The 106212-nt window shown below is 37.1% G+C and overlaps 3 protein-coding genes, 2 non-coding genes and 2 pseudogenes across 5 annotated transcripts; 3 read left to right on the forward strand and 4 right to left on the reverse strand.

Moving 5' to 3' along the window:
* Window positions 1-622: 622 nt before the first annotated feature.
* On the reverse strand, window positions 623-5917 carry LOC132115015 (uridine-cytidine kinase-like 1; annotated as a pseudogene).
* A 4378-nt stretch (window positions 5918-10295) lies between these two features.
* Window positions 10296-25514, reverse strand: LOC132115195 (sterile alpha motif domain-containing protein 10-like). The gene is made up of 5 exons (XM_059523589.1): window positions 25275-25514; window positions 20634-20815; window positions 14374-14542; window positions 11594-11734; window positions 10296-10488 (listed from the first exon to the last, which is right to left on the reverse strand). Exons 1-5 carry the CDS (start codon window positions 25285-25287, stop codon window positions 10466-10468), a joined length of 528 nt encoding a protein of 175 aa, XP_059379572.1. The 5' UTR covers window positions 25288-25514; the 3' UTR covers window positions 10296-10465.
* A 1166-nt stretch (window positions 25515-26680) lies between these two features.
* On the forward strand, window positions 26681-32475 carry LOC132115016 (EMILIN-3-like; annotated as a pseudogene).
* A 1763-nt stretch (window positions 32476-34238) lies between these two features.
* On the reverse strand, window positions 34239-44683 carry LOC132114638 (synaptophysin-like). Its single transcript, XM_059522872.1, has 7 exons — window positions 44553-44683; window positions 42972-43037; window positions 40156-40280; window positions 37625-37823; window positions 36927-37118; window positions 36467-36785; window positions 34239-36111 (listed from the first exon to the last, which is right to left on the reverse strand). Exons 1-6 carry the CDS (start codon window positions 44568-44570, stop codon window positions 36501-36503), a joined length of 885 nt encoding a protein of 294 aa, XP_059378855.1. The 5' UTR covers window positions 44571-44683; the 3' UTR covers window positions 34239-36111; window positions 36467-36500.
* Window positions 44684-51289: 6606 nt separating this feature from the next.
* LOC132114639 (voltage-dependent L-type calcium channel subunit alpha-1D-like) lies at window positions 51290-95968 on the reverse strand. The gene is made up of 48 exons (XM_059522873.1): window positions 95716-95968; window positions 91907-92225; window positions 91615-91720; window positions 77162-77301; window positions 75309-75454; window positions 73534-73686; window positions 73249-73445; window positions 73029-73132; window positions 72418-72569; window positions 71194-71268; window positions 70803-70884; window positions 70453-70479; window positions 69360-69520; window positions 68922-69147; window positions 68057-68264; window positions 67726-67846; window positions 67258-67333; window positions 66778-66829; window positions 66638-66695; window positions 66296-66398; window positions 65123-65252; window positions 64527-64586; window positions 64315-64421; window positions 63814-63901; window positions 63218-63325; window positions 63052-63104; window positions 62765-62911; window positions 62467-62668; window positions 61611-61769; window positions 61218-61328; window positions 61004-61087; window positions 60651-60779; window positions 60506-60571; window positions 60283-60374; window positions 59995-60154; window positions 59560-59687; window positions 59384-59480; window positions 59196-59298; window positions 58783-58884; window positions 58274-58401; window positions 56454-56573; window positions 55230-55489; window positions 55104-55127; window positions 54875-54997; window positions 54617-54774; window positions 54359-54471; window positions 53179-53523; window positions 51290-51925 (listed from the first exon to the last, which is right to left on the reverse strand). The coding sequence occupies exons 1-48, from the start codon at window positions 95735-95737 to the stop codon at window positions 51653-51655; spliced, it is 6198 nt and encodes a 2065-aa protein (XP_059378856.1). The 5' UTR covers window positions 95738-95968; the 3' UTR covers window positions 51290-51652.
* Window positions 56772-56844, forward strand: trnar-ccg (transfer RNA arginine (anticodon CCG)). The gene has a single exon. It is a non-coding gene; the product is annotated as a tRNA-Arg (tRNA).
* Window positions 57736-57808, forward strand: trnaq-uug (transfer RNA glutamine (anticodon UUG)). The gene has a single exon. It is a non-coding gene; the product is annotated as a tRNA-Gln (tRNA).
* Window positions 95969-106212: the final 10244 nt, after the last annotated feature.

Genomic DNA, 106212 nt, shown 5'->3' on the forward strand with positions numbered 1-106212 from the left:
TGATATTAAGTACCTTGTGAGCGTGCTGGCAAATCTATTTTTGTTCCTGGTTGGATTTATGAAATTACAGTAAGTGTTGATCCTCACTAGTAACAACTGCCTGAATTGCTTGAACAACGTGTGAAGTCTCTGATGAGCAGCTTTGTGGTTCTTGATGTTCTCCATCACTCCACGATGAAGACCCATCTGTCCCAAATTAATCTTTCTTATATTTAGGTACACCACCCTTTAAAAAAATTTGGATCAGTAAGCATTTTTGCTAACACTTTTCAATAAGGTCTTATTATTTCACATTAGTTAATGCATTAACTAACAATGAGCAATACATTTGAATACAGTATTTATTAATCTTAGTTAACATTAGTTAATAATCTAATTTGTTGCTCAATAAACATTTTTATTATCAATTTTGAAAACAGTTATGCTGCTTAATATTTTGTGAAAACTGTTTTTCAGAATTCTTTGATGGACAAAAGTTAAAAAAACAATTTATTTGAAATGTACAATAAATTGTAAATGTCTATTGCCACTTTTGAGCAATTTAATACATCCTTGCGAAATAAAAGTATTAATTTATTTATTTAAAAAAGCTTATTGGTTAACTTTTGAATGGAAGTGAATGTCAGGAAAACTCACCTATCCCTGGAATGACATGAAAGAAGTCATCTAGGCTCTTATCCACAGCAGTGGTGATGATTTTGACATGAGGAAAGGAATGAGCCAATACAATCTTGTCTTCCTGGACATCTTGGTCCTGTACATACACACACTAACATTCAACAAATTAAAGCCATTGTATCGTTTTCACAATGAACTGTGGTACAGTACCTAAATACTTTATTCCCAGAGAAGAGAATCAAATACATATTGTGTAAAAGTGTGAACTGTACAGCCATTCAGGGTTTACAATGTTTGTTTTTACATTTTGGAAGGAATGAGGTCGATAGCCGCATACCAGCAACACCCTCACTGCCATCATGGCTGCCGCTCCTGTGGAAACGGTGCTGTCCATCAATATCACATGGTCCACACTGATGTCTCTGGGCAGTCGCAGGTAGTGCAGCTAAATGTGTGTGTGTGTGTTGGCGGGGGGGTTAGGGCGAGTCTTAGTTACCAAGGAAACAATGTGAGAAAGGGAACCACAGCCACCAAAAAGAATGAAACTGAGGATTCAGGATCTCTGTTACCATGGAGACAGAGACCAACAGGCAAAATGGACATAAAGGGTTTGCTAAGAACCTAGAAAATAACAGAGAAAAGGCCATTTTTTCTAGAAAATTGCAGATTAGTCTGGATCAGAATCTTGCCAATTGTCTTTGCACACAGCTCTCAGAGCAGGTTCCATGGTCTCACCGGCAAAAAAAAATGGACACACCTGTGATCTAGGAGACAGGAGAACAAGTGCTGCTTCAAAACCAATATGATTTCAAACAAAGATTTGATGAAAAATACCCTTTCCACTAAATCTGGGTCCCTCGTACTCTTGGCCTTGCGGTGTCTGGAAGAAACAGGCCTGTGAAAAGAACAAATATTTATGTGATGATACACAGTACAGATGAGAATAAAATATTCTGCTCTGTATTTATTGGGATAAATAGAGGGATGACAAAAGGTCATAGAGGGATGAGAAAAGGTCATCAAAATATTTATATTAAGGCAGTCATATTTACATTAATACTTAACCATAAACCATATATTTATATTTATTTAAAAAATTACTTTCAAATTAACAGGCATATTTAGTATGATTAATTATAAAAAATGAAAAATAAAGTGAATCATTTAAAAAAAATACTTTTTCGTGCCAACCGTCTTATTAATTAGATGGCATTTAATGTAATTAATTCAATTACAATGTAACAATCATATAAGTGTTATTCATTGCAGTTAGTTTGATTGATTAACTGGCATATCACATGATTTATTCAAATAAAAATTGTAGTTAAATATTGCAGTGTGTTTAATCAACAGGGATATATAATTAGTTCACTTCAATTTTTTGTTGCCATATATGATTATTAGAAATTAATTCTAATTAATTAGCTGCCATATCGTAATTCATTCAAATTAAACTTTTATTGAAATATGTGTGAATAATTGTTACTCATTTGATTAATTAATTGGCATATATAATTAATTTAATAAAAAATTGTATTGATATGTGTTAGTAGCAATTAATTAGATTAATGAACTGACATGAAGGTCATGTAATTAATTCCACTAAAATTTGAATCAAGCCTTAGTGATAATTTAAATCATGTTCAATAAGCAACCGCTTCAGTCTCTTTGAGTACAAGATGAACTCGTCACGGCTAGTGTTTTTTTTTTCTTAAAACAAACTGAAAAATTGAGGAGGAGTACATAAGAGACCCAGAGAAAAGGGTAAAGCAGGCCAGTGAGTCATTAGCCTGATTCACACATGTGAGGAATTCTGAATGGCAGCCGGAACAGATGAATGGATTCCAGAACACACTTCAACAACAAACATTAACATTTAAAAGTAGGATTTCTTTTGATGTGCTTCATAGAACTGATTCATATGACACTCACCTAATGATCTCCGATCTGTGGTGTGCTTTCCAACACACTGAGAGTCTGAGGAAGTGGCTGGGACTGATGGGCCGCGGCCAGGCGCACCCTGAGAAGAGACATAGAGCAAATCCGCACTGTCAAAGAGAAAAAGATGATCCAAATCCAAATGAAAGACACTTGTACACCAGTCCATGACATTTCTAACATGGTCACTAAAGGATAAATGTGGGAAGTTTGTCTTCATTTAAAAACATAATCATTGGTTATAGTTCTGTATAAATACACAACTAGCCCAGAGAATGTTTTTATATTTAAAAAAAAGTTAATTTCTTCATAGAGTGTAAATTTGTGTTTATGTATGAGAGTGTGTGTGTGAGAAAGAGGAAAGGCTTCTCTACCTGAATGCATGCAACAGAACAGAGATGGAAGAAAAAAGTGAAAACCAGTGAAAGAGAACGAGTGAGAAGGCTGAGAGTCTGAGAGAAATGATCTTCTTGAAAAAGTACCAAAAGAAGAACCGTTTACTTACGTTTTCCCTAAATTCACAGGCAGAGGGCGCCGTTTTGATGTGTAGTGTGTAAAAATATGAAGGAAGCTGAAGTCTATTCAACATGCCACAAAGAGTTTAGCATATTGAATAAATTGGACTTGACTGGAATGCTTATATTGTAATAATTTACCCATTGTATATTCTACTAATGATAAAGTACAAAATGAGTTTTGTCAGGCAGGGCACTGTGAGCTCCTTTATTAAAACAGACTGTTTATGATTACTACTACTATTTTACACAACTGAAACAGTGACTGTAAAATATGTACTTTTTTTATGTAAGTTGTAAAAAAAAATATTATTATTATTTTTTTTTTTTACATATCTTGTCTAGGGTGGACTACTGATGTGACCACAAAAATAGGTACATAACTTCTGGGCTGGAAGAAGGGATAAGATTAGTTCACAGGACACTACCGTAATGCCCTTCTTCACTCACCTCTTCTAGCTGGCTGGGAACATGATGAACGATTAGGTCAATGGCCACCATGTTGCCTCCACCTGTGTGTGAAGGAGAGAAATGAATAATTATAACATCTGTAACAGTAAATTATTCACTGCAGAAATGCATATATTCTGAACTCACCACGTGGCACTACAATGCCTGCAAGTCTCATGGTGGGTTTGAAATACTGCTCAAAGGCTGGTTTTACAAATGTATTGTATTGTTTAATGACACCCTTAATGTCCAGTCTTCTCTCTGTGATGTCCCTTCTCAGCCACCGTACCAGCCAGATATCTGAATCTGTATGTACAAAAGTCTTCATGTCCATCACCTGCAAAAAAAAAAAGAGCGACAGAGAGAGAGATGACCAGCAGAAATTTTAAGGCAGAATAAATATTCTGCTTTCAGTTGTAGGATATAGTGACAGATATTTTTACACTCATACCAAGACCAAAGTATACGCAATTAATATTTGCAATTACTTTAATAATAATATAAACAAAATAGAAAATATGTACATTTTAAATGAATTTACTAGAAAAAAAAGTATTTAGTCAACTTTTAGATGCACATTAGCATATATATCCTATTCCTATTCTATTCTATATTGGACTAAAAGCCACATAAGTCTATTTTGATAAATGGTACCTCCTCAACATCTCGCTTACTTCATCACCAAAACATTTTTATCACTCACTTATTTTACACTTTTCCCGTTTATGTTTCCGCAGCGTGGTCACAAGCAGCTCAAATTCGAAAGCTCCTGGATGGTCAAAGTTAAAGTCATTGCTGGCAGCCAGAGCTTGTTTTACTGGAGACAGGACCTGCAGATGGATAACATAAAGGTTGCATGTCTGATCATTGGTGGGGGAGACACAGACACCAGAAAGATCACAATCCTGCCCTATAACCATATGTGCATTAACAGCAATCCAAGGGATGCTATTATATTCTGATCACATACATGGCATCTGAGGCTGTCATTAATATGTGAGTATTTGTAAAAACATGTCAGTGGCTACATAAATTAAAATAAAAAGACACAGTTCGTCCAAATGTGAAAATTCTGTCCTTTACTTGTTGTATAAAATCCTTATATTGTTGCTGTTGTTTGTTGTTGAGATGAAGAAGGAAGGAGAGGGATTACAAAGACCTTCAGAAGTACTTACCAGATTAACTTCACATGGTGGAGCAATCACTCTTTCAGATCTCACCTTATAAAATGAGTTCATGACAGCAAAACCACCCAAGGAACATCCAAAGCTTCAATGATTTTATTGGCTATAGTTTTTCTGTAGTTTTCCAACACACAGACCTATAATAACATGATTACTTCATTCAGACATTCAGATTTAGTCAAATTTAGTTAAGATCAAATCTACAATAAAACCTATAATGCAACAATCTAAGCCAGCACTGAAAGTATCTTATTTGATTGATCATTATATGAAGTCATTTGTATTTTTCTGTTTTTGTCTACTCGTACCAATAACAATGGCCTCTTTAAACTGGGCTCCGTGTTCATTGTAACAGGGCAGTCGGCCGGCTGTGTAGATGGTACATGTGCAGGTGGGGAGAAGTGGAGGTTCTATTTTACCCGAAAAGCGTGAACACACTTTCTCTGTGTTTCTATCAAAATATTTCTGTCCTTCCAGCCCAACATAGCAACAGCAGCTCAACCAATGGGGTGCGTTTGGGTGGGTCAATCTGTATGTCCAACCAATGGGATACAGGACGAGTGTTTGGGAAACCTTATTGACAACAGTTATTTTTGCTATTCTTTTTGGTGCCACTAAAGCTACATAAATTACACATTTAAATGATTATTATTATTTTTTAGTTCCATAATGTTTCATGCATAACATATATTTCGTTTACATACTAAAATTTATAAAACTAAAACCAATATACATTTTTTTATTTATTTACATTTAATATTTACAAGTTTAGAAATACTACTGTATATACAGTAAATGTTACTAAAACAAGAATGGTGGGCATGTGTGTGAATTGATGTCTAAACTATCTTGTACAATATGTCATAAAATTTACACTCAACTGATTCAACCTAAAACGGAAACAAACAACCTTTCAGTCATAAATTTAACAGGTTGAAAACAGCAGCACGAGATCTTTCAACAACACACAGCAAAAGAGAAAGCTGCTGCTAAAATGATGGCAATGTATTAGCCAAAAGACATAATGTCTTAAAAAAATTATAAGGCCCTGAAAAAAACTGCACCTTCAGCACTCTAAACCATGTTGATGATCTACTCTTTAATTGCATATGGCACTCTGTTCAGATTATACTCAAATGAGTTGACAAAACAGCAATTAATTAACCTTTTAAAAACTAACTAGTCTAGTCCATTTAATAACTTACCCTCCATCTGTACGGAGCGCCCAGCAGCCTGATATTCTGGCCCCTGTGTACCCAGGCAGCGTGCTCATATCAGCTAAAATAGTCTTCCATATGAGCAACAAAGGTCACATTCTCATCGAAGCTCAAACAGCCCAACACAGATAAACCAGTTAATAATCACAGCTGAACGCACTGAAAAAAACAAAACACGCCTGCTGATTTAACACTAGGATCTGCCTTTTTTTTTTTTTTTAAATAAACCTTGAAGTTAGAACGTTAGCTGACCACTGAATAATGTATTCAAGAAACCCTTTAATAAATACAAAAGTCTTTTCTTTCTGTCTGGATACTCACTCGCTCGCTCACAGTTTGTGGGGTTGATCGAATAAGAGGATCAGCTCTACAGGTGACATGGATTAATAGAACCAAGAGACACAGAGAGCCTGGAAAGCTTAACTGCACAGAGTTTTCAGTTAGTTTTCACTTAAGAGTCATTTATGTATCAGACGTTTCTCTTAAAACTCTTTAGTTAAATAAAGCTGTAATAATGATAATAATTAAAAAAATACAGATCCAAAACCCCATGGATAGCAAAAATCTGATAGTGATAGACAGTGTGAGACACAATCTCTTCGACTTATTTTGCTATGCTAGTCTTTCCAAACCGGGGTTCATAAAATGCTGGGTTTTAAGAGGGGACTGTATGGGGTTTGTAAGATGATGAAAAGCTGATAATTAATTAAATAATAATAATTCAAAATACATAAATACATACATACATACATATACATACATATATATATATACACACAGTACAGACCAAAAGTTTGGAAACATTACTATTTTTTATGTTTTTGAAAGAAGTTTCTTCTGCTCGTCAAGTCTGCATTTATTTGATCAAAAATACAGTAAACTGTAATATTGTGAAATATTATTACAACTTAAAATAATAGTTTTCTATTTGAATATACTTAAAAAAAAAAAAGTATTCATCTGATGCAAAGCTGAATTTTCAATATTATTACTCCAGCCTTCAGTGTCACATGTAACATCCAGTCTATCACATGATCATTTAGAAATCATTCTAATATTCTTATTTATTATGAGTGTTGGAAACAGTTCTGCTGTCTAATATATTTGCTGAATAAAAGGTTAAAAAGAACTGCATTTATTTAAAATAAAAAAACAATTTCTAATAATATATATTCTAATAATATATTTTCTTTACTATCACTTTTTATCAATTTAACACATCCTTGCTGAATAAAAGTATTGATTTTATTTAAAAAAATAAATAAAAAATTACTGACCCCAAATAACTGACCAGTAGTGTTTATTGTTATTACAAAATATTTATATTTTAAAAACATAGCTTTTTTTTTTTACTTTTTATTCATCAAAGTATCCTAAAAAAGTATCACATGTTCTGAAAAAATATTAAGCAGCAGAACTGTTTCCAACTTTGATAATGATTCATCATATTAGAATAATTTCTAAAGGATCATGTGATAATGATCCTAAAAATTCAGCTTTGCATCACAGAAATAAATTAAAGTATAATAAATTTAAAAACAATTATTTTAAATTGTAATAATATATCACAATATTAAATTTTTCTTCTGTATTTTTGATCAAATAAATGCAGGCTTGATGAGCAGAAGAAACTTCTTTCAAAAACATTAAAAATAGTAATGTTTCCAAACTTTTGGTCTGTATATGTATATATATGTATATATATATATATATATATATATATATATATATATATATATATATATATAAACATTTAATAAAAAAGATTTTTAAAAAAACTTACATGCCATGTGACCATTAATCAACATCAGAGAAATGTGAACTTGCAAATGTCTTGCTAAATTATCGAATTATTTAACATAAAATCTCACAGCGTACTTCAAATTAATATTTGACCATTTTTTTATTTCATATTTCTGTCTGAAAAATTACCCAAAATATATCACCTTGACCACAGGTGCATATCCAAATTTTTGGCTCAAATGCTCTAGAAAAAGAGCTCTCCCTATTACTACTAAATGCAAGCAACAAGTCATAATTTACAGTCGCTTTTGGCTATTAAAAATACATATATTCTTGTTGAGGTCAAGGAGAAACTACAGAGATATCATTTGTGACTTGCTTTCATTTTGAAAGAGAGATTAAGAAAGAGAAAGAAACAATGTCTGAGTTGGCCACCTGCCAGACACCTACTATCTGAAACTTTTTAAAAGCAAAATAAAAAAAAACTAAAATATAGGTCATAGGACCTGGTGTTGTAAAGAATTATTACATACACCACAATATGTTTTAATGAACGAGTCTATTAAATAGACACCTCAAAGGTCAAATCTCGGTTGGTGATCAGTTAGGATGTGATCTATCCCATGGTGCACTAATGGGAACACACGTAGCGTCAGCGTCAGGAGGGAGACCTCAGTCTATAGTTCATTATAATAGGCTAATAACGCGTCATTAGCGCGCAGCAGCCGCCTGCTGAAACTGGGGCAGGAGGGAAGAAGGAAGGAGGTTAACTATGATTTACGTTCCTATGAAGATTTTTTTTTCATCATCCGAAAGATGGAACATTGCATTCTACAGTATGAATAAATAACAGTTCCATAACATGCCAAAAATGATTATTAATTGGCTCGATGTGGGTCAACAGATAATGTCAGAGGTGCACCTGCATCAAAACGCATCGACTCTTTCTCCTATAAATTATCTCGGCCATAGCCTATGTTTGTAGAATTGTGATACCTGTTCAGTCGGCTTGAGTGTTTAACTCTCCACTCATATCCGATGGCCATGAAGCAGTACTCTCTGCTGTCAACACCTCATGAAACAAATTATGGGAAATGTAGTTTCGAACCATTCTTCCCTTTCAGTGAAACTGTTGCCTGTAAAGTATTTTTTAAATCATCTTATATGCCAGTGCACCTCCTAGAGTATGCCTAACCTTGACAGGACATTTATAATCAGATCTAATAAATCGCAAGCTGAGTCATGGTGTCACAACACTAACCCCTCTTTCACACCGCAAGCGTGAGCAGCGCGTATTTTCTTTCGGCGTCCATGTTAATCAATGAGTGCATTCACACCGGGACCAGGAGCAGCGCGTGAGCGTCAAGCAGGAGCGTCGTGTGAACAGCAATGCAGTGGGGGTTTCGGCGTCCGGTCTATTTTGCTGTGCTGCTCACGCTCAATTAAAGTGAAAGTACACTTTTGATGGACAAAATAAATGTGATTTAACACAAAACGTGCTCAAAATGCACAGAATAAGCATGTCAAGAGTTTTAACAACAATGCCAATGTCTAGTGTTTTAACAATTATGCCAGAACAGAAAATTAAGTATAACAAATGTATTTACCCATTTAAACTTTTTAATTAATCGTTTTGGGTGAAAGTATGGTGTATTATTATTAAAAAAAATGTTTAAAGAATTATACCCATTGTTTGAAACGGTTATACTGTCTGCCGAACACGCTTTGCAGCCGCTGCTGTGATGCTGTACTTATATGCTTCCAGTGTGAATACTCGCGAGAGTCTCGCTGCTGCAGTGACGGTGTAGTTGCGCGGACGCGGTGCTCAAGCTTGCGGTGTGAAAGAGGGGTAAGTCCAAATTAAGGAATCAGACTCCTTTCATTACTTGAAATAATACATCAAACTCTCCCCAAAATAATGCATGAATACAGTTTTATGCAGTTTTTATGTGTCCCAAACCACTTTCAGGTTCTCACACCACATCATCCCGATATTTTGTTGTGGGTTTTTTGAATGGTCTTTTAGGCAAGTCCACATTTGAGACTTTGTTAGGCTCCAAATGCAGCATGTCATCTTTTTTTTTTTTTTTTTTTTTTAACGACTGTCATCTACAATTCTCTCAGACACTTACACAGTTTTGTAATTTACACAACATAAACACAGTTTTTTGTGCCCAACGATACTCATCGTTTCAGTGGAAATGCTGTCATCATTGTCACATGGGGAACTAGTTTGGACACATTTTAACTTTTTGTTCCAAGAGACAAAATCTTCTTAAGTTAAAAAACAACAACAGTTGTCACAAAACTAAAACAGGCCGTCTAGTTGGATTCACAGTACAAATGCAGGTTTGAATCATTTAGGTTTATATCTAACGTGAAATGAGTCCTGGAACACCTGGAACTGCACACATTTTGCTCACGTAGAACCACAATCTTGACCGGCACGTTTCAGGGCACATCTGGCAAAGTCACATTCCAGCAGAAAATAGTTATCAAGCTTGTTTCTGTGGGTTAAAGTTCATAATATACTGTAGCTACATCATTGTAGAAGGTCTTGTAGATTTCAAAGTGGAACTGAGTTTTTACTAAATCCAGAGAGCTTTGGTACAGCCAGCTTGGTCCGTTTTTTTTAAACATAGTGAGAATGTGGGGGTTGAGCTGTATAACTGAAACCTGTCCCCATGTCCCAGTCCATGACAGGTCCAGTCAAACGTCTCTGGCCTCAGCCTGACCAAACACACTGATGTCCCTTCAGAGTGCAGCCAGTCTGGTAGAACTGCCCTACGCATGGTTGAAGCTATGACAGGTTTCCGGATAGCCCTGGAAAACAGAGGGAAAGTGAGGGATGGAGAGAAAAAGCATGAATGAGTGAATGAATCAAAAATGTTTCAGCGTAGCTCTCCAGTGGCAACCTACACACATACCAGTGCTATACAGTGGACATCAAAATTGAAGAATCAGTTTTCTCTCTGGGTTTGGGTTTTTAATATGCACCATTATTCAAATGTCTGTGGTCAATAAGATTATATTACAAATGAGTTCTATTTCAAATAAATGCTGTTGTTTTTTACTTTCTTTTCATCGAAGTACCTCGAAAAAAATCTATCTAGGTTTCCACAAAAATATTAAGCAGCACAACTGTTTCAACATTGATAATAATAGGAAATGTTTCTTGAACACAAAATCAGCATCTTGGTATGATTTCTGTTTTGTCATTACAGGAATAAAATAATATTTGTAAAATATATAATAAAACAGAAAAGCGATGTTTTAAATCGCAATAATATTTCACAATATTACTGTTTTTGCTGTATTTGTGATCAAATAAATGCAGACCTGGCGAGCATGAGGCTTCTTTCAAAAACATTTTTAAAATCTTACCGACCCCAAACTTGGGACTATCGACAAGCAACCAATTTCTTTGAATTTTTATTTGTAGAAACTTGAAATTTTTATTTGTCTAGAAACATTTATCAAATTAGTTGTAAATGGTTATAAATAAATACATAAATTTCATACTGTAAGCACAATGATTATTTTGTTCCAATGACTGCCCTAGTTTTATATTTCCCTTTATGTTTATTTATCTGACATAACTCCAATAGTGAGTAGAAAAAGATGTAGTCAACTAAACACATTGTAAATGTTTTCTAAATTATTTATCACTTCTTTTTGCTTACGCTGTTGGAAATGATGTTCCTTGCAAGAGGACGTCAACATTTTTGGGGATCCCTGTAATAAAAATGTAAAATTCACTGCACTAAAGCTTAAAATAAAGCTTCTAGGGAAACATAAATAGGCACAAATACACCAAGCCGCCATAACTTTCATTTTCCATTATGCAAACTTTATTGCTTTTAGGTCCTGTCACCTGCTGCAGAATATTTCTTCCTCATTTTTGTGCTTTATTCTCTCACACACACACCTCTGCTAAGCAGCTGTAAGTTGCGCCCTTCCTCTTGTACTTGTAGCTGTAGAACCTGCTGGAGAAGCTCTTGTCTCAGAGTCTCCTGCACCAAACCCATCCGCTCTAACTTCTCTCCATTCAATCTCAAGAGAGCACGACCTGACAAAGACAAAGTGACAGAGAGAGAGACAATTTCAGTAGACAAGATCTCTTTGGAAACACTCAAGCCCTGCAGCCTCTACATTATGTACGCACAGTTTTGCTGGTAGCTATAAACAAATTACAGCATTGCAAATCCCCCTTAGGTTATTATGTCCGTGTTCTCAGTGATCTTTGCATATGTGACTATGATAACATGCTGTGTGGAACTGCTGCCTGAGGGCATAGGCAACCCCAGGTTCATTTCCCACTCTGTTTCCAACTGAGCCTCTCGTGCTGTGACTCTAAACACTTCAGTCCACAGCCTTGTAGAAAAAACACTGTGCCTGTCTTTTGTCCTCGTGCTTTTTGAATACCAATATTCATTTTCTCTCATTTTCCTTTTCTATGGATCTCACCCAGGGTATCTGTGATCTTGATGCTTTGTGTCCACTGAGAGAGAAGAGAGGATTTGTGGGGGACGTGAAGACACACGGGACCCTAGTGAGCAAGTGTGTGCTCAAGGAGTGAGTGGGAGAAATAGCGGCAGTGTGAGAGCGGGACCCCGTGACATGCTCAGACATGAGTCGCATATTCACACTATAATTAAAAAAAACACTAGAAAAACATGGTAAAATAATAATGAAAGATACCAGTATGGCCAGCGAATCCTAGATTAAAAAAATCCAACTGGCTGCAGCTTTCCCCATTGATGGTCAATATAAAATACTCATTTATTTCAAAAGTTTGTGTCAATAAAATATAAATGTTTTATATTATAATATTGTGAAATATTATTAAAATTTTAAAAATTTTCTATTTTAATATATATCCTGTGACGGCAAAGCAGAATTTTTAGCAGCCATTTCACATGATCCTTCAGAAATCATTCTAAGATTTGGTGCTCAAGAAATATTTCATTATTACAAATTCATTAAACATTATTATAATTTCATCAAACATTATTATCAAAGTTTTTGATGTTTAATATATTTGTAAAAACTGTTTTCAGGTAATGAAATGTGTTTATGTGGTTTAAGGTTCAAATAACACATTATTTTCCACATACTGTACATTATTGATGCTCTTCTCTGCCCCGCCTTTCTGAAATACATCTATTTTAACAGGAGCGTTAGGTGTACGCTGATTGGCCAGCTATCAAGTGCATTGTGATTGGCCGAATACCTTAAGCGTGTGACAGAAATGTTTCGCCCCTTAACATACTGTGATGCCATGTCCCCCTGCAAGACAAAACAAAACCAGTAAAACCCATAAAAAACGTAAACTACTGAAGACATAATTACTGATTATAATGACTTATATTGTGTTTTTATGCATTGCGTTGCATATCGTGCCGCTTAGACATAAAACCATGTCTGCATTTGTGATCGGAGAAACGACAAACAACAAGGGCTGCTCTACACTGCTCAAAACTCGCATTTGAATCATCAGTGGCAAATTCTTTAAATTGTAAAACTTACTTACAGGCTATGAGTCAGAAGCGCCAGACTGTCCTTGCCAAGTTTTTATTGCCCCACTTTATAGAAAAAGACACCGGCATTTTAGGCTACTCTCTCAGGAAACAGTCCTCGTCCTCAATAAAATTCGCTGCACACATCTGAATATTTGGTTTGAACTGTTCTGGAACAGTGTGGTAAATACAACTTAACCACTGATTTCTAGTTGTGTCCTCTTTTGGAAGGCCAAAAAAAGTAGTTTAACTTTCACAATGAAACACAGCGTCTCCATAACATTGCTAAAGCAACAATACTACAGCGAGAATCAAAGTCGTGACTTCTTTCTTTGTGTGAACATTTGGAACTTTATGCAAATCTTCCAACAATGTGATGTAGACATGTGGGGGCGTGTTTAAACGAGGACTTTACAGATCTTCTTTACGTACCAAGAGCTTGTAACAGTCCAAAGAGAAATGAAAAATTCAAATCGCATCATATGACCCCTTTAATTTAAACTTTTGAACAGTGTTGTAAATGTTGCTTATATTATTATATGACATTATATATGACAGCAGATATGTTTTCCAGTGCCCGATTCTTTTCATAGGCACTTAAAAGCTTGACACATTTTTTCTTGTCTTTCACAGCTCAGTCAAGTAGCTAATGCCGGTTTTGGAACTGTACATGTTACTGTATCATGAAAGAAAATGATACATGTCTCAGATGTTATGAAAATTAAGTGTCCATGGGCATTGATGGCAGATTTCTAATCTTGTATTTTTGAGGGTTCTGTGCCAGTACTAAAACATTTACATTTTTCTAGAATATTGAAAATGGAGCACGAAAGCTTAAAGCACTGTAAATTCATGGGTTGAGAATGAAATAGTACCAGTTCTTTGACAAAAGACAGATTGTTTGGAATAGTAGACAAGCACTGGCTGGCTGATCTTCAGCTAAAATGGTAATGCTTCTGACATACAGTACCATATGAGATATAGTAGATGTGTTGGTGTCAAGGGATTTGTCTAACTGCCGTGCATTCGGTACATAAAGGTGATTTTGTGCAGGGTTACTGTGATGTGTGATTTTACACAGAATGCAATTCAATATGAATAATGGCTAACAGGTTAAAATCATATAGGGATATATTTAATTATATACAAAATCTACAAAAGTTCTTTTGTTTTACATTGGATAACACACCTGTAATGGCGTGGTTGGAGAAAGCTTCAACATAGGTCAAGTAGTTGTGTGGACAGTGCTTCTTCAACCATCTGCACACATCCTGCTGAGACCACAGAACCACTGGCCTGGAGAGACACGGCAAGGTCGGGCTGGTGTGGTAAACAAAATAAGATTCACCTGAACGTAACTGAAGAGAAAGAAATAGAGTATGGGAAAGGGAGAGACAGGGAAACTAAATTAAATATGCATTTCACAGTGAAGTTGCATAGGCAAACAAATATCAAAATGTGACTGAACTGTATGCATCCTTCTGGAGTCCTACCATGCATGAATGCACAAAGTTTTATAGCACTACTAATTTGAAACCATTCTCTAGCAGAATTAAAAAAAAATTAAACAGATAAATAGCGCTCCCTTCTGCTAAGGACTCTGGGAAATATACTTTTTTTTTTTTTTTAAATAACTGTGTTCCATGTCAAGCACCTGTAGTGATTAAGATGGATGTTTTCATCTTAGAAAGCCATCTGATTGGCTGCCTAACGGACACGGCCATGATTCTGCACATTGAGCTGTATAAATGAAGGCCATTCTAGAATGATTAGTATTCGTTACAATGGCTGCGCTAGTGACATGAGCCACAATAACACTCGCCTGACCTTCATCACACTTTCTTATTATCACAGACTAATTATACAAAATCATCCTGCAAATATAATTCTAGCAAATCATCCACATTTAGAGCCAGTGAGAGTTTAAGAGAGCTAATGAAACGGAGTTTAATGTATCTGTGACATACAATATTATGATGTTTGTTTACTGTGACACCAAAAAAGGGTGTCAGAAGATTGGGGTCAGAATTTATTTTTATTTTAAGAAATTAATTATTTTATTTAGCAAGGACGCAATCAATTAATCAAAGTGACATGTGTAGGAACCCTGTCGAACAGACAAACCTGTGAATCATCATCTGAGCTGATGAAACTCTACTGCACATTCCAGAGATTCTCCCTCCTAACCATTTTGCAAGTCATAAAATTGAGCAAAGGAATTAACCAAGGCAACCAATTGTCTCAAGAGATGTCTAAAGCAATGATAAGACCAAGAATGGTGGTAATCCAAGAATCAAAACCCTTTTGTTTAGAACCATATCAGCAAATGGTTGATTGTCCCCTGCTGACCTGGCTTCATGTTCCACAGGAAGAGCAATAATGTTTAACTGTACAACAAAGAACATTGTATATGGAAAGGTTCCAGCGACAGACACCTCAGGACTGTCCCCACTTTCCCCCTCCTATCTCTATATTCCAGAAAAACGTGCGCTTTTCCTTTGTACAAACAAAGGAACTCATAGAGGAGTTCAAAAGATGATCATTTAAAAGGGCAACTATATTCACAAATAATATTTGTTATGACATATAATGTGTTTCATGTAATCGGTGCAACTTTAACCAATGTTTTAGCAGATAAAGCTATTAAATATGTGTAAGATATGGAAAGTTTAGTGTTGAATGATAGCTTGTTTTATTGGCACTGCTTTTGTATGAATGTAATGGTGAAATCTGGAATCGTACGCACGTTAAGAAACTTTATAGAAGTTATTAACAAAACCCACAAAGACACTTCCACAGTGATGAATTAAACAGCGTTTTAATTTATGCGTGGGAAAGGAACCATAAGGTGCGTGGCTAAGTCCTGCAACAGCGTCCGATTGGGACAGCCGCTTCTGGGAGGGACCAAATCAGCTCGCTTTAAAACCAAATGGCACAAAAAGATCTTCGCTAGTTTTGCTTTTCGCGCACCCTTGGGCTTTTAGCCTTTGTGCTCACGTGCTGTAGCTACCATCGAGGGATCAATTCATCCAGAACTCAAATACTCAATTTTCAGCGCAAACGCAAGTAAAACAAACCAATTTCATTTCTTGCTGAAATAGGTGCAAATTGATCTTAAGCAATAAAGATGAGACAAGATATACTTATTTTAACGTTCACTGGACGAACTGAACTGGACGCTTCCGTTGAGGAAGTATAAACGAATTGAATTTGGAATCAGCTCAATTAAATAAATTTGAATCATTAGATTTGATTCCCCTCTTTAAAAGAAAAGATTTTAATTTCAAATAAATGCTTTCTATTCATTAAAGAATCCTGAAAAAATGCATTGTAATAAAAACATTTAGCAGCACAACTGTTGTCACCACTGATAACAATAATAGTTTCTTGAAATGAAAATTATACTTTTTTTAAAACATTTAAAAAATCTTTCTGAACCTAATCTTTTAAATGGCACTGTACAGGATTAAAAGCAATTTCATAAAACCTTCAAAGTGAACCCAAAAAAATGGGGTCTGATAGCAGGAAAAGAAAAACAATACCATCTGCTACTAATAAATATGATGTGCCCTTGTCCATTTGTGTTGACACCAAAGACTGTGTATTTAATCTGATATGATATTATTTTCATATTACATTTCACTATTTTGTAATGTGCTATAGGTCGCTGTAAATTCTGGGTACTGAAACAAAACTCATCTCATAATATAACAAAGTTTATTTATTTATTCCCTATGTTTTGCATATTTTCTTCCCTTTCTTTGCTGTTTCATTTTATTAACAGTCATTTATCCTCACAAAATTACAGCCCTCCATTTTCCCACATCTCCCTCTATTTGTGTTGTTTTTCTAAGCCATTTTCCTGCCATCTGTACTCCATCCCTCAAGTTCATCTTCAATTTTCTTTCTCCTTCACAGTTTTTGCCCCATCTCTACTGCTCTCTCTCTCTTTCTCCCTAAGGAAACTTTCTACTTTATGCCTTTGCTGTGTTTGCCCTTGAGGGCAGTGGGGAATTGTTTCTTCTGCATGCAGGAAATCACACACATACATTCTCGCACGTGCACAAACATGTATGCATGCATGCATGCATGCACACAAATAGGCTGAATAAGTGACTGTTCTACTCAGCTGGTCTTGGGCAGGATGCACATCTCTCCGGCAACTGTCTCTGTAGGGCATAAGGACACTGTGATCCCTCCATGGCCATAAATAATAGTTCAGTCAAAAACTGAACATTTTCTGAAAATGTACTCTCCCTTATGAAATTCAAGATGTAGATGAATTTGGTTCTTTTTTGGAACAGATTTGGAGAAATGTAGCTTTACATTACATGCTCACCCATGGATCCTCTGCAGTGAATGGGAGCCGTCAGAATGTGAGTTAAAGTGCTTAAAGATGGATTGTTTATTACAAATGCAAAGCTTTGTGCTTCACAAGACATTAATTGATGGACTGGAGTCATGTCTGCTTGTGGATTATTGTGATGTTTTTATCAGCTGTTTGGGCTCATATTCTGATGGCACCCATTCACTAAATAAGATCCATTGGTGAGCAAGGGATGTAATGGTAAATTTCTCAGAATTCTGATGAAGAAACAAACCAATCTACATCTTGAATGGCTTGAGGGTCAGAAATTTTTCAGTAAATGATTAATTTAAACCCTAGATGAGATTATTAGGCAGGTCATTATTTGTCACATTTACATCTTTTTAAGTACCTTATCTAAATTTAAACCATGAACATCAATTTGTTTGTGGCTTATAAATGGATCTGAATTAGTAGCTGTCAAACTCTCCCTATTTTAATGCCCATTATTTGAGATTGCACTCTATGACATACAATGGAGACAAGCTGATGCAATCCTTCTTACTCTGCAATCTCCGTTTACGCAATGGTATAGATTACAGAATCTGTCAGTGAGAGAGGAATTCACACCACTTAAATGTTCAACATTAATTATTTACAGTATGGGTTCCATTCACACAGACCCCAGAGGATCAGTCAGAGCACAATAATGAGAAAATACAAACACTAACCATCAAATGTGGACACCAGTAAACAAATGCATACATAACACACATTTTTGACTAAAATTAGTCAAAGGCACTTGTGTTCCATCATTCTGCGATGACATGTCCCTTGGCAAAGTTTATAGACAAATCACAACAGCGCTGATGAAAGTGAGAAAAGATTTGTGATAAAAGTAACGTTTTCTTTTCTTCTTTGTTCACTCTTTATTTTTTCTGGGAAGAGCACACTATGTGGTGAGATGTCAGTGTGACTTTCATATACTGAGATACACAAACCTGCATTGTTGAGAAAAATACTAACAAATGTAGCTGAGCTGAACAAAGGGTTTGTGTATGAAGCCATTAGTCCTGTTTCACTGTAGGAAGAGGCTAACAAGGTTCACCATTCATTAACAATGGTTTAAATTATAAGACTAAAAAAGGGCAGAGGTTAGTTAGGCCCCTGTTTGCGGTTTTCATGAGGAATAAATGAACATAGACGTCTGATCACGCCATGCTTTTAATCATAAATTCACTTTTTGGAAAATCAAAGGCAAACAGTCTTAACCTTCGCCCTCTGATCCGGTTCAGCAAAATGCAACAAATGTAAACCCAAGTTCAGAAGATTCACCTTAAGTCTGGTGTTCCTCAAGCAAAAAAGCAAGATTTGTAAACGATTTAGAAACTATATTGGTGTTTAAAACTTTTTATAAAATAGATGAGATGATAAAAGCAGATGACCAGATGAAACATTTCTTATCCAATACAAAATAATAATATATAGATGACGTTATTTTGATCTTTCTATCATATATATATATTAAAAAGCAGCACAACCATTTCCAACAATGATAGTAATAAGAACTGTTACTTGAGCTCCAAGTCAGCATATTACAACGATTTCTGAAGAGACTTCCTTTAAAAATATTTTCAAAACATAATGTATATACCCAAAGTATATACATTATGTACTACTATAGAAAAAATATACTATGCTACATGTAAAATTATTTTTAAAGGCACCTATTTAATGTCTTGGTAACGACGACAAATTAAGGTCTTAATTTTAATTTAGCAAAAATGTTTAAACCCTCTATTTAATTCACTAAACACAAAATTTCCAAATGAACGGCACCTTAGATAAAAAACTAATTTAGCACTAGAAAAAGAGAAATGAAAAAGAAAATGGAAATGACCACAGAAGACTGGATTCGCCTCAAGTACTTACTTTTGAATATTATTAATTTAAATGCAGAACACAAACTCATTAAGATAATATTATCTATCTCAGTTGAACAAAAACAGGTTTAGGTTTAAGTAGTATGTGCAAACCTGTTGTAAAATCTAAGAGGAGTCTAATTGTGTGGGCGAGACTGCTTTGACCCACAAAGCTCTGCAGACCTGACTAGAAGCACTTGCTTCGTTAATATGCTAATGCAGAAGATAAAATGAAGTTAAAAACACACATTACGACCCATATCTTTGGATTCAGTGCCTAAATCAGCAGTGCCCATGTGACCTGAGGCCCACAACTCGGCCAAACTGAATTTTACTCATTTTCTACAAACTAAACATGGAAAGATAGATGGATGGAATGGATTAGATGGATGTCTGAAGAGAGAAAGGAAGTGTTTTGCTGCCAGAACCCTTCCTAATCTTTTTTAATGCACAGGTTTGCATTTCTGAAAGGCGAAACATTTTACCCACTATTAATAATGCAACAACGGACAGCCATACATTATACATTATATTAGTGAACAAATTCGCTAATGACATCTTTCATGACTAAAGTATGGAATAACTGAAAGCACCCAAGCCATTAGGTCTGCTGTACAAAACTATAGCTTCTGCTGCCTACATTGCAGTTTTTCACAGCTAACACATAAAATAGCAAATAGTGAAGTTACTAGTTTATCTACTTATCCTTTCATATGATATATGAATATGGTAATCAGCTAGCTACATTTTTGAGTAGCTTGGCCAACACTGGTCTTTCTCAATGTCCTCTTAAGATCAGTTTCAGTGAAAGTGCACTAGAAAGAGCTTTGGTTTATATAATTAAGTCATGTTAATGAGATGCTACAAAATGATGATCTTTTGAAGCTGATACAGGGAATACATTAAAAAAAAAACATTTGGCTTCATTCTTATCTTTATTATTTTATCTAATGAAGAGTAATGTGTGTCTTTCTTATGCTCAATGTGACTTTTAAAACACCAGCTCTGATAATAATAAAGTCATGAAAACGCTATTGTGAAATGTTTTCTTTTGCTGTTGGAGCAAATTGGAATAAAAAAAAATATTATATATATTTGTTAAGCTAAACTAAAGAAGCTAACCCAAGTATGATGACTTCTGCTTCTGAAATCCCCGGAAATGTGAAAGGGCTCAAATCAGATGGACTGAGATGTTTGTTAAAGATTTCCTAATGGTCTCACCTGCAGTTCTTCGCTTCCAGGCTGCTGGAGTAGTTTGACCGTTCGGCCACCGACTGTTTTGCGGCTGTGCCCCTCATGCCAGGTAAGGTTTCCACCTGCACAACGACTCAGCTGGTACTTAAAGTCCTCTGGAAGTGCCCTGTACTCCACCGCAGGACGACAGAAAGTAAAACTGGAGGCCGCTGCGATAGAAACAGAGAAATTTGGCATTTATTCAATCACTGAAACACACAAACACATTCCATCCTTCTTACTTACATTTTCACTTCCCTCTTCAGAAAGACACAGACTACTGAGATGTGCAGAAGCGCTGTTTATTGTCAGTTATCAGTCATGCAGCAACCTAGCCTTGTAAGAGATTCAGTTTGAGGGCTGCATTTGTCATCAGGGTTTTGGTGGTTCAGAGAGTTTAAGGCTTAAGGTTTATGCTTAAGTAAAAGCAAATAAGAAATGTTTGAATGACCCATATCTCCTGCGGCTGACTGGGTGGATTGAATTCTTCCAAGGATAATTCCCAAAGATGCTAGTCAGCAAAGCTAATTGAGAAAATTATGCATTAGCGTGTCAGAGGGTGATAAAAAAGCAGAGTATTGGTAGCCTGTGGGGTAGTCTATTAAAAGGCATATGAGGCTCCAGATTTCCAGGAAGGAAAACTTTAAGTGCTACTAAATACAGAATGCCTCAGAGACATCAGTTCTTGATGAGCTAGACAAAACTAGCATTTGCAATTCATGAAACTACTAACAGAAAATCAAATGAACAAAGACATCTTCTAGGACCTTCCTGGTGCAACATATGCTTCAAAGGAATTTTGTGGAACACCAAAGAAGATACTTTGAAGAGTGTTTTAGTGTTGTTTTGGCAGGGTTTTATAGTTAACTAAAACAAAAACAAAATCTAATAATAAAAAGATTTATTTCAGATGGTTGCCAGGGCAATATATCACACTTTAGTTAAAAAATGTAACTAAAACTGAAATAAAAATGTGAAAAATCGAAGTGATACTAAAATAATAAATGTTTTTGGACCCCAATGTCATTCGTTATGTGAACTAAATTATTATAAATCTCTTTGTGTTCAACAAAAGAATGAGAGACATACAGGTCTGGAACAACATGAGTAAATGATGACAGAACTTTCATTTTCAGGTGAACTATCCCTTTAACACACACACACACACACACACAAAGACAGTATACATTAAGCTGTGCGAGTAAACCTGTTAAAGAATTTGCATATTTCTAAAAATAATATAGCAGACCAGCACAGCATAGTTTTGCTTGACTCGTGACTGTAAATGAGTCGGTGGACAGCATAAGCAGATTTTCTTCCAGAAGCTGGAAGAGGCCAGTGCATTACAGACATAGACACCTCACACTTCTAATAACCACCTTAGTCTTAGCACAGATGAGTAATCTCTGTGCATGGCAGTGTGTGATGGTATTATATCTCCAAATGAGTGTTAATGTGTGTGCACATAAGCAAGAGTTGATGAGAGGGACAGACTATAAGGTTGTGTGTGTTGGAAGGTGAATGAAATAAAAGGGATTTCTTTTGCTCTCGTTCCCTGCAGCCTCAAGCGGCTACAAAGGCCGTCCTCATCAAGAGTGCATGGGGGATGCCTGCCTGTATGAATGCATTTGGGATGGAGTCACAGATGAACACAGTCTTTCATCACAGTGCCTCTGAAGCAGACATTAGTGAGATGTGGCACTACTGTGGCTGGAGGGTGAAAACACGTCAAGGCCTGTTAGTCCGAGACAGATGTTGCCCTTATTTTCTATTTATTTGTGCACAAAAAGATGTGCACCTAAATCTAAAAACAGTATATACTCCTGAAAATGTATTTTTGACCCACTAAAGGGGAAATGGAAACATTTGTGTTCAGAAGTTTCAGGTTTGTGATATTTTTGAGTTTTTATGCTCAAGGCTGCATCTATTTGAACAGAAATACAGTAAAATAGTAATATTTGTAATATGATGTGAAATATGTTTATTTCATATTGTGAAATATTACAATTGAAAAATAAACGGAGTAATTCCAAGAGCATATAATTCCTATGAACTGTTTTCGATTTGAATATAATTTTAAATATAATTTACTCCTGTGATGACAATACTGATTTTCCTTGCTGAATAATAGTATTTATTAAAACTACACACAAACACACACACACACACACACACACATATATATATGATGACCTGGCCTCCACAGTCACCGGACCTGAACCCAATCGAGATGGTTTGGGGTGAGCTGGACCGCAGACAGAAGGCAAAAGGGCCAACAAGTGCTAAGCATCTCTCGGGGAACTCCTTCAAGACTGTTGGAAGACCATTTCAGGTGACTGCCTCTTGAAGCTCATAAAGAGAATGCCAAGAGTGTGCAAAGCAGTAATCAAAGCAAAAGGTGGTTACTTTAAAGAACCTAGAATATGACATATTTTCAGTTGTTTCACACTTTTTTGTTATGTATATAATTCCATATATATTTCCACATGTGTTAATTCATAGTTTTGATGCCTTCAGTGTGAATCTACAATTTTCATAGTCATGAAAATAAAGAAAACTCTTTGAATGAGGTGTGTCCAAACTTTTGGTCTGTACTGTATATATATATATATATATATATATATATATATATATATATATAAATACTGACCCCAAACCTTTTAATAAAAGTGTATGCATTGCTTATATTGTATTTATGTTCAAGGCCGTAACCATCTTAAATTATAATGTATAATTATTCATAGCAGTATAACAGTAAGGTTGTCCAGTGGCTGATTTCGTAAAACACAAAATGAGCAATTTAGCAAAAAGTTAATATTTGCTCTATTCCATACAATAAAACTAAATGATGACCAGATGTTGTCCATCTCCAGACTTGACAAATAGTACCATAATGTAATAGCTTTGTTTTAGGAGCATATCAAAGTTGAAGAATATTCAATGTCATTCTGATACATTTGAATGTAAAAAAATGTGTATATGGTTTTACTATTACTTTAAACTATTACATTTGAATATTTCGTTTATACAGTATGGTTACAACCAGCCATGGCCAAGCACATGTGACCCATTTCATTGCATGTGTCAAAAAATTTTTTTTTTTATCTAAATCTATTTTATATCTAGAGATCCATCATCCATGACAGCTCTTCATTCCCTGAAGCACATAATTAAATCCAGACCAGGTGTTTTTCTCACCTGCTGCACTCACTGGAGTGAACTAATGATGTGGTCTCTTGTGAGAAACCAAGCAAGTGTGCCAGAGATTTCTGACCAGCATGAGGGGTTTGAACTTTGGGAAGGGATAGAAACACAACATCTGTGTGTGGAGTAATGAGATACGGACTGAAAGATAGAGAAATGTGAAGCTGAGTGAGAGAAGTGAGAAGTGAAGTGACATTCAGCCAAGTATGGTGACCCATACTCAGAATTTGTGCTCTGCATTTAACCCATCCGAAATGCACACACACAGAGCAGTGAACACACACACACACACTGTGAGCACACACCCAGAGCAGTGGGCAGCCATTTATGCTGCGGCGCCCGGGGAGCAGTTGGGGGTTCGATGCCTTGCTCAAGGGCATCTAAGTCGTGGTATTGAAGGTGGAGAGAGAACTGTACATGCACTCTCCCCACCCACAATTCCTGCCGGCCCGGGACTCGAACCCACAACCTTTCGATTGGGAGTCCGACTCTCTAACCATTAGGCCACGACTTCCCCTTAAATATTTTGTGAAGTCTGTAGCTGCTTCATATCTGTTTGGCCTCATTATCTATGCTGAGGAATGCGAAAAAGAATATGCAAGCCTTTATTAAAGTGGTGTAGCACACAAACCGCTCAACAGGTAACTGGTTCACTAGATTAAAGATAGTTGTATTGTGTTCTGTAATTTCATACAGTTCTAGGTCTGAATGTGTGAAGGAAAATGAAAAAGACAGAGCTTTCTTTTGAGGTTTTGAAGGACATGTTGAGACGAAGAATGGTGTGCTGGGTTTTGTCAATGAGAAGCCACGATTACAAGTCATGTCAACACCTTTCAGTTTACACAATGAAAATCACAAAATGTTCAAAGAAACATACAGAGTAATTCTACTCAGACTTCACAAAATATCAATAAACCAGTATTTAAGCAACTTATGCTCATACCGGAGAGACAGAGAAATTAAAAACATTATTGCTTGCTTACTAGGGTTTGAGTTTTTGTTTGTTTGTAAGTTCTGTAGATTCATTAACAGCAAATGACTCCATTAAAATTCAGTTCAACTGATTCAAAATAAAAGGGTGTGACCCTGTACACTGAAACCCCAAAAATAATGAGCCATCATACACACATTAATTAGCAGACTATAAACATTCTTCATTCTTTAAAACCAACAATGTGACTGTGTACAAGGCTGTTTTATCCTGAGCAGATATGTCTTTAACTGAAAACAATATTTAATGTGCTTAAATAATACTAGAAACCGCCTACCCGAGTGTAATTTCAACATAAATATTTAATTAAAATTATATGATATATTCAAAATTGACCTGAAATTGAAAAAAGAGATACATCAAATCATCTCAAGCTTGCAACGTACTAACTACTACGATCATCTTTATGAATAAAATAAAAATAATATAATTACCGTCTACTGCCATGTCAACGATCCAGACTCTACAACAAGCAACAATACTCCTGTTAGATTAAAAGTTGGAAACTGAGGAGTCCCATTTTCCGCCCTGTGCGCACTGAAAGGTGTTTCTTTAACAGGTACATCCAGTGTGTAGTGCTCGACTCACGCGCTTCACAGTGTAAAATATGAGAGTAGGCGACACACATCGCGGGCTGCTCATTTACACACTGACGCCTCCCCACGCACACTGCTCACTTCAACCAGCTCTGTTATGAAGCCTTTTCATATTTGTTAAGAAACCGCCTCTTTATTAAATAATTTATGTAATATATTTAAATTGTACGATCTCTTAAATAAATAATTAAAACATGCATCGAAGTCTATTAGCCTATATATCATAAATTAATAACATATATGATTGTTTAATGACAGAAATGGGCTTTGATAATTGCCTCTTAAATCTACATATTTAAAAAGTAATTAAAATGTACAATTCACGTGGAAACCCCCTAGCATGGTGTATTAGTTTATTTCTAATCATGATATTTGTAACCAAAGGGGTTTCGTGAGAAGTCCCCCGCGGCAAAACCATACAGTAGGCTACACTGTAATTAGCTAGTATGTAGACGGCAGCATGCATTTTATGGGAATGTATTTCTGTGACTCTTAAAAATTTCATAAAAGTTCTGAAAATTCTTTAAAATCATTATATCGTTGGCTTTATTGACTTAATAATGCACGAATGTCATGCTGTATTTTAGCCTACTACACTACTGTTTACAAAAAGATTTGAAAATTCTAACAAATAGACGATATTATCTTCTTGCACTAAACACTAGAGGGAGGCATTTCTCCTAAATTCTCTTACCAAAATTTCGACAAGACTATGGCGAGCGTGATTTCGTCAAGTACAACATGTTCCTGGATCAACAAGGAACAACATTACCATCAACCAATCCGATATAACATTTCAGGAAATATCTGTTTTAGGCTTAGGCCTACAATCAGGATTAGGTGTTTCTACACCCTTGTCAATCAGCTATCATTTCCCACTGATTTTAGGAATAAATTATGGGTAGGGTTATGCTTTGGGGTAGGGATTGGGTTACACTATTAATTAGGGGAGACCAGGGACAGTTGTAACATGGGACGGTTGTAACACTTTGAATTCCACCAATCAGAAACAGCCTACAGTGATGTCACTCGCTGTGCTCATGCTCCGTTAGTTTCCCTCCCTTTTTGCTAAAAGGGAGCCACATCTGAAACTTCTGGAGGGAGTTATATAAAAAAGGTTGATTTGAGGTAAAAAAAAATACTTTTTTTTCTGATGTACTTTTTTGGATGCTGTTATAGGATAAAATGTCTATGAATTCAAACAAGTATTATTAGAATCACTGTTTTGTAAGCTACAAATAGAAATGGCTAACAAGTGTCAAACTAGCAGTCAGGCTAGCTCACATGAGATGAAAACATGGTTGGTGATACTGGGACGGTTGTAACGCCCCGTTACAACCGTCCCAGTATCACCAACCAAGTTTCATTTATATTGTAAAAACTAATCAAGCTAAAAAAAATTGCAGAGTTTAACTAATTTTTAAAAGTAAAATGTGCACTGTGCATTTTAACACTGTGCAAATTAAATGTAAAATGTAATTATCTTTTTTTATATAAAGATAGTCAGTGGAAACGTGATTGATTACAGCATGCCAAATATCAGGAAGAGGAAGACAGACAGGGGAGTCCCATTTCCTGTGCTGGAAAGGGCTTCCGATGAAATAAGACAGGGAAAGTCAGTCAGGGGAGTGGCCAAAACATATGGATTTAAATTTCAGTATAATATCTTTAAACCTTTGATATAATATCTGTAAACTTTAAACTTTTAATGAAATGTTTTGATGATCCATCCACCATATGCCAGTGTGAACTATCGAAACAGATAAGCAAAAAAGGGTGAATGTTACAAGAGTGTAATACATCAGATGGATCTGTAGTAAATATAGGTCAAATTTATGTGTAATGTGCCAAGAAAGTTTTACATCAAGCTCTTTACTGAGTTCTATACATTCTTGCAGTTTTGGTGAAGAGAAGTAATTGATGGTCACTCTTGGTTCTGGAAAGAGAACAGACATTCTCAGTCTTGTTTCCTTAAGTTTCAGTGGAAGGCACCAGCCAGGCACCAGCCATACTCCACTACAAACATAACAGTCTTGAGCAGACAAACACACAGTTGACTTGACTGATTCACCATTAGGAGTTGAATGTGGATGGTTAGTGCTAATGTTTTTGACAAAGTCAACAGAATAAATTCTAGAGAATAAAAGAGGAATAACAAATTTTTATCCATGTCAAAGGCCATATAGTAAAACCTCTGCTTATGGTTTCTGTTCGCTTTATAATGAACATTTGACCCTGCACACACCCCATAGCCTATTTACAATGTTTTACGCTCTTTAAATCAAATCATTCATTAGTTTTGGCTTCTACAAGGTGCAAATTGTGATTGAAATGAAAAAGAGCTCCACCCTACTTGAGGTGTAACACATCATTACACCTGATGAACACAGGTTCTGCCCACTACTGAATACAGAACAGCATTATGAGAGTTTGTGGCCTGAACAACTGATTCATTGTAATGTCATGTCCTGTGAACTTCCTGGGTGGAGGTGGTTGAGAAGAATAGTGTATGTGTGTCTGGTGTGGTAGTGGAAAGCCAGTGCCAACAACATACTGTGCATGTTTTATCAAACAGTTTGTGAATAATATGAGGGTGGTGTCATACAGACAAACATACTTAAAACTTGGGAGTCATTTCTTTAGAAAGTCATTGAAACAAGCCAGAGCTATGGCATGTAGGCTTTTAAAAAGACCTTACTTACAAAAATTAAATGTACATTTTTAAAGGATATTGTGCAGTCAGAGAGTCATTATTACATAATAAACCAAGACAGGATTATCAGCACACCGGCGTAAAGCAGTGGTTTGATTCATTATTTTCTGACTGTGGCAGCATTTCAACCTGCACCAAGCCGATACAGCCTCCACTCTGGACCTCTTCCACAGAACAACTCGGCGAAACCGACAGCCAGGCATAAGTGAGTATCCATGAGCAAAATATGAATTTTCTTAATTGATGGCACAGGTGGCCAGAAAGCTGTTGGATGTTCCTAAATAATTTCATACACATCTGGGAGGCAATTAAATAGACTGTTCCATTCCAGTATCAAGTAAGATACTGTTTAAGATTATAGTTTAGAGCAGTCATTCCCAAAAGCATTCCACAAGTGGGTCGCGGGAGATTTTGTATGGGTCGCCAAGTCGAGCACTATTTTTCAGTGTGCTATATACTCTTGATTAAAAATTTATATGTGTAGTTCACCAATTAGCCGCACGAGGGTCGTCGTTTTCTGCCGTTTTTTTTTTCTTTAGCTGCGCTCTGCACTCGCCAACCAGCCATAAAAATGATATTATCATCATTTTGGGTAAGCATTTAATCTGAATACCCTGTCTTAAGCAAGGCAAGCATACTGTTGCTTATTCCTTTTACAACTACATACAAATGTGAAGTTGAGTTCTCAGTTCTCACAAAAATAAAGACAAAATACAGGAATAGCCTGAATGCTGCACCTGATATGCGTGTTGCACTCTCCTCATGTACAAAAATATGAGAGCCTGTCATACTGTGCACTTTATAAAATGTGTATATTACAGTGGGTGCATAAAAAAGTTCTCAAAAAATATTTCAGTAAGAAACTTGTTCATATTATTCTGGTAGATGTGCAAAGCATTTAATGTTATATGAAAGGCATGCATTGATTCTGTCTAGTTTTATTGATGATAGGAAGAAAAATAAATGATTAACTGCCCTATTTTGCACTTTGTCTCATTAAGTATAAATTGTGTACACTGTAATGATGAGAATATGAAAACAATGAGATGCCCTGTCAACTCTTCCTTTCTCATTTCACCTCTGCATTTTACTTATTGTCAACAACAGGTAAATAAAAAATAATTGTGCTTTGTCAAATATCTGTATCTCTTTTAAATAGTTAAGTGGAAGCTTAACTGACCTTAAAAATGGTTATTTTTACTTTAAAATGTGGGTCCCCAGAAAAAAAGTTTGGGAAACACTGGTTTAGAGAATATTGCATAATTGACCACTCCAACTCTTCCTGTAGACACTAAATACATGTGGAGTTAACATTTTCCAGTTTGGTATTACTTATGGGTTTAATCTGTGTGGTTTACACTTCGGTCATAAATCACCTTAAATTTGGTGAACTCATAGAGAATAAAACGTTTACAAATGATAATTTATACAGCATGTACAGCACAGCAAAAGGCTGATTCTATCTGTTGAGAGAGAGGGAATATTTGGTTTTCCTTCTATTGACCACTTCAGTAATTGAAAGTTAAATCCCCCCATATATAACTTGTCTCTCTCCAGGAACCAGTGTGCATATGTTGTGGAGAAGACTGTTTCATTCACTGTTCAGGAAGGAGCAGCTTCATTCATGAAAGCAGAATACAATAAGTGTGCTTGGGGACAAAAATTGCCCAGCTATAAAGTAAGACATCTATTAATAATTGTTTAACTGTCATAAATTAATGTTCATATAAAAACAAAATGCATTTGTTACATTTTAGCTCATTTGGTCACCCTGTCTGTTCTTACAGGTATCGCATGTACTACAAACCCATGTATAAAGTTGCATATAAGACTCTGACAGAGCTGGAGTGGAAATGTTGTCCTGGATATGCAGGTGTTGGTTGTACTGCAGGATATGGAATGAAAGCAAGGCCCCTATTCCGAGAACTACTGTCTCCACAAAAGGGTCCTATTTCTTGTTTTAAAGGGCCCATGCCAATGCAGAAGGGTCCAGTGCCTCCTTTTAAAAGATCTATTCCAGTGCTAAAAGGTGTAATGCCTCCTTTTAAAGGGCCCATGCCTGCACAGAAGGGTTTAATGCCTCCGTTTAAAGGGCCCATGCCTGCACAGAAGGGTCCTATGCCTTCTTTTAAACGTCCCATGCATATGCAGAAGGACCCATTTCCTTCATTTAAAGGTCCTAATCCCTCTCAAATGGGTCCAATTCCTTCGTTTAAAGGTCCCAATCCCTCTCAAAAGGGTCCAATGCCTTCATTTAAAGGTCCAAATCCCTCTCAAAAGGGTCCAATGCCTTCATTTAAAGGCCAATTTCCGCATCCCAGCTTCAATGGAATCCCCTGGAATCAACCTCAAGCACCATCTAATGGCATGAATGAATACCCAAGCCCTAATACTGGGGCCTCTTCCCAAGATACCATAGGTTAAACCTTATCCAGATCAACAGGACCCCAAAGTAGATTATCCTGAACCGATGCCAGAGCCTCAAGATCTTGGCCATGATTTTATCCCAGAAGAGAATGAGCCAATTACAGAGTACCAGAATCCTCAGCCAGATCACCATAGTTCTATACTAGAACATAGTGAGACAGAGCCTGTTCCCAATGCACAGGTGCCCTCTGGTGGTAGTGAAACAAACCAAGGTAAATTAGCTAGATTTTACAGTTACACACACTAGTATATAATTTTTTTTGCGTTTTGCGTTTTTTCCTTTTCTTTCTCCAAAGCTTTAAGTGTTTCCAGACTAATTAACTAAATAAATATACTGCATTCACAGACCATGATGACAACAGTATAGAAGAGGAGTGTTTGGATAGGATAAAAGAGGATGTCCAGCGACTCTCTTGGCCTTGAGATTCTCCGTGGTACAGTGACAGGCCTGAAGGACAGCTTGCGTGCTTCCCTCCATGAAGACGCCAACCGTATGTTGACTGCTCTCATTTCAGCAGGAGCCAACCTTATTGCTGCTCCTTCCCTGTCCAAGGACTCTTCTGTGGGTTTTGGAGATCTACTTGCATATTGAGGGGCACTGGATATTGACAGTTCAGATGTGACGGGGCAGTTCCGAAACTTGGTTGATTTGGCTGAAAAGGTTTTAGAGCTACGAGCAGATCTCGTGGCAAAGGCATCTGATCTTGATGAGATGAGAGGAGCAGTCGCAGGTCACAACAACACCCTTCAAAGTCTGTCAAATGGGCCAGTGAACCTTACACAAACTGACTTTCAAAAGGCCCTGGAGACAATGGTGGAGTCCAAAATGAGTGAATCTCGGGTGGCCATCTTAGATGGCTTTGAAAAGCATGTGGAGAGTGCTGAGGAGCAATCCAAGGGTCGTATGGCAGAGGTTCAGCTCCAGTGCAAGGAAGAGCTTTTGGATTGACAAAAGCAAACTGAGCAAGTGCTAGACATAAGGACCATAGGATTGAGGACAGAACTCCACAAAGTGCAGGCTCAGCTTCAAGACCTGGACCCTGAATATGATTGCTGCATGGCCATATCAGGTCTAACTGAAAGGCTAATTCATGTGGAGCAGTCAGTGGGTGGCTTGAATGAGTCCCAAATACATCTACGTGCCGAACTTGGTGGACACATGGACCATATTGAGGGCATGTTGGAAGGTCAGCTGGGTTATGTGGAATCCAAGATGAGCATTGAATTAAATCAAGAGGAAGCAAGCATTAACAAAAGAGTGACTAGCAACCTGGAGGAACAGTTGGAGGGGAAGCTAAAGGCTCTTGAAAGTCGTCTATTGGCTGCAGTGGAGGAGGTAATGTCACAGCACCAACTTTGCTAGGGGGTCAGGCTGTGCCCACACTGGAGACAGAAGTAGGATCGCTCAGAAGAAGAGTGGAGGATGATTTGGACCGTTTACAGAAACAGCTTATATCCATAGACGTCATGTGTACTTTATCTTTTGTTCCACAGCTTGTTCTTACAGGATATGTAGCCCCTTTAGGAACTGAGGAGGAGGGAAGTGACGAAAACCACAAGGAAATGAATGGGAAACTTGATTTACAAGTAGAGAGATTAAACAACCTTAGTGCCACTCTACATAATCTTCTTGTCAAGTATGCAGAGAAACAGGGTGAGGTAGGTCTTCAGGGTGAGGTGACTCTGCTGAAAGTTAGAGTGAACTCCGTTAACAGGTCTCTCTGTGGCTTGCAAGAGTCTCTTAGCTCTGTGATCAGGAAGATTGGCCAAACCAACCTCACTTGACAAGAAAGAGAAGAAAGACTTGCACAGCAGGTGAAGGGTGTGGTTCAGCTGGTGGGACGACAGGCATCTATGTTGGGTCTATCTATTTTTTTTATTTTGGGACATTTTAAATAAGAGAGACTTGTTTTCATATAGGTGATTAAACATTTCTGTAACACAACTTTTTTTTTTTACTATTTGTGTGTGTGTGTGTGCGCGCATGTGTATGTGTTTGTACCTTCATATATGGTTTCTGAAAGCTGGTTCTTAATAAAATTTAGAAGTTTATGAGGTTTTCATGTTACTGTGTATTATTAATCTTCAACAGAAAATATTAAAAAGGCAACAGGATAATTATTGCACTTTTTAATGGCATAACATGAAGTACTGTACATTTGAAAATGTGTAATTTCTAATCAACATCTAAGATGATTTCTTAGATGATTTAGTGGTTTCTAACATTTACAGTAAATTACAGAAAAAGACACTTAAAAACCATAGCATATAACTTTATAGTGATTATTTAGGTATGTTGGTGTCCTCCCTGCTGACTTTTAATAATAATTCATTCATTACATTTATATAGCGCTTTTCTAGGCACTCAAAGCGCTTTACATAGTCAGGGGGTATCTCCTCATCCACCACCAGTGTGCAGCATCCACCTGGATAATTGGTCAAAAAAGAAAACAAAATCAAGATAATCCAATAACTAGTACATGAATACATATATTTTTTTACCCTCCACTGGAAATAAAGCAATGGTAGGTGAAGGTAGGTAGGTGGGTCCATAACATAAACGATGAACTTGACAATGGCCCAGACAACCGCAGCGAGCAGAGGCGAAACATATCACATTCAGTAGCCTACATAACTGCACAACATTATACACTTACACCCATACCAGTGACAGTGAATGATACTTATAATATTTCCCTTTATTATCTCTGCTACTGTTGCTATAGTAAGCAGTGTTTCCTGTCGCCAAGTCTTCGGTTTTCCAGGGGAATTGGCCTTTTATAGACTGTTGCTGCGGGTTGTTTTTACTTGGCGTACTTGAGCTTCTTCATAACCGATTAAACACGTTTCTGTTGAGTTTATGAATGCAATGTCCGATTAGAGGCATTTTGAATGTATACAAAGTACAGAAAAGATGCAAGTAAGTGATTAATTTAGCTTCCGTTTCGGTTTCCATTCCGTTGAGTCTATAACTCATATTAGACTGATGCTTGGACCTCAGTATAATGAATAGGCCTATCTTTCCCCCTCGAAAAAAACAACAACAAATAAATGTATTCTTTGTATCGACATTAATGATCATTATTACAATATAAAGAGCAAGGATAAAAAAAATAGTGTGATAATATTGCAGCTTCACCCTTTATTTTTATTTTTTTATTTTTTTATTATTGGCTATTTACATTATGCAATTTTGTGTAAATACATACATGAGGAATGTAAAAATATATATATAAATCAGGTCACTGTCTGACCCACCTTTGAAGCAATGGCTTTTGTTGATGCTGAAAAAAATTGATTGGTAACTGTCTAAGAAAATACAGATAAGTCTAATAAATATGTGATCCTGGTGTGGGAACACAACTAGTTTTGATTAGCAATTGGGTTGGTTTTGATATGCAGAACTATTAAGTGACAATAAGCGTTCTCTCAACCACTGGAGAAGACAAAAACTGAAAAACTAAAAAACAAATAATTAAAAAAAATTCTGTGAGTAAAACAAGATATTACAGATTCTCTTTCATTTTGATAGTTAAATATTAGTATGTGTGATTTTTGTTTCAAGAGAGAAATATGTTTTTTTTTCTCAATAAAATAGAAAACATTCTATTTTCTATTTTAGAAAACATTCTATTTTATGGCAACAACAACAACAACAAAACTTTCTTTCAACAGGATAACTTATTCTTTATTGAATTTTTCATTCATGGATTCCATAGAACAATAAAACGGAATTTCTGGATAATTTTGCTGATTGAGTTTTCAGCATGGTCATTTTCAGCATGGCCATTTTCATCAATATCTTCATAAACGCTAAGAATATATCATACACATTAAATACAGCACAACCCAAAGGCATCGAGAGTTTCACAAGACATATCAAACACCAGTAACAACGGAGAAGTTGAGTAGCATATTCATTTGGAGGAAGAGAAGAGTGGGCCAGTGCAGAGAATGAGGAAGAGAAAGAGAGAAAGAATGAGGGAGAGAGGGAGGGAGAGACACGCTAATACATTTAGTAGGCCACCGGCCTTCTACCCAAAAGCAAAACCTGGTTTTCCTCAAAGTCGCAGGCAAATGAAAGAGTCTGAAAAATATTAGATAGTTATAAGTCTGGGTAGCTTGCATTATGAGCATCTGATCATGCAATAATATAAAGGATCTCACCATAACAACGTCTGAAGCATCAGCCCTAAATGAAACGATGATCAACTCAGGGCAAAAACTAATCTGGTGCATTTACTAGATTAATAAGATGTTTACTCAGCATCCTTGCATCTGAAAGTGCTAGACTTTAATATAAACTGTTTGAATATTATACAAAACAATAACTTTAAAGACTTTATTGCATCAGTTACCTGCCATTAACACGGTTCGAAAGATAAATATGAAATTCATTGTTCATTTAAATGACCCCCTTGATTCCGGCCGAGAGGTCAAGCTATCATATACACCAGATATCTTTTATCACCTGCATTGTGAATGATTGATCAATCTGAAAAATAATCTAATAATTCAGGTGATGTTTTGATGCAAATCATTGAAAGTTCACACTACAGCAGTTCATGATATCCATTAAAGAATGTGTAGGTACTTTATATATATATATTCATATATCTCTTTTTAGCATCCTCTAACTTAAACAACACTACATCAACACAACACTCAGAGGCATTGTGTTATAAACAACCATGCTATTTCTGCACTGAGAAGGCATGTGCTTTTCAAAAGACAAAGATTTGAGAGAGAGAACTAAACAAAGTCAACATTTTAAGTCAGGAAGTGCGAAATGCTTTAAGATATACTTGACCATTTTGCTTGCTGGTTGAAATAATGTTGTCCCTCCATGAGTTTGGGAATGATTTTACTCATGGTAGCCCTGGACGCCCCCCATCGACTCCATCCCACCCATGAAGAAATTAAAAACAACAAAATCCTAAACCAAAGACGTCAACATAGAAATGGAACAAGCTCTACCAAACCATGACCAACCAGAGGTAAAAATTTCCAAGGAACAAATTATGTTGGGCTTTGTGAATTTTTTCACATATTATTAATATAATTATTATTTTGGTTAGGGTCTCTAAATTTGACTAGACTACAGTGGAATAATCCCATTCATATCTTTAGGATATACATATATATATATATATATATATATATAAAATGATATCTATACAGCACAGATAAATACATTCTCTCAAGTTTAGCATTACTATTGTCAACATCATTAACTCAAAATTCATTCATATTCATATTCTTTTTCATATTTTGGTACAGTATTCAAGTGTTTTGAAATCTGATCAAACTTTTTTTTATTCGTATACATCACAATAATAAACAGCACATTAAAATCCCTCCTCTCTATCCCCCATCCATCTATATGTGATTTGAGATTAGACCCTGTCCCCTTCCCTCCCGTCCGCCCCTCTTATCTTTCACAGACGTAAGCACAGACGCACAAACAGGAAGAAGTGTGGGGTTGTGGGTAGGGTTCAGGCACCACACTGCTAGAGTCACATGATCAACTTCTTTCTGTGGAGAGACAGAGAGACAAACCTTTTGAGATTATGCTGATATTAAAATCCTGGCCAATAACCGATAAATTATATACTATTTTATGTAAATAAATAGGAAATTAAATAGTCAAATCTGAAAAGTGATTTTAGACATGACAACATTATAATATAAAGTATAAAAAAGGAGTATTTAATTTTAAGACATATTTTTAATTTAACAATGTGACAAATTATTTGTGTTTTTAAAGATTAACTCTAGGCAAGCTAAAAGCGATCTTAAAGCAAAAAAAGGGGGGTCAGGCACGATTAAATATCCAATATCGGCCAGTACTAAACCATCAATATCAAAGCATCATCACATCTCCACTCACCTGCCATCTCCCGCTTCCTCAGATATTTCAGCGCTCACATCTGGTTGGAAAAGGAGGTGGGTGCCCCCTGCTGTTCATATCCGCCCTGAACGTAGTCTCCACCCTGATTGTAACCTGGCTGGCTGTAATCGGGCTGGTAGCCACCCTGGGAGCCAGCGTATGGGTCCCGCTGCTCATAACCTCCCTGGGCGAAGGAATCAGGGGCGGGCTGCTTCTCCTGGGCAGGCTGCTGACGCATAAATGGTGCGATGATCCCAGTCTCCTTGAATACAAACCACAGGTTACCTGTCCACAAAATCAGGTTGAGGAAGCCAAAGACCTTGAGAGAAAAAAAATTCAAATAAATAAAGTTAATTCAATTTAAAAATTTGTTCTAATCTCAAGAGACATTAGAAGAACTTAAGAAATGTATTTTTATCAATAAGAGAATTTCCTGTACGGCCAAGTAGAACTGACTCACCACAGAAGTATTAAGACCAGACATGACGGGGTCGTGAACTTCACGGCATTGGTTGCCTTCCTGTTCACAAGCGGGGATAAGTTGTTGAACCTCCTCTGGGTCTGTAGCTGTCTTGACATCAGACAAACCCTTCGCCCATGCTGCCGAGCTCACCAGCCACATGAAGGTGAATACACACGTCACACCAAAATCCTGCAAAGACATTATTTATTTAGAATTATATGTAAATATATAGGATTGTGTTGTATGAAACACTAAGCTGCTAGAGTGTCAATAATAACCCAAATCAATATTTATTTAATCCACCCTCATGTCATCACAAAAAAACCCATGCTAATTATCTTTCTTATTAGTTCATAGTGACCAGGGGCCAATTAGATCCAAGAGAAAACAACAAAGAGGTCCATATCAAGGACATAACCATGTCTTGAAGATTTTTAGAATAGAACAGAACAGTTAAGGAAATGCTAAGTCTAATTATAGTACGGAAGCAATCATTTTGATAATATTTGAAAATACTGTACATGTTCACTCTTATTTGTAAGCCTTAATATGTCAAAAACGCATCACATTCAGTTAGGAATTTCATGAATCGTGTAAATTCTATCATATGTTCAATTCAAAACTGCCAAATTTATAAAAAAAATTAAAAAAAACAACAACAACTTAGTGCTCATGTATCGTTGAAGAAAACTCACAATCAGTGGTCCTTTATTGTTCTCACGGTACTTCTCAAAGGCAAAGACATAGACGCTGAGAGCTGCCATGGAATACAGGAATGCAAAAACGCCTATGGTGACAAAGAACTCTGCAGAGGATGAGTAATCCCCAACCAGGAAGAAACGTTCAGTTTGGCCATTCTTGCAGGTGGGGGCATCAAAATACACTTGATGAAGCCTGGAGGAGATACAGGGGAACAGGGTTACTGAGAGAATCATAACACCTTAAACGTTGGACATCTTAGTACATTTACAACTTAACCTAATTAAAAGAGATTTTACCACATCTCAGTGGGCTACAGAAACAGTTCAGTTTGGATTATGAACCAAAAGGAAAAGGAGAAAATACATATTTAGTGTACCTGGGATCGCAAACAATTTCCCCGAAGAACTAAAATTTAATAAATCAGGTTTCACACAGAGAAAACCCTTTTTCACACCGGGTACCGAGAAAAATGTGATATATTTTAATAATAATAACAATAAAAATATAGTGAGGGGGCTTTGGCATTTGATCATTTGAAAACCCTGCCAAGTAAAACACCAGAGGGTCTGTAGGGTAGAGTGGGGAAAACGCCCCCTTACCAAAAGTTAAATGTGTCCAGAATAGATATCATAGTTTTAGTTTTAGTGACAATGACATGAATTAGAAATCAAGTATGAAAAATGTCCAGAGTTTTCACTTTATTCAATTTTTAACAAAAATTTTATTCGTCCCAAGGGAGCGTTTTGCCCCACAGGTGTGGTAAAATGCCCCCAAATTTGAAAAAGCAATTTGTTTAATAGAAAAATCAGAGTACAAGCAGTTTTAGCATAACTTTAAAAAGAATATAATCAATTATTATGAATTACAAAATTATAATAGCCTATTTAAAAAATATTGTTAGCTGTTCAGTTTATTCAAACTAGTTAAAATACATATGGTGGACAAACAAAGGATCATATGTTCAGAACAAAGTAACTACAGCAATTAAGCCATGTCCCTTGTTTATATTTATATATATATAATTATATTTTTCTTAAATAACACATACTCCCTATCTACAGTCCTTACTATTCTCATATCATATATACAGTGGTTAAAGAAAAGAATCACCACCCTTTAAAATAATCACATTTTGTTGCTGTGCAGCCTGAAATGAAGGCAGAGTTTTTGTTTTATCAAGCTGTATTTACTCAGTCCAACTTATATTCCAATTGAAAGACATAACAGCAACATGTCAGAAAATAAATAAATTAAAAATAAAAAAACAGAATCACTGAGTTGGAAAAAGGATCACCCCTCCTAAAAAATGACAGGTGTAGCTCATCTGCTTCTCAATGGCAAACAAAGCCATTTGACTTTCAGCTGTGATGAGCTGTGGTGATTTTTATTAGCTCAGCATGAAAAGAGCTATACTGGAGCATTTCAGTCTTTGGTAGAGCAACTGAAGCAAACAATCAACTATGGGTGGCAAGGCACTGTAAAAAAACACTCCTCAAAAAAGGCAACATGCAGTCACGACTGAGCTTTCCCAAATTACACCCTGAAGATTCTGAGGCCACATAGAAAAAGGCGTTATGGTCAGATGAGACTAAAATTTAATTATTTGGCCTCAACAACAAATGATATGTCAGGTGGAAATACAATACAGCTCACCATCCAAATAACAGAATTACTAGGGTAAAGCATGGAGGTGGTAATGTCATGTTATGAGGGTGTTTCTCTGCAGCAGGGACTGGAGCACTTGTCAGGATAGAAGGAAAATACTATCAAATTCTTGAGAAAATCTGCTGCTTGTCCATGGGAAAAAGGTTTACCTTCCAACATGACATTGACCCAAAACACACAGAAAAACTGACCACACAGTGGCTGAAGGAGAAAAAGGTAAATGTCTTTGCAGGACCTACTGTAGTCAGAGCCCAGAATTAAACCCCATTGAAAATCTGTGGAATGACTTGAAGACTGCAGTCCACAAACCGTCACCATCAAATTGAACTGAACTTGAGCAGTTCTGCAAAGAACAGTGGACAAATATAGCAAAGTCTAGATGTACAAAACTAGTAGAGACATATCCCAACAGACTAAAACAACCCATTTCAAGCTGCAAAGAAATTAGATTATTTTAAGGGGGTGATTCTTTTCTATACCCACTGCAACTGTGATGTTGTACAAAACAACAAGTTTATTTAACAACACTTTATTTTCTTACAGCTGAAAATCAAATCACTTAATGTGAAATATGTTCTCTCTCAGGTACATCACCAGTGTAAGCTTCATGGAGAATACTTCTTTATCACTCTTTTCAACATAGTCTATAGTTACAACAAAAATGTATCTTGACTTTATCTAGTAGTTATTTTGGAAAAAAACAATGTGTGTGTGTGTGTGGGGGGGGGGGGGGGGGGGGGTGTAGGCTTTTCCCACACTCTTCCCTACAGCATTAAAAGCTGTTTTGAAAAAGTAAATGCATACTGATGAACAAGCACAACTTCAATATGGCCACACAGATCTAAAAAGACAGTGCTACCTGAAGGGATACTCAAACTCCACATTTATTTTCAGGTTACTGTCTGATCTGTATCTGCACTCCACGCTCATCTTGAAGGAGCCGGAGTAGCTCCCACAGGTGGAGAATGCAAATATGGCAAACACCTGGAAAAAAATGTATATATTAATGCATCTGGGAAGTGTTCAAAAGCATTCAAGTTATACATTTTATCAGTTCATGCATTCAGGTATCAGGCCCACAACCTTTCCATTGCTAGAACCATGCTCTTCTATTTGAGCTACAGGAAGGATAACAAGTGTTTCACATATTTTTGTGACTGAAAAAAAAAATACAGAAAAAAATAGAATGCTTTCTATACATTTTCATCTGAGCACTCACATTCACACATCAAACAGGGATGAAATTTGTGAAGACTAGTGCAAATGTGATAGTGTCATATTTTAAATATTAAAATGATCCACTGTAGGAGGTGTGTATGAATGCAATTAAAATACAGGCTGAATAAAGCAAATGAAAGCATCTTACACCATGTGACACCAACATCCTGACATGGACATAAGCACATTATTTTTGCTTTCAGGATTTAGAGTCATAGAGATTACTTATGGACTTATGACTGGTGAAGGACTGAATGGTGAATGAAGCTATTAAATTTCACTGAGATACTCTGCCATCTGTCATATCGCTGAGCTGGGGCTGTGTTATGAACCCAGGGAACATCGCAGGAGACCAAAACAATAGACACACATCAAGCCACAGTAAACCATCCTAAACATAGGCAAACCAAATAAATCAAATGAGGCCAAGAGAACAAAAATATCTCAACAAAGACTGATAAACCAAAGACTGAGGGACCATAGAAATACATACTAATGTAGTTATTGTACAAACAAAAATGCCTAAACAAACTATGTTAGAAAAAACCAATCACATAGCCTAACCACCAGACCAGACAAGGTCCAAGCGAGACTATTAAACAATTAGTCAGGCCACACAAGCTACAACAACAACAACAAAAAACACCACACAAGACAGACCAAACAAATGAAATGAAACAAAATCAAATCAGCTTACATTACCAAGCCCGGCAAAGTCTGATCCCAGACAGAAACTGACCCAAATCAACTAAACTGAGTTTTGTGATTCAGTGAATCAATTAAACTGAGCAAATTCATCAAGCAAAAGATTATTAAATAATTAAGCTTAGATGAGCTTATTATACACAAAAAAGGCAATTTGGAGAATTATAAATGCCTTGTACAAATAGAATGATGCAGATAGGATGCAAATATGCCCTTGTTCTGCATTTTACTACTATGTAGCCTGTTTTTTATGCCATTTTCTACTATGTACAAAGTGAAAAAGCACTGTGTGACCAATAGATGGCACTAATACTCTGCAATTGTGCGTGTTCTTCCACGAGCATCTAGGTAAGCTGCATTCATGGTGTATATGATGCGTATTCCATGGTGCAGAATAGGCGTTCTCAATTCATTCCTTTGGTAACAGAAAGCATTGAGAGCATGAGAAATACTCAATTTTATGCAAATGAAGAGTGGAGAACATCATGCTGGGGACATCTGTGCTTTAAGGGGTCATATGATGCCATTTAAAATTTTCCTTTCTCTTTGGAGTGTTACAAGCTCTTGGTGCATAAAGAAGATCTGTAAAGTTACAAAGACTAAAGTCTCAGATCCAAAGAAATATTATTTATAAAAGTTAAGAGTCAACCACTCCTACCTAAAACGGCTCGTTCTAACATGCCCCCACATGTCTACATCACGATGTGGGAAGATTTGCATTACACCGTCCAAATGTTCACTCAAAGAAAGAACGCGTAACATTTGATTCTCGCTTTAGTATTGCTGTTGGCGCCGCCGCCATTGTAGAAAGCTGTGTATTTCATTGTGAAAGCGAAACTACTTTGTTTGGCCTTCCAAAAGAGGACAATATGCACTTTGTGATGCCTAAAGCTGATCTGTGCTGGTCGCTGAGGAAATACATCAACTTCGCACTGTGAATCACTGGATCGGCTTTCACCATGGACAAAGCAGAGTCCAGCATGGGGTCCTCACATGTGGTTGCCCACTGGCCGCTCCTTGGTCGAATTTTGTTGTTTTTGTCTTAACGCACCAGGACACTGGGCATCACAGTATGCTAAGCAGGGTTGCCAGGTTTTTGCAACCAAACCTGCCGAAAAATAGCGCAAAACTAGCCAAATCGCATTTCGAGAGGGGTTCCTCTGTAAAAATCGCATTCCGGGGGGTAAAATACATGTTTTTTGCCGGGGATCCTCCAGTAAAATTTGCATTCCAGGGGCTTAATATCACTTCAACCCGTGGACATGAAAAGTAACCTGTGGCAAAAGTGTTAAAGTAGCCCAATTCTGCTGGAAAACCGCGGACTTGGCAATGCTGATGTCAAGGGGTGTAAAATTTCCGTCACACGCTTGAGGTACTCAGCCAATCAAAATGCACTAGATAGCTGGCCAATGATGTAAATCTTGCTTTTCAGAATGATGAGCTTTGTAAAAATCGATGCAGAAAGGCAGGGCATAGAGGAGCAACAATAATGTACATTATGTGGAAAATAATGTATTTTTAGAACCTTAAACAGCCTAAACAAAATAGCATTATACCAAATACACAACATAATGTTCTTTTTAGCAACGCCATGGCCCTTTTATACCTCTAGTTCCAGGTCTAAACTAATGTCTGAAGATCATATATGGACCAAAACTAACACACCATCTTATATAGCACACACACACACACACACACACACACACACACACACACACACACACACACACATATATATATATATAAACTTACCCATTCTAAGACTTTGATGAAGCCCAATGGGACTTTCAGCACTCTGAACTGCCCACCGGCAACCAACTATCAAAAGAACAAAATCGAAAAAACCGTTAGACAGACAGACAGACAGACAGACAGACAGATAGATAGATAGATAGATAGATAGATAGATAGATAGATAGATAGATAGATAGATAGATAGATAGATAGATAGATAGATAGATAGATAGACGTTGTGGATGATGTGACTTCAACACGACGACTCATAACACACAGACCTCTTCTGTATTTATTTTGAAGTGATAGTGAACCCTACGCATAGGATCCGCTGCTGCATCGTCGAAAAAACAATTAAAAAACCCTGTATCAAAGTAGCAAAAGGATGAAAAAAAACAATATTTTAAGTCATCAATTAATTATATCTCTGAACCTCGAAGAAAAAGGAAGGGAAGGTGAGTCGCGAGGACCTTGTACCATGGCCAGATTGTCTGCGCGCACATCACCGCCATCCGAAACCAAGAGCTGCTGAACAGCAAGTGATAGAGATTTCTCAAACCTTTTTCAACTCCAAAATCTAACAATAAATAAATAAAATGATGGCGTTCTTCTCTAGCAATCTGGAAACATATTAAATGTTGCTCTAAAATTTTACCGTTTCTTTCATTATTATGATATTGGGAAATGTTTGCTCATCAGACCTGTAGTAGGCTGTAATAGCGATTTTATACGGACAAAGTGACGTAGGAAGGTGCGGTTTCACACGAAACCATTTTCTTTGCCCGTGAGCCTCGTCCTCCTTTAAACACCATGTAAATAAATAAATCGATCAATATAACGATTCAGATCTCCTCTTTATGTAATTTAATTTTTCAAAGCAATATATAATATTGGTCTACGTGAATGCAGTTTGCATCACCTACCAAAAATGTGTATCATACGATGTTCTGTAAATATAAGCATCAATAACCAATAGCCTATGATTGTGTGTCATATTCAGTAGACACAGCTCTCTCGATCCCTGTCTATATAATATAATAAAACTAATAATAATAATAATAGAGAAGGCCTGGGCTCGGAGCTAAAAGTCACACAGTAATAGTATTGGAATGGAAGTCAGCTGCCATTTTAAAAGCATATCTACGAGCGCATATGCATGTGATAAAGGGCCTCGTGCATTCGCTTTGGATTGATGTAAGGCTTTTGCACTAAACAAAATATAAAATTGCAAAATACAATTTGATATCTTACTAATATATATGCATTAAGTAAATGTATAATTGCATGTATGAAAATCCTCTACGAATACATCTAACAAATTTAGCCCTTCATCAGATCTGTTTTAAATATTATAGCCTACTATACTATACTATATTATAAAAACGAAAATATAGCAAGTCACGAAAGAAAGCCCCTTGAAATACGGTATCAGTGAACAGACGGATAGCATCAGCAGGGCACTTCTCCCTATAAGAATTTTCCACCATCATTTGTAAGCGCATCTTTATCTGAATGCCTTACTGAAAGACAAACGAAAAACATGTACATTATAAACACGACAAAAATATACTAAAATCATTTTGAACCCAAATTCCCTACCTGATTTACAATATCCATGTTAGTCGCCTGCTCTTAGGAAGGAGATACAGATATAATCGGGGGGAGGCGAGTGATGGAAGATGAACAGCCCACAGAGGGGGAGGGAAAATCAACAGAACAGCTTCAGTTGCGTCACGCGCTTTGAGAAGGCGTTTTTTTGTTGCGCCCAGAGCGGATGAATCGACCGAAGCTGATCGCTATAGAGCAATGAGATCATTAACCTGTCATAATTTACGTGCTTCTTCTAGCTCTATCTTCAGTGATGCTCTCAAATATGATATTTCCTCTTCTAATGAGTTGTTTGGATGGCAGTCTGCTCGCGCTGCAGAGGCCGTAAATTCTGAATGTGAACGGGTCAAGGGTATATTCTGGCAAACTGTTTACCAATCACGTTTCACAATCGGCAAAGCAAACGGTGGTACACGACACTACCAAGTGCGATGAGTAACTCGCAAAGCACAATGTTCCCAGGGATTGATCACTCAATACAAAATCCAAAACGTTAAGTGCTGGGATTGAACTAGATCGTTTCATTTTGCAGTGGTTCGATGGAACGCCAATATGCTATTTGGGAAATAGCCTAACTATTAACGAGAGTCTTAAACAACCAAAGAAACATCACAGTTATGATAACTCGATCTACATGAGATGATGTAGGACTGTTTCTGGAGGGACAGTTCCTAACTCAGGATTTCACTGCATGGGATAAAGAAGATGGCAAGCTGCAGGCCTATAGAGATTTTCATATATTCAACTATATCTTGTTAAAATTTCATAATGAACCCAAACTTAATTTATTAAGAACTTTAACAGAGTAAGGAAGGTGTGAATATAATGTTCTCCCTGTGGGAAGGAACCATACAGAGTTAGACAGAGAAAGAAAAGATGACTCATACACTGTTTTTAGAGATGGTAAAAAATAAACACCCCTGTTTAAAAAAGAAATGCTAAAACACGAAAATATTTCATCATACATCTCAGCTAAAAGTATTGAAATGGTTGATCCTCAAGAGCATTTAATATATTATCGATACAGTTGTGGGAATTAAATAGATTTTTAACATTTCCATTGTTTTACATATTAAATGATAATATATAATTTATATACATAATATAATTTATGTATAAACTATATTATTTTTTATGGAATAATATTATTATTTAAATAGTATCCACATACAGTATGCGTGTTTCTAAGACTCTTTAGAGTCTTAGAAGGTGACATAAGCACAAAAGTAAGCATTGTGGCTCCAAGAGTGAGCATCATATCCACAATCCTACTTCCTCCGTTTGAAGCCCAATGCACTGCAGCTGTGTTTTTCTCATTGCTAATAAAAACACTAAATAAAGGTTGTCTATGTATGTTGCGATTCTCATTGCAGAACTGATGTGCTTTATTATCCCTAGCCTCACTATTGTAAATGAGACTAAGAAATGCTTAATTTTGATAAAGAAGTAATGATGCAGTGCATTTTTCATAGATCCAGATGTCTGGATGAAGGGGTGTGACAGTTGCGCTTGAAGGCCAGTTGGACTAAAGAAAGTGTCCTCCCCCACAATGCACCACTATAATTCAAGCCAGTGGCTTGCAAAGTTGTTTAGTCTCGAATCAGTGTAGAAGTAACAATACAATGCATCAGCATAGCTTATATATATCAGAAAAAAATTTAAACTGTGGATCAGGAATGAGCAACTTTGGTCCTGGACGCCCACTGTCCTGCAGAGTTTAGCTCCCTAGCCCTAATCGAACACACATGAACAAGTTAATCAGTGTCTTCAAGGTCACTAGAAAGCTTCAGGCAGGTGTATTTGATTATAGGGTTGAAGCTAAACTCTGCAGGACATCGGCTCTCCACAAACAAAGTTGCACATACCTGCTGTATTATGAATAATAACCATAAACAGCCTTTACGTAAATGTTCCTTCTGTAATTTGTTGATGTCAGAGAAACATCTGGCTGTCTTCAACCTTTTGATAGAGAAAACTTAATATTAAGCACACATTGAATAAACATATATAGCATATGAAGTGACCCAGGTGGGACTTGAACCCACAATCCACAGCTCCAGAGGCTGATGTCTTCTCCATTAGGTCACTGGGCCTTCATAATGTATAGTGCATAATTTAAAATGGCCACGATTCTCAGATATTATAAAAATGACAGATGGCAAAGTGTGGAAACATTTCATCTTTATATTTGTTTACAAACATCATTCAGAATTTCATAAAACTCTCATTCAATCTCACATATAAGTCTTTAGGTATTAGAATATTCCATGTGAAGTGGTTATATTAATAATGTTCTGCATATTTACACTAATGAAATAAAGTTGTTGGGAATGGGAGCAAACGCTGGGGATAACAGAGATGTGGTATGACAGACAAGTCCATAGCTGCAATCTGTGGTCATTTATTTTTAGAAAATGTTCAGTAATTTCCATTTTTATTGTATGAGACCCATGAATAGGACACAGTGTTCTCCTTCTGAAAAGATCACTGTTGAAAAAAATAAAAAATAAAAAAATTTCCCGTCACAGAGGTCAGTTAATTCTCAGCACATAGAGACTTTTTCACCTAGATATGACACTATAGAGACTGTGTCTGTTCCCCGAACTAGAAAATACAAAAAATGTCCAAACCAAGTTAAGATTAACAATTTAATTGAGGTTCAACAAATAAAAAAACAGAAGCAAAATGGATAAACAAATGATAAAGCTTGGCTTATTGAATATCAGATCCCTTTCTACGAAAACAGTTTTTGTAAATAATATGATCACTGAACATAATATAGATGTACTCTGTTTGACAGAAACCTGGCTAAAACCTGATGATTACATTATTTTAAATGAGTCCACCCCCCAAGATCACTGTTATAAACATGAGCCGCGTCTAAAAGGCAAAGGTGGAGGTGTTGCTTCAATTTATAACAACGTTTTCAGGATTTCTCAGAGGGCAGGCTTTAAGTATAACTCGTTAGAAGTAATGGTGCTTCATTTAACATTATCCAGAGAAACAAATGTTAATGATAAATCCCCTGTTATGTTTGTACTGGCTACTGTATACAGGCCACCAGGGCACCATACAGACTTTATTAAAGAGTTTGGTGATTTTACATCCAAGTTAGTTCTGGCTGCAGATAAAGTTTTAATAGTTGGTGATTTTAATATCCATGTTGATAATGAAAAAGATGCATTGGGATCAGCATTTATAGACATTCTGAACTCTATTGGTTTTAGACAACACGTTTCAGGACCTACTCATTGTCGAAATCATACTCTAGATTTAATACTGTCACATGGAATTGATGTTGATGGTGTTGAAATTATTCAGCCAAGTGATGATATCTCAGATCATTATTTAGTTCTGTGCAAACTTCATATAGCCAAAATTGTAAATTCTACTTCTTGTTACAAGTATGAAAGAACCATCACTTCTAAAACAAAAGACTGCTTTTTAAGTTATCTTCCTGATTAATCTATCCAAATTCCTTAGCATATCCAAAACCTCAGAACAACTTGATGATGTAACAAAAACTATGGACTCTCTCTTTTCTAGCACTTTAAATAAAGTTGCTCCTTTACGCTTAAGGAAGGTTAAGGAAAACAGTTTGACACCATGGTATAATGAGCATACTCGCACCCTAAAGAGAGCAGCCCGAAAAATGGGGCGCAGCTGGAGGAAAACAAAACTAGAGGTATTTCGTATTGCTTGACGGGAAAGTAACATATCCTACAGAAAAGCATTAAAAACTGCTAGATCCGATTACTTTTCTTCTCTTTTAGAAGAAAACAAACATAACCCCAGGTATTTATTCAATACAGTGGCTAAATTAACAAAAAATAAAGCCTCAACAAGTGTTGACATTTCCCAACACCACAGCAGTAATGACTTTATGAACTACTTTACTTCTAAAATCGATACGATTAGAGATAAAATTGCAACCATTCAGCCGTCAGCTACAGTATCACATCAGACAGTGCACTATAGACCCCCTGAGGAACAGTTCCACTCATTCTCTACCATAGGAGAGGAAGAATTGTATAAACTTGTTAAATCATCTAAACCAACAACATGTATGTTAGACCCTATACCATCTAAGCTCCTAAAAGAGGTGCTTCCAGAAGTCATAGATCCTCTTCTGACTATTATTAATTCCTTATTGTCATTAGGATATGTCCCCAAAACCTTCAAACTGGCTGTTATTAAGCCTCTCATCAAAAAAACCCAACTTGACCCCAAAGAACTAGTTAATTATAGACCAATCTCGAATCTCACTTTTCTGTACAAGATACTAGAAAAGGATTTAGACCGTATCATAGTACTGAGACTGCTCTCCTTAGAGTTACAAATGATCTGCTCTTATCATCTGATCGTGGGTGTATCTCTCTATTAGTTTTATTGGATCTTAGTGCTGCGTTTGACACAATTGACCACAACATTCTTTTGCATAGACTTGAACACTTTGTTGGCATCAGTGGAAGTGCATTAGCATGGTTTAAATCGTACTTATATGACCACCATCAGTTCGTAGCAGTGAATGAAGATGTATCCTATCGATCACAAGTGCAGTATTGAGTACCTCAAGGCTCAGTACTAGGGCCGCTACGCTTCACGCTTTATATGTTACCCTTGGGAGATATCATCAGGAAACATGGTGTTAGCTTTCACTGTTATGCTGATGATACTCAGCTCTATATTTCTTCGCGGCCCGGTGAAACACACCAATTTGAAAAACTAATGGAATGCATAGTCGATATAAAAAACTGGATGACGAGTAATTTCTTACTGCTAAATTCTGAAAAAAACAGAGGTGTTAATTATAGGACCTAAAAACTCCACTTGTAATAACCTAGAACACTGTCTAAGACTTGATGTTTGCTCTGTCAATTCTTCGTCATCAGTTAGGAACCTAGGTGTGCTATTTGATCGCAATCTTTCCTTAGAAAGCCACGTTTCTAGCATTTGTAAAACTGCATTTTTCCATCTCAAAAATATATCTAAATTACGGCCTATGCTCTCAATGTCAAATGCAGAAATGTTAATCCATGCATTTATGACCTCAAGGTTAGATTATTGTAATGCTTTATTGGGTGGTTGTTCTGCACGCTTAGTAAACAAACTACAGCTAGTCCAAAATGCAGCAGCAAGAGTTCTTACTAGAACCAGGAAGTATGACCATATTCGCCCGGTCCTGTCAACACTGCACTGGCTCCCTATCAAACATCGTATAGATTTTAAAATATTGCTTATAACTTATAAAGCCCTGAATGGTTTAGCACCTCAGTATTTGAATGAGCTCCTTTTACATTATAATCCTCTACGTCCGCTACATTCTCAAAACTCAGGCAATTTGATAATACCTAGAATATCAAAATCAAATGCAGGCGGCAGATCCTTTTCCTATTTGGCGCCTAAACTCTGGAATAACCTACCTAACATTGTTCGGGAGGCAGACACACTCTTGCAGTTTAAATCCAGATTAAAGACCCATCTCTTTAACCTGGCATACACATAACATACTAATATGCTTTTAACATCCAAATCCGTTAAAGGATTTTTAGGCTGCATTAATTAGGTAAACCGGAACCGGAAACACTTCCCATAACACCCTATGTACTTGCTTCATTATTAGAAGAATGGCATCTACGCTAATATTTGTCTGTTTCTCTCTTGTTCCTAGGTCACCGTGGCCACCAGATCCAGTCTGTGTCCAGATCAGAGGGTCACTGCAGTCACCCGGATCCAGTACGTATCCAGACCAGATGGTGGATCAGCACCTAGAAAGGACCTCTACATCCCTGAAAGACAGCGGAGACCAGGACAACTAGAGCCCCAGATACAGATCTCCTGTAAAGACCTTGTCTCAGAGGAGCACCAGGACAAGACCACAGGAAACAGATGATTCTTCTGCACAATCTGACTTTGCTGCGGCCTGGAATTGAACTACTGGTTTCGTCCGGTCAGAGGAGAACTGGCCCCCCAACTGAGTCTGGTTTCTCCCAAGGTTTTTTTCTCCATTCTGTCACCGATGGAGTTTCGGTTCCTTGCCGCTGTCGCCTCTGGCTTGCTTAGTTGGGGTCACTTCATCTACAGTGATATCGTTGACTTGATTGCAAATAAATGCACAGACACTATTTAATTGAACAGAGATGACATCACTGAATTTAATGATGAACTGCCTTTAACTATCATTTTGCATTATTGACACTGTTTTCCTAATGAATGTTGTTCAGTTGCTTTGACGCATTGTATTTTGTTTAAAGCGCTATATAAATAAAGGTGACTTTGACTTTGACTTTGTCTGTCCTATTGGTATTGTTATCAGTAGGAAGAAAGGAATCCGACTAACGTGGCTAGGCATTTCAGCAATATGTCAAAATCAACCACATGTATAAAACTGGAATAAAAAAATGAAACCAACCAATTAAATAATAGTAACAAAATAGAAAATGAAACAACTTTTCGAAAAAAGACATTGCTTTTATTTTACTGTCTTATAAAGGTGTTCTTGAAATTCCGGCCAAGCTCTGTGCAACTTCTCCTACTTTTTTTTTGTTAATTAATTATTAAGCTGGAATTGGAGCAAACACCACTTAAAGACTGAAACCATGTTCAAAGATGATTAAGCAATCCTGGAGCTTATCATGAAAAAAAAAAAAAGCTGGAACAAAAATACACACATACTGTTTACACAAAATGCCATAAAAACCTGAACAATGATTTTAAGTGTTAAATACTGTTTATATATCTTAGGTAGGAGAATCCATCTGTAAATGGCATTTAAAAATAAACAGACAACCATAGACATGAATGATGGAGTAAAAACACATTTACATATAAAACATGTTCAACATGATAAGCTGTTTATAAAACAAGTCCTTTCAGAGATCTGAATTTAAAGAAAGAATTGAAAACTGCCACGTTGACAGGATAAATTGAAGCTGGTCTCTTTTATATATTGAGCATGAACTGGTCACAATATTTCAGAGCAAAACCTTCTTTTTCTCACCAGTCTTTCTGTGACATAGAACAGCATGATTGGTCAGTCAGGATTCTATTGCTCCACTTACTGATGACCTGATTGGCCCTTTTTCTGTTATTCAAAAAGATGTAACACAAGTCATCTCATCAGCCAGTTCCTCTTCCTCGTGGCTCCTGATCGGCTCCTCATCACTGTATATGGCTGAACCACACATGTCTGTGTGGTTCAGGAACCCTTGGCTCTCCCCAGGGCCCCCACGACTCAAGAGATCACTTGCAGCACTTTCCATCTCATCTATGGTCATGTGACAGGCATCTGCAATCTCACGTTTGGCAAAGGCGACAAATTTTGGGTCCTTGGCATACAACCCCAAACCCTCAGAGATTAAGACCTGAGGAAGACAAAAAGAGAAAGATCTGAAGTGACTGATGGAACCATACATGTCAAACTCAGATGAAATACATGTTACTGTTCAAAAGTTTGTGGTCTGTGTAAGTTATTTTTCTTGAGGGCTTTAATATATTTACTAAGCAAAAATGAATTAAATTGATAAAAAGTGACAGTAAAGACATTTATAATATTACAAAAGATTATAATTTATAATAATAATTCATTACTGACAAAAATAAATGTTTCTTGAGCATCATATTGGCATATTAAAATGGTTTCTGAAGGATCATGTGACACTGAAGACTGAAATAATGACTGCTGAAAATTCAGGTTTGCCGTCACAGGAATAAATTATATTTCATAATATATGAACATTATTGTATTCGATTTTTATATTTTACAGTTATTTTAATAAATATATTACATTCCGTTATTTTACTAGATAATTTTAGTTAATATAAAGTGCATATATAATACATATCTACACATACATACATACACATATATTTATAAGAATATATGAATATAATATTTATATTTATTTATCTAAATAAGTTTAAATAAAAGGATTATATCATATCATATCATATCATATCCTTCATAATGTATAGTGCATAATGTAAAATAGCCACGATTCTCAGATATTATAAAAATGACAGATGGCAAAGTGTGGAAACATTTCATCTTTATATTTGTTTACAAACATCATTCAGAATTTCATAAAACTCTCATTCAATCTCACATATAAGTCTTTAGGTATTAGAATATTCCATGTGAAGTGGTTATATTAATAATGTTCTGCATATTTACACTAATGAAATAAAGTTGTTGGGAATGGGAGCAAACGCTGGGGATAACAGAGATGTGGTATGACAGACAAGTCCATAGCTGCAATCTGTGATCATTTATTTTTAGAAAATGTTCAGTAATTTCCATTTTTATTGTATGAGACCCATGAATAGGACACAGTGTTCTCCTTCTGAAAAGATCACTGTTGCTGTGTCTGTCCTATTGGTCCACATATCCATACTATCTAATACAGCAGCATTAGGCCTACTAATTTTATGAGGAGCTCCTGTGTTTGCTTAGATGATGTTAAGTAATGTTCCCTTGACGTTGCTTTAATGTTGTTTTAGATGTAACATGTTATAATGTTACTGTTATATTGTTGTAGTCAAAATGTCATTTGTCTGTAATGTTATTTTGATATTTTTGTAATGTTGCTCTCATACTCTTGTGTTTCTCTGCTCATACCGCTTCCACCAGACTGTCAGCGCTGCCTCTCTTCTCGCTGTATTGAGGACTGAGTTGGGAGGGGACTCTGAGGGTAGTGTAGGCTCTATATGGCTGCCCTGCTCCACCTGTAGAGGGTCCCGAGTACCATCCCATACTGGGTTGCCGAACCGACGCAGGCACTCCGACGCCACTAGCCTTTTTGTCCCAGATGCCCACAGATGCCCCTTCTGCTCCCTCCTCCTCTACCAGGATGAGGGGAGCGTAGAGGACACGGCCCCGACGAGGGCCAGTTTTTGCCCAGGATGCTGTTGAACCCGTGGACGATCTAGCGCTGCTTTGACGAGAATCGTAGCTTCCGTATCCCTAAAAGGGAGAGAAAGAAACAGAGGAAGACTGAATCACATAGATTCTGTTCAATCTCACTTTCATAATGTTGTTGTTTGTTAATATTCAAGGGGGTTACTTCAGTTATAAAAAGCAGTTGACAAACAGGAACGATGAACTGTATGAAGATAAGGTGTTTCTTCAACTACAGGCAAGTTTAGACCCTGTGGACTTTTGGAAAATAAAATCCTTGTAGAACATTTTTAAGCATGTTTAATTCTTCTGTTAAGACTAATTTCACTAGTAACGTTTTATGCATCCTATACAAAAATACATAAAAATAAAATATTATCACAAAAACATATCTCACATATTGTTACATATATTCACTACAGTTAGCCCCTAATAAACGTTTTTCAAAAATATATTTACTGAGCAGTTATAGTGAAGCTTGAGATTGATATGCGAGACATAATATGTAATATATTAAAAATAATTTTTACATAATGCATATTAAAATATGTACATTTATTTAGCCATTTGTTTGTTTTCAAAGTTGTTAAAATAATGACTATTTGATTAATATTTCAATTGAAAGCCTGGGTCTGGGAAAAGGGAACAAACTATAAAATCAAATGCATTTGAAAAGCAGAATGTTTTTTAATGTGCTCTTCATTTGACAAAAACTGAATTAATTTAATGTAATTTATTTGAATGTTTTATTTTATAATCCATGTCACTTTAGTCAGCGAATAAAACATAAAGACAATGCAATAAATGAAATCCCTGTAACATTGGGGAAGATGTGAAAACAAAAAGAACACAATTATTTAATAGTGTGCCATGGACAAGAAATGCTATATAGTAATATTACCTGTGAACGCACTCTGCAGGGAGGGGAGTTCTGATGGTATGTTCCTGGGATGGGCAGATCATCGCTGCTACCTTGCCTTCTTAAACACTGTATGTTAAATGAAGCCTTTCTCGCTGAGAAACGGACAAAAAATAATGAAAAGCAGTTTAAAAGCAATTTACAGATTACTTCTACAGGTTCAGTACAAACCTTTATTACATACACACAATATTACAAATAACAATTATTAAATAAATAAATCAGAATGGATGATTTTACCCGTAGGTGTTGCTGGCAACAGGCGTCTCCGTGCTGTCCTCCTGCCTTCACCATAACTGTTTCCATAATGATTCCCATAGACAGGGTGCCTCATAGAGTGTCCATCATTCATGTCTCTATGTCCCGGGAACATTGTGCTGTCTTCTGGATAGCCATGCCTGAGGACAAAAAAAGATTGTATGGATTATAATTCATTAAATGAATCAGCATCCAAATATGAATTCATTAATTCAGGCACAAGTAAGACTTGATGAGTACCTTTCTCTAGAGATGACGCTCTCGCTGTCCTCATCTTTTCCATAGAAGCGCTGCTCTCCAGGGTACTCACCATCTTCCTCTCTCCGAGATAGTGGAGAAGAGAATCTGTCCCTGGAGTCCCTCCTGAGGGAGAAAAAAGGAAACCAGCCATCAGCAGGAGACTGATAGAACAGCAGACAGGAACAGAGAAGGGTAATGGGTGGTTCTGCAGACTGTGTGGAAAGCTTACCTTGGGTATTTGTAGTATGATGGTCTATCAAACAAAAAAAACAGTATGTAAAACAAATTACCAATAAATTGCATAATTAATATGAGGTATAACATAAATAAATACAGTACTAACAACTATATTTACCTCCTGGGCAGCTGGTCAATCACACCATTCTTGTGCTGGTAATGAAAGGAGGAACGCAGGCTGTCTCTTCTTCTAAAGTTCTCGTGCTCCAGAGTGCCGTTCCCATTTGGTGTTTTTGCTAAGGAGCTCCTACGTCCCAGTCCCCCATTTAGGATGCTATCTCCTGAGACAGGAACAGGAGCACCGCTGGGAGTAGTGACCAAAGAGGAGCGCCGGCTTTTGCTTGAGGGCTCAGTGTGGCCTGCATAGCCATTTTCGTTCTAAGAGACCAGCAATATGAGAGAGAAAAAGAAAAACAGAAAGTATATTTACACTACTGTTCAAAGTTTGTTCTCAGTACAATTTGTTTTGGAAAAGATTACATTAAAGTAATTAAAAGTGCCAACAAAGACATTTATAATGTTACAAATATTTCAAATTAATGCAGTTTTTTTAAACATCCTTTTGCATTCTGTTTACAACAAGAAATGTTTCTTTGGCACCAAATCAGCGTATTAGAATGATTTCTGATGGATCATGTGATGCTGAAGACTATGTTAGCATTTGCTTGTGGTTGAACCTATACAAAAACAAAACCAATCAGAGGCTCAGTGCCCTAATGGATAAGGCATCAGCCTCTGGAGCTGGAGATTGTGGGTTCAAGTGCCACTTGGGTCTCCAGCCTTTCGATGCTGCTAACAGTGCAATGACTCAAAATACTTTAAAAGTGTGCTGCAAAAATTATTGTGCCTTTGAGAACAAATTACTCAACTTACTCTACAGGTGGTAAACTTTTACTAAGGAAAGCAACTATTAGCAATCATGCACTCTATGATTGACGTAATCAAATTATGCACCTTAATATACTGTATGATGAATGCTGGCAACATCAATGGCTAAGGAAATGGAATGCAATAGTTTATATACTCATTTCATACAACTAGCCAAACCACAACATCTACACCTGCACCTCAAAATCCTCAGCTCAAACTTCTATTAATTACCTGATTTCTGCTCCTGTCTCCTTCTCAAATTACCATCCATCTCAATAGACCAAGTGCCTCATTAATCTGAATGATGATCTAACCCTTCTGTCTCTGACTATTTGGATATAATGGGCTGTTTTCTATTCAGCACATTTATAAGATGAATTTAGTGTGCTTCAGTTAATTGATTAAAAAACAGAGTAATTAAAGTTTCAGAAATTTGCTCCAAAATAAGATTAATGGTCCAAGTGATAAGCACCTTATAACTAGGATCATCTTCCTCTTGCTCCTCCTCCAGGCCCTCTTCTTCCTCCTCCAGATCTTCGTTCATGGCCAGTCTCATTTCTGGCCCCAGGTCCTGCAGAGTTCTCAGCCCTGCCTGACACAGATGCACACGGAAAGAGACAAATGCCACAGTATATATATGCAGCTCACCATACAGCTGAGTTAAACAATACATACAATCAGGCACAATGTATACAGCACAGACAATCAGGCTCCAGACACCAGTTTATGTAAAAAACAAACAAACAAAAACTGCTAAATTTTGAGTCTGGGAGAGTTTAGATGCTAAAGGGGACCAGTGGCCTAATGGATAAGGCATCAGCCTCCGGAGCTGGAGATTGTGGGTTTGAGTCCCACCTGGGTCAAAAACCTAAAACTTTGTGGTGCAACAGAAACTTTAAGTTAAAAGTGCAGTTCTGCTTGATGAGTTTGTGAGGATCATATGAGATGACTGAGGTCACAAACATAACAATGATAATTTAAAACCAACTAGGGCTGCAAGAGGTTTTCATGGTTTATACTTAGAATTAAGGACTGAGACCACATGGAAAAAGTTTAAAATAAATAGAGGTCTAATAGCTATGGTATCAGCTGAGAATTGTGGGTTCATATCCCACCTGGGTTACAAACCTTGTTATTATATATATATGCTGCCACCAATATTCAAGTTAAAATTGTTATTCAAATATATTATCAGCTACAAGGGTCAACCTATCAAAGACAATCTGACTGTTAGAATGTTGAAGTGAGTCCTGCTGGATAAATTCGCTGTGATTATATGAGAAGGATGAGGCTGTAAACATAACTTAAAATTAAGTAGGGTTAGAAGAGGGAATCTAAATATTGTTATGTTATCATGGCTTGTACTTACTATTACTGAGACTATATATCAAAGTCACAAGAAGGCCTAAAGGCCTAATGCATAAGACAAAAGCCATTGGATTTGGTAATTGTGGGATCGAGCCTTACCTGGGGTGCAAACCTTACATTTTTGTTATTTATACAATTTAAGTTAAAATTGTAGAGAAAAACTGATATCACAACCAATCAAAGCTAAGCTTTCTGTTAAATGATTTAATGAAGTTGAAGCGTGTCCTGAAGAATTACATCAATAATATGAGATGCTCTGAGGCTGTAAACAAAACAACTGATAATTTAAAACCAAGCAGGGCTGAAAGAAAAAAATCACAATACTGTTGCTTTCATGGATAATACTTAGAACTATTGACTGAGACTACATGAAGATGCATAAAAATGGCCTAGTGGCCTAATGGATAAGGCATCAGCCTTTGAAGCTAATGGTTGTGGGTTCAAGTCCCACCTGGGTCATAAGATGAGCTTCTTTTGATTAGAATGTAAAGTGTTTTTCAAAACTTTTACTCTAAGATTGGCAGATTGTGAAAAAAGCAACCTGTAAAAATGATAAAATGTATGCAGCATGGCCATAAACACACACATGTAACCTCAACCCACCAATGACAGCACACCCACAGAGAATAATAATCAGAGACTGTAAGGTGATACTTGATATGAAGACAGTCAGGATCACAGTTCTATAGTGAAGACTTTTGTTAGTTTAATCTAACAAGTGGATCATCTCTCAGTAGATCATCTCTCAATGTGGAATTTGTACAAAGCCATTAAATAATTCAAGTCATCGAACTTTGTGATTTTATTTTGTGCAAGTGCGGGGCATTTTGCATAAAATGTGTGATTTAGCAAATGCAATGGTATTATTGTGTCCACATAAAGACACTCCATAAATAAAATGCAGAAACTGGGATAGAGATCTACCTGTAGAGCTAAAGGGTTACCATTCTCTGTCTCTCCCAGACCCACTATCTCTTTCCTTTTCCGGAACTTCCTGAAATAGTCCTGGATCAAGAATGTGGCGTAGAATTTACCCACAGTCACTTCCTCATCTGTAAAATAATCAACATAGAATGTTGCAAATAAAACAGCACAAAAAGTTGAAAAATGTTTCTGACTTGCGTAACTGTGTTTATTTGGGTTTTGCAGCATTCAGAAATGAATTGAGGATGCCTTTTAAATGACAGTTAAATTAAATAGGAATTGAGACAGATTACCTGAATGATCTGTTCTTGTGTATTCTGTTTATGTGTGATCATTTTACAGCTTAGTAAGTTCTTCATTCCATTTAAAATTAAAATTTCTGTAGGCTATAGAATATACAATTCAATTCACACTTAAAGGGAGCCAATTTTGCCAAACCCTGCTGCATTGTGGTAATTTCACTGATTTAAAGAACTAGAAACAGTAAATGTAATCCAGAAAGAATTTACCAGCAGGGGGTGGAATAACCTCATCCAATATTTTGGGTTTTGTTTTCTTCCAAATCTTCTTAATGATGATTCTCAACTCTTCGTTCTCTTGATCAGGGTTTCCTGAGAACAACACATTATAGCCACATCAGCTTACACAGCTACCTAAGACCATGTCCTTTTACACACCGATTGTCTTATTCATTCTCAAACAGTTTTACTGCATATTGTTATTCTGCATGGTAACCTGTATTGTTGTATGTGGTTGAATTCAGTCATGTTTAATTTAAAAGGAAAAATATGACAATGAAAGAAAGCCTCCAGAGTTTATATGCAAAGCACACCTTCATATAAATCTCCTGTACCTCAAACAGAGAGGTGAAGTGGATGAGTATGCATAGGCTGTGTATGTTTGTGTGTATACCCATACTGACCCTCAGTTTTAATTTTCAGAGCTGTTCTGACCAGGGCGAACAGGGTGGCATTGAAGGTCACCGTACCATCACTGTTCAGGGGCATATTCATGGCAACCAGCCTCTAACAGAAAGAAAGAGGGAGATATAGCGAGAGAGAAAGAAAGGAATATGAACAGACCAAGTGGATTTTGTGTGTGTATCTGTACCTTGCAAGCCACACGGTGAGGACAGAGCTTTCCAAATCCAAGTGGCGGCTGGATTCTCCTGAGCAAAGCCACTACATCCAAATGTTTTATACGACCCCTGGAAAACAAACACACATTTAATTAAACTAAAAAAAAAGAAAAAGAAAAGCATTAGAGAGAGAGACTGGTAATCTTACTTGGCTTCAGGGTCATACTCTGACCAGATTCTTTTAAACTCATCCAGGTGATGTGGCCCGAGAATTGACCAATCACGGGTCAGATAGTCAAAATTGTCCATAATGACAGCAACAAACAGATTAATAATCTGAAAAAGCACAACAAAGAAAAGCATTTGCATTTCACTGTGCAAATCACACTGAAAACATTTTAGCCTACAAAGTGCTATCATGCCTTGCATAATGATAACTAAGAGAGATCAACAATGATTTATTTTTTTGTTACAAATATTTATTTAGAGTTTCATTTGTCAGAAAAAAGTTAAAATATAAGAGTTTTCTTTTAATTTTTAATAAAGCTGGGAAAAAATACAGCCAAAATGTAACTGCATGACAAAAGTTATAAAGGGAAAGTTTTGAAGAATAGAGTTATTTTAATAAACAACAGCGTTTTACCAAGAAGGCGCAGAGCATAAAGAAACTGATAAAGTAGACAATAGCAATGGTGCTGCCACAGGAGAATTCTTCCCCGGGTTCATAGTCTGACTCTGGGTCACAACGCTTTCCTGGAAGACTGGCCAACATGATCTCCTGCCACGCTTCACCTGTTGCACACCTGCACACGAAGAGCACAGATGCCTTTATCCAAAACAACTTACGTTGCATTCAAGGTATACATTTTCTAGGAATCAAATCCATGTACTTGATGTTACAAGTACCATGCTCTTCTAAACACACTCTCACCTGAAAAGAAGCAGCACAGCCTGCGGAAAAGTCTGAAAATTGTTGTTCCTGTTAATTTGTGTGTGGTCATGCATGGCGATTTTTCCGAATGTCTGATGAATAAAGCATTAATTATATTTTAAATGGTTTAGTTGTTCATTAAAAAAAGCCTTTTTAATAGAAATAGAAATAGTATAAACTAAAAATATAACAAAAAATATACATTTTCCCAGCCTTCAATTACCTGCATTCCAATCACAGCATAGATGAAGAAGATCATAGCGATCAGAAGAGCAACATACGGCAGGGCCTGAGGGACAACAAGAACAGTTAGACTACAACATTTGCTCAAAATATGAAAAATGGATTAGTAATCTTTTTCCTCTGACCTGGAGTGATTTCACAAAAGTCCAGAGCAGGGTACGAATGCCCTCTCCCTTGCTGAGCAACTTAACCAGTCGCATTACCCGAAACAGGCGGAAGAATGTAATGGACACACGAGAGCTGTCCTCTGAGCTCTAAAGAGAAAATGAACTATAAGTGAGCTAATGTCTGCATGAAACCCAAATATAATCATTATTAGAATTTAATAAGACTCAAATGATAGTTGAGACAGAAAAATATTGCCACTGATTTGAACTTGAACTGCGCAATATGGCAAGTTATCTTTGCAAGTTTAGCCTATATTATAGAACCCATCTATTTCAGTCTTGTTGGTTGCATAAGGAAAAGAGAAACTCACACTGAACTCTGTAACCACAATGTCCACCACACTTCCCACCACAATCAGAGCATCAAAGGAATTCCACGCATCGACAAAGTAATGCTGCAGAACAGAAAATAATTATAAAAAATCAACCAGATATTAAGAAGAACATACTTGAAATGTTCAAGATGAAATACAGCTTCAGAATTAATAGTAAACACATATCAAATCTGCAAGTGAAATGACTGACCCTGAGTCTGAGAGCCATCAGTTTAATAATCATCTCCACAGTGAAGAGGCCGGTGAAAACCATATTGAGGATGTCCATCACATAACTAAAAAATTTTGACTGGTCATAGTGCTGTGGAAGAATCCAGAAAGAGTGTGATTCTACATTCAGCATTTGACTTATATGTTTAGATAGAGACCTTCTTCAAATGTTTCAGTGCAGCCGACTTCTCACTCAAATGCTGCTACTCAATACTATTTTATTCTCAATACTATTTCAGCACTGGCCTCAGGGTTCATGTTGGAGTTTAAGTATGCTCATATAACCTCAGAATACCAAAAATAGACAAAACTTCTGATTCTATAAATGCTGATTTTACTGCTTATGTAAGACTTTTCAGACTCAGCTGTTTACCTGCACAGCCAGAGTAACAGTGTTGAGGAGAATCAGCACAAACATGATGTACTCAAAGCCTGTGGAGTTGATTATAGACCAGAACTTGTACTGCACTGGGTTTTTGGGGATGTACAGCTTCAGCGGCTGGGCCTTTAGGGCGTATTCCACACACTGTCTCTGTAAGTAACAAAAATAAGGAGACTTAATGTGAAAAATACACACTGGAGTATAATAGTGCACAACTCATATAAAATAGGCTATTATTCAAAATGAAAAGTCAACATGAAATCTTACAAACTTTTGATACAAATTTCAGTTCTTATTATGAATTATTTATCCGTGCATCATAACACATAGACTGCAATATTATTATTCAATACCCCATTTTACTAAGATAAAAAATACTATTTAAAGGTTTGGAGTTGGTAAAATGTTTAATGTTTATGAAATTTTTTTTACACGGTTGCATTTTTTAAAACAAAAATATGGTTAAGAAAACAGTCATATTGTAAAATATTATTACACTTTGAAATAACCATTTTCTATTATAATATATTTTAAAATGTAATTTATTCTTATGGTGGCAAAGCTCGATTTTCAGCGTCCATTATTCTAGTCTTCAGTGTCACATGATCCTTCAGAAATTCCTCTTATGTGCTGATTTGATGCTTTTTGATTTTTTTATTACAGTAATTATTAAAAACAAGAAAAAAATCATACTGACCCCAAACCTTTGAAAAAATAATTTGTCATGTTATAGAGATAAAATTGGTTGTGAACTTAAATGCAAAATGTAAAATACTGGAATATGTCAAATATTCTTGTAAAATAATGGAATATGTCAAATATTCTTTAAAATAGCCTTTCTTCCAACCTGATTTTTGTCCAGCTCACAGTTCTTGAACTCAGCCTCTCCTTGCTCACGAAAAGTGATGATGACAAAACCCACGAAGATGTTCATCATGAAGAAGGCGATGATGATGATGTAGACGATGAAGAATATAGAGATCTCCACACGGTAGTTGTAAATGGGGCCGTGATTCTCTGCATTGGCATCAATGGCTTTGTAGAGCAGCCTGAACAAGGAAAAATGAAATGTGAAGCAGGTTGTACAAACATGGTCATGGTGACCTTCGGAGACATATGGAGGAAGATGTCAGAAGCAGACTCACGCTGGCCAACCCTCAAAAGTGGAGACTGTAAACAGGGCCATCATTCCCATCAGTACATTATCGAAGTTGAATTCACTGTTGATCCAGATCCTCTCTCTCACCATTGGATGACTCACATCTCCATCTTTATACACCACAAATGTGCCCCTGTGTCACACAACCAATTTGTAGGCACAATTGGATTTACACATAGACCACAAACAATCATGACACATAAGCATACATGTTGCTCAAATGCGCACACATGTGGATTAAAGAGTAATGATAGATGCAGAAATATGGCATACTTGCACTGTTCTGGAGTGTTTTTAGCTTCATCTGTGCAGCGATAAAATTTTCCCTACAAAATACAACAGTAATAATGCATTACAAAGTACATAAGTACATATTAGTATTAGTATATATATATATATATGTAGACATGTAGACAGCTTTTTTCTGTGTGCATTTTACTTTGAAAAGCTGAACACCGATGCAGGCAAACATGAACTGTAGTAGAGTGGTGACGATCATGATGTTCCCGATGGTCCGTATAGCCACAAACACACACTGTACCACATGCTACATACAGTACACACACACAGTGAGAGAAATTGAGTTTGCAGAACAACAATGGCAGAGGAAGTCTCAAACTATTTTGTGAAAATGAATTACACTAACATTCAAAAGTATGGGGTCTGTAAGACTGTTGTTTAATTAAGAATGTTTTAAATTGATCAAAAGTAACAGTAAAGACTTATCTGTTACATTTAAAACAAAAAATAATATTACAATATTACGGTATTTCATACTGCTATATATTATTTTTAAATAAATGTAGCCTTAGTGAACATAAAGGACTTCTTTCAAAAACAAAACAAAAAAACTTAAAGAGCCCAAATTTTTGCATGTACTAAAGATTAGAGTATGGAAATGTGAACTTAAGTTATAATTGACAGAAATATGTTCATAATTGGCAAATTACATACAGTATATTCATGTCTTTGAAACCTTTGCCAACAATTACACATGCAGATAAAGCACAGACACAAACACACTAAAAGATGTACCTTGAGTCCTTTGGCTCTGTTGATTGCTCGAAGTGGCCTCAGAACTCTGAGCACCCTAAGGATCTTCACTACAGAGATGGCACTCGAACTAGTACAGAGAAATTGCAAGCGAGGTTTGACTTTGTATGTGTGCATGCAAAAAGAATAGACTGATTTTAATTCCTTCTTCAGTGTCTCTTAACAGTGTGATTCATATGGTTTCATAAGCAATCAAGTCATTACCCCTTTCACCTCATCAGAGTGAATACAGGTTTTTCACCTTTTTCATACAATTTTGTGCCAAAGTAAATACTATCAATATTTAAATTAATAATAGATTTTTATGTATTTATTTGTTTTCACATTTGCAATGCATTTAATGCTGGATATGGGAGCCATCTTTATTTATCCACCAGAGGGCGATGCATACACTTACATACACTGATCCATACAACAGATATCTCACAGTTTTACAGTTATTCTGAAAAGGGAACTTTTGATATATGAGTGTAGTGGACTTACTGCAAGAAGAAGGAGACCAGAGACACACTGACCACCAAAAGATCCAACAAATTAAACCAGTTTCTACAGAAGGAACCCTGATGGAGGAAAGCACCATGCACTGTCATCTACAGAGAGAAAAGGGAAGGGATGTTTGAAGAAACACGAGGGCATTATATCAGTGTAGCAACACTTCAGTTGTTTATAAGAACATTTGATTGATTGATCGGTACCTTCAGTAAGATCTCCACAGTGAATATAGAAGTGAAAGCATAATCAGCATAACCCAACACCTGTAGAGAGCAAAAATCAGTTCCCCTGATATAAAAAATATATATATTTCTCACTGGCATGAATGATGTATGCTGACAGATTTGTTGCTTCCATTGCTTTTAAAGATTCCTATCAAACAATCATGGTCTGAACCCTCACCATAATGTCTTCTTAAACATTCAGGGAAATAATTGCTTGATAACCATTAGTTCAGGACCTTGACCCCAGTTCTGACCCCAAATCATAATACTGATTGCTTGATCCCAGTGTTGGTCCAGGACTAACAAGGATGCTGAACAAAGAACATGTCCTACTTAAGGTAAATCATGTTAAGCTATATGTTTGTGTTTGTGTTGGTGTGTGTGTGTGTGTGTGTGTGTGTGTGTGTGTGTGTGTGTGTGTGTGTGTGTGTGTGTGTGTGTGTGTGTTTGATGGTCAGCTGATTGAGGGATGGCGTTTCCCAGCTGGCACTGAAGAGATCGTCCAACATGCCTATCAGGACAGCTGCAGTAAATTACTATTTATGATGCTGCTTGTGTGTGAGCAGGAAGCTCACATTGTTCCTGAAGGAGTGAGCTCTGATAGGGTCCTCCGCAGCCAGAGAAATGCTGCTGAGAATGATGAAGACCAGGATGAGATTAGTGAAGATGTGGTGGTGGATCAGGGTATGGCAGCCCCTTCTTATTCTGGAGGAAGGCACAAAGAGAACTGTGGTTAGCTGTGTGTTGTAAAATGATTAATTTTTTTTTTAATTTATACAAAATATAAAAATATATATTATCTACATTGCTCAACTCATGGAGCACATGAGGAAACATAAGACAAAAGCATTTTACACGATTATGAATATGCTGTGTCCAAAACCACTCGTTAACTATTAAGTACATAGGGAATGTCACAAAAATAATTATTTGAGTGTATGTGGATGCATTTCCATTATGTTACATATATGTTGCATCCCAAATAATTCCAGATTTTGCAACTGAGTTTGTAAACAGAGGGAAAACGTATGTCCTTGCTGTTTAAACTACAAAAATAAAACAGATTTGAGTAAGATATGATTTTTACCATTTATCTTAAAGTTAAAGAGATTTGACTTGTTTCCTGAACATAGGGTGAAATTCTTCTGAGAAGGCACACATTTTATTTCATTGAAAAATAACACATTCCTGGTGAAAATATGAGGAAACACTATTTATATGTTTATGGTGGAATGAGTGCCAAAAATATAGTATCCTAAATGGGAAAAAAGGCCAAGTAATTTCTGTGGCATAACACAAAATACTGTTATATGACTATTTTTATGTTGTATGTTGTATGTTATATGTTTTATTTTTATGTTGTATTTTTTCCCCAAAAAGTATTTTGGAATAGTTGTGGAATACATGGAATCCTTGCGTAAAGTATTTTACATAAAGAAAATATTTACAGAAATACATATTTATATAACAGTAACAACTATTTAATTTTTACCCAAAATGTATTTTGTTAGCTCACCCTCAAGTCATTCCAAACCTGTATGACCTACTTTCTTCAGCACTAAAGAAGACATTTTGAAGAATGTAACCAAACAGTTTTGATAACCATTGACTTCCATTGTATGGACGAAAAACACAGACACAAAAAATAAAAAAAAATAAAAAAAATTTGTTCCAAGGAAGAGAAAATCTACAAGTTTGGAATGATAAAAGTAAATTGTGACAGAATTAATTTTTGTGAGGTAACTCACGGGTTGGTCTTGCTGAGGCAGAAGAATGCACTGCCCTCTGGGATTGGTAGAACTTTCTCTTTAGGAGGAGCAAAGTCAGCAACATTGAGCTGAGTTATCCCTTCTTCCAGCAGAGAAGAACAGAAAGAAAAAGAGAGGGAGAGATAGGCCGAGAGTTAATGAGATCACAATCTAGCTCTATCACCACCACTAAACCACAGGACACTCAAGAAGGACTGTTAGTGCAATTTGTGTGTGCTGTAAGATGAGTAATTATGGTCACAAATGTCTTCACTACAAAACATTTCAGAATGAAAAAAACTGTTCCAGTGCAATATGCTGACTAATGTCTGTGGACTTTACCTCCATCATCTCCCTCTTCAGGCTCCTCCTCTTCCTCATACTCATCATCCATGTCCACCTGTTGAAAACAGAATTCAAGAAAGACATCAATGTGACAAATCCTCAACAACAACAAAGACAGAGGAGTCTGATTTCCATACCTTCACCTCTTTGTTCTCACTTTCAACTTCAACCTGTTCCTCTTTTTTTTCTCTGTCAGGATCAACAGAACCACATGTCATAATTTTTGGTTTTGGTTTTGGTTTGGTTTTGCATATATGGTACAGTGGGTGAAAATGTGTCTATTTCAATTTTGCACAAAACAATTATCAGCATAACAGTTTCAGTAAAATGTTGAAATTAAAAATTAACATGAATGTCAGAATGTCTTAGCATTTGGTTTATCTCCCTTTTGCTTTAATGAAAGAATCGTAATTCTTATAAGTTTGTAAGGTGTCTGATTTTGTTTTCTTTTAAAACTTTTCTTTTTTGCTTTTTCTAGGTTTAAATGGGATTTTAGTATCTTAGATTTTGAGTGTGACTACAGTGTATGTTTAAGAATGATAAATGCATATTCTGTCATATTTAGAAATTTAGATGAGGTGAGATTTAAGATGATCTGAGATGGTTTAAAAACACACTCATTCTTCTTATTGTCTCCATCCCCTCCAGCTAAGTTGTCAACAGCAATGGCCAAGAAGACGTTCAGCAGGATATCTTATAAAGCAGAGGTTAAGATCCAACAACCATACAAACAGAAAGATAACAAACCAAAACCAACATCAACGACAAAACAGAAATCAGGATTTGCGCTAAGGGTGGAAAGATATGTTTTCTTTCAATCAAAAAACAATGTTGTTGAAATAGTGTTAAGTTGGAAACTAGTATTTCACTAATGACGAAAAGGCTGTGGGTTTGATTCCCAGGGAATGCTTTAATCAATCCAATGTATGCCTAGAATGCAATGATGCAAGTGCAAATCGCTTTGTTAATGAATGTTATAAATGTAAGTGAATAAAACTGTTGGTGTTTTGTTTATGATATCAGATAAACAAAATTAAAGCATAATAAATAAGCAAGTGAAACTGGTTTCAGATAGAAAAGGATACAATTACCACAAATGAACAAAATCACAAAGTAAAGACAGACTATCATTCCAGGGAAAACTGGGCCGCCGTATGCCATGATACCATCATACATTACTACATTCCAGTCTTCACCTGTTAATATCTGAAGAGAAAAAAAGACCTACAATTAGCACAAAAACCTTCATAACTCAGCTATACAAAACAATTTAAAACAATGACTTCATTAACTTTATACTTTAAATGCATCATGCTTCTTTAAAAAGCATTGTACTGTACATTAGATTTTTTATTATTTTTCTGCTTATTAAATAACAAAACGTAATTTTTATACAGTTTTAGGGGAGTTTATTACCTGAAAGCAGGTGAGCAGGGCCTGAGGGAAGGAATCAAATGTACTTCTCTTGGTTTGTGTCTCATCAAAGTTGAACTTCCCTCCAAATAACTGCATGCCAAGAAGAGCGAAGATGATGAGGAAGAGGAACAGCAGCAGCAGCAGGGAGGCTATGGACTTCATGGAATTCAGTAACGAGGCCACCAGATTGGACAAAGCCGTCCAATGGCTAAGGAGGACAAGTGGAGTAAGAATTAGCAGGGTGGAATTGTGATAGGGAAGGAGAGAAACAACAGGAACAACACAAAAAGACACCAGAGGAAAAGGGGAATTAATTTTTCTTCTAGAAAATAACTAAATCACACATAGTTTTTAGACATGCTCTATATTTGACAGGGTTGCAAACATTAGAAACCTAAAAACACTGTAAAAAAAATGCTGCTTATTAGTGTTCGACCGATATATCGGCCGATATTTGACATTTTTCAATTATCAGCATCAGCTAATACATTTTTCTGTTTTGGCCAATGTGTTTGAGGCAGGACTTTTATTTTGATGGTGCTGAGAACAGCATTATATTGTTATTAAATATTTATTTATTTGTGAAAAATACTTTGTCATCTAAAGTATAAGTATGTTTATTTTACACATTTATTTTTTAATCCATTGTCAAATGATTTTTTAATTTCTTAAATATTAATAATAATTAAAAATATATATCGGCTATCACCCCCCTGCTGTCCAAGATATCGGCATCGACTGTCAAAAAAACAATATCGCTTGACCACAACTGCTTATATGATATTAATTTTCTTCAGTTTTAAAGAGTTTGCTTATTTGTACCCAATTAAAGGAAGTGGTGAAATTGTTTAGGAGGCCCGAGTACCGTGTGACTTTGAAGATCCGAAGCAGGCGGACGCAGCGCAACACTGAGATGCCGAGCGGTGGCATGATCTCCATCTCCACTAGAACTGTCTCCAGAATCCCACCGCACACAACAAAACAGTCGAAACGGTTGAAAAATGCCACAAAATATGCCTGCAACCCCAGACTGTACATTTTCAACAACATCTCCACCGTGAACAACGAGAGAAGAACCTTATTGGCAATATCTATGAGAGAGACAGAAAAAGAAAGAGGCGGATATATGTCAACATGTAGGTCATTGCTAACACCATGTTGGACTCCTTTCTTTAAACCTCAGGAGAGACACATCAGTAAGAAAACATCTGCTAATAAGAGTTTTATCAATAAAAGTGTGGCCGATGCTGTGAAACAGTACACATGCATGTCAGTGAGGTGATGTTTGGAAACACCTACATACCCTGAACGTCTGTGAGCCAGTCTGGTTGGTTATAATGTTCTGAGGCACTGAGAGCCGTGTTGAGGAAGACCAGGATCAGGACCAACCAATAGAAAGTCACAGATTTCACTGCTGTACGACAGTTTCTGCGGATGTAACGGTTCCAGCGGCGCAGGGTACGACTAAGCAAACACACACAAAAGTACTTATCACTGTATGTGTATATATATATTTTTTACAGTTAAATAAAAAATTCCATTATACACATGTATATATTATTGTGAATTATATGTATGTATATTTACCAAAATATACATATTGTTATGAATATACATAAAATCCAGAACAATAAGTCATGAACCAAGTGATCAAAGCTGTTATAAAAATACATGCACTGCAAAAAAATTATTTACATAATCTGTATTTGCCCTTTATGCCAGAATAAATTATCTGTAAAATACATCATCTTGATGCGATGTATCATACATGCAGATATTTTATTCTGGCAAAAATATCTAAACATCTTTATTACAAAAGAAATGTTCTTGAAAAGTAGAACTGCATAAGGTAAAACTTAAGTTTATTAAATTAATATTTTCCCCCCAAAAATGAAAATGTGCTGAAATGTTACTTAACTTCAAGCCATCGAAGATGTGGATGCGTTTGTTTCTTCATTGGAACAGATTTATAGAAATTTTGCTTTACAACATGTGCTCACCACTGGAGATATCTGTAATATATTTGTTTGAACTCTCATTCTGATGGCACCCATTAACTGCAGAGGAATTATGGGTGATCCAATGATAGAATGTTACATTTCTCCAAATCTGTTGTGATGAAGAAACCAAGATAATTTACATCTTGGACGGCCTGAGGATGAATACATTTCTAGCACATAGAAATTTTTAGGTGAACTAATCAAGTTCAAAATAAAAGTTAAATAAAGTAAAAATAAAGTTTTTATAGCCCCAATGACAAATTTCTTGTTTCGTTTTAAGTATAAACCTTTAAGCATGAACTAAATTTAGCTAGATTTATATTTTAAACAAAAAGCAAAGTTTATATATCCAGTTGGCTGATCCTGAACTACTAGTTTTTCCTCACAGTTACTCACCAGCACGGGAGCTTCATAATGCGAGCACTAAAGTCAAAGGACGGTGAAGAAAACAAAACGACAATGAGCTCAAAGACCATCACAACACAGAGCAATTGGCAAAATGATGGCAAAAAGAAAAGAAAGAAAAAGAAACAAAGACAGCCAAAGAACCCAGAGTAATGAGCTGACTTGTAAAAGCACAAAGAAAAGAGAACATAATGATCTGCAACTGAGAAATTAAGAGATGACTCTTCATTATAGCTGATAACAACTTTCATTATTAAGCCAGCTGGACAACACAATGAGAAATGTAGTTGTTTAAACTGTTTCTAATTATAATGGGTATGTATGTGTGTGTATATCTTTACCAGCAAGCAGCACAACAATCTGTGTGCTCCTCATCTATGTTTTCAGTGTTCACGGAAGCTGTTTCACTGGCTGGAAGACTTGCTATGAAAATAGCGTGTGAAAATAGGAAGAGAGCAAAATATACACAGAGACAGGAAAGGACATTAAAAAAGAGAGATATAAGAGAGACAAAGAGAAAGAAAAATGTCGGCCACACATTGACACAGTTTTTCAGAAAAGCAATCTTTTTGAAATAGGGTCAAAGCACTTATTAATATGGGTCCAGCCAAGAGATGTGATTTCCAACCCCAGATGTGAATTACACAACTAGACCAGACAAAGTTGTGGGGGGCTATGTATAAAGTAGTGGTGAAGTGAAGGGGTCATGCGTCTCGTTCTGATTGGTCGTACCATGGGTTTCGTTTGAGTGGCTGAACCAGCCGAATTTCCCCCTCTTCTTATCAGCTAGGTCACGCAAGGTCACACCTGAGAGGAGATTGAAAGATGGTGAGAAAAAGAGTGAGAGACATGGAATAGAACAAAATGAGAAATGGAACAAATGGAAAAGCAGGTTGGGGAGAAAAATGGCCATGGTTCTGTCTGAAGATGTTTGTAGATGTCTTACATCTTATATTACACAAACGTGTGGCATCGGGGAAAACTTTACCCCAAACGTCAAGAGTGAAATGAGATGTTTAATTTCTTAATAGTATATAGAGTCCTCAGTTGAAGGTCAAATCTGCCCCTTACGACTCTATACTGATCTGCAAAAATAATGATTAATCTTTTGGGGTCCAGGGTAGAGTAATTTTATTAATAATTATCTAATACAATAGTATTTATCATTATTTGAAATAGATTTTTTTTTTACATTTTCAATTATTTTTTTTATTTAACTTTAAAGTTTCAGTCATTTTGTTATTTGCTTTTGTAATTTTTATTAGTCATTTTTTAATTCAGTTTTTAATTAATATTTACATTTTATTTTTTAATTATTTCAGCTTTATTTATACTAACATTAACTAATGTATTTGTAAGAGGGTGATTTGAGGTGCTAAAAATTCAAAACGTAGTTAACAAATTTTACTTTACATTTTAATTAAATGTGCAAATATATATATATATATATATATATATATATATATATATATATATATATATATATACATATATCTGACTGATCTTGAACATTTCTATTATTACTCATTTTACTTTCAAATCTCTGGTCAGAAATCATAAAATTAATCACAATTATTTTACTGTATTGACAACCGTAGTTTTAAACAGCAAGAAATAATACTATATCTAACATCAATAGTGGTTGCAAAGTAAATATTCTACAGATAATATTTTAATAAATTGCTTTGGCCTTAGTCACTTTAAAATGGTGCTTAAAACTTCTCTCATTTTATGTGAATGAGTCATCATAAATTATATAACTGCCATTAGATTTTAGTTAGGGGGACCTCAGAAAGGGTTCAACATATTTGGGGCCCTTGGGGTCAAAACATTTGAAAAAAAACATTTATTATTAATTGTCTCTGTATGGTAAACTAGTATAGGAGAAACAGGTGATCAACAAGTGATATCAAGGACAAAGGGGTCTAGATGATTTAACAGAAGAAGAGATCTCACGTCTGTTCCCATCCTCATCAAACTCATCAATGTCCTCAGCCTGAGTGAGCCAGTCCATATATCCACATAGATCCTCCTCCATCTGCTGTCTCTCACGAAGCTTCTGGAAATCTCCGCGAGCTTTCGCCTTCTCTCTCTCCTTAGAGAATTCTCTACACACAAGTATGGCCTGTTAGACAAGCAAAACAACACGCACAATACAGAGGCAAACACACACCGTGGACCTTCACACTCTGTTTAATGGAGAGATAAGCAGCACGAGGCAGAACTTTGGGGAATCCTGCAGTCTACAGGAAATCAAACTGCTACTATCAGCAAGTGGGGACTGTAAAACATCTGATATCTGCTCATCTACAGCTGTCCTCTGTTACTCACACAGACATGCAATAAGTTAGAATGCACAGGTTTTAATGTCATGAAATGACAACGTCTTAGCTCATAAATATTAATTGGGTTATGAACTAAATGTTTAAATACTTAATTTGTCATGTGATGTATCTATGTGATGTATCATGGTATTTATGCTTTCAAAGTCAAAACTGAAACATAAACAATAACAAAAACAGTTCATACTGTACTTGCCCACAAACACATCTATCCTATAAACTCACCCGCTCAACACACCCAACACAAGGTTGAGAACAAAGAAGGATCCAAAGATGACCAGACTGACAAAGTAAACCCACGGCAGCTCAAAACCAATTGCATCATTCATCTACAGAGATGAACACACAGGCAAAGGCAACTGTATCAGTGTTGCACACAATCACTTCCTTAAAAGAGAATTATGGCCCATTACAGTCAATCTGAAGACACAGCTTACGTAGTTACCCAGTACAAGACGTCTGTCCAGCCCTCCATTGTGATGCACTGGAACACTGTTAACATGGCGAAGAAGAAGTTATCAAAGTTAGTGATCCCGCCGTTTGGTCCGTCCCACTTTCCCCTGCATTCTGAGCCATTGACAGTACACTGGCGACCGTGACCCACAAACGCACATGGGACTGGATCATCGTCTGCATAATTATCTGAGAAAGATAAGAGAGAGACAGATGGAGTAAGACAGAGAGTGACAGGAAATCCACATAAATATTTTATGAGAGTATGTGTGGTTACTTGTGCCTATAAAATAACAGGTGCGATGCATTCGTCCGATGAAGAGCTCCAGTCCAATGATAGCGTAGATGATGATGACAAAGAGGACAAGAAGAGAAATGTGCAACAGGGGAACCATTGCCTTCATGATGGAGTTTAACACAATCTGCAGGCCTACACACACAGAGAATATAGAAATGATCATAATGGTCCACAATCTGTTACCCAAAACTTTATATTAAAAAACATTGTACTTTTGAATAAGAAGAAACATTCTCATTCTAACTGTTTCTGTCCATTATATCAGTTTAGCATTTTATTATTTTTGCAAATAATGTATTTTAAAATAGTCAGCATTTCATTAAAACATATTTATTTATTTTAGGCCAAATGTTCTATTATTAACATGGCATATATGTTCAAAAGTCAGGGGTTGGTAAGATTTTCCCTGTCCCTTAGATTAACCAGACTGCATTAATTTAATCAAAAATACAGTAATATTCTGAAATATTAATGCAATTTAAAACATTTGCCTATTTTAATATATTTTAAAATCTAAATTATTCATCTCATGGTAAACCTGATTTTTAACGCAGCCATTACTACAGTCTTCAGCGTCATATGATCCTTCAGAAATAATGGTAACATTCTGATTTATTAAAAATACTGAAAATATTTTGATGAATAAAAGGTCCAAAAGAAGATTTTGAAAACAAAACATTTTTGTAACAAAATAAAAGTTGCTGTTGTCACTTTTGAGCAATTTAATGAAGCCTTGCTGAATCAAAACATTAATTTCTCTTTAAAACATTTTACTGACAACAAACATCAACAAAAACATTTTATTTGAAAATAATGTTAAAAATGACAAAATGTGTGTGACTTGTCATTCGATTATCACCATGAAGAATCTTTTTCATCTCATCTTTGTTATCGTCAAAATAAAATAAAAATAAATCTGTCAACATTTTTTCTAACATTTTATATAAATGACTGACTGACTGTGTGGTTGATAGATTAATTGACTGACACCATGATCAATTTACCTTGATCAAGACAATAACAGCCAGAACCATAACAGCATTTCAGCTGCACATAGTGAGGAATTTTTTATGTGTGTTTTCCAGTAAATGTAATGGGTATTTGAACAAGAAGAAGTGTCCTTGTTCAATGTCATTTTGCCTCACTGGGAGAACTGCCAGTATTAACGTGCAGGTGAGCACATGAGGGAGAAATACCATCATTCATGCCAGTAGGCAGGAAAGATCCAGAACCACAGCTTCTAATTGTACTGTAGTGGAATAAGGCAATGGTTTTCATGATCCTGTTTTCTTGACCATCTAGTTGTACAGTAGCAAATGGAATTGTGTTTTCAGCACCATGGACAGTGCTCTTAGAAATAATCATCTTAATATTGTAAAGACAAGCAATAAATGACAAGAAATTAGTTGGTGAATGATTCAGGAGTGTGTGGCAGTGGGTCTTATTTTGAAATGACTGCAGAACTGCACAGCCTCAGCCTCAACTACTGAGGATACTGAATGAATATTTAGGCCTAAATTATCATGACACTAGAGAGGTTGATCTACACCAGCCCCTCTGATTAATTGTTATTAACTATTAACTGTTCAAAACACTGGTGCATCACACAAGCACATCACTCCATACAAAAACTCCATGACTGTTTTCTCTTAGAATCCATTACTGAATAGTTCATAACTATGTAAACCAGATTAAATCAGGCATCACATTTTCTAACTTGTTTCATGTTCATTTTATTATGAACACAAACTCACTAGGCACTCCTGAAACCAGTCTGAGGGGTCGTAAGACTCTAAAGGCTCGGAGAGCTTTGACATCCAGACCTCCTGGTTTCCCTGGCATGTGGGAAGTTGTTTCACCAGACTTATGGGTAACAGTCTCCAATACCACACTGAACAACCTGCAGAACACAAAACAGCAAAAGCAAATTCACACAAATATGGCTCATTAAATATACATAAAATTCTAAAATGTAAAAGTAATATGAAAAATAAAATTAAGTTCTTCTGAGCTGTCACTTTAAAATCTGAACTTCAATTATTTGTCAAGATTAAAAAACATTTTTCATATTGATTTTCATATGCATATTGTCATATGTTTAAACTAATAATTAGAGTGTTTGATTATTTGGTTTAATTTTGCTCATACTTTCATACATACAAAAACTAAATCTAAAAATATACCAAAATTAGATGGCATGTTACTAGTCATTTTAGCAAATCTGACTAAAATGAATATGAATTGTCAAAAAGTGAACTAGGTCATTTTTACTGAATCTATAAAATAGAGTTGAAATAAAGCTACCAGACTAGCAGGTATGGTCTGATTATGAAACTAGTTCTTTTTAGGGTGTCAAAAACATACAAAATGACCAGTGCAGCCTGGATTATGAACAAAGTACTCTTTTTAGTGAATCAAGTACAATGTGAAAAGTGTAACCTGATTCCCGAATGAATGAGTATTTTGAGCCAGTTCTTTTTAGGGCTTCAAAATATACAGCGTGACCAGTATAGCCTGATTCTTTAACAAATGAGTCTAATGAGCCTGTTCTTTTTTGTGAATCAATCACATACAGTGAGACCAGTGTAGGCTGATTCCTGAAAGCATGACTCTTATAAGCTATACAAAGCGACCAGAGTCCCCAAATGAATTACTTACAAGCCAGTTCTTTTCAGTGGTTTAAAAACATACAGCGTGACTTGCAAAATTCTATTCCCAAATGAATGTAGTAGTGGAAGCTGGTTGGGCAACAATATTTGTGGCAGCTATCCCAGCTATCTTTGTGCTTTCATGCATACACATGCACGTACAAATACTCTTAGGGTGACATCAGTATTATAAGCAGGAGTAATATAATGTTTAATGCTGTGTGTTGGGAACAGATCCACCTGCTCATTAGCGGTTCTCTCTGTGAGCTTAATGAAATCTCTAATCACTACTAAAAAAAGCTCTCAAAATTGCACTCAAAAAGACAGTAAATGCCGGGCATAGTCATCTTTCTTTAGATAATTAACCATCACTATGACCAACTGGCCATTAATGACACCAGAACAGCTGTTTACTCCCATTTTAGCAGGACAGAAAGAGCTCTGGAGATTGTTGCTCTTTAAATACACTCTATGGTGTGCACAGGAAGCAACTGAGTTTAAATACGATGTCCTATGAAAGACTGATTCTTTTTTAGTGGATAGAACTTGTATTTACACACTTCTCACATTCACAAACATTAAGCACAGGGCTGTAGAGCATGGTGTGGGAAATTAAGGTTAGCGCCTAGTCTCTGTAGGTCAGATTAAGACACAGTGAGCGAGCGGGAGAGAGGATTGACAGCCACATCTGACCAGATAATCCGAGAGAGAGTGGTTGAAAAAAAGTAGAAATGAGGGAAACAGGGGGTAAAGAGAGCAGCAGGACAAGAGGAGAATTGCTGAATAAGAGAGCTGCTGCTGGCCATTACACAACCTGAATAAAAACCAGTTATGAAAATTAATATGCAAGTGAATCATTGGAGAGAAGGCTGTGATGTTATTATGACTCATTTTTAAATGAAAACAACATCAAACAAGGGTGAATGGATGGTTATAGAGTGGCGAAGATGGTGCCATACCCTACGATGACGATGACAAAGTCCAGTAAATTCCAGCCGTTGCGGATGTAGGAGCTCGGGTGCATGACGAGGCCGTACGCAAGGATCTTCAGAAACGTCTCGATGGTGAAGATGATCAAAAACACATATTCAACTTGTTCCTAAAGAGACGCAAAGAGAAGAGAAAGGTCAAACACACTTACAAACAACATACATTTAAAGGGTTGCAGGTAACAATAAGATTATTGTCATATTGACCTATAGATCCGATTGTAATCAGATTGTAATTTTAAAAATGATTGTTGATATTGATTTTATTTATTTATTTATTTTACTTTTTGCCTTCATTAATTTATTTTAAATGAATTAAGTGATAAATTAAGTTTTAAAAGTACAAATATTCCATGTAGTTGCTTAATTAATATGGTCACAAACCTGAAAAGAAAGTTTGAGGCATACAAATCATACCATCAAAACAATATTCAAAAGCGGATGCAATAAAAATAAGCATATTAATTGTTGTCAGAAAAAAATAGACTATATATATTATAATAGGTAAGTGTGTGCACTGGTGCTCTTGAGCTGGAGCTGGACTTTAAAACGGGAAATCTGTGAGTATTTCAAAGGATTACTATTCTATCGTCCTCTACTTTCTCCACCTCCCTCTCGCTTGCCACTGCTGGCGTACGACAGCAGCCTGTCCACAGTGGTAGCACACTTGTGTGCACACACATACTACCACCATATAAACATACATCTGTATAAAACACAAGACAATACCATATGGACAGTAACAACCATACTCATACACACTGCTGTTCTTGATTTGATGTAATGGCCTACAACATAAACTTCCCTTTGCTGGACCGTATGTCTCTGTCTGAAGTATGCAGAAGCTTTAAGAAAACCAACAGGAACAGAACATCCATGAACTATTTCTGAAGCTCTCAACTGCATATCCCCTTCCTTAGATGCACAGATAGACCATGGAAATTAATGACTGCTGAATTAATAATTAATGTTTATGTAGTATAATTATTTATAAATATATATATATATATATATATATATATATAATGAAACTAATTGAATTGTCTTCTTTTTAGGGCTTTTGTCAGCACATATTGGTATGTGCAATTAATCACAATTATTTCAATGAATTCATCTAAAAATAATTGAATTATTTCAATTATTGAAGACAACATGAAACCAAGATGATGGTTAGTTAAATATAACAAACAATATGGCAGAGCAAAAGACCAACCAGCTCTGTGAGAGAAGAGACTGGCAGCAAACACAGACTCATTAAATACATGCCCCCTCTTTTGCACCTGGAATCCAGGATGTGGCTTTAAGCATCAGAACAAAAATGGAGAGCAAAAGCGAGAGTGAGAGAGAGTGAGAGAGATGGGGTGATGGGGGAAGGGTGATGAGAGACATGGGAGGAAGAGTAAGCTGCTTATCAGGACCATTTAGAGCAGCCAAACGAACAGGCAGATCGTACAATCTCCCCTGCCCACCACTCTCTCTCTTTAAAACCCCTCCCTGTCTTTTTCTCTTTTACATCATTTGGGTGTCCTGTTATCCTGCAAAAACCCAAAGAGGAAGGCAGTGCAGCTGAATTTTGCATCTTTAAAATACTGCACTAAAGATTAAACTTACGTCATGCATTATTCTGTATTCCGATTTCAATGTTAACTTTTTTCTTCTGTGGGCATTATTGGCACTGTTAACTGTTATTAAAGGGACAGTGTGGTCTGGTAGCCACTGCAGGTAAGGAAGGACCTCTGGTTGATGAGAACTAACAGGTGTTTGCATTTTGCAAGTGAGCCGTTGGACAGGTGAAAAGGAGCAGAGAAGGGTTTTTGTTTGCTTAAGTGTATGAATAAATTACGCGCACCGTGGAGTCGCTTCCTGAACTGTCTCCTTCATTCCCACCACTTCAAGTTTAATCTTTCCCACAGACAGTTCACATGAATAAGAAAATGATGTCGCCCTCGTGAGTCATTTAAAATCTATATGACTTTCTTTCTTCTGTGGAACATAAAAGGAGATATTTTGAAAAATATTTCATTTTTTGTCTATACAAACGAAGTTAATCATATGGACACATTATTTCAAATGTCTTTTTTTTGTGGAACAAAATAAGGTATTAAAGTGAGCAAAAATTACAGAATTTTCATTTTTGGGTGACCTATCACTTTAAAATCACTTTGAACACACTTTCCCCTTTTAATTTTAATAATTAATTTAAGTAGTCCACTAACAATGTCCAACAGTGAACATACAATACATATAAACAAAAATTTCACCAAAAAAATAATTTTTACCTTTAACCTTTTTTGAAGGGTTGTGTGACACTGAAAACTTGAGCAATAGATTCTGAAATTTCACAGGAATAAATTACTTTTTAAAACAGAAACTGCTAGTTTAAATTGCAAAAATATATAAAAAATTGTTTTTGATCAAATAAATTCAGCTTTGATAAGCATAAGAAACTTCTTTCAAAAACATGAACAATTATTGTAATTAATCTTAACTTTGACCTGTGTGTGTGTGTGTGTGTGTGTGTACATGTATCAATGAAACAAACAAATTAAATATAACAATTGCAACTGAAAGTACTATGAACTTCATATCACCACAGCGAATTCCCAGTGAAAAGCACTGTGACTGCGGGAATGCCCATAAGCTCTTGCACTTGAATAATTTAGTTATGTATGTTTAGTCAAAACAGAAGGATTAATGAGTATGTATTTCATTTATTTTTTACATTTTATAAATTAAATATGTTTTAGCACTAATTAATTTATTTATTATGATGTTTTATCATAAAAATGAAGTCACCATTAGGGTCATTTGTGTTCCCTTTGCTAAAATTTCAAAAAAAAAAATTCTTCAAACTAAATGTATCTAAAAAGGCTAACACAAAGGCTAACTTTGCTTCCTAGAAAGCACTGGTGTTTTTCGCTTGAAATGTAAATCTAGTCTGTATGCAATTCAGCAAGTGAATTTTACAGCCCCACAAAAACAGCTGACTCTGGAAGAATAAACTGTCATTCGTTCATTAGTTCATGCTAATGAAACGAATGCTGTGATCTCTCATCTGGGTTGCACATTACACCCTGTTGCCACTGCAGTGCCACTTCTCTTACATTTGAATATAAATTTTTCTTCTATAAAAAGAAAGCGATGCTCTGATGGGACAGACATGAGGCAATGCCTGAGGGGGTCGTGTCCAAGGTCCTGATCGCATAGGACTGGATTGGTCTCCTCTCTCTCATTTCCTTTCTTTCTCTTCCTGTTTCTCTCACATAAGCCTTAGGGAAGATCCCCTCCACTACAGAACTTCACAACACATCGAGTATTTCGGTACGAATGGGGCGCAGTCACACGTGTCTGTACACTCGAGATGACAACGGGACAACTCTGAGGCTCTCATGGCTGATTTGGCAATGTCCAGTGAAAGTGCTACTGTGCCAAGATGTGGAGAAAGGATTTATGGACTTAAACGAAAGGTGTTTCATTTGGTACGACCCCTACTGAGAAACAATAGCTAGGGGCGCTTCTCTTTCATTTATGATTTCTCTCTCATCTCAGTGACCTTTGCATGCCGAGGTTAGGCTGTAGTGCGCACAAGCTCATGCAGACTCATATTGTTGCATGCCTCACTGCAGCCATAGAGAAAAAAGGCATTTTGTTTCCTCGATGACACTATGAGCAAATTAAAGCCTTGTAGTCTCAGATACAGGTGCCAACATCATAGAAACACAGGGACGCTGGTGTAGGGAGATTTAAATAAAAAAATGAAGCCAAAAAGTATGTCACCACTTATTCATTCTCATGCCAAAAAATTTATTTTTTTTGCCCATACAATGAAACTCATAGAAGAGAAATGTTCAAACTGTCTTCTTTTGTGTTTGACAGAAGAAATAAAGTCATACAGGTTTGGAACACCAATAGGGTGTGTAAACTATGACAGAATTGTAATTTTTGGGGGGTGAACTGCCCCTTTAAGAATGGCTGCTGAGTGGATCAAATGTGACGCTCTCTGATGGGATACAAAGAGAGGCTGTGCGATGAGGAGGATTACAGAGTAATACCACATCATCAAACAGCAAAAAAAGAAGGATTTTCACCTCAAAATGGAACCTGATTTTCAAATGGTTATATTCAAAGTGCAAAGCTTCCAGAAATTTCTGACACTGGGACAGCAGTAAGACTCAAAACAGAGCGGCTGAAGTGAGTCACATGACAAAAGTCTAATGCTTGAGGCCAATGCCCCTTTGTGTGTTTGAGACTGAGCCCCAAACTTTTGAATGGTAGTACATTCTAAATAAAATATAAAATACAATACATTCATATTTTGATTTCTCATGTCTTTCTATGAAATCACTTCCAATTATTTGAAACTCATCTTTACTGTTTAATCTTCATATATATATATAGTGTTCCTGTAGCTCAATTGGTAGAGCACTGCGTTATCAAGCACAAGGTTGGGGGTTCGAGTCCCTGGGAACACATGATATGTAAAAATTGATAGCCTGAATGCACTGTAAGTTGCTTTGGATAAAAGCGTCTGCTAAATATATATATATATATATATATATATATTTAGCAGACGCTTTTATATATATCTGATCATTTAGTGGAAAATGTATACACTAAATGAAAAATAAAAACCCTCAGGTACATATCACCAGTGTAAGTGTAAATGTAGTCCAAAGCTACAACAAAAATTGATCTTGAATTTATCTAGTGGGGGGGCTTTTACCCCACTCTACACTCTACACATTTTAGAAAAATAGTTCTAAACAGTACCAGAAAAGGGTTCTTCTGCTTGTAACAATATCAGAACCCTTTTTGTTGCTAAATAGAACCCTTTTAGGGTTCCATAAAGAACCGTGCTTTGAAAGTGCTATATAGAAGTGTTTATAAATAACCTTTTCAATTATGGTTTATTTTCATTAATATTATTGTATTTATATAATTAGTATTATTAATATTATTTGTATATATTATTTATTACTTTTGTTTTTTACCTCTATCATGTCATATAATATCTTATAGCATTTATTAGGGTTTTCATAAAAACAACATCATGTCGTGTCAATTAGGTACTTTAATTTTATTTAATGACGTGAAATTGTAGCAAAAATGACAGTGATCTAACAACCGTTATTAGCAGAATACATTAATTAATGACAATTGACACTGAACAAAAATAAATATTTAAAGAAGTAAAATAAATCTAGAAACAGAAAGTAGTTTAAGAAGAGGTTACAGTAAAAAAATGTATTTTCACAGTCCTCTATGATGTCTGTAAGTCCATCATCATGTGTGTTTTGGTGTGACTGAGTGACCGTTTCTCTCTGCAGATGATGAGGTTGCAGGATGTGATAGCATCTGAAATACACAATTGAGTTTAGAGTTACAATGAGCCTCCTTCCAGTTGTCTATGTAAAAAAAATGTTTATGGGGGTCAGAAGTAGTATGTGAGCACTTCACAATATTATTTTTATGGATAAACCCCTTCATAGTCATGTATGATGCCTTTAAGTCCATCATATTTGGTGTGATTGAGTGCCAGTTTTAGTGGCAGTTGAGTTTCAGGTTGTGGGATATTGATGCATCTGAAATACACAATTGAGTTTAGAGTTGTCATTTGTTCATGTAAAAACAATTATGTTTATGAAGGCCAAAAGCAAAAATGGGCAGAATGTGAGATCTTCACAGTGTTAAAAGCAAAAAAGTGATATAAATTCATGGGATAGCTTTAATATTTTTGTGACTGGGTATGTTTATGCATAAACCCAAGTAATAATTAAATTAGATTTACATTTAATCATTTATTCAATCACCAAAGCAACTTACAAATGTGGGTAATAGAAGCAACCAAAATGACAAAAGAGTGACAATATATAAGTGTTGTGACAAGTCCCAGTTAATCTAATGAAGTAGGCTTCTTAATTATTTCTTTATTTTATTTTTTATAATAAATAAAGATAATAAAAAGTAGATAGAAAATAGACAGAGCTAGTATTCAAGGGTCAAGTTCTTATTTTTTTTTATAATAATTAAAAAGAAAACAAGTAGTAGTGTTGTGAATTCTTTATGGTTTTTCTCTTATTGTCCGTAATTTATTCTGCTAATGTGTTAAGTTACGGAAGATGCGCTATGTAGTTTGAAGCAGATACAATTCTAACGTAAGTGAGGTATTCTCTGCTACGCAAGCGCAGCAGCCGGAGTTTTGTAGCTGGAGTTTCATAGCGTGTGCAGACTTTCCACTCGTGAGCAACATCCTTGAGTGCAAGTTAAAGTTACTGACAAAGTAAGTTCATAATACGATTCTATTTTTAATGCGGAATGTTTGTGTGCGCGGCAACTATTTCTGGCACTAAGCCAATATTGCCGCTGTTTTGTGATCTGTGTAATTATCAGCGCACTCGCGCTAGCACGGACGCTAATACCACTAATATTTGCAATATGAATATGTTTAATTCTTCCCCTTATGTGTATAATCCTATATTTTACAGTTTGTTATCTGTTGTTATAATAATGCAGCATAATGTGATTTATGCTATTGTATTTATTTCCATAGTTTATATCCTTTCTTTCTTAGTATTGTAAGGGGATATATGAGAGTTGTTGATAATGTTTCATTCGTAATTTACTGTTGAATCATAACAGTATGTAGACAAGTCATTTATTTTGTTTATTTGTTTATTACAGAAACTACCTCAGTTGTATACTGTCATGTGTACAAGGTTGAAACTTGCACAAAATAAAAGTGGAAACGAAATCTGATGACTCCTCCCTGATCAGAGTACTGAAGTGGTTAACACCATTAAAAACTAGCAATCAGTGGGGCAATCCCCAACAAATGGTCCTTCGAGCCGGATCTTGACTGCTTCAGAATGTCATCAGATGATAAACCAACATCACTTCTCCATGCTGATACACAAGCAAGACCGTCACGGCGAGGTCAAGCCCCCAGACACCTTGAAGATTACATCCTTGACTTCCATCACCGACCTGCCCTTTCTTCCAGTCCTGTTCAGAGGGAGTCAGAGGAGCATAGAGGAGCAGCAGCCGCAGTGTATACAAGTCAAGCAGATGCAGCATCCATTCAAGGTATACGTCGAGTCACGCCTAGTCCAAGTCAAGCAGATGTACTGAGTATGGACTCATTGACTAAACTCATGGAATCCATGAACGCGAGGGAGGAAGAAGAGACAGTTGAAATGGACGATCTTCTCAGGAAACTAGACCAACTTAAGAAACGTAAGCACCGCCGAAACGAAATGATGGAACACATCAAATCTTTCTTGAGGGAAGAGGATGAGGAGGACAATGAACCAGTACAGGCTATTGCATCACCACCATCTTTTCCAGCACCTTCTAGTTCATTAAGCCCTCCGCCCATACACCCACATGACACAGTGGCAAATGTCAGCACACAGGCTACGGTATGCACCCCAGTGATACATGAAGAAAAGTCACATGAGACAGGTGCTATCTCTAAAGCAGAATTACAGAGTTGCAATTTTGGATTCACTCCGATCCATCCACAACAATCCAAGACTGCAGGTTTACTGTTTTCTCCCATCTCATCTGGCATAGCATCTCCTGTTTCACATCTTTCACAACCCCAAGTATATGAGCCTTTCTCATCTCATTCTTCCAGAATTCTGCCTGGTCAGGAACGAGCTTTGACTCATGACACTGAACGATCATTCCAGCCCCTTAAGCCACAACAGCTGATTTCGCCATCACCTGTCTATCAACATCTTATGGCACCTCATGGCTATCTTGTTACACCACAATCAAAGATAGACCCAGTGAATGTATTTACTTCATCCAGTCATGTCCCTCCTTATCAAACAATGATGCCATCAACGTTACCCTCTCAAAACATGATTCCTGGCTTACTCCCTTCCATGAGCCCTGCACCAGTTGTCGTCCCTCCACAGCTGTTGCCAACGCAGACAGCAGCCCCACCAGGTTCAGCTCAGCGGACATTGTATAGCCCCCCTAAGCCTAAAATTCCAGACTTCACAAGTGACAGTGAAAGAGAATTTGCAAATGTGAAGCTGGCATTGGACAATTTGCTTGAGCCTTACCCAGAACTAACAGAGAAGTATAAATATCATGTACTGTTGGAACATCTTAAACTGCCTGAAGCTCAGATGATAGCGCAGTCCTGTCGACATCACCCATATCCGTATTCAGCAGCTATGCAAGCACTGCAGTTACAGTATGGCCAGCCACATCAACTGGCACAAAGTGAGATAGCAGCCATCCTCACATCACCAGATGTCAAGCCCAATGATAGCCACAGCTTTCAGAGCTTTGCTTTGCGAGTTCATCTCCTAGTCAGTATGCTGCTGTCCCTAGAAGGACCAAGAGGGATGGAGCTTAATTGCTGTTCACATGTAGACCGCCTGCTTAGCAAGCTGCCAAAGTATCTACGGGATGGCTTCATTGAGTTCCTTCAACAGCAGGGAAAGCTTAACTCCATAAGTCTTAACCCTTATAATCTACAGGACTTTGCTGGATGGCTGCAGGTTAAGGCACAACAGCAGAGACTGTCCATTCGGTTAGTACAGCGTTACCAGCATGAGAGACTTCCAGGGGTCAGTAAAGAGAAACCCCCAGTTAAAACAAAGGGTTCAAATCTAGTTGTTTATCATGGTGCATCCCAAGCAGAGACGGCGCTTTCTACCTCCCCTAAAGAGCTAAAGCTTAAGAAACCATTCAAGGTACACTGCCTCTTTTGCAACAGTAAAGAGCATTACATTACCCGTTGTGATAAAGTCAAAGAGCAGTCGGTAACTGACCTTCAGAAGTGGATTTGTGATGGAAAGAGATGCTGGCGATGTGCCCGATTACATGTACCCGAGATATGCAACCTCAAAAAGCCATGCTGTGAATGTGGTGGAATACATCTCCAGGTGCTTCATCGTATAGCCTGTGATGATCCAACAAACTGTACATCAAGCACATCAGAGAGTCGCATTTATCTTACTCCTGCTAATGTGACCTGCAGAGTGCTTCTCAAAGTGGTACCGGTGCTGCTACATAGCGAGTTCAGGTCAGTGGAGACTTACGCTATACTGGACGATGGAGCGCAGAGAACCATGATTTTACCAATAGCCGTCCACAATCTTCAGTTGGAGGGTGAACCTGAAACACTGGCTCTACGTACAGTAAGATCCGACATCACTCACCTTTCCGGGTTCAAGATTAACTTGGAAATTTCTCCAAAGAGTGAACCAGGGAGGCGCTTCCAGATACGTGGGGCCTTCACAGCTTCGGGTCTGGATTTAGTAGAGCAATCATATCCAGTGCAGAGACTTCAAAAACGGTACGCTCACCTCAGAGAGCTTCCGTTACAGTCATTCCACAATGTGCGTCCACTGGAGCTGATAGGATCAGACTACGTCCATCTTATCACAGCAGATCAGCCAGTCCGTCGAGGAACCAGAGGTGGTCCAGTTGCAGTGCACACAGCCCTGGGGTGGGCCCTACAAGGGGCAGAGGACTACACGCCAAGTCACAACTCAGTGCAACAGTGTCTTTTCATTTCAACTGGCTGTCCAAATTACCTGCTCTGTCGTAATGTTGAGAAATTATGGCAGCTTGACGTCCTGCCATATCGAAATGAAAAAGTAGTGGTTCGATCCAAAGAAGATCAGGAGGCAATTAAACTTCTCGAAGGCCGAACACAGAGGATTGAGGTGGAGGAAATACAAAGGTATACCACCCCCCTCCTCCGCAGACCTGGAGCTCCAAAACTCATAAGTAGAATTCAATCTGTTATGCCTAGTCTGAGGAGCACAGAGAGGAAGCTCCAGAGAGACCCAGAGAAAGCTGCTATATACTCTGGTGAGATTAATAAGCTTGTTAAAGCAGGTTATGTTATGAAGCTCCAACCTGAAGAAGTTACCAACTCCGAGGAGGCATGGTACATCCCCCACCACTTGGTGTGCCACAATGATAAACCAAGGCTGGTCTTCAATTGCTCATTCAAATATCAAGGTTTTCGCTGAATGATCAGCTTCTGCCTGGCCCTGCTCTTGGCCCATCATTGTTGGGGGTCCTCTTGAGATTCAGACAACACCAAGTGGCTGTTAGTGCGGACATTCGCGGACTGTTCCATCAGGTCCGTCTGTTGCCTGAGGACAGACCTCTACTCCACTTCATCTGGCGAGATTTACACTGTGACAACTGTCCAGACGTCTATGAATGGCAGGTTTTGCCGTTTGGTACAACTAGCAGCCCATGTTGTGCCATTTTCGCTGTGCAACAGCATGCTCGGAATAACCAAGAGAATTACCCAGATGCTCTACAAACAGTGCAGCAGAACTTTTATGTGGACAACTATCTGGCAAGCTTTCCAACCACATCCGAGGTCAAGCTAACAATTGATCAACTGCGCAGTCTTCTATCAGAGGGTGGATTTGACCTCAGACAATGGGCTAGCAACCAACCATCAGTGATATCACATTTACCCACGGAAGCAAGGTCCTTGTCGGCAGAACAATGGTTGGGGCAGAGCAAGACTGATCCAATGGAGCCAACATTGGGTCTCCGGTGGAATTGTGCTGCTGATACCCTAGGATACCACTATCGTCCCATTGAATATGCCGCACTAACAATGAGAACAGCTTATCAAGTGCTAGCCACGCAGTATGATCCTTTGGGCTTCATTGTACCTTTCACCACCCGAGCAAAGGTGCTCATTCAAAGGCTATGGTCCAAAAAAAGAGAATGGGATGACCCAAACTTGCCGCCTGATCTTTATGCTGCCTGGAACACCTGGGAAAGTGAGTTACAGCATCTTAGTGTGATAACCATTCCTCGCTGTTATTCATCAGTTCCCAACAATGCTCACCAAAAGCATGACCTCCATATATTCTGTGACGCATCTGAGAGAGCGTATGGGGCAGTAGCTTACTTGGTAGAGGCCACCGAAGATGTCATTCATACTTCCTTTGTAATGGCTAGATCGCGAGTTGCTCCCAAGAGGCAACAGTCCATGCCTCGCTTGGAATTATGCGCAGCATTGGCAGGAGCACAGTTAGCAAAGCTTTTGAATGACGAACACACTCTTACCATCCAGCAGACAATTCTCTGGACAGATTCTACAACTGTGTTAGAGTGGCTTCAGTCAGATTCTTGTAGGTTCAAAGTCTTTGTTGGAACACGAGTCTCAGAAATACAGGAGTTGACAGAGCACAGTGTTTGGCGCTACGTGGACACGCAGCAGAACCCAGCAGACGATATCACAAGAGGTAAATCACACTTAAGTTTTACTGGGCCTGGTCGTTGGAGTCAGGGGCCATCATTTTTAAAATTGGGTCATGAGCACTGGCCAAAGAGACCTGAACAGGTAAAGTCAGAAGAGCTACCTGAACTGAAAGGGTTTACTATCTGCTGCCTAACCATTATGGACCCAGATCAAACCCTTCCAGATGTTACTCAGTTCAGCACATGGAAAGAGTTAGTGGAGGCAACTCGACAGACATGTCGAAAGGTAACAGATGATTCGGATAAAACCCAGCTCATAGATCACCGTGAAGCAGAATTGCTACTACTGAGAGAGTGTCAAGCTCAGAGTTTACCTGAGGACAAACAGCTCTTAAAACACACAAACATATACCAATCCACAGTCGACTAACATGTCTTGCTCCAGAGTGGGATCCAGAGACTAATGTACTCAGAGTTGGAGGGCGATTACGGAGACTGGAAAGCCCAAGTGTGGAACAAATTCATCCAATAGTGCTAGATCCACAGCATCCAGCAACAAAGCTTCTCATTAAAGACTTTGACGAGCGCTTGTTGCACCCGGGTACAGAACGAGTGTATGCAGAAATACGTAGGCAATACTGGATCTTACGAGGACGCCAAGCTGTTAAACACCACCAGCTTAACTGTGTATCCTGTCAACGATGGCGAGCGCAGCCCAAGGTACCACCAATGGCAGATTTGCCGCCAGAGCGGCTCAGGCTTCTCTGCCCACCATTTTATTCTACAGGAGTGGACTGTTTCGGCCCGTATCACGTTAAAATAGGCAGAAGGATTGAGAAACGTTGGGGTGTCATTTTCAAATGCCTCACCACAAGAGCTGTCCACATAGAGCTTCTCAACTCCATGGATGTGGACGCTTTCCTGCTTGCTCTCCGGCGATTCATAGCCAGACGTGGCAGTCCAAAGGAGATCAGGTCCGATTGTGGCACAAACTTTCGTGGTGCTGAACGAGAACTGCGAGAAGCCTTTGCAGCTATGGAACCCCAATTAAAGGAGCAATTAGCCGATTACCAGATCCTCTTCAAATTCAATCCGCCTAATGCTCCTCATTTTGGTGGTGTTTGGGAGCGAGAGGTCCGCTCCATTAAAGCTGCTCTCCAAGTGGCAGTTGGAAGCCAGTCTGTCTCTGAAGATGTCCTGTCTACAGTTTTAGTGGAGGTAGAGTGCATTTTGAATTCAAAACCCCTTGGATACGTCTCAGCAGATGTTGCAGACCTCGATCCCATTACACCAAACCTTCTCCTCATGGGGCGGCGGGATGCATCACTTCCGCTTGTGGCATATGCCTCAGGAGAAATGGGGCGGCGCAGATGGCGACATTGTCAAAATCTTGTGGACCAGTTTTGGTATCAATTTACAAGGAACTACTTACCTGTACTTCAGACACACCAGAAATGGCACAAACCATCTGACAATTTGGCAGTAGGCTCAGTGGTCTTGATAATTGATCCACAACTTCCCAGAGCTCAGTGGCCTATTGGTAAAGTGGTAAAGACTGTGATTTGATTTGATTTTTATTTTCACAATTTTACATACAGACTGAGAAGTCGTTTACCAAAAATAATGACTGTGGTCAGTAAGGATGGATGTGTGAGAACAGCAGATGTCCTTGTCAAGGGCAAAGTGTACACAAGGCCAGTTGCCCGCCTGATTCTGTTGCCAGCTTTTGAGGATGATACTAAAGACTCTTAAAGAATTCATTTACTTGCACATTTACTGCTCAAATGTGGGGGCGGCTGTTGTGAATTCTTTATGGTTTTTCTCTTATTGTCCGTAATTTATTCTGCTAATGTGTTAAGTTACGGAAGATGCGCTATGTAGTTTGAAACAGATACAATTCTAACGTAAGTGAGGTATTCTCTGCTACGCAAGCGCAGCAGCCGGAGTTTTGTAGCTGGAGTTTCATAGCGTGTGCAGACTTTCCACTCGTGAGCAATATCCTTGAGTGCAAGTTAAAGTTACTGACAAAGTAAGTTCATAATACGATTCTATGTTTAATGCGGAATGTTTGTGTGCGCGGCAACTATTTCTGGCACTAAGCCAATATTGCCGCTGTTTTGTGATCTGTGTAATTATCAGCGCACTCGCGCTAGCACGGACGCTAATACCACTAATATTTGCAATATGAATATGTTTAATTCTTCCCCTTATGTGTATAATCCTATATTTTACAGTTTGTTATCTGTTGTTATAATAATGCAGCATAATGTGATTTATGCTATTGTATTTATTTCCATAGTTTATATCCTTTCTTTCTTAGTATTGTAAAGGGATATATGAGAGTTGTTGATAATGTTTCATTCGTAATTTACTGTTGAATCATAACAGTATGTAGACAAGTCATTTATTTTGTTTATTTGTTTATTACAGAAACTACCTCAGTTGTATACTGTCATGTGTACAAGGTTGAAACTTGCACAAAATAAAAGTGGAAACGAAATCTGATGACTCCTCCCTGATCAGAGTACTGAAGTGGTTAACACCATTAAAAACTAGCAATCAGTGGGGCAATCCCCAACAAGTAGAATAGAAATAGAATTAATAGTTAGTGTTAAATTAAAGAAAAAATAAATTGTAACAATATGTATTATAAATTCAATGTCTCTGTTACTTACTTAGTGGAGAAGAGAAGTATCCTCAATGTAACAGACCTGCTCACACTTGCATGTGACCAAAAAACTAAAAAGAGAAAAGAACATGTTTGCTTGGAAACCAGTTACAATTTTAAAGTTAAATTTGTATTTTAATTAAAGAATGAAATTATTTACCTGTTAAGAGTGTGTTGGCAGTCTGTGTCGTTAGATGGCTAAGCTCCAGAAAATCAGTAATGAGGAGCTTTGACAGTTAGGTGATTTGAAAAACAAAAAGACGGAGAACCCTAAAAATAAAGAACCCTAAAATCTAACAAAAAGAACCATTTCAGCATAAAAGGCTTCTTCAGGATGCTATGGTTCTAAATAGAATCGTTACTACATGTAAAGAACCTTTAAAGAACCTTATTTTTTTTAGATAAAGGAACTTGTCATTAATGTTTGTACCTAAACCTAGAAGCTAGTTGTCCATGAATGTTCTTCAATCCCTTTTCAGTTCTAAGCTGAACTGAAATTTACAGTACTCCAATTTCAAAGTCTCGAGAGAAAGAGAGAGAGAGCAATACTTACTAGGTCATGGTTGGTGGCGTTCGAGTCATCTTCAGGAAAAGGCTTGGAGACCCCCAAAGCAACACAGTTAGCAAAGATGGCTAGGAGAATAAAGATATCAAATGGTCTGGAGTCATTTGTTAAGGTAAACATGATCTTAATAGAGTGCCGTTACATTCAACAGATATTATTTAGCAAGTTAGTAGTTGTTTTTACAGCAGATAGTGGTAAACAGTTTGAAAGCTTGACGTTTATCACTATTAGTAGTAGATGAAACTTTGTTTTCTGTCATTGACTAAGTTGCAATGGATACTTCCACTCCACAAGGTGAAGGGCGGCCCTGCGGATGGGGTTGTTCAATTTAAGGCAGAAAAGTGCTCTGGGGGCACGTTGGACTTGGTTGGAGCCCTGGATCTGCTTCTTTACATGCTGACTCTTCTTCTTCTGTGTTCCAGTAGAGCTGGTGGTGGAGTTGAGCGTTTCTGTACGGTTCATCTTTGGCTGTCCATTTTCCACCCACTCGTCTTTCTCTTCCTCGTCGCCCTCATCGCCCTCTCCTCCTTCACCTCCCTCCTCTTCCTCCTCTTCCGCTTCGCCACCACCCTCCTCTTCCTCGTTGGAGTACCCATTCCCTAAAGAGAGAGGTTTAGTCACTTAATAAAGGGTCATATGCCTGAATGACACAGCAAACAACCAGTATCTGAACTGAAAGTAACTAATGCATTGCCAATAAGTGACAATGATACATTAAATTGATCAAAAATATTAATGTTACTAAAAGTTTCTGTTTCTATCAAATGGTGAACTTTTGAACTTTCTATTCATCAAAGAACCCTTAAAAAAAGTCGTGTTTTCACAAAAATATTAAGTAGCACAACTGTTTCAACATTGATTATGTTTATTAAGCAGCATATTAGAATAATTTCTGAAGAATCATGTTACAGTGAAGAAGAACTCCATTTTAAAATATATTAAAATATAAACAGTTATTTTAAATTGTACTATATCACTGTTTTTACTGTATTTTTTATCAAATTTTATTTTTTTAACTAATAAGAACCAATAAAACATACATATAGCATTTCATATAAAGGTATAACCCCAAAAAATATCCTGTTGCCTGCTTTGTCCTGAGTTGTGATAAACATCAGATGAGAAAAGCTTTTCTTCAATGTTAATCAGATTATTCTTTTATTTATTTATTAATTTTTTTGGTCATATCCAAAATCCTGCTCCACATTACTTCAGTCCTGATTGGCTAGGAATGTGTTACAATTTTTCTTCATGTGTCGACAGAAATTACTGATTATTCTTCACCAAAGCTTAACAATAAGTATTTTTCCACTTACTTCTACTCCTGTTCAAATTTCTACTTGTTTATTTGCCCTAAAACAACAATAAAAAGTATGCCTTTAAATGCTATGAATTTAAATGTGTAATTTATATTTACATTTATAATTTGAAATGTATAATCTTAAGTACATAATATAATATTTTTATTATTTAATTTACAATAAAGAAAAATATATTATTATACATTTTTTTATACATGTAATTTTTCATCAAATCTTAAGATATAGAACCAGCCCAACAGGGCAAGTTACACTTCGGGCAACAGTTTGGTCAGCTGCCCCGAAAATCTCCCCAAACTGCCCCAGGCCAGTGGGTCATCCTTATTGTTGAGCCATGGGTCTAACTCACAGCATTAACTACTGTATATGAAACTCGAATGACTCCGATCATATTAAAGAGGGTGAGGGAGATAAAGAAGACAAAGCTTTCTAATCTGCCACAGTCTCTGATGAAAAAGAGGCCTCTGTACTAGGTGAGGAGGACCACACAGTAACAGCTGTGACCTACTTCCCACTGTGAGAGGGGGTGCAGAGTGGGATTCTGGGCCAGCGGTTTCATATGTGAGTACCTGTGGATTTATGATGTTAGCCTCTAGCACAGCTAGCTGACAGCTAACAGAGAAAGTCATAGATAGGGTAGGGGTAAGAGAGAGATCGTGAGGACACTGTGCAGATAACGAATTATAAGACCTCGGTGAGACCGAAGGGAAACCTATTAGCCAGAGATAACAGCAATCAGTACTTTCACTGAACATTTCAAAAGGGCAGGCAGGAGAGAGAAATAAACTCCTGTGTGAGGTTTGTAAAGTGAGCTATCATGACTGCTGCACTGCGCTGATAAGGACACGCTCTAAATGGAAATTGAGGGGCCAATTTAGCGCGTCATTAAAAGAAGGTATTATGAAAAATGAGTTTTTGTTTTGGCTGCAGTTCTGTGTAACCCTCACTGGGATGGCTTACACAAGCCAACAGGCCCTTTTTTTTTACTTTAAACACAGGTTTGTTGAGTTTTCAATCATGGCATTATATTTGCTGTGTGTCTATAATTTCACACGGGGTTGAGTTTGAAGTTTACAGTTACGAAATTTACATAAACAAGCTTTATCAGTGTCTAGAACATACTGGATAAACAAAACTGACCTCAAAAGCATGAACTGTTCATTTAATTTTTGTCTGTAATTTAAAACCATGACAGTGTGCGCTAATAATTGTGTGGCTGTGGATACTGAGACAATTTTATGATTCTCACTAATAGATGATGATTAAACAAGCATGAAGCTCTTTTGTAAGACAGTTGATTTGGACTTAATAAAAAATAAATAAATAATAAAAAATAATATTACCTTGCAGTATGGCATTATTTTTTCAGTTGACGGCTAAAACACCAATTTAAGTGCTCTGCATATTGATATATTACATAGGTCAATGCTTTTGTATATTATCTATATTTTATTTATTTTAATGGAATGACCTAAAGGATGTAGAAACATGTGCAAAGAGACACATACAACAATTCTCATGTGCATGCTTGTTTCTAAAGCAGAAGGATTTGGTTCTTGTTCTAGGTAGGGAACAAAGATTAGACGACCATTTAATCAAACTTACTACCAGCAGAATATACATTTGCTGTCTCCAGAGGCCCTGCATTACACTCTACTACGTGAATTAACCTGCAGTGCTGGGGTTACTGGGCTATGATGGAAGTCAAATTATATCTGTAATTGTGGGTTGCCTGCAATCAGAAATTCATCATAAAGCGCATGTGCAGGTTGTGCTCTCAAAATGACCCTGTGGCGGTGAAACATCTGGTGCTGCAAACACGAAATATAAATTGAAAAATAGATTCATACTTCCATCTCTACAGAGCTAATGGTTCAAAACCTTCATCTTTCATTATAATTAACATGTATAACATTTTGTGTTGCTGTAATTAGTACAACTGTCAATTATTCTGACAGATGAGGTGCAGTTTCCCTACTTCAACTATTATTTCACATGGTTAAAATGGTTAGAGTGTTTGTTTTAAGATTGCAAATAGTGTAACAGTAAAAACCTGTTTATAGGATAAACTACCTTTCTCTCTCTCTCTCTCTCTCTCTCTCTCTGTGTGAGTGTGTATATATATATATATATATATATATATATATATATATATATATATATATATATATATATATATATATATATATATATAATTCAGTTTTTAAGTAACCCATCCAAATGTTAACATATTTTTTACAGTAGATTTATAAATGAAGAAGTATTGCCAAAATTTTCTGCATAAATCATCACAGCGGTGTTGAATTCTTTTTTTTTTTTTTTTTATTTAATGTAATTTTCTAATGGCGTTTTATAATATTTTCTGCTAATTAGTTAAGGTTTAGTGGATTGTTTTTGTGTCATGTCATTTTTAAATTTTTGTGTGGTTATATAAAGACTTAACTGACTTAACTGTTGAAGAGCAGTTAAACCTAAACTGAAATAAAATTACTGCACATTTCCTATAGACACGGACACAAGTTTACACAGCGATTTGATATATGACAACTAAAAAGGTGGCTACACAACGTGGTGTGTGTGTGTGTGTGTGTGTGTGTGTAATGATTATATGAATTTAGTAATAAAATAAAACTTACTTTTTCCGTTCTCCTCATACATGTCGGAGATTGTCACTTATACGTATAATGATTTATATATATATATATATATATATATATATATATATATATATATAATGATTATATGAATTAAGTAATAAAATAAAACTTACTTTTTCGGTTCTCCTCATACATGTCGGAGATTGTCACTTTGACCTCATTGGAGCAGAACGCATGATCCTGACGTTTGTTTCTTCACTCACATTTTTGAGACATTTTTCCAAAATGAGCTTTTTCTTTGAAAGCAGACAGTTTTCCAGTTGTGCAGTCCTGGACTTGTATCCAAAGATGCGTTCAGTCACCTCCTAAATGCTTTTCATTCTGAATCAATGGAGTTGTATTAAGATGGTTTGAAAACAACAGAAGCGTCTAACTTTGAGCACGTTAGGGACAAAAAATAAAAAGTATAGACGTTACTAAATAAAGCGCATCCTCTGTTCTCCATCTATCTCCGCATTTAAGCCATCAATTCAGGATTAAAGAAAAATGACTCGTTTAAAGGGACATGCAGCCTAGAAACTTATTAAAGGGAGGGATATTGGGCAAACGATTTTATGGAGCGTCGACAGAAAATGTGGGCGAGTCTTTTCTCATTTTCTAACGCAACGGATGAGTCTACACACACACACACACACACACACACACACACACACACACACACTGCTCACGAGCGCGACTGCATGTAGGATAGCTATCCGAGCATGGCAGATCAAAATGCAGTTATTGATTTACTTATTCAATTTTTATTTAAATTTAAAGGTTTACAGATAACAAGGGGAAGGTATCTGGGGAGAAAAAAAAATCCCTAAAAAAAATTAGGCTGTCCATCCCAGATATGGACTAAAATAAACAGTAAAATATGTACAGTACTTTTAGCTGTGTTTCCAAATTGAAAAAAAAAAACAAATTTCCTATCTGTACAATACATGCCATGAAATTACATTAATGTACCAACCTTTGTAAACTATAAAAAATATATTGCAGTAAACAATAACTTAATAACATAATATTATCATCATCATAAAAAACTGCAATGTACATTACTGATGACTAAAATAAGTAAAAAAAAAATTAAAATAAATAAAAGTTGCTAAAATTCAAACAAATGTGACTTCTGGAACAGCATGCCTTATTAGACCTGTACAAAGATCTAGCATCGTCTGTATGTCTTTTAAATACAAGTGGGAACAGAAATCAGCTTATCAAGCACAGTTATCCCTGGGGAAGAGGTTACCTGCACTTGTCGTACATTAAAATCAGCTTGAAGCTTTTGTCTGCAAATGAATTCCTCCTGACATTCCCATGACTTTACTCTAAGTCTAAGTCGGTGTAATCTCCGCACGCATGTACTGCTTCAAAGATGTTTGATTCAAGGCAAATTCAGGCACCTTCAAAAAACATAATATGAATGTTAATATGAACACAAAATGCTGGGCTAACTTCAAAAAGGAAATAGTTTTAATATTTTCCATCTTATGATGGTCTAAATAGACAGTGCTATCGGTTATTCACCATTCAGCACTGAGAGACACTTGTCATCCAGAGGGATACAGTACACTAATTGCAGAGTCAGTCTTTGTAACAATGAGTAACAGCGGGTTAAAGTGCACCAATGCCCCCCTTTGAACACACCATGATGTTCTTTTTGCTTCACTACTATGGATGTCCAAGTGCAAATTATCTTATTTTCTCAAGTCTTATGCCTATTCAGCAGTCAAGGTCATTCTTTTCATAAACACTAACAAAACACATCTGAATATAGTAAGAGGAAAAGTGTGAGAAAGTGTCTTGATTTTTTTTATAATTTTTGGAATGATCTTAGCCTACTAATATATACTTACTGTACTATATAGAAACGGACAGAGGAATAAAATAGTCTACTGTAGACTGCTATGCACTACTGTAGTGAAGTAATTAAACAAATGCTTGTTAAAATGGACACATAAAAATGGACAGTTATTGCCCTCTAGTGGTTACACTCTCAGCTCTCAGCAGGATGACATCATAAAATATGTTTATAAAACAAAGTGCATGTGGATTTTGAAAGATTACTGTAGGGTGCTGCCCCTTTAAGGACGTGGATTCTGTGGGCTCATGTGATCACCTAGGAAGCAGGGCAAGTGAAAGAAAAAAAAACTGAACTGAACCGATCTGAGTGCGAAAGCCCTGTTGATGCTCATATGCAGACTTTCTAATGTTCTAACAACTACAGATAAAACCCTTAATCTAAACTATATATTCCCAGCGTGGTGAGTAACTTTTTGTTGTTATAAGTGTATTAAAATCATTATGTAGATCGCTATTTGCGATTAGCGCCTAAACGCCAAATGTGTTTAAGCTATTATGTTTGGTTTGATATAAGATAATATTGCCTATTGTCATATTTAAGCAATATATGTTGCATTTATTCATTAAACAGATCTAATATGTTTATCACACACATTGTTTAATGCTAATAGCTATACCACACGTGATTTTTGCGTTGTAGGGAATATCTTTGATTTATACTTTAATGTTTATCATCGTCTGATGTTATGTTGTAGAAACTTATGTGAGAAGTGAAACCATTACTGGATACTAAATGTGAATTGTTTGTATTTACAGTTTGACCGCGCACACACCTAAATGTGTATATTGTGAGTTCTACACAAGTGGAATAAAGAAAAGAAAACCACAAAATCCAAGTTAATGTTATCATTTTTATGGGTAACATTAAAGTCAAACACGAGGAGTTAAGAAGATTAATGACAACATGGACCAAGATTCAGAAACAAGTGTAACTCCTGATCAACAACAAAAATGTCTCAAGCGTCAACGTGGATGTGCAAAGGCTACAGTGACACGCTTGATGACACAGATTACAACTTCTATGAACGGTAACCAGCCCAAAGAAGTGGAGATGAAACTTGCTGCTTTGGATGAGGCTGTTATGCGGTTTAATGAAATTCATGACATGTACCATAAAACATTAGAAGATGATGATGACCTTGATGCTTCTAAGGGCTATTTAACATCGGTCCTGCGTGATGTTCAAGACTTGCAGCACTCAGTCTTGAGCTGGTTTGAGGACTTTAAGCCATCAATGGGGGATCCAAACATAGAATCCTCAGATGGACTTGACTTCCAAGAGGAAGAGCGGAGGTTTGATGAAGCTGCTAAATCTCCAATGTCTTCTGTAGACCAGCTGTCTACCCAGCTTCAAGGGCTACAAAATCTAAGACAGAAAGAAAAGGAAGAGTTTTCCATGTTCATCGCTCGACAGGAAGAACGCCTACGTGCAGAGTTTAAATTACAACTTCAGCATGCAGAATTGGAAATGGATGGACTGAAAGGCTTACTGAAACTCAAAGATGCTGAGATGGAGGAAAATCGTCGAAAGGCTGAGTTAACAACAATAAATAAAGACTTTTCCACTCCTGTCTCAGGTAACCCATTCATTAACTTCCGTTCCTCACTTTCAGCAGTGAATGAGAATTCTCTATGCCAACTACTAGACCTATCAAGGCAACAATATCAGTCACACATCGATTCCATGCATCTACCACCAGTTGACATCATCAAGTTTGATGGAGAACCCTTAAAGTACTGGCAGTTCATGAGATTGTTCTCCTCTGTGATTGATAAAGAGACAGTGCCAGATCAAGAGAAACTCACTCGACTGCATCAGTATACTGTCGGCCAAGCTAGAGATGCTATCTCACATTGCTTGTACAACCCCAACTCTAGCCTGGGCTATGCTGAAGCCATGGCTATTCTGAAGAGACGTTTTGGCAATCCATACGCGATATCACAAGCATGGGTTGACAAAGTGCTTAATCACAAAGATATTAAAGACAACAAGCAGTTGCAAAGCTTCGCAGACATTCTGTGCAGCTGCCGAGACACTTTGAAGGCAATGAAGTGTGAGGAAGAGCTGAATGGTGGACGCACTTTGCTACAAGTTGTGGAAAAGCTACCTGAAGACATAAAGAAAAGATGGCTCACAATAAACTATGAGATAATCAAGTCTGGTCGCTTGCCAAAGTTAGATGACATAGTCAGTCTTGTTCAATCAGAAGCTGATAAGAGAGCAGATCCTATCTTTGGGAATCTCCTTAGCTCTGCCAGTCGAAATTCTCCAGCAAGTTCTAAACCAAGTACTAAGTCAACTTTCAATAAGAAAAAGCAGACATTTGCAACAGTGTCAGTTACTAATGAATGCACCACATCATCCACACCAAAACCAACATCAAGATTTAAGTGTCCAAAGTGCACTGACGGACACTTTCTGAACCAGTGTCAAGCCTTTAGAGCTCTGTCTGTTCAAGAGCGTTTGGCCTTTGTTCAACAAAAGCAACTCTGTCTGAACTGTTTCATGAAAGGTCATCGCAGCACAGTCTGTACTCGCACTTGGGTATGCAAGGTGCCTGGATGTGGGAAAAAACACAACAGTTGGCTGCACTCCGCCATTGTAGCTTCTAACAATAACGACAACGGCCAATCTACTAATCAAGCTACTGGAGGTGAGCCAACTGCTGACCCGCCTCAAGCCATTCAAGCACATGCCACTAGAAAGTGCATTGAAGCAAGTCGAAAGAAGATTGCACTTCCCATCGTGCCAGTAGTGGTTTCAGACAGACACAACAGATTTTCTATGAATGTCTTTGCTTTGCTTGACAGTGGCTCTAATGGGACATTTGCTTCTAAGAAGTTAGTTCACGCTCTTAAACTGGAGTCACGCAAAATGAACATTAAACTGAACACCATGGAGACCAAAAATCTCAACGTGGTCACCTTAGCGGTGGACCTACGAGTTGAAGATGCTCAACAAAGGAAATCTTACCTGATGAAAGGAGTGCTCTGTCGGGATCACCTGAACATAAGTCTAGACAACTTTGTCACACAGCATGAGGTGTTCCAATGGCCGCACCTGAAGGAAATTGCTGATGAAATCAGTTTACCTGACGTTGATCTAGCTGATGAGGTTCACCTGCTGATAGGTCTAGACCAACCAGACATACTTGCTCCTCGTGAAACACGCTGCGGTGAATCAGGCGAACCCTATGCGATTCTAACTGGCCTGGGGTGGACACTTCATGGGCCAGTAGCTGATGGTTCAACCTCTGTTTCTGCCAATTTCATTCAAGCTGACCACACTCTACAACAAGCTGTTGAAAGATTTTGGAAACTGGATGATCCAGTACACATGAACAATAACTCACTGTCAGTAGTCGATGAGCAAGTTGTTGATCTATGGAACAAGCAAGCAGTCAAAGAGGAAGGTCATTATACTCTACCAATCCCTTTCAAAGAACATCCACCACGACTGCCCAATAACTACGGAATAGCCAAACATCGATTAGACCTTCTAGGAAAGAGGTTAAAGAAGGACCCGATTTTGCATTACAAGTATACAGAAGGTATCAGAGACTCTTTGCTGAAAGGATATGCAGAAGAAGTCACTGACATTAACAGAGACGATGGTTGTGTGTGGTACCTACCACATCATCCGGTGCTACATCCGCGCAAGCCGGAGAAGGTTCGTATTGTCTATGATTGTGCAGCACGGTACCAAGGTACTTCATTGAATGATCATATTTACCAAGGCCCAGACCTTACCAATAAGCTACTAGGAGTTCTTCTCAAGTTTAGGCAAGAACCTGTTGCTCTGAATGCGGACATTGAGAGCATGTTTTATCAAGTCCGAGTGCCATCTGATGAAAGAGATGTGCTTCGCTTCCTGTGGTGGGAGGACAATGACCCGGACAAACCACCTAAGCATTACCGTATGATGGTTCACCTTTTTGGAGGTGTCTGGAGTCCCAGTGCTGCCAATTTTGCCTTGCAACGAGTGGCTGAAGACAACCGTGGAAACTTCTCTAATGACACCTTGGAAACCTTGAAAAGAAATTTCTACGTCGACGACTGTCTTAAGTCGGTACCAACAGTGGAGGTCGCCATTAAACTTGCTTCCGAACTCCGTGATCTACTCACCTGTGGAGGCTTTAGATTAACCAAATGGTTAAGCAATTCTAAGGAAGTGATGAAATCAATACCAACTGATGATTGGGCAAAGTCGTTACATGAGGTTAACCTTGACCAGGAGGATTTGCCATTTGAACGAACACTGGGTGTCCTTTGGGATGTTGAAAGAGATTGCTTCACATTCGATGTCAAAGCTGTGGACAAACCTGCAACAAAGAGAGGAGTATTGAGCACTACCAGTTCCATCTATGATCCTTTAGGATTTGCAAGTCCATTCGTTCTCAAAGCAAAGGCAATCTTTCAAGAGTTGTGCCGCATGAAAGTCGACTGGGATGAGGAGGTGCCGGTAGACTTAGCAGCACAGTGGCACCGATGGCTAAATGACTTGCCTCTATTGTCTGCACTGAAAATTCCAAGATGTCTTAGACCAACGTCCGCTAGTTGCTTGTTAGCGACCCAGCTCCATCACTTTTCCGATGCTTCGGAACTGGCTTACGGCGCTGTTTCATACATCAGGATTGGTGACACCTGCAGGCTGGTGATGTCAAAGTCCAGACTTGCACCAATCAAGCCAATTAGCATACCGCGTCTGTAGCTACTTGCAGCTGTAGTTGCTTCGGAGCTGGACCAGCATATCAAGCGCCACTTGGAGATTCCAATTGAAAGGACCTTCTTTTGGACAGATAGTACCATCGTACTTCAGTACATCAACAACAAGCATTGTCGTTTCCAGACATTCGTCGCCAACCGTATTTCAAAAATACATGAGCGTTCAGAACCATGCCAGTGGAGACACATTGACTCTGCTTCTAAACCTGCGGATGATGTCTCTCGAGGAATGACCATGGGAGAGATTTTGTCAAGTGAACGATGGGTTTCTGGTCCGCACTTTCTCCAACTTGAGGAGGAGCATTGGCCTGCTCAACCGATCATAAATGATTTGCCAGATGAAGCAGAAATTAAAAGAGCCAAAGTGGTCTATGCAGCTAGCATAAAACCAAACCAAGTGATGAAAAATGCAGTGGACAGACTACTGGAACGATACTCCAGTTGGCATCGATTGAAAAGGGCTACTGCTATCCTGTTGCGTGTCAAGGCTTTGTTGCGCAAGAAAACAAGAGTGCATCTATCCGACCCTCTTACTGTAAGTGAGCTCCAACAAGCAGAATCAGCCATTCTCAATTACATACAAACTGCATCCTTCGGATGTTCTCAAGCAAAACCCAGTTCTCTTCTCAAGCTTAAACCCTTTGAGGATGAAAACAGCCAACTCCTTCGTGTGGGAGGCAGACTAACAAATGCCCCAATTCCCTTTGAGGCAAAACATCAAGTGATCCTGCCTAACAATCATCACGTCACCCATCTGATTATCAGTCACTATCATCTTCGCCTGGGTCATGCAGGTCCAGAGCGAGTACTTGCAGAAATTCGTCAACGTTTCTGGATTCTAAAGGGACGGACTGTCATTAACCGAACTCTAAAATCATGTCTACAGTGTCGCAAGTTAAAAGCTAAGCCACAAACTCAACAAATGGCGGACTTACCTGATTCTAGAGTGACTCCAGGTGAGCCTCCATTCACGCGTGTGTGCACAGACTACTTCGGGCCATTCTTGGTTAAGAAGGCACGCAGTGAGCTCAAGAGATACGGATGTTTGTTTACATGTCTCACTACGAGAGCAATCCACTTGGAAGTTGCGCATACCCTCGATACTGACTCGTTTATCAACGCCTTACAGCGATTTATCTCCAGGAGAGGCCCACCCACGGAAATACGATCGGATAACGGGACTAATTTCGTCGGTGGATTACGAGAGTTGCGGAAAGCCATCAGTGAGTGGAATCAACAAAGGATTTCAGATTACTTGCTACAGCACAATGTAAAGTGGATCTTCAATCCACCTGCCGCCTCCCACATGGGTGGTGTTTGGGAGAGGCAAATTCGTACTGTTCGTTCCATTCTAAACACTGTCCTGTCGCAGCAGGCACCAGATGACGAAGGTTTGGCAACACTGTTTTGCTGCGTTGAGTCTATTGTCAATGGTAGACCAATCACTAAACTATCAGACGACCCATCAGATCCTCTACCACTTACACCAAATCATCTGTTGTTGCTTCGTTCAGGCCCAACTCTACCTCCGGGAGCCTTCGTAAAACAAGACCTTTACCGACGCAGATGGCGCCAGGTGCAATATCTGGCAGATGTCTTTTGGTGCAGATGGCTGAAGGAATACTTGCCTGCACTGCAACAACGCCAAAAATGGCTGCAACCAAAGAGAAATCTTCAAGTAGGAGATCTTGTGCTTATTCTGCATGAGAACACACCACGCAATCACTGGCCTTTAGGTCTGCTTACTCAAGTCTATCCAGGTGCAGACGGACTTGTGCGTACTGTGGAAGTGAAAACACAGGCAGGTGTCTTCATCCGTCCCGCGGACAAGATCTGCCTCCTGGAAGCCAGTCTTCTTAGTTGATTAAGTTTAATTGTAACATCACCCTTACTTTGTTTAAATGACCTGTTTGGGTCATTGGGGGCCGGGATGTAGGGTGCTGCCCCTTTAAGGACGTGGATTCTGTGGGCTCATGTGATCACCTAGGAAGCAGGGCAAGTGAAAGAAAAAAAAACTGAACTGAACCGATCTGAGTGCGAAAGCCCTGTTGATGCTCATATGCAGACTTTCTAATGTTCTAACAACTACAGATAAAACCCTTAATCTAAACTATATATTCCCAGCGTGGTGAGTAACTTTTTGTTGTTATAAGTGTATTAAAATCATTATGTAGATCGCTATTTGCGATTAGCGCCTAAACGCCAAATGTGTTTAAGCTATTATGTTTGGTTTGATATAAGATAATATTGCCTATTGTCATATTTAAGCAATATATGTTGCATTTATTCATTAAACAGATCTAATATGTTTATCACACACATTGTTTAATGCTAATAGCTATACCACACGTGATTTTTGCGTTGTAGGGAATATCTTTGATTTATACTTTAATGTTTATCATCGTCTGATGTTATGTTGTAGAAACTTATGTGAGAAGTGAAACCATTACTGGATACTAAATGTGAATTGTTTGTATTTACAGTTTGACCGCGCACACACCTAAATGTGTATATTGTGAGTTCTACACAAGTGGAATAAAGAAAAGAAAACCACAAAATCCAAGTTAATGTTATCATTTTTATGGGTAACAATTACCTTATAATCTGATAAAATGTCTAATGGCATTTTACATAAATAAATAATTGTCTTGAACTGTTTAAATTCAAAGATTCTCATAATTGCTTATCATGTATTCAGCTTTCTTAACTAATATGCATTCAGCTTTCACAAAATATTCCCTTAAATCACCTTGTTTTAATCATGTTTAGACCTTTCCTGATTTTTATTCTCATATGATATCATAACATTTAATAACACAAGAAAATGATAAGTCTTTATTTTCCTCATATCTCTCATTGGAAACCCTTCTTCACATGATCTCGCCTCTTTATCTGCTATCGTGTTCTGAAGAGATTAATTACTTTGATTTATCTCACTGTCTTTACTCGGTCTCCCTCTCTCTTGCTTTCTCTTTTTTATTTCTCCCTCAGTTTCTCTTTCTCTCTTCAGGGAGTGCCATGTTGTGCTCTGTTAGATTAAAGCTTAGCTCAGATGAGATGAATGCATGTGACATTGGTATAAACGCAAGGGGGTTTGGTTTTGCATTGTAATGTCAGCGAATTCACCTGCTGATTTTAACGTTAGATTTGCTGACCTATTCTTGAGAATTGCAGCTCATATAGTGAGCCCATATATTACAGTATAGTATTAAAGTGGGTATAGAAAAGAATCATCCCCTTTGAAATAATCATATTTTGTGCTTTGCAGCCAGAAATTAAGATGGACACAGATTTTGTTTTATCCAGCTGTATTTACTCAGTGCAACTTATAACATCCAAAGGAAAAATATAACACCAACATGTCACAGTATCACTGAGTTGGAAAAAGGATGACCCCCCCCCCCCCCCCTCAATCAGGTGTAGGTTATCACCTTCTCAGTGGCACACAAAGCCATTTGACTTTCAGCTGTGATGAGCTGTGGTCATTTTGATTAACTCAGCATGAAAAGAGTTCTACTGGAGCATTTCAGTCTTTGGTAGAGCAACTGAAGCAAGCATTCAACTATGGGTGGCAAGGCACTGTCAAAAGATCTCCGGGATAAAGCAGTGAGCAGGCACAAGTCAGGAGATTGATTAAAAAAAAAAAAAAAAAAAAAATCAAAGGCTCTATCAATGCCTAGAAGCACAGTGAAGTCTATTATTAAGAAGTGGAAGGTACAGTATTTGGTATGACCCTCCCTGGATCAGGCCGTCACTCCAAACTGGATGAAAGAGCCAGGAGAAAACTGATCAGAGAGGCAACCAAGAGGCATATAGCAACTCTGAAGCAGTTGCAGGAATTTATGACAAAGAGTGGTCATTGTGTGCATGTGACAACAATATCACAAATTCTCCAGAAATGTGGCTTGTATGGGAGGGTTGCAAGAAAACATTTACTTTGTAATTTGTGAGAAGCAATAAAGTTGCTGGTTTACAAGGTTTTTTTTTTTTTTTTTTGATTTTTGTTAAATTTGATTGAATCCAATAAGGGTCAGTTT

The sequence above is a fragment of the Carassius carassius genome, chromosome 34, assembly GCF_963082965.1.
Source record: "Carassius carassius chromosome 34, fCarCar2.1, whole genome shotgun sequence".
In the NCBI taxonomy this organism is placed as follows: domain Eukaryota; kingdom Metazoa; phylum Chordata; class Actinopteri; order Cypriniformes; family Cyprinidae; genus Carassius; species Carassius carassius.

Excerpts from the sequence above, each read along its gene's own strand:
- LOC132115195 (XM_059523589.1), bottom strand. Across the intron at positions 14,543-20,633 it reads CTGGAAGCGAAGAACTGCAG|TTACGTTCAGGTGAATCTTA; the intron begins GTGAGACCATTA and ends CTTTCTCTTCAG. Across the intron at positions 10,489-11,593 it reads CTTACAGCTGCTTAGCAGAG|GGCTATCCGGAAACCTGTCA; the intron begins GTGTGTGTGTGA and ends TCTGTTTTCCAG.
- LOC132114639 (XM_059522873.1), bottom strand. The coding sequence starts at position 95,737 with ATGTATGAGGAGAACCGAAAAA. Across the intron at positions 62,912-63,051 it reads AACACTCCAGAACAGTGCAA|GGGCACATTTGTGGTGTATA; the intron begins GTATGCCATATT and ends TGTGTGACACAG. Across the intron at positions 56,574-58,273 it reads GTAACCCTTTAGCTCTACAG|GCAGGGCTGAGAACTCTGCA; the intron begins GTAGATCTCTAT and ends CATCTGTGTCAG.
- LOC132114638 (XM_059522872.1), bottom strand. Across the intron at positions 40,281-42,971 it reads TCATCAAAGTCTTAGAATGG|GTGTTTGCCATATTTGCATT; the intron begins GTAAGTTTATAT and ends ATTTTTTTCCAG. Across the intron at positions 37,119-37,624 it reads ACAATAAAGGACCACTGATT|GATTTTGGTGTGACGTGTGT; the intron begins GTGAGTTTTCTT and ends ATGTCTTTGCAG.